Genomic DNA, 135168 nt, shown 5'->3' on the forward strand with positions numbered 1-135168 from the left:
AGAAGAGTTCTTATTGTTGAAGATAAATTTGCAACACAACATTTTTAAAAAATTTTTTTTATAAAATTTACGTGTTAACTCTCTAGGTATCTTAGATACTAAAGACGTAAATTAAATAAGGAACATACACGGAGAGAAGGGCGTAGTAGATCTTACTACTATCTCAGTTAAATATACTAAACAGTATCGTTCATTTTGGACGGACTAAACATTCAGTTAAATGAACGATACTGTTTAGTAAAAAAATTTACACGATTATCGATAGAAAAAAATATACCGACAGAAACGAAATGTAGAAATCTGATTGGTTGTCCGCAATCTGGTTAATTGTGGACAACCAATCAGATTTGTGCATTTTTATTCTGTCGGTAAATTTTTTTGTGTGACAGAACTATAGTAGTCCCTCTGACTACGCTGTTTAGTAGAATCTGGACTAAACGTGTTTAGTAGAATAGACTAAATCTCTTCTCTCCGTGTAAAAATATATAATTTATAATACCAAATTGCTTATTACACTAATTAGAATGCAAAACATGAAATTTGTTCTTTCACTGGTGTCAGTTCCTTCACTGGTGCCGTTACCCTAATTAAAATTTTTGAAAATTTGTCTTAGTTCGATTTTGAAATATTCAAAATAAGTCTCAAAAGGTTTAGTTAATAACTTTCGACTTCATAAAATTACACATTTTTATTATATTTATTAGAAACTCAGCTACAGAAAATTTTTTTATGTTTGTAAAGACATGTTGTTCTTTTTCACAATTTATAAGATTTTGGAAAATGACAAAAATTTTTTTTTATTTGTTTTAATCTAATTTAATATATTTAAAAATTTTAATACTATAATTTTATATTTACTTTTTCTATTTTGAACATAATTAGGGTGTCTAACAAGGATTAAGAAAAATATCCCCTAACTACCCTGGCCGCTTAGACACACTTACAATACGAATGAAATTAATAATGACGATGATCACATTTAGTGCCAGCAATTAATGTCCTCACAGATTGTTTTAAAACTCGATAATTAATTTCATTAAAATTAATAGTTCCAACTGCCATTTTTTGATAACGATTCGTTGCCACCCAGAGTTCTTCCTGCTTTTGTCTCACTGACGCCGGGATTACTTTAATCCCACTTGCAAACTGTAGTGTTTTGTTATCTTGAGCGATTATTTCCTAAAAAATTATTTATATATAAATTATGCTTCATTAACCATATTTAGACGTGCGCTTATAATTAATGTCACAATCAGTACGAAAAACATCTTTTTTTTAACAAAATAAAAACTAATATAGACTTCAATCTAAAATCTACACTCATAAATAAATACAATTTAATTCAATTGAAATAATAATAACTAATTTAATTAATATTAATATGATAATTAATTAAATTAATATAATTCTTACAATATTTTGTGGTGTCATTTTCTTAAATTGATTCCAGCATCCAATGGCAACTTCGCTTGTGAGACCCAAAAATAGAACGCCATTTGAACTGAAGGCTTGAGCTGTTGCTTGACTAGGAAGTACATTTGAATAATTAGAATAAACTAATGGCTTATCATATTTTGTTTGCAAAATGTCATCAACTTTGGCCGCATAAATTGAACGTGAAGAAAATGGTCGAAAAACAAGCTGTTGTGGATTTTTGCCAATTTTTGGTGATAATGCCATGCCAAAAAGACCATCCGCCATTGAAAAATTTTCACCGGCAACTGTCACAGATGAAAACTCCGAAGAAGGCTCCTCCGGTTCAAAATATGGTCCATTCAAACGCCATATATTAGGCGAATCCACAACTACCATTCCAAAACCATTTACATCAGCTAGAAAAGCCTGCGCATATACATTTTTTATATTTATTATTAATTTAACTATAATAATTAATTATTCTGCATTTAGATGATAATTAATTACTCATTAATTTTAATTGATAAATTAATTATTATTCATTTATATAATAAGTTGGAAATGATAACTGATAAGAGTCCTTGTCAGGAAAAAAGGTGACAACAATAAATTTCATTAAGTATAAAAATTCAATGTAAAACAAATACTTGCTTTTGATGTTTCGCAATGTTCTCCATCAGTTTGAACAATTGGCGTTACTAAAGTACCAAAATGAGTTTGAGGATTTTGAGAAATTCGATCTTCAATTTTTACTCGATCTATTAAATTATTTGTAGTTAAATTAAAAGTTAATAATTGTGCCGGACACACTTGATCATGGCCAATCACTCCATTATCTAAAACCCACAATCTGTTGCACCTGTCAATCTAAAAATAAATATACTTATATTTATTTATTTACTTGTTAATTTTTAACAGTAGAAAAATTTAACTGTAAAAAATAATAGGTTTACAGTGAAATTGTCACTCGAACAAAACATATTTTTTTCGATTAATATGTGTTTTTTGAGTAAGAAAATCATATTTAAAATTTTTTTTCCTCGTGCAATTTTTTTGTAACAGCAAATTATGCATTTTCCAGGTGTGACGTCACTTAAAGTCACCGGTAGAGAAAGCAGTTAATCCAAATGTAAAAAATAAATCACCGTTTGAAAGATAATTAAATTACCTCTCAAACCATTGGTCAACCAATAAAATCCATTCAAAATTGTCAGAGTTACAGTCGATCAAAGTTCAAATTTCAAGCAAATTTTAAAAATTTTTAGACATTCGTCTAACTTTTGCTAATTTTTTCAAAGTCAAACAATCAAAAAAAGGCAAGTTTAAAATTTTTTGTTAATAATATATTTAATAACGAAACTTTTAAGTCTTTATAGACCTCGATCGGATAAAAAATGACAATTCTACACTAGATTTATTGAACAAAGTAGTTTTTCACTTTTAGTATATTGTCAAGTGATTTTGATCTATATCAGTTTTGTATAAAACTAAGTTAAGCGAAGCTCATCAAAATGAGTACTCGGGGGGTTTTCAGGGTCGCTGATTACGAATTCGAAGTCAATTTTTCAAAATTCAAAATGGCGGACAAAATTTTAGTAATTAGATCTAAGTACACCAAAATGAGTACTCGGGGGTTTTCGTGGTCGCTGATTACGAATCTGAGGTCTGTTTTTCAAAATTCATTTCTAATTATTACAATTTTGTCGGCCATATTGGATCCGCCATTTTGAATTTTCAAAAACTGACCTTGAATTCATAATCAGCGACCCCGAAAACCCCCGAGTACTCATTTTTGGTGAGCTTCGCTTAACTTAATTTATACAAAACTAATATAGATCGTAATCACTTGAAAATATACTAAAAGTGAAAAAGTACTTTGTTCACTAAATCTAGTGTAGAATTGTCATTTTTTATCCGATCGAGGTCTATAAAGACTTAAAAGTTTCGTTATTAAATATATTATTAACAAAAAATATTTTAAACTTGCCTTTTTTTGATTGTTTGACTTTGAAAAAATTAGCAAAAGTTAGACGAATGTCTAAAAATCATTAAAATTTGCTTGAAATTTGAACTTTGATCGACTGTAACTCTGACAATTTTGAATGGATTTTATTGGTTGACCAATGGTTTGAAAGGTAATTTAATTATCTGTCAAATGGTGATTTATTTTTTACATTTGGATTAACTGCTTTCTCTACCGGTGACTTTGTGGAAAATGCATAATTTGCTGTTACAAAAAAATTGCACTAGGAAAAAAAATTTTAAATATGATTTTCTTACTCAAAAAACACATATTAATCGAAAAAAATATGTTTTGTTCGAGTGACAAAAAAAAAATTGAAATTTGTAAACCTGTGTAATAATAATGAATATAATTATTTTAAAAATAATAATAGTAATAATAATAATAAAACAGAATTTAAAAAATAACAGAATAATAGTAAATAATAATATTAATTATTATTATTATATTAATATTTTTATAATGATAAATAATAAAAAAAAAATTTTTTCTACTTTTATTATTTCTTGAAAATACTTACAGTAATTCTATAAACGTTAGTGATGCCATTACAGTCACCTGGTTTATACCAGGACCAACTTGGATATGGTTTCAATAAACGACCTCCAGGTCCTTTTTTATTAGACACCACTCCTAAACTCGCTGGAACTCCTTGGGTCCTGACAACAGTAACAAATGTTCTCCCATCTAAAATAAATAAATAAATTTTTAAATAATAAAACAAAATAATTCTTTTTATCCATTCTTTTAATTAATATATTGAATTAATTGAACTTGAAAGCCTTGTTTAATTCTTCAATAAATTTTAAAAAATTAATAGTAATTTTTGGACCATTGTAACATGATAATGAAAAATATTTAAATTTTTATCAAAGAAATGGATTTTTTAATACAAAAAGGGGTTTCGATCGAAATCACTTAAAAGGTTACTGAAAATGAAAAAATTGTTTTGTTCACTAAATCTAGTGTAGAATTTTTATTTTTCATTCGATTGTACTCTACTTGGGTTCAAAATTTTCGTAATTAAATAGACTATCGATAAAAAATTTAAAACATCAACTTTTTTATTGTTTGGATTAGAAAAAATTAGTAAAAGTTAGACAAGTATCTAAAAATTATCAAAATTTGCATGAAATTTAAAATTTGAACAACTATAAGTCTGTAAAAATTTTAATTGGATTTTATTATACAATCGACTGTTCGAAAGGTATTTTTATTACCTTGTGATCGATCAACATCAAGAAGAATTGCATTTAGAAAATTGTAATTTCCAGATTTGATGGCTGCTTCTTTGTCTTGTGGTGAATTCCACACATAATCAATATATTTCCACTCAAATACAGTTTCCAGTTTTTTGGCTTGTCCCATTATTTTAATTATGAGGCAAAATAGGATGATAGATTTCAAATAAGAAGACATATTTTATACTTTTTTTTAAAGAGAGATGTTAACAGGAATACTACGAGAAAAAAAGTAAATTCATTACATGAAGAATTTAATACAAAAGTCAGTATAATTATTATCCGAAATTATCAATTTCATAAAATTTTACCAAAATATGATATAATGATAATAAGGGAAATTAATTATTTTTTCAGTGTTTATTTGTATTATATGCACTAAACATTGAGAATATAATATTAAGATAAATATGTAATAAATTAGAGATTAAATATTGCATTAAAAATTTTTTTTTAATTCAAATAATTGTTAATTGAATATTATCAAATAAACATTTACTTGACCAAAAAAATTTTATTTGATCCAATAATTTGTGTATTTAAAACAAAAATTATTTAATTGACTCAAATAATTTTTTTTAGTGTACATAAATCTATATATTATAGATAGTATAAATAAAATAAGAATATAAAAAATAAAAAAAATTTAAAGAAAATATAAATAATAAATCAAATAAATATTTTATATACCTATTATATTTTATAAATTATATAATTTATTATACAAATTTTGAAAAACTGACTACTAACAAGTAAATTTTCTATGCAATTTTATAGAGTAATTAATTGTAATTAATTAAATTGTTTCTTACAAATTTTGAGACGATTGTTATTCTGTCCTATTTTTTTAAACAACAAACTTTCAAGAGAGAGTATCATTCAAAAGTGAAGACACAATATAAATTAAGTGATAGAATCATATACACTTTTATATACGGCGACAAAACTATTGAATAAATATTGCTTCATATTATTATACATACATACATACTGCGAGAATTTGTTTAGTGTGACATACTTAAATATTTTAAGTAACAATGAAAAATTGAAAAACTGATAAAATAAATCAATAAACGAAGCATAAAAAAATGATGAAATCAGTAATAAAATTAAAATTATTAAATATACCCAAGAAGCACGTAATATATCCTCAATATCAAGGTAATATTACACGTGAGATTCGTAATATAACGCTGTAATATTACAGTAATCTTACAGTGATCTTAAAATGTCCGCCTCAAGGTTACCGGGAATATTACGGTAATATTACAGTAATATTACAGACTGATTTGAGTTATTCATAAAGCATAAAAAACGTAAATATATTATAAGTCAATTTGGCTTGTTGGTAAAACTCTGGACTCGTGTGCTTTGAGTTCGGGGTTCGATTCCCTGGATGGGTAGATTTTTTTCGTAAAGAAATGTTCCCATAATATTACTGTAATATTCTCTTGTAATATTACCTTAATATTACGGTATAATATTACTGCAATATTACTGTAATATTACCTTAATATTAGCGCGTAATATTACAGTAACATTACCGGTAATATTACCTTGAGGCGGACATTTTAAGATCACTGTAAGATTACTGTAATATTACAACGTTATATTACGAATCTTACATGTAATATTACCTTGATATTGAGGTTATATTACGTGCTTCTTGGGTACTAGTCTGAGAAAATTTTTCCTGTCATTTCCTGGTTTGATATTTTTCCAGTACTTTTCATAAAATTCCATGACTTTTCCATCATTTCCTTAATTTTTCTGACCCGTAGCAACCCTGAAAAGTTATAGTTGAAATTATATTAAATTTCAGAAAGTTTAAAAGATAGAAAATTTTAGAAATAATTAAATTTTAGACACTTTTGAATATTCAAGTCGAGGGGGAATTTACTAGTTAAGGCCAGGTCCAAGTGAGGCAGCGCCATCTACATTGATACTAAAATTTTGGAAAATTTTCAACAGCCTTTTCTTGAAAACAAGAAAGTAAAATGCTTTTTCCTTTATGGATAATTGATTATTGGCAAGATATACACCAGCTAAAACTTTTTTTGAGTTAAAATAATGAAAAAAATTTCATGTCGATAAATTAAATATGAACACTTTTTCTCACAAAAACTGTAACAGTACTTTCTCAGAAATTACAATCAAAAATGCAATTTCCATTTGGAAAATTAATAAACGCTAAAAAATACACCACCTAAGATTTACCAATCACGAAAATAATAAAAAAAAATTTTATTAAATATTTAACATATTGATACTGCTTAAAGGCCTAAGCAGACTTGCTTCGCGAATGACGTTCTCGAACGTGAAACATGAGTTAGAAAAAGACAGAGATATATTCGTATCCTTTTCTATCTCATGCCTCTCGTTCGCGAACCTATTGTGCGTTGGCCTTTACTGATTGTGACAGCCCTTTGGTAGATTATATCGCAAAAACCGCGAAACGTCTGCACTGAAAGAAAATTCATACTACTAAGTATTAAACTCATATTAGAGTTTAATATAAATGTTACAATTTAGGGAAAAAGTGCACCTATACTGATTACTATTACAGTTTTTATGAAAATATATAATGAATTTAAGAGTAACTATTATTTTAAGAAATAAAAATTAGTATATTTATTTTAAAAATTAGTATTTTCTTTATGAATTCACAGAATACGAAATATTATAATAAATAATTTCACAAAATAGTAAGAAAAATAACATATATCCGTATACTTATTTCACATTTTGTAAAACTTTATACTAAAAGTCACGGATTTTCCCGAGAGACTACGAATTTAACCGAAGTTCTGTCTGTTTGCGGCTTCGTGTCCTACTCGAACTTCTACGACTTGATCCGATTTTCGAAAGTGTTGTTAACCAGCAGAACGTACCTATCAACTGTCAACACACGTGTTTCAAATGTTTATAGTGCCACAGAAAACATTTATAATTATTAAATTTATTATTATTTTTATTAATTATTATTTTTTGATGTCATCTTTACAATTATTTGATTTTTATTTGCAATAAAAATTTTTATAACAATCATAATTTTTAATCTGAAAAAAAAGAAAAATCTATATAAACAATTAATAATAAAAATGAACCCAGCGTAACCTCTATAAAATTACACCATTGGCACTAGTAAACTATTTTTTATTATTAAGTTATTATAAGTAAACTTCTTTCTCGCAAGTGGTAAAAATATTCAGTAGTTAGTATATAAGAAAACGATATATGCCGACCCCCAGCGAAATTTATCGTTATGCGTATAGAATTGTAAGTGTAGGTTTCGTTGCGATCGTGTAATGTCTATGTATAAGCGAAATGAACGTGCGTGTTCATTAGTATGTGTGTTAACCTGTATCGTAAGTGTGAATGTGTTGTTCCTAGTCTCACTCCTCTTCCTCCCGAGAATTAACGGAAACGTCCGAGTTTCCACTTTTTTTCCCTTTTCTTCCGACATTCTGAATTTTTCGTATAAAGTTTTACAAATATTAGAACGCTACATTCCATATAATGCAACAACTCTATGAGAATTTAATATAATATTTTCAAATATTGGTAATCTTTTTACGTTCTTTCTACAATAATTATTAATATTTGAAAAAAGATTTTAAGTTGGAACTTTAATATAAAGTATATTGAATTTTAATAAAAAGTACACTTTTCCCTAAATTCTAAAAGAATATATTAAAATGTAATACGCATTTTGTTATTTTTTCCTATGAAATTTCTTTCAGTGTGGTGACATATATAACCTGTCAAACGGCTGTCATAATGAGTAAAATATGTTATGTTAAAAAACTTTTTTTTTGTTATTTTCGTGATTGGTAAATCTTAGGTCGTGTATTTTTTAGCGTTTATTAATTTTCCAAATGGAAATTGCATTTTTGATTGTAATTTCTGAGAAAGTACTGTTACAGTTTTTGTGAAAAAAGTGCTCATATTTAATTTATTGACATGAAATCTTTTTCATTATTTTAACTCAAAAAAAGTTTTAGCTGGTGTATATCTTGCCAATAATCAATTATCCATAAAGGAAAAAGCATTTTACCTTCTTGTTTTCAAGAAAAGGCTGTTGAAAATTTTCCAAAATTTTAGTTTCAATGTAGATGGCGCTGCCTCACTTGGACCTGGCCTTAAAGACGTGTACACTTGACTACCGGTATTACACCTCATATTACTCTTATTACTAAGTATTACACGTTATTACACAAATATTACAGGAAGAGAGTACACTTGACTACCTGAGTAAATTCCCCCTCGATTCAAGTTTTTTTAAAAATAATAATAGAATTAATAAATTAATAAATGTTTACTTTATATCTATCTCTAGTGATGTCATGACCTCCAATCCCAATTTTCATAATACACACATTTATTTAAATTCAGTAACCGGATGTTAATATGAAATAGTTTTATTTTTCAAGATATGTAAATTTTTTCAAAAATTAAAGTTTACTGTTAATAATAATTGTTATTTTACTTGTTCACTCTCATTAACATCACGAAATAATAATTTAATTCTTACACAAATAAGTATAACAATTCTCATTGGATTATCTATGATTATCTTTCACTAAATTCGAATTTCTCTAGTCATTATAATATAAAAAGAATAAATATTTAAATAGTAATGAGTAATATTTTTTGAAAATATTGTTTTATTCAAAAGAATCCACGTGCATAGTTATGGCAGGAGAGGGGCAGTGTTTGTTTGTTATAAATTTAAAACTGACTTTTAAAAGAATCTTTGTTGAGTTTTTACTTAAGGGGGGAAACTCGTGTAAATGCACGTTTTTCAGGAATTTAAAAAAAACTCGTAAAGTTTATTGAATTAAAGTAAAGCATACTTACCTTAAGGCGTACTTGCGTTTGAAAAAAAAAATTTCTGATTTTTTTTTACTTTTTTTTAATCCTTATAATGTCAAAAATACGCGACTAAAATATTAGGGTAAGTCCGGGGGAGTTGACCATGCGGGAGAGATGGCCAATTTAAATATTTTATAGAATTTGCTGCTAGGTATCGCTTATTAAAGATTAGTTCACTTTGTTTTGTGGCAAAACACAATTAAAAGAAAAAACTTCACGAAAAATATTGAAAAAGTAAGTAAAAATCTGATTTGTTATTTTGACTAGTTGGGAAAAAAAGGTGATGAGTTTACGTTTATCTCACTGGTGCGTTATGTTATTTTATAGAATAATTTTGAATTTCATGTTTTTTTGTAAAGTACATGACCCAAGCTTTGTCATAACTTTATATTTATTCAAAAAATTTATTTATTTATTTAAATTTTAGTTGTGTCAATTTGTCTCCTGACATTAGGAGAGATGGCCATGTTTTTTCGAGGTGACATGGCCATACTGTTTAAGTTATTGGCACCCTTGAGATTCGTGTATTCGCTAAAAAAACATTAATTCTGTGGTAAATGACATTTTTTATGACATATATTACAACAAGACACTCCAAAAAAGATTTTCAAATTTAAATATGATCAAATAAAATAATCACTATTGTGTAATTAAATCTTAAAGACGTTTATAAATAATCATAACACAGGTCTACAAAGTAAGACTTTTTTATATATAGCGGAGTGGTTTTCAATGTATTTTTGTGTGCTGAACCCGATTCCGGGTTCCAAAATTGCGTATCACATCAGGCTTTTGAATAAAGTGGAGGTAAAGTCTCCAAAAACAGTGTTTTTGAGGGTTTTCATTATTTTTTTATTCCTTAACCAGACGTGCTAGACACTTCTATATATGCTTAAATTGAAGCATACATCGTACACTTTAAGACTCATTTACGCAGGATTAAAAAAAGATTTAAAATTTTGAAAAAAATGTGGGTAAAAACCCTAAAAATCTTTTTAGGTGACTTGAACCAAATTTTTTTTTTAAATTTCAAATTTTTTTTCCTTGCGTATATGAGTCTTAAAGTGTAAGACATAAGCTTTAATTTAAACCTATATCTAGAAGTCTCTTATCACGTCAGGTTTAGGAGAAAAAAATACTGAAAACCCTCAAAAACACGGGTTTTAGAGTCTTTACCCCCACTTTACTCAAAATCCTGACGTGATACGCAATTTTGTAACCCGGGATAGTTTTCAAGACACAAAAATAAATTGGAAACCACTCTGATATCTCAAAAAAATACATTCCATTTTTATTTATAATTGTTAATTAATAATTATATAAATAATTTAACAAGAAAAGTGTAAATTAAATGAATAAATATAATTTCCTTTTAAATAAATCTTCCTGTTTTTAAATTAAATTGTATTAAAGATGAAGACTAACAAACAATGTATATAGTAAAAAAAGTAAAAAAAAATATTTATATAATTTAAAAATTAAATAATAGTGTATGTATTAGATTTTCAAGTTTTGGTACAACTTATAAATTAACCAGAAATAACGTAAACCTATGAAATTAACAAAACTGTGCACTAGGGGAATCGAACCTACGACCTACGGATTTATAGATTAATGCTCTAACCACTATGCTAACGACTCGTACCTGCAGACAAGTTTTAATTTCTCAGTATCATTTGTATCATACAATTATTGAATCAAAGATGTGAAAAATATGATTAGCTTAGACAATAAATTAAAATATAATAAATTTTTAATTATTATAGTAAAAATATCACTTACTTAATTTCTTTTATTTTAATTTAACATTTTTACCAGTAATAATTTGGATTAATAAGTACCAAAGTATAGTTGTCGTTGAAGTCAAAATTTTGTTTAAATAATTTATTAAATTAGAAAATTATGTTCAATTATAATTAATAAATTGAATAAAAATAGGAAATAGATGATTGAGAATGGGGTCAGAGTGGGAAAGTCCAAACTCAAAAAACGACTAAGTTATTATTATTAATTAGCTTAGTTCAATAAATTAAAAACTAAGAACTTGACATACATTTTATTTATTCAGGGAAGGTATTATTTAAGCATTAATATAATTAACTAAAGTTTTCAATTTCCTTATTTTTCCTTAAATGTGAATTTTGCCCATATTGGCTTTTGGAAAAATCTCCAAACGGCATATAAATTAAATATAAATTATATATAATAAAATATAAATATAATTAACTAGTTTTATTATTTCTCATTTTTTCTCAAGTTTTTTTTATTTATTTATAACATAATATTAAATTAAATTTCAGTTTTGGAATACTTTGGGTAATCCCAGTTGGGGCCAGGTTGGGTTGACCTAAACTTTGCCCAAGTACAATGAAAAACAAAAAATTTTTTTTTAGCTTTTCACAGTTGCGCTTTTTGTATATTTGTTCAGTATATTATTAAAATAATAATTTAATTAACTTAATTCTTTTATTTCTTTATTTTTCAAACTTTGGGAAGCCAAGTTGGGCCCAGATTGGCGCCCAGTCTTACTTTGGGCGACTTTGGGAAGATGTCTACACAGGATTTTTCAAATAATTTGAAGTATTTGAATCAAATAATTTTTTTTTCAGTGCAGTGAAAATCAACCCACACAGCACCGAAAGTTTCCTAAACCTGTATTAAAGCTGTGCGTGCCAAGTTGGAAAAATTTACCGTAAAGCTTAGCACAGGTTGTGTAAATATGTAAATGTCCGCAATTGAGTAAATGTTTAGCGTAAAACTGTACTGAATCTTTAAATTACGTATTCAGTACAGGTTTAGCGTAAAACTGTACTGAATCTTTAAATTACATATTTGGTACAGGTTTAGCGTAAAAGTTGCCTGAACATTTAAAATAAATCTTTTGTAAAGTTTTATCATAAAATTTGCTTAAAAATTAAAATTAAATCTTTATTACAGTTTTAGTGTCTGATGCATAATGGTAAAATTACTTAGCAAAAAGCGGCCAATCCTAAGTGGATTGCAGAAAAAAGGTAAAAATAATTTAATTTAAATTAAATAATTTTCATTTATTGAAATTAATGAAATTTTTATTTAAAAAAGAACATAAAAAGTATACAATTTTGAAACAAAAAATTCTAATTTATAAAAACTTCTTTTTATGAGTGCATTTTTTTCAGATGTTCAGGAGATTTTAAGGATTCACCATATCACTACCATTAATTAATTTATTAATAAATATATTTGTGTTCATTGTATTTAAACCTTTTTTTTATTATACCATTTCCCACTATAATAGTTATTTTTTTATTTATATGAATTGATAGCATCATTTGCAGTTAATTTTTTCCGCTCAGTATAATTTTTTTATTGAAAAAAACATTATTTCTACAAAAAACTTTAATGAAAATGTAATTAACACTTTTTGTAGTTTAATTTCGCACTAAATATTTAATAAAGCTTTAATTTAAATTTATAGAAAATTTCTACACTAAAACTGTAATAAAGATTTAATTTTAATTTTTAAGCAAATTTTATGATAAAACTTTACAAAAGATTTATTTTAAATGTTCAGGCAACTTTTACGCTAAACCTGTACCAAATATGTAATTTAAAGATTCAGTACAGTTTTACGCTAAACCTGTACCAAATATGTAATTTAAGGGGGGAACACCAGTTGTAACTCAAAAAATAATGCTTTTTTCAAGAATATTTTCCAAAAGAACAATGAATCTTTTTAAAGAATACTATTTATGAGTTAAAAGTACATGTAAAAAGCTGTAATTTAAAAGAAAAAAAAAATTTTTTTAACAAAAACTTTTGGAGATATGAGCCATTGAAGTGGCGTCTTAAGAAAAAAGACGAATTGCGGTGACCAGCATTCTGCAAGTATACTTCGTCTGAAATACAAAAATGAAATTGATTTACATTTATTATAAGATTATCTAGTTCGTGATCGAAGGATTTAAAAAACAAAAAAAATTTGACAAAATGGCGACCTGTCAAAGTCAAAAGTATGATTTTCGTTAAAAAAATACGGTCGATTTTCAGCTATATAAAAAAAAGTTTTGCATAAAAAAAAAATCCTTCGATCACGAACTAGACTTATATGTGTAAATGAAGCACACTAAATTTTAAATAAATCGGTTTAATGGTATTCGAGTAATCGTGGTCACCGACTTGGAAAATGTCATTTTGAGAAAAACGCATTCAAAGTTTCAACTTACTTTTTTTTGTTCAGAAGAAATTTTGTTTCCAAGTAACAAAGAGTCATCGATTCCTGGACCATATAATAACTCTTCCGCAGTGGTTGCCGTTTCTAAATCATAGGAAAAGGCCATCTGTCGTTAGGGTCAGTTATGGCTGGCCACCTTGTATGAAGCCACGGGACGCGCCGATGCAGTGTTCTGTATATCTCATTTATTTTTCACCGGATCAACTTTGAAATTTACAGACACATTTCTAAATATGTATACTTTAAGAAAATGCACAAAAAAAAAATTGATTTTTCGAAAGTTACAACTGGTGTTCCCCCCTTAAAGATTCAGTACAGTTTTGCGCTAAACCTGTACTAAATATGTAATTTAAAGATTCAGTACAGTTTTACGCTAAACCTGTACTAAATACGTAATTTAAAGATTCAGTACAGTTTTACGCTAAACATTTACTCAATTGCGGACATTTACATATTTACACAACCTGTGCTAAGCTTTACGGTAAATTTTTCCAACTTGGCACGCACAGCTTTAATACAGGTTTAGGAAACTTTCGGTGCTGTGTGGGAAGGTTTTGTGCCATAAATGTTCAATAAAATTTTTTTTTAAAACAAGACATTATCATATTGTATGTGTTTGGGGTCGCTGAATCCGGATTTTTAGTCGAAAATAAAAAATCAAAATGGCGGCTACAAAATGGTGACCAAAAAAAATTTTAAAGTTAAGGAATCTGGCTGAAAATGGTTACTCGGGAGTTTTACACGATCTATTAACTTAGTGATAGAAACCATTTAGAATTTTTTATTTTCGACCAAAAATTCGAATTCAGCGACCCCGAAAACCGCCGATTAACAATTTTAAGTCATATTAAATTTTCGAATATTGAAAAAACTGTAGGAAAAAACAGTATAAGAAATAAACAGTCTAGCAGTTTGTTATTTACTAAATTTATACGAAAAATCAGAACGCTTTGATTGGCTTAAAATTATTCCTAACACATCCTAACTACAATACGCATACATAAACGCAGAATAAAGCAACACATATAGATACATAATTCACGCTGAAATGAGAAACTGTGAACTTCTTTATATACTAAATAGACAGATTTTTCTGCACTTGTGAGAAGCTTAATATTACATTGTTAAATATTTAAAAATAAAAATAATTATTTATTAAGAAATAATAAAATATTTGATTACCTTTCATAGAACAATTTTTATCATAAAATCATTTAATTTAATTATAGAAGCAAACTTATAACAAATATTCTATAATTATATTTAGAAAAAGAAATATAGAATAATTAAAAACAATTATTTATCAAAACTTTTTCTAGTCTATATTGCAGAAATAAAAATTATGAGCAAACAAATGAAGTATTTTATTATTAAATATTAATTAAAATTATTTTTAATTCATATTGCAGTATTAAAAATTATTTTACACTTACCCTGGCGGATTATGTAAACCGAGAAGTTGACTGAGCTAGCTCGGTCAAGTTTCGGTTCGTTTGGGTTTGAGGTAAAAAATATACTATTGGTATTCGTTTCTTTCTTAAGTTTATTTACTTTTATACAATTTTCATTTAAATAAATCTTCGATTTATCAGGAACGTTACATCAAACACAAGTGGCATAGTAACTGAGTTGCATAATTATAGTTTATATTATGCATCTCAGTTGAAGACATTTAAGTTTGTTTCAATAATAACGGCACAATCAGTTTAAATATCTCAAAATGTAGAGACCAAACATTTCGAAATAAATCGCTTGTTGTTACAGTGTGAAAGTTACAAAATGCGCATATAACTATTTAAAATTTTTATCGCGATTGTTTTTAAAAAACATATTTTTTTATCTGGTACAAATGTCGAAAATTTAAACCGTTAAATAACCACATAGTATCTTCTAATACGCAGGATTTTTTTTAAAGATAATAAAGACATAAACTTCTCACAAATTGATTTAACATTATTTTCACTGCCTAAAATTGGCTGGTCGTCATGGTTAAAGCAAGAATTCTGCTATGCTTTTTGCACAATTTATGCATATTGATTTTTACAAAGATTATTAATAACAAGACAATAATTTGGTTTGTTTCACTAAAAATTTAAATTGAATCACATTGGTTTTATATGGAAACTAATGATATATTCAATTAAATTTACACGATTTATTATAATTTAATGGGAACCTAAAATCCATAATGTAATAACATGTTTTACATTTTGTACTCTAAGGTTTAAATTGAAACATAATAATATTATTCATTGGAATGTTTGTATAAAAATTACACTTTAACACAATCACAAATATTCTTAAATTGTAATGTCAGTTACTTATTTTTTTTTATTTTTAGACTTTAAACGCAAATCTGATGCTAAAAATACTCTAGTACATCAGCTTTTAGAATGCTAAAAAAAGTGTATCATATTTATTTTATCGACATTTTTATTTATTAAAAAATGAATATTACTTTTGTAATTTATCACAAAATTTAATTTTATATGTTTTAGAAAAGTTTACGTACTAAAGCAGTTTTCACATCAGATTTATAATCAAAATATACAAATAGAGTAAGAAATTTAATCTGATATTCAAGTGTTAAAAATTTTCTTTTTTTTTAAATATTACGCTTTACGAGAAATCTTACGAATGTACTGCAAATATATAAATGAAGCATTGGTGAGGCTGCTTTTCTCCGGCAGATTACAACCAATTATATCGCATTTCTTTGAACGTCCATTTTGTAAAATTCGCCTTTTCACCATCAGGTACCTTGTCTCGTAAATCGTCAAAAAGTTTTACTTCATTCCTATTTTATTGATTCACTATTTTTTGTATTCAAACAATTTAAATTAATTAATGCAATGGATACGATTTTTGAATGAGAAACATTAAAGCGCAATAAATACAGTTTATTTGAATTACTTTATATATTGAAATTGTTTCTGTGCGTTTCTCTTAATTGAAAATCGTAACATAAAGTAAAAATATATTTCAACTCTACGTATCATTTATATATAGTTTAAAACTCACCCAATAGAAATAGCAGAAATTGTTGCAATTGGTTTTGGTTTACGTCATTCTTAGATGATATTCGAAATACACGTACGTGACTTTTTCGGAAGTCTTATAAAAGTACAATGTTATTTATAACATATATCAAATTATGAAAAATGAAAATTAACAAGGCGGAAATGACTAATAGAATACACACATTTAGTATTACGAAATTGTGAGTGGCTAAAAAAACGAGTTTGCAGTTTAACACTAATTTGCTAATTATAAGCAGATCATAATTATGGCTTTGTGAGTTCAATATTTTATACCTTTGTTATCACCACGAATGTTATCGTTATATATAAAATCACAATTTCGTTGTACTGAAAAGTATTTTTAGATATTGTTTTCAAATATAACATCACAATTGCCTCAGTTTTTGATTACTTTTTTACCATTTCTAAATTGAAAAATGTATTTCTTGTTATATTTAGGTACTGTTATAGTAATTTATGTCATTAAATTTAATTATATTAATTTTTTACACAATTTTTTAAAAATGTTTTCAAAAACTAAGGCATTAATTTTATGTATGGGACAAATTATTTCAAGTAATCTAACTTTAAAAAAACTGTTGTACCTACTTCTCATGAAATTGAACAATACTTAGTGGTTAAAGTACACTCCCAAAGAAATCGACTTTATGTAAATTTGTTCCTATTATTAGACATTTTATATCATTTAAAGTTAGGTCACCTAATAAGAATCGCCCATTGTACGAAAGAAAATTTCTTAATGTGTGCTTCTGATATAATGTCTATTTTATAAATACTATACACAACTAATTGAGAGAAGATTTTTCGACATCGTCAGGAAAGTGGTTCCCGTGTTGTGTTTGGTAAAAATAAACATAGCAGACCGCCACCTGAAAAATTTATGAAAATTTAAGTAACATATCTTTGTAAATAGTTAGATATTTTTTAAATTTAGTAGCTGAAAAAGTAAAATTTAAATTTTTAAACTTGTGGTTTGTCAAACTATAAGTTTTAGGGATAATAATTGTCATAAATGAAAGATTGTTTTATTCTAATCTTAAAAGAGTCCCCGGTAAAAATTCCGTACTTTTTCCGAAATAATGTGGAATTTTTCCGAAACAGTCTGGTTTATTGTCAGGTTTTTATCATCCGGAAAATTAGTACGGATAAATTCGAAATTAACCCAACTTGTATACTACTGAATCCGGAATTAATCAGGTATAAACTGAAGTCAGTTTGATCAAACGTAACTAATGAATGCAGATTCTAGATTTACTGATTACAAAGGCCGTATTAATTTTGGATTCAATAGAAGTAATTTTGCATTTATTAGTTGTGTATTGTAACGTCCTGCGTTAATTCATTGTATTTTTCTCGTTATTATGTTTTTCTTCTTAATTTATACTTGTAAATTTTTTATCAATTCTACAAGGAGATACATCTGTTTCAGCAAAACCATGTTTTGTTTAGTATAAATTGTTTATTTCTTCCCTTTAGAACCAATAATGAAATACTAAACCTTAAGTGGTAAACACTCGTTTTACTATTCTTGTTTTGTACGCTAAACTTCTTTGTGGATTACTTATTGAGACAGCCGATAAACAAGATGTAACAAGATGTAACTGAATTTTGGAACAGTGAATTGAATCGTCATCTTGAAATATGCGGGATAAAAATGAGATTTACTGTGTCTCACAGCCTCAACAGAATGGGAAAAAAATAGAAAAAAAGAAACAGGAACTTAGTGCAGATAGTAAAGTACCACTTGTTTGAATCGAATTATTCTCCTGTTTCTGGACAGAAGCAATTTTAACATTGAACTATATTAGAAATCAGGGACTGTCTCGGACACGAAATGTTGTTGAATTTTAAAAAAGTGTCGTCAAATTTAATTGAATTAAATATTCACAACATTTTCTGAAACATATTAAATCTATTAAATTTAACATATGATTTAATTGTTGTTATAAGAATAATAATTTATTTATTATATTAAAGATGATTTAAAGCGAGAAGCATTTAACTGAGAAACACTCACTTCCCCTACGCGCAGAGTCACTGGAAATTGAATTGAATCATCAAATGTGTTTTATCATTCATAATGATAATCAGGGGGTTTAAAAATTTGCCAAAAATCCCACGATATTGTAATTGAAAAAGATCTGTTACCATGAATACCGTTCATGCATTATTCAGTAAATGTTTAATTTTTTTACATTACACCAATTTAAGGTTCTTTTATCGTGTTTTGTGTAACTTAGATTTACATAATTAATTAATTTACATAACATACCTATAAGTAGAGCTGCAACTATGAAAGTGGGAGCTGGACAATACATGTCTAGCAGCTGAGCTATGACAATGTTACCTATGATACCACCAAGACGTGCGGCCACCATTGAAACTGCAATACCAGTAGCTCGAAGATTTGTTGGAAAAACTTCAGTAATCAAACAATCCAAAGCAGCATTTCCACAACTAATAACGCCACTGAATACAGCAGAGACTATTAAATTTTGAAACTTGTTGAATACAAAGTAAAGTCCAATGGAACACAGACCTGACGACATGGTGCTAAATACTGTAAAAATTTATTAATTATTATATTTTCCAATTAGTTCAATAATTAATTCTTAAATAATTAATACATATTCACTACCTAATTGACAAAAATACTTAATGTTCCAACGACGTTCTAAAATCGTTTTTAGAACGGACATGTCTAAGAACGTTATTAGAACAAAGAACATTTTGTGCCTAGCGGGTATTTTAAAAACTAATAATGCAAAAAGAAGAGTAAGTAAAAAGTATCAAATGAATGTTTTTTTCAGTTAACCATCGTGAAAAATGATGTACATAATTACCTAAAAAGAACTTGCGTCCGAGACGATCCATTCCAAGAACAGCAACGATATTTGCAGGGATGGCAGACGCTACAGTAATAAGTGATTCCATGAAAACCGATGCGCCGATTTCATCTGAGCAAAAGTTTTGATCACTATGCGAACCATGATTAACGACATACTCAGTTACTTTGCAGATAGATGCATCCTGATTTGGATGTTTTATACTATATTCATCAAAACGATTGAATAATTCAGGGAACCACATCATTAATCCATAATAACCAATATGAAATGTGAAATTTATTGTTATCGAGATGAGGGTAAAACGAAGAATAGGTGAAACAAAAAGCTGTTTACTATTATCCATTATATCGCCTAACATAATTTTGTACTTATTTTTCTCAGTAATCTCTTTTTTAACTGAACCTGGTTTCTTGAAGTCATCTAGAATCAGTTCTTTTACCTGAAATTCAATGTTTATTATTAATTAGTTGTTATATTTTGCTTCAAATTAAACTTAAGCAAAACATAGAATGAATTAGATTTTACAATTTTTAATAATGAAAAAGAATATTAATGTACCATGTAAGTTTCGTGGCTTTTGCCAGTGTTGATAGAATAAATACTACGAAAAATGTCTAAGGCTTCTTCATATCTTCCACGGGATAGTAGATATTTAGGAGATTCTGGAAGTAGTAGAAGCAGTCCAGCCACTACAAAAGAGGGAATAGCGCAAATCAGCAAAAAGATTCGCCACGAGTTATACGTAAATGACGATCCTGTAATGCCAATGTCGTTGGGAATAATTAACCACGCTAATCCTGCAATGTAAAAAAGTATAAAAATCAAGTAAACATTAAGGAATAAGTATATATGAAAGTGTTTACATTGTTTTCTTATTTGTAATTAAAATTGTTAGATAACTTTGTATCTGATACACTTTCCAAGATAAAAAAGATATTAGAATTTAATCCTAATCAAAAGCAAAAAAAGAAATTACCAGCAACAAAAAGATTTCCCAATGTCCAAAATGCTGCCATAAAGGAAAGCATGGATCCTCTTTTGGCCTTTGGCTGGAACTCCGCAAAATATGACCAGATAACTGGTCCACTGCCACCAAGGCTGAAATTGTAAAAAAGTGTTTTAGAAAAAATTAATTACTGATATAATACGGCAATCTACTTTCGGAAATTAAGAGTTTCTTTTTCAAGTTGTATTAAAATTTTACAAGTGACCGAAACATTAATTTTATGAATTAAAAATGATTTGAAATAAAAGAACAATATTTAAAATACTTACGCAGCTCCATTTAGAAACCGGAAGAACATAAATAGTTCGTAAGACTGGCTAAAGCTAGAGGCAACAATACATAATGCATTCATAAAGGATATGGCGATAAGGACTTTGCGACGACCTAATGCATCTGCTACTGAACCCCATGCATAGGCCCCCGCCATCATTCCTATGAAAATTATGGAATTGAGCCATCCTTTGGCCTGAGTATCGAGCTTGAGATCACATTGTGCACTCGGTAAAATAAAGGACATGGAAATCACGTCCATTTCTTCACTCGTACTAACGAAGCCACATACTGCCAGCAGGAAGTAGTGAAACTTGCCATATTCTAAAAAGAAAAAAAATTATGAAGCACCTATTTGTTATTATGTTATTTTAGTTTTATAACGCAGCAAATTATGTAATTGAATTAAATAGCATTTTAGACATTATTTACTTAGCAGAAATAAAATTGTACGATTTGTTAATAACGCAAAAGATAGCAATTAATTTTTTGGGTGAGCATTATTACATTTCTACTCTTCCATGAGGGAATGTAAAATTATTGTCTATAAATATGACGACTACGTTAAAGTCTATGGCATTTTAATTGATGAAAAAATTTTAGTCACTCCGAGTGAAATTGGTAGAAAAAATGACGACGAAAAAAATCCTGATAATGAACTTCCTGCATTTGTTCCAGAACAAGAGGCATAATCGTCATTAAATAAGTTGAGATCTTAAGCATTTCGCGCTGAAGTTGATGACAACTTTTTTTCGTCTCTAACAAGAAGCCAGCAGAAAGATTCGTTATCTTATACCTTGATCACATACTACGCCAAAATATAATTGTTATATGTAATTAACGATTTTAGTGTGTATAATTAAAGAATATTTCGATAAATCACTGTGTATATTTTACTATTGTTGTTTTGTTGTATTTGTTGTGTTGTTCTTTGTTGATTATTTATCGAGACAGCCGATAATCAAGATTGTATTCTGGTAAGTTTGATCAGTCATATTATTTTCTCGCTTTCAATTGCTCGCAAACTTTTCTTTTATTTTTCTATCCTTCACTGTCATTACGGAGATCTCATAATTTGTCTTTCTCTCGCGAGTCGAACCCGTGTTTTCTCTTTATACAATAAATTTAATAAAATTATTAAAATCTCGCGCAGGATTGTCACAAACACAAATTTGATAATTTTTTCTCTATAAATATAAAAAATTGTCAAATAATCTTCGAATTGGTAACTGGTTCGGTGATCAATGGAATGGTTTAGAAATAGGGATAAAATGTACAAACTTAAACTGTAGTAATTAGCGACATATACTTTATCAACAGAAATCTAACTTATTATAACTTCAAACCTGCTTCGGCGCTATCTACTACTTAATTACTATACTTTATAACTATATTTCAGAATTAATAAACAATATTTTATGTTTGTTGTTCAATACATATCAAGAAACTAATAAATTCTTAGGTAATTCTTCCAAATAATTGACTCAAATATTCCACTTTAAAACTGGATAAAGCTGAATCTTGCAAAATAATCAATTGGCTTGCAAAACCTGAAACAAAAAATTCAAAATGATTCTTAATTTTATAAGTGATGTTATCGTCCATACGTCAATTGAATTACAAAGTTGATGGTATAATAATAGTTCATTTGAAAAACAATAAATCATAAAGCAGTATTGTCTTTAATTGTAAGTGCCATTATTTTTTGCTATTCAATAAAAAATTACTAATGACGTTATGGACCATAAGGACACTTATAAAGAATAAAAATCTTTTTCAACTTTTCGCTTGTGACTCTTCTGATGTTAAACAAAAGAAAGGAAGAAATAATATTTTCCATTTAAAAAGTAATTCCTTTATAATGTAAATTAATGTTGATTTTTGATTAATTCTGTCTGTTTATTGTATTATTTTCTTATATAAAATCCTATACTCTTCTGAAAGTTTCTACTTCTATACTTCGAACTCCTGCTACGTATGCGTTCATTATTATCATCCCTTATCTTTTTCTTGTTTTCATACAGTTAATCCTCCTAAATGACGGATCAGCCCGAAATATACACTACTTTTTTGATTTTTCATATTGACGGGTGCCTACGTCACAGAAAATAAGGCACCTTTTCTAACTTAAAATAAGACTTCGATTCTACTGTGTACTGGATATAATTACTGTCATAATTATTGGGATAACTACTACCCAAGCAGAAAAGTCGGTGGTGTTACGATGCTTACGACCGGCATGATACCGGCCCGGTGGTAAAGTCGGATAAAAACCGGTACCGGCACCGTGGTACCGGTCCGGATGTTCAATGACGACCGGCATTACACCGGACCGGTGGTAAAATCGGACTATAACCGGTACTGAAAAAGTAACCGGTCCAGCACCTGCCCGGTACCACATGTCAATACTGTTTTTATACCGGCAACGGAGTTATGACGGCATCAAAGTAAGTACCGGCCCGGCACCGGCCCGGTACTACTATGTAATACCGTTTTTATACCTGCAATGGAGTTCTGTCTGCTTAAAAATTAGTACCGGCCCGGTACCACTTGTCAATACCGTTTTTATACCTGAAACAGAGTTATGTGTTTTGCCGGCATTACATCAAGTCTTTTCCGATTTAATATTATAGAATTTTGATAATTTAATAAGATATTAAAATTAATTTCATGCCACCGCGTTTCTGAAAGTTTTCTCTTTAAAGCCAGTACCGGACCGGTACCGTGCCAGCGGTTTATCTTTTGCCTTCGTCCCAACGAATATTGTTATAAATGTATGTATAGTACTAAATAATTATTAATTTTGCCATTACATAATTGAAATTGACTTTTAGATAAGTTGTTTTCTATTAATTTAGAACTTTTTGCAAATGGTCCTGGTTTCAAACTTTATAAGCGCACTTTGCATTTACTTCTCATAAGCAGGTTTAGGTTAGCGGATGTGGCGTCGACTTTGCAGTCCAAGGGTCCTGAGTTCAGTTCCACGTTTCTTCAGATTCTCTGTTAATTATTAATAATGATTCATATGTTTCAGCATTCTCTTTAGTGTTTACAATTAAATTAAATAATAATTCATACTGTTTAATGTTTAATAAATATGAAATGTGTTGTTAATAAAATATACTGATCTGACACCGCGCCAGCATAACGCCGGCAGAAAATAAACAAAGTATTTTTTTTAGCATCGGCCGGCAGAAATGCCGGTAGTGTGCCGGCAGTAAACCGGCATGAAAATACTAAAAACAAGAACAGGGCCGGTACCGGGCCGGCGATTTACCGGCACCGGGGCGTATATTTCTCGGGTTATCATTGTTGACTGGATCGGCTCCGGGCCGGCGAAAATGCCGGTATCACGCCGGCCCTGGCAAGTCCGCCGCAGGTACCGGCCCGGTACCATGCCGGTTGTCGATTTCTGCCTGGGTAGGATTATTACTGGAATAACTATTTCAGTAATTATATCTAGTAATTATAATTAGTAATTCCAGTAATTATTTTTACAAGGGTGGAAATTGGGACAAGCACAATATACTAATAATAATAATTTATTTCTATTTCGCCATCTCGGCATCGTGGCGGAGATGGGAAATATTTGTACCGTATTTGCATTGTATATTACACTTATTACTGGGTTTGTATTAAAAAAGAAAATAAATTAATATTCAGACTTACCGGCTAATTCGATGGCTTTCTCAAAATCAGCTTTTATGAAAGATCCTTTTTCGGGGTCTAGGGTCTTTCCCTTGGACCCAATATCTTAAAAATTAAACAAACATTATAAATATCAATTTAGTCAAATAAGAATGCTTATATAGAAAAGAAAATTTGATAAACTTACGTGCAAGTTCTAAGTCCTTGGAACTGCCACCGTTAAGGCGATCGTCTTTTACATCACACTCTGTAGATTAGAATAAGAATATATGGTAATTAAAAAGGAATTGTTTGAACTGATCATTTCCTTAACATTGTATTTCGGTTTCTTGAAATGATATCGAGCGGCAGAAAACCATTTCCTAATCGCTTCCCCAATTAGTTGGAAATGATTTCAATGTCTGTTGAAATGATCGTCAAACATGTAAATTTACTATCGTGCACAGTAGTTTTCCTGAACGTCTAGGGTTGGGTAATAAATTTTGGAGGTACAATAATGTTACTCACGATAATAAATTAATATGTTTGATGATCATTTTAATAAGCGAACATTGCAATAATTTCCAGAATACTTTCCAGTTGAAAATTACTTTATAAAAAATTCTGTACCCAAAATAACAAAATTCACTTACTTCTTCCACATCTTTTCTATTCATTTTCAATAACTGTTTATCCTTCATTCCTTTCTTCTTAAATCTCAGTAGTTTTGGTTTTTTTACTTTCATATTTATCCTGTACAGGATCTTGTAAAGGAATTTTCAACAGAGCTAAGAAGCGATTAATAAATCATTTTCTGACACCATCATTTCAGAAAACGAGAATGCAATATTGAGGAAATTGTCAGTGCTATACTAAGGAATTGTGTTAAATTAAACTTTATTAAGTAAGTAATGTGCCCATTAATTACATATTAATTAAAATTTAATTTAACATAATTCTTCCACAAATCAACTAATTGTATGTAGTGACTAATATATCAGTGTTTATCATTTAGTTGCAATATTTTGCTTCAAATCAAACTTGAGCGATACCAAAACAAATTTGGGTTTAAACAATGGAAAGTTAAAAGCAGCGTTTATCGATATTAACACTACCTTTTCTTCTGTAATTAAAAGGGATATTATGGAAGCTATTGAAAAAAAACTGAGCAAGGGTTGATTGAGAGGTTATAGAAGTTTTATAAAGATACGAGAGAAAGGGTTAAAGTAACGAAAAACTTAATGGATGTTGTTTAGTTAGGAGGAAGAGTTCTAACAGGCATTAGCGGAAGTGCTCCAGAAGCCAAAAAAGTGACAGTCCTAGGACCCAACTGAAGAGGAATAAAGGTCGTGGTTTCAGTCACCGACCCAACGGAAGCGGACAGGCTGGAGAAAGTGGGACGTATAAGGATTAGCTTTATGGATTACCCAATAAAAAAAGGATGATAGTCATTCGGTGCTTGGCGTACGGCCATATAGGAAGAGTTCGTAAGGCAGCGGACAGATCGACTGCGTGCTTTAAGTACGGTGAAGTTGATCATAAGTTTGCAAACTGCAGTAGAAGCCCAAGCTGCTTCTTATGTAGAGAAAAGTATAACGATAAGGCGAACATTAGCCATATCACAGGCATCCGAAAATGCATGTGTCAGTCTTCAGAACAACCCTTGAGGAGTCCAAGAAGTCTCTCGCACGAACGAAGAATAAATAGGCCAGAAAGATCGGCAAAGGTCGCAGGGATCGCAAGATTCCAGGGACCTTCACCTACAAAGTTTAAAGCTTGACAGCAGTTGCGTAGTTTGAGGATTAGTCCAACCAAAAGGTGTGGTTTTCAATGAGTCAACCAGAAGAAAAACGGTCATCCCAATATAATCTCGAAGCACCGAAGGGGTTATAGATTAAGATACATTTAAAATTAAGGCCTTTGAAAATTGAATATTAGAATAAAACTTACTATGATTATGCTTTGTGTCAAGTTCACCTTCTACCATCCTACGATGTCTGTGCGATATAGATTTGACTTTTCGCAGAACACGAGTCGAATTCTTAGACTTTGTTAATCAAAACTTAGCCAAATCTAGCAGCTTGATCGGTATTGTTATTCTCTTGTTGACTGGCTAGCCTAAGATCTGTACTCACTGAGAAGCTGAAATATAAATGCAATAAATTTATTAAAATTAATTAATCATTAAATTTTTCACATTGCGCATCTTACTTTTTAATTTATGTATTCGACATTTCGCACTCTATTTCCGCATTACGGATTTCACTTTCCGCTGAATACAAATTTAAACTTATTTTGCTAAAATTTTAAATAACAAATCTAATGTTCAAAACCTTGTTCTATTTGAATCCGCTACGTTTAATTTTGTAAAACTAGCATCGGATTCGTAATCAGCAACTTAAAAGACCCATCAGGTGCAAACTTTTAGGTTAATTCGATAAATTTTTAAAAAATCTTCCGCCACATTGAATTCGACATTTTGAATTTCTGAAAAATAACTTCTGATATGTTACAGCAGCAACCCAAAAAAACACCCGGGAATGAAGTTTCAAGTAAAATTAGAGCAATTTCTAAAAATTTCGTAAGAATTTTGATTTTTTGAATTAGCATTTGACAGAATTTATTTTTTTATACGAATTTTTACATAACAAAATTTTTAGCTACCGAATTTTTGTTTGGCAGAATTTTTATTTCACAGTCATTTTCTTTACATGACTTTTTAAAAAAAATTTAAATCTTTCTGTCGATTATTTGTTCGGTCAATTTGTAATTTCGGACAAATGAAAATTCGGCGTCTTGAAAAATTCTATCAATTAAAAATTAGTAGAAATTAAAATTAGGACAAATTAAAATTCGGTGTCTTAAAAATTCGGTGAATTGGAATTTCTGTCATTTAAAAATTCTATATTCACATAAAATTCGATTGAAGGAGAATTCTATTAAATTAAAATTAGCTTAAATTCAAGTTTTTTGAAATAAAAAGTCATGTAAATTAAATGACTGTTGGAATAAAAATTCTGCAAAACAAAAATTCGGTAGCTAAAAATTTTCTTATGTAAAAATTCGTATAAAAACGAAATTCTGATAAATGCTAATTTGAAAAATCAAAATTCGTTTAAAAAATAATTGTTTCTGATAAAATACTTTAAAATAAATATTTTAATTAATGATTTTTATATTCAAAATTCACTTAAAATTTATTTTTCGCAATTTAAAAAAATTAATACTCATAAAAATTTTTTTAAAACCTCAGTGTTTATATATAATTAAAATACATAAAAAAAGCAGTGTTATCTGGTTTCTGGTTCAGACAACTTTTTTTTTTTGATGCGTAATTTATTTATCAATTAATTGGCATTGGTAATATATAGTAAAATATATATAAAAAAAATATGTGTGAAGAAATATATTTTGATCTCGCTATTTTGTGATAAAGACTGTAATAATAGTTGGTATTAAATAAAATTTTGATAATATTACAAAAAATTGTAAACATTGAAATTTTTCAATCTGATGTGATCTGATTAGCGTGTGGAAATGAATTAAATAACAATAATGGCAAAAATCTTTCTAAAAATAGGAAAAACATCAAGTTTAAAAACGTTTAACACCAGGCGAGTGACCAGTAGACCTTGGAGATAATATCAGTTCGAAGGACTTTAAAGAATAAGACTTATTCATTAACAATATGCGACTTTAACTATACTCGTCTGCTTACTTAACTCCCTATTAGAAACAATTATATGCACTATATTGTCTATTAATATGATCCTGTTAACATTTTTTAATTCTCGAAAATAAGTATTTTTTTTTCACCTTTTATAGAACAAATTCACAAAAATTATATCAAAATAAATAATTATGTAAATTTATGAGAGTTACTTTTTTTTCTGATCAATTATTATTACTAAATTACAATTTTTATTGGATAGTATAAAAAAAAAAGTTTTTACATCCTGAAAAAGACTTAATTGCATGGAAATATAATTAAATGCATACAACTCATTTCATATCTATTTATCTTTTAAATATTCATTTTAGTAAATTAAACATTAGTTTCTTTTTTATTTCAAGCAGGAGGAATATAGTAATCTTGGCATCTGTATGTAACAACACTTGCAACTTGCGCAATCCAATGCACCGTATATGATTTATAAGGTAAACCGGGGTATGTTGATTAAATAATAAGATAAGTAATAAATCAACACTGAAAAAAAGAGAATACTATAACTATTTCTGAAGCGTATGGATAGAATTTTTTGTCTTATTTTTTAATTTTTTAACCAACTGGACAATTTTTTTCTTTCTGTTATTTTTATTAGAAAGCTAGAATTTTTTACAATATATACATTGAAAAAAAAACAGATTTTGTGTTTGCAACAAAATCGTTTGGTTAGGCAATTTTGATTATTGTAACGAAATTTTGGTTGGCTTAAACAAACCCAGATAGCACGGAAACTTGCAGCAAGCTGATCGTGCAAGCTTGTCGCGCAAGCTTGTCTGAGCTAGCGAAATGTCCCACCCAGGGCAAGCTTGCCGTGAAAGCTTGCTGTAAGCTTTCAAGGAAAGGTTGCTGCAATCTTGCCATTAAAGATTGTTACAAGATTGCTGCAAGCATACTAAGAATGATTGCGCCAAGCTTGCCGTGAAAGATTGCTGTAAGCTTGCTACGTAAGGATGCAGGAGAATTTTAACAAGCTTCTGGAAAGGTTGTTGCAAGGTTGCTGCAAAATTGTATCAATTTTTAAAAAAATACATTTTAAATCTAAAAAAAATTTATTTGTTTTCTAAATTTGAAAATCCTTGTGACGTTTATTATTATTAATTATGTCCTGTTTATTTTCATTTGGAAACTTAACGAGAAAATTTTCGAAACAAATTTGAGGGGACTGGGAATTGAACCCGGGTTTGACAGACACTAACCAATGACCCTAACCGAGAACCTACTCGGCCAACTATCAGAGAATAAAAAAAATCTTGCTCTTCACCCTCGACTGTTTTATTGACTGTTATATTTTTTTAATTTATTTTTTGGTATTATTTTGTACACGGAGAGAAATCTGCTGCGATTTTTGCTTGGATGAGTAAATTACTTTAATTACATGGCACGACACTTGCATTTTTAGCATAAATTCAAGTATTTATTGTAAAAATAGTTTCTAAGCAAAAAACACAAGTCACGGGTGTTAATTTTGCATGAATTTCACATAAAAACTGCAAAGGGGACATGCCATAAAAGTATTAGATCCTCTCTTATAAAATTTGCAAGAATGCCATCTGATTTTCAGGTGGAATTTATACAACACAATCTTACCTCCGTATACACACAGCATTTCACACACACAATCATTGTATGCTGGTGATTCCGATGAACGGAACGCACAATGCGCACGCTCGTGTTTTACTATGCGTTTTTAACCGCGAAATTTAAAATAATTTTATTTAAAATTTTTTTAAAAATATTTGTTGCCAATAAGTGGTTGTTTATTAAAAAGTAAAATAGAAAAATAATAAATAAAATCGAATTATTTATAATGCATACATTATAAATAATTCGACTTTATTCTCGATTTATTTATTAAATAAAATAAAATTTAATTTATCCATAGATAATTTTCTGAATATATATAATATTTTATTAATATTTAATTAATTTCATATATTAATTAATTAAATTAAAATTATTAATTAATGTAATAAATATGTAAATATATAATATTAATACTATATTGGTGATTATATTTTAATATTTAATATAAAAATAATACTCATACCCATAATATAATAACAAATATATAAATACAATGAATAAATATAATTATAAATTTATACAAATGTAATTAATATTAAATTTTTTAATTGTTTTTTATTTTTAATAGATTCTGTTTTTAAAAGAACAAATAACATTTTAGCTAATAAATATTTAAAAATTTTAGTATTTAAAATTTTCTATTTTACTGTTTAATAAACAATCACTTATTGGCAACAAATATTTTTAAAAAATTTTTAAATAAAATTATTTTAAATTTCGCGGTTAAAAACGCATAGTAAAACACGAGCGTGCGCATTGTGCGTTCCGTTCCTCGGAATCACCAGCATACAATGATTGTGTGTGTGAAATGCTGTGTGTATACGGAGGTAAGATTGTGTTGTATAAATTCCACCTGAAAATCAGATGGCATTCTTGCAAATTTTATAAGAGAGGATCTAATACTTTTATGGCATGTCCCCTTTGCAGTTTTTATGTGAAATTCATACAAAATTAACACCCGTGACTTGTGTTTTTTGTTTGATACACTCCATTACATTAAATACATGAATTCATATTTAAATTATTCCAGTCTTAAGCTAAAATGGTATCGAAAAATGACTTATGAAATTAATAAAGACAGCACAAGCAAAAATCGCAGCAGATTTCTCTCCGTGTATATAATAAAATATTATAATTAAAATATAATAAATAATTAATAATAAATAAAACAATAATAAAAAATAAATGAAAAATATAATAAAATATAATAAAACCTAATAATAAATAAAATTAAAAAACCAAAAATATAAAATTCAAAAATTAATTACAAAAAAAAATTAAAAATATTTAAAAAAATATAAAAAATTAATTTAATTAGTTAAAAATTACGGTATATTGAAAAAATAACGGCAATTAATACGAGAAATTAAAATGATAAATAAAGTAAGTATATAATAAGATATATAAATATATTATTAAATTAACAAATGTTTAATACATTTAAAGAATTTTATTCATCTTTTCAATAAGTATTTTCATATTTTAAATAAATTTCATAAAATATAACAATAATAACATTGATTAATTAACAAATAAAATAGAAAACACAAAATTTCTATTTAAAAGCATTTTGAAAAAGCCCACCGTTTTTCAAATCATAAAAACAGTCGAGGGTTAAGAGCAAGCTTTTTTTATTCTCTGATAGTTGGTCGAGTAGGTTCTCGGTTAGGGTCTTTGGTTAGGGTCTGTCGAACCCGGTTTCAATTCCCAGTCCCCTCAAATTTGTTTCGAAAATTTTCTCGCTAAGTTTCCAAATGAAAATAAACCGGACATAGTTAATAATAATAAACGTCACAAGGATTTTCAAATTTAGAAAACACATAAATTTTTTTAAAATTTAAAATATATTTTTTAAAAATTGCAGCAACCTTGCAGCAAACTTTCCAGAAGCTTGTTGAAATTCCCCTGCAACCTTACGTAGCAAGCTTACAGCAATATTTCACGGCAAGCTTGCCGCAATCATTCTTAGTATGCTTGCAGCAATCTTGTAGCAATCTTTCATGGCAACATTGCAGCAACCTTTCCTGGAAAGCTTACAGCAAGCTTTCACGGCAAGCTTGCCCTGGGTGGGACATTTCGATAGCTCAGACAAGCTTGCAGCAAGCTTGCGCGGCAAGCTTGACAAGCTTGCACGGTAAGCTTGCCGCAAGTTTCCGTGCTATCTGGGTAATAAATAAATAATAAAATAATTATAAAAAAGATAAAATGAAAAGAAATAAGGTAGAATAAAATTTTTAATTTTACAAAAAAAAAATGTTGGTTTGATCAACCGAAAAATTTTATTGACCTAACAAAAAAAATTGGTTGAGCTAACCAAAGATTTTTGTTATGCCAACAAAAATCACTCAACCAAATTTTTTTGATTGACTTAAATAAATAGTTTGGTTGCTTAAATACCAACAAAATTTTTTTGTTCGCCCAACTAAATTATGATTGCTCTGACTAAACATTTTTCTCAGTAATAGAAAAGATGAAAGTGAAATAGCAATGGATTTACAAGAAAAGGTTAAAAAAAAATATTTTTATCCTAGTTTTTATAATTTTTCGAAATCTGATTGAAATCTTGTTTGAACAAAATTCAAGTTTAAAAACTTATAGATACGTCATTTTTTCCCAGATTTCCGGTTGGTTAGACGCTCTGAATATTATACATTAATTATTATTATTATTATTATTATCATTTATCTTAAAATTGTTTAATATTAAAAATTTTGTTTTTTAGACAATTTTAAACAAATAAATTATTATAATTATTTATCAAAAAAATTTGTAATGAACTTTTGAAAATCACAAAATGGATATTAATAAGAGACAAATTTCTCAAATGATTCAATGACGAAAATATGAAAGTTAGATTTTTTGAAAAACCATAACTATTGTATAAAAAAAGTGAAGAAAATTTCGATCAATATGTTTTCGAAAAGTTTTTTCCTGCTCTTTCGAATGGTGTAAAATTTTTTTTTTTTAATTGAAAATTTATCCCTTTTATTGATAATAAAAAATATATATTAATTTTTTTTTTAAATTCAAAATTTAATCCTTTCTTGAAAATAAAAAATAAATTTTTATTTTTTTTCAAAAGGACACTTTTTTTCCTTTATTTTATGCTTTAAAATGAAGCATAAAATGTACATTTTTGATATAAAAAAAGGGGGATATTATTTAATTTGAATATTGAAAATATACATCTTAAGCTTCATTTTAAAGAAAAAAAAGAAAAAAAAGAAAAAATATCCTCAATATTCAAAAATATTTTTAATTATCAAAAAAGGGCTAAATTAAAATATTTTTTTTGTACCATTCAAAAGAGCAGGAAAAAACCTTTGGAAAATGAGAGGTTTCAGGTGAAACGACAAAGGTAAAAAAAAAAAATGTTCTCCGCGATCACGCTTAAACTTAGGGCATTTGCAGTACTCATAGATTTTAATTTTTGGTAGAAATATTTTTTCATTTAGTCCAATATTTTCCAAACGAAAAATGGGATAATACTTAGAATCTCTTCAAGAGGATCTGAGGTAAAAATTCTCATGTCTAACTTATTTTTTTAAATTTTAATTAAGCTGAAATAATTAGATTTCGGATTTACCCCGGCTGACCCTACATCGCGTAAAGGGTCGTTTTTTGAAAAAAAAATTAAAAAATATTCTTTATTTTCAAAAGAGTGTTAAATTTTGAATTTTAAAAAAATAATTAAAATATATATTTTTTGTTTTCAAAGAAGGCATAAATTTTGAATTTCTTTGAAAAAAATTAAAATATATTTTTTATTTTCAAAATATTAAAAAAAAATTTTTGTACCATTCGAAAGAACATAAAAAAACCTTTCGAAAACAAATAAGTAGATCCAATTTTTTTCACTCTTTTTATACAATAGTATAATATTTATATATTTTTAAAAAATCCACTGTTCACATTTGACAAGAATTTTAATCCTCTTCCCCCTCTATAGTTTTTGATAAAAATTAATTCATTAATAACATTCAAATTAATACCGAATTAATTCAAATTAATACAATTAATATTGAAATTAACAATATGCACGAAAATTTCCGTAGTTATATAAAATTAAAAAAATTAGTCAACAGTCAAAAATTTCAAAAATTCACTTCTTTTTTTAAGCGAATCACTTTGGCTTGCAACGTTTTGCAACTTAATCCGGATTATTCGAATCATTTTTTTTTTTTTTTTTGGAAATAATAAGGAAATTGGAATTATTTTTTGTTACCTAAAATTGGGTAGTAAAGTACGATTTCACCTCAAAGATTGGGGTAAAAGAGTTCGAAAAAAAATATCCAAGAAAAAAGAACAAAATTTTTTTTTCCAAATTACAAAATTGTCCAAAAGAAAAATATCAAATTTCCAAAGAAAAAATAAAAGAAAACTATATTTGGGAAAAAACTACAATTGAAAAAAAAATATTTCAGAAAAATAATAACTTGGAATTGGAACTTTTGTCTCCATACCTTAAAGTACAACATTTGTACTTTGGTATTTTCAAACTTATCAATAACTTTCACTAGATTTTTGTCCACTGGGAATATAATTTTTATTTTGTGATGTGAAACAAAAGAAAAATTTCACAAATTAAATTGTTAAATAAAAAAAAAACACTTTTTTTTTAAAGATAAAGTAGAATACACTAATCTGCATTGATAACTGTCGGATTAAAAATAAATTTACAATTCGAATATATTTTTAAAGAAGATTATTTTTATAATCATAATAATTACCCTGATTTTTAAATATTTTTTTAAATAAATTTTTATCAAAAAAATTCTTATTAGAAACTTCATAAAATTAATACGTACATAATAAATTAATATATTACCTGTCTATGGACACAGTTAAAAAGATAATTAAAATAGTGTCTATATATTTATTTTGTAATTTAAAAAAAAAAAATAATGACAGAATGAAGAAAACACGTTGGAGATATATTCACAAAAAACTTATTAGGTATATAGAATGAGTATGAGAGCCGCGACGTGAATTTATCTACTGACACTCATCACATCAACTAAAATGTAGAATAGTATATACAAAGTAAAAATTTGGCAACATCATATACAAAAAATTGTCATTTGGCAACATTGCATTTTTCAAAAGGAAAGATACTTAAAAATGCATAAAATTCGTGTAATTTTGGTAATTAAGTTGCCGTCTCTGTAAGTACCTGAAGCAGCGACCCAGTACCGCAATAAAGTAATTTACCCGCTGCGTTGAGGTCTAATCCTAACAATGAGGAAAACATATATTTCTCAAAGTTATTAAGTTTTAAATAATACGTTTCTTAAAACCATTTGCCGCTATATTATTCTATCTAATTGAAAGTTTTTTTTAAAAATTAAAAATACAATTTAAAAATTTTAATTAATTTTGTTCTAAATGGAAAAAAAGAGATAAATATTTTTTCCATATTTTGATTTTAATAAATATATTTAATGCTGTCTCAAAAGCCCATGAATTTTTTACATATATTTTGTATTGGAAAAAAAAATACTTTTTTGTAGATTTACTGTAGAATCATTAAAAATCAACATTTTTCGACAGGACTACTATACTTTTCTTTAAAAATATTCAAATAACATACAATTCATTATTTATAAAATTTTTATTGTTTACTATTTCTTAAAGAATCTCAAAAACTTCCAAAAAACTGAAATATTAACTGAATAAAAAATTAAAACTGAAATTACTTACTATTAATTTTATTTTGATTTCTCTACTGAAATTTTTTATTCTTAACTAAAATAAGTAATAAGCATGCCAAACCAACATATCGTCGACTTTGACTTCTTCGATTTGGCTCAAATTTTTATACCTTTTTGTACCCTACAAAAAAAGAGCTTTATGGTATTTTTTTGCAAATTTTTTCATCAAGCTTTTTACGAGATATAAATTTTTCAAAATTGGAGAATTTTAATTTTTTATTTTTGAATGCTCAACTGAGAAAAAAAATTTAGTGTTTGCAACAAAATTGTTTGATTAGGCAATTTTGGTTCTTGTAACCAAATTTTGGTTGGCTGAAACAAAGTCGTAGAGTTATCTTAACCAAACATTTGGTTAGGACAACAAAATTATTTGATTGAACATTTTTAAATTCCAACCAAAATTCGATTACGACAACAAAATAATTTGGTTAACACAACAAAATAGTTTGGTCTAAAAAACCAAATGATGGTTTGTTGTCCTAATCAAAATTTGGTTGCGACAACCAAATAATTTGATTCGCTCTCAGCTCATAGCTTAAGAGAACAGTTAGTTTAAATCTCTCACAAGGATGGGTTCGATTCCAGGCGGAGTTGGGATTTTTCAAAGTCCACAAATATTTCAATTGGATAAATATAAATTCAATGTTAAATTGATAATAAATAAAATAAACCAAACATTTTTGTTGAACTAACAAAAAAAATTTGGTTGAGCTAACTAAACATTTTTGTTATGCCAACAAAAAACACTCAACCAAATTTTTTTGTTGACACAAACAAATAGTTTGGTTGCTTAAATACCAACAAAATTTTTTTGTTGGCCCAACCAAATTTTGGTTGCTCTGACTAAACATTTTTTTTCTCAGTGTAACTTCCCTAAAAATGCATCAATTTTAAAAGTTTTTTTTTTTTTGTTTCAAAAATGTGTGTTTTTAACTGGAATTTTCAAAAACATGCAAAAAATTATAAAATTTACTATATTTTTTGTAATTTAAAGGTTAAAATCTTGTTTTTAAAACTGTTGGTATCATTCGATTTTCCTTAAAAAATTTTCCAAAAAAAAACTATTTCCTTTTACAAACATTTTAAGCCTAGTCCAGTTGTGGGAAAACAATTTTTTCATTATTTTCGGAATTTTCTACAATTTTTAAAATTTTGAATTTTTAAAAAATATCTCCGGTAAACTATAATAAAGTCCTAACATTTTTTTTTTTTTTTTTTTAAATTTATTAGGTAGAATATACAAAAAAAAAAACAAAAATTTTAGGAATTTTTTATGGTTTTCACAATAAAAATCAAGTTTTCGTGTCATGTCACTATGATTTTCGTAATCAACGCATTAAAATACATAAAACTATCTAATATAAAACAAAAACCGGAATATTTTTAAAAAATTTCGAAAATTTAAAAAAATTCCAAAAATATTGAAAAAAAATGTTTTCCCACGACTGGATTATGCTTAAAACTTTTTTAAAAGGGAATAGTTTTTTTTGGAAATTTTTTGATAATTATCAAAGGATACAAATAGTTTTAAAAACCAAATTTTAACCTTTAAATTACAAAAAATATAGTAAATTTTAATTTTATAATTTTTTGCATGAAATTTTTAAAAAGTTCAGTTAAAAACCAACATTTTGAAACAAAAAAAAACTTTTAAAATTAATGCATGTTTAAGGAAGTTATATTACTTAACAGTAGAAGAAATAGTTGATTTTTTTATATTAATAATTTTTATATTATTTTTTATATTCAGAATAAAAACAAAAAATTTTCTTGAATTTGAAGATAAATTTTTCCCTTTCCTAGTTTAATTAGTTAAAGGAAAAAAGGAGACTTTTTATATTTACAATTACTGTCTTTCCAAAAAATCGAGAAAATAATTTAACTTTATTCAAAAATTTCCTATCTAACAACATTTAAATTACAACAATTTTAAAATCATAATTGAAATTTCTAAATACCATTTAAAAATTTTAGTATATTTTTTAGTTTTAATGGTAAAAAAAAAATTTCTGACAATAATTAAGTTTTACAGATTTTTAAATTGAATGTATTTTTTAAGTAATTAAATTGCAAAAGAATTTAAATTTGAAATTAATTTTTCTACAAATTTAAACTGCTCGTAATTTTTTTTCTAACAATTAAAACTTTGAAAGTTTTTCTTTGAAATTTTTTTAAATAATTAAATTTAAAAGAAAATATTAAAATTATTAAAAGTAATTGAATTTTGGAAGAGTTACAGTTGAAATTTTTAAAAATAATTGAATTTCAAAAGAATGTTAAATCTAATGTTAAATTGTAGACAATAATTAAATTTTTATAAAATTGAAAATAATTGATCAAATAATTTTAGATAAGTTTTTTTAAATAATTGAATTTTCGAAGATTTATAATTCTGATTTTTGGAAATAATTGAAGTTCAAGTGATTTTTGATTAAAATTTTTTGTGATTTCTGTTTGTTGAAAAATTTATTAGAAATCAGTGACAAAAATTGAAATTTAAAAGTTTTTAATTGAAAAATGCTTTTAATTAATTGAATTTTTAAAGAATATTATAAAACTGATTAAAAAGAATTGAAATTATGAAATTTCAGAAAGTTTTAGATATGGAAAATTTCAGAAATAATTAAATTTTAAAAGATATTAAATTAAAATTTTTGAAAATAATTTAATTTCAACTGATATTGAATTGATAATTTTATTTGCTGGTTTTTTTTAAATTTTAAACAATTATTGAAATCCATACAATTTTTAATTGAAAAATATTTTAAGATAATTGAATTTGTGAAGAATTTCATTAAAATTATTGAAATTATTTTCAATAATTATTAAATAATAATTGAAGTAAAGAAGATCTGAAGAAGATCTGCATTTGTATACTAAAAATTTTGCTGCTATAATTCATAAAATAAGATAAAAAAAATTGATACTTATAAATTATTATTATACTTAAATTGTGCAAGAATTGAATTAAATTAAACTCTCGGGTAATTAATTTTTTCCACCAGATATAAAAAGAACCAAAAATTTGGATTATGTTAAAAATATAATCCAATACAATTGAAAAAAAGATAGTAAAAATATATTCCAAGAAACATCCAAGATATAACTAATGTTAAAAAGGAAAGCAAATTTTTAAGTATAGTTTTCATTATAGAATATTTAAACAAGTTTCTAACACTCAATTAATAATAATATTTTTAGACTCTATAAACAGAAATGCACAATCATAAAAAAAAAAAATTTCGTAAGCACGTCCAGCACAAACAATAATAAACTTTAAAAAAAAAAAATAAAATAAACAAATTTCGTGAAAACATATATATATATATATATATATATCTGTTTCAGGAAGCAATATGTATATTTATGTAAAGAATAAAAAATAATAAAACATATCCAATTAGCTATAACATACATACAAAAAAAAGAAACAAATTCTTTAAATTAATTTTGGCTCTAAAAACGGTTCACTCAAGTGAAGGCATAATTAGTTTGCAAATAAAAAAAATTTTATGGCAGTATGAATAATTTTTTAAAACTACGAGAAATCAGTTCATCTGCTGCATTATTGTTATTACCTCATAAATGAGAATTTTCAATTTTAAAAATTTACAACCAGTATATATCATTACATAATATTGTGCTTATTATATTGAATGGATGTTCCTTTTCATTTTTTTTTTTTTCATTAAAAAATAAATCCATTTCAAAAAAAAATTTTAATTTTTTTTTTTAAACATAATTTTTATGAATAAATATTTGATAATAAAATCAGATTTTGTTTATTTTTAAAGTGGCATATTTTTGTATAATACAGAACGAAATTAGAACAAAAAAAAAGAAATAAAAATATACCTAAGCTTTAAATTATTAGAAATATAATTTAAACATAATATTATTGATTATTATTATTATTAATAATAATAATAATAATAATAATAATATGTTATAATATGTAGGCATTGTTTCGAATGTCTTTAGAGATATTAAATCCGAATATTATATTTCAGAAACATACTATTTCCGAGTATACAAATATTCTGATTTATTATTATTATTATTATTATTTTTACCTATATTTGAGTATTAATTTTTTCTCAGTGTATTAATGCAAATAAACGTTTAAAGTGAAAATGTTATATTTGTAAATTATATATTTTTTAGTACATAACGTTGAAGTTATGCGATTTATAATTATCGTGAGACTCACAAGGACATAATAATCTTTAGCATTCCAAATAAATCTGCAATGAAATAATTACATTGACTTACATATCTTTAGCGTCATCACTTTGAAGAATTATTAATTTAAACGAATTAAATTAATTATCTTTTTTATCGATATATAAACATAAATAATAAATAAATAATTATTAACAGTTAACAATAAGCGAAGAAGCATTTTTAATACTCTAAATTCACATAATTTAGATTAAATTTTTTTTTTTTTTCATATAATATTGGTTTAGAATTAATACAAAACGATTCATCTAATTTTTGCAAAAAATATGGATTTTATTTCTTTTATATAATGATACTCTTGAGTTCTTTGTATTTAGTTGTTGATTCTTAGTTTTCTAGAATTAATTTCTCATGGAACAAAAAGTAAAGACAGGATAGATAACATAGATATATACATATATATATAACAAGAATTAAACATGTTGACTGTCACATATTCTTCTACTGATTCACATAAATAGTCAAAATATAATCTTCAAGAGAACAATTATATAAATAATTATTTATTTAAATTAGCTAAGAAAATGTAATTGTTAAAAGTTTTAATTTTTGTTATCTACATTTTTTTATCTATTATGTGATTCTTTACGATTGAAGGGTCTTTTCTGAAGAAAAATTAATTTTCAGTTTTTATATGCAAAAGTTTGTTTCTTTTTTTCTAGATTGTCATTACCGTTACGAAGAATTTCTGTAAATTTTTATTTTTTTTTAAATGTATTTAATGAAACACACTTATATTTTACATTTCAAATTACAATGACGAGAAACTTTTTGTCATTGAATTTAAATATTTTTAAAAATTATTTCTAACATGAAATTATTTCAGTTGCCAAAAAAGACTGATTTTAAAATTCCATGACTTTTCCAGGTTTTCCAGAAAATTTAAAAAAAAAATTCCAGACCAAAATAATAAATCTATTTTGATAAATTTTTAGCCAGTTACGCCATAAACTACAAAATATTTCAATTAAATTATATAATAATAAAATGCTTGGTCTGTCCTTCTGTCCTAACTTGAAGTTGGCCTTTTCTGATTTCACGTGTTTTTTTTAATAGTAATCTTATGACGTGTCAAATTTTGACAATTCTTTTTCTCATTTTTGCCAAAGTTGTATAATTGTGTTTCCAAATTTCGGAATAAGTTTCTTTAAAATTCCAAATTCGAAAATTCAATTCACGAAGCTGAAGTACACAACGTTTACCAACGAAATTTTTTTTAAACTTGTATATTGATTCAAAAATTCTATACAAATACAAAAAATTTATGATGAGAAAAAAGATGCGCCAGGAAATTTCGTACAAGATAGTAATTTGAAGAAAATTTATTTTTAAGGTACCAGGGGCCAACGAATACCTATTAAATAATATATTAAGGCCAGGTCCAAGTGCGGCAGCGCCATCTACATTGAAACTAAAATTTTGGAAAATTTTCAACAGCCTTTTCTTGAAAACAAGAAGGTAAAATGCTTTTTCCTTTATGGATAATTGATTATTGGCAAGATATACACCAGCTAAAACTTTTTTTGAGTTAAAATAATAAAAAAAATTTCATGTCAATAAATTAAATATGAGCACTTTTTTCACAAAAACTGTAACAGTACTTTCTCAGAAATTACAATCAAAAATGCAATTTCCCTTTGGAAAATTAATAAACGCTAAAAAATACACGACCTAAGATTTACCAATCACGAAAATAACAAAAAAAAAGTTTTTTAACATAACATATTTTACTCATTATGACAGCCTTTTGGCAAGTTATATATGTCACCAGACGTTTCGCAGTTTGGCCGAAAGGAGGAGATTGGCGCTGTTGCTAACCACCTGAAATACATAATCTACCAAAGGGCTGTTACAATCAGTAAAGCAGTATCAATATGTTAAATATTTAATAAAATTTTCTTTTGTTATTTTCGTGATTGGTAAATCTTAGGTGGTGTATTTTTTAGCGTTTATTAATTTTCCAAAAGGAAATTGCATTTTTGATTGTAATTTCTGAGAAAGTACTGTTACAGTTTTTGTGAAAAAAGTGCTCATATTTAATTTATTGACATGAAATTTTTTTTATTATTTTAACTTAAAAAAAGTTTTAGCTGGTATATATCTTGGAAATAATCAATTATCCATTAAGGAAAAAGCATTTTACCATCTTGTTTTTAAGAAAAGGCTGTTGAAAATTTTCCAAAATAAACACACATGCCTCGAATCAACTTAAAGACACAAAAAGTCGTTTTAGTCGATTTATATTCCAAAAAAAAGTGGATTTGTTTTTTATTTTAACAAAAATATTTTACAGATTTTTAAATAAAAAATTTTTTTTTTAATAATAATCCTTTTCGAAGGGTTAAAGTTGAAATTTTTAGAAATAATTAAATTTCAAAAGATATTGTTAATTTTCAAATTATTAAATTTTACAGAAATAAAAATAATTTATCAAACAATTTTTGGAAAACATTTTTTAAATTTAATTGAATTTTCAAAGATTTAAAATTGAGATTTTTGAAATTAATTGAAACTTTAAGTGATTTTTAATTAAAATTTTAGATGATTTCACTAAAAATTTATTAGAAAATGCGGACAAAATACAATAATTTGAAAATCATTTTTAATTGAAAAATGGTTTCAGATAGTTGAAATTTCAAAGAATATTATTAAAATAGTTAAAAATAATTGAATTTCCTTAGAGTTATAATTGAAATTATTAAATTTCAAAAAAAAAATTTTCGATGGAAAATTTTAGAAATAATTAAATTTTCGATGCTTTTAAATTCAAATTATTGAAAATTCAATTAATTTTGAATTCAAATTTTTGAGAATAATTAAATTTTATTTGATTTTAAATTTGAAAAATAATTGAATTTCAGTTCATTTTAAATTGAAAATTTTGGGAAATAATTGAATTTTAATTAAAATTTTGGATGATAATTTAATTTAAGTTCATTTTTGATTGAAAATTTGGATAATTAATTTTGAATAGAAATTTCAGAAAATAATTGAATTTTATTTCATTTTAAATTGAAAACTTGGTAAATAAGTTAAAATTGAAAATTGTGGATAATTATTGGATTTTTAATTGTTTTTGAATTAAAATTTCGGGTAATAATTGAATTTTAGTTTATTTTGAATTGAAATTTTTAAAAAATAATTCAATTTTATTGTGTTATATTTTTTTTAAATTATAAACAATTGTTAAATTTCATAAAAATTTTAATTGAAAAATAATTTTGATATAATTGAATTTGTGATGTATTTCATTAAAATTATTAAAAATAATTAATTTAGTGAAGAATCATTTTAGTTCAAAATTTGTTAAATAATTGAATTGACGAAGATCTGAAGAAGATCTACATTTTATACTAAAAAAATCTATTTTATTTAAATTTTTTTGCAAATGTAAAAAAAATGTCGCATTTTATTAAAATAAGTCGATAAAAGTCGTATTTTTGAAAAAAGTCGGAAAAAGTCGTATAATCCGAGGCCTGTAAACATATAATTTTCATTATTATCATTTAATATGTAATAATATTCTAATAAATTAAATTATTATTGATAATATTAATCTTTAATTTCTTTATAACAAACAATTAAATACTCAATTTGGCGCGCTTGCGCGCGTTTAATTTTGCTAGTTAACAATAATTCTGTAAATTAATTTCAAGCAAAAAAAAAACCGCAAAATGAAATCATTTAATTTAAAAATAATTATTTTTGCTTCCTCTTGGAGGAAGCTTTGTAGTCCTTTCGTTTATAAAAATTTTTAAAATGGTGAAAACAATTTTTTCTCTATATATAGAAACATGTTATATGAGATCCTGATCAATTGTCCCGATGTATGTATGTGTGGACCCTTTTTTTGTGAACACGATAACTTTATAACAGATTTTAATGGATTTAGGTAAAATTTGGTAGGCTTATATATCACACTAATATCTCAAAATGGACGAAAGGATTTTAAAAAATATCCCAAAAAACAATTTTCATCGTCTTTTTTCAAAATTTTTTTTTAATCGAAAAAATTTTTAAATAGCAAAATTTATGGTGATATATAATAAAATCGTATTCCTTACGTCAAGACAAATCGATTGGTATATATAAAGTATAGATTTGATTTAAATTTAAAGAATTAATGAAAGATAAAAAATCAAAAATTCACATTTTAGCTGAAAAATTTTGTATTCTCAAATGTTTATATTATTATATTATTTATGTATGTTTATTTTAATGTTAGTGCTTTCACCACGAGGAAGTAAATTTTTTTGCTGATCGTAAAGAGGAAGCAAAATGTTCATGTAATGAACATCTGAATTTACAACTTGTTTTCCATGTTTCAATGTCAACAAGATCGAATTTCTATTTAACAAGATTTAATAAAGTAAAATTCAAAATGAATGGAATTTTCTTATCGAAGAATTTTTTAATTGATTTTTCATTTAATGAAATTTCTATTTATCTGATTTTTCATCTATCTACTTTAGCGAATTTTTGTTTAACATAATTTTTGATTAACAAAATTTATATGTAACGAAATTTTCACAGATACTCTTGAAGGAATAAAGTTTTTTCAAGTATTGAAATTATTATTATTATTATTATTATTATTATTATTATTGTAATGGTTTATTATAATTTAGTCTTAGAAATCATAATTGTTAATTAGTAATCGTTATTTATTAACAGGAATTATGATTAATTATTATTATTAGTAATTATTTATGATTATTAATTACTATTAATTATCATTATTAATTAGTATGTATTCATTCTTAGTAATTATTAATTACTGGTATTATAATTATTATCAGTAATTATACCATATGGTACTACCCAAGAAAAAATAAAGATTGTAAAGTGACTGTCTTCTGGAAGACGCATGAATATGCACTAAAGCTATTTTTTTAGAATTATGTTTTAATTGAATTTTAATTTGTAGAATATTATTTTTGCATAATAGTAATTTACAAGAATTTTAATTTTACAAAAAAAGTAATTGTACAGAATTTTAATTTTGCAGAATATTCGTTTGTTCGAATTTTCATTTTACAGAATAAATTATTAACCGATTATTAATGTTGCCGAATTTTTATTAAGACGAAAGTTAATTAGCCAGAAATTCAATTTAATCGAATCTCAAGTTTTGCGAAACGTTGTTTCGTAGAATATTCATTTTGCAGAATAGTAATTTAAAAGAATCTTAATTATGCATAAAGGATATTAGAAAGAATATTAATTAAACATAATATTCTTATGTTATTGAATATTCATTTTACAGAAAGTGTAAATATGGTCGAAATTCATTATGACAGAAATAATTTGGCGTGAAGTTTAAAATTGACGAATTAGAAAGTATCATAAAAATTGTGATTCGTCAATTTTAAACTTCACGCCAAATTATTTCTGTCATAATGAATTTCGACTATTTACACTTTCTGTAAAATGAATATTCAAATACATAATAATATTATGTTTAATTAATATTCTTTCTAATCTCCTTTCTGCATAATTAAGAGTCTTTTGAATTACTATTCTGCAAAATGAATATTCTACGAAACAACGTTTTGCAAAACTTGAGATTCGATTAAATTGAATTTCTGGCTAATTTACTTTTGTCTTAATAAAAATTCGGCAACATTAATAATCGGTTAATAATTTATTCTGTAAAATGAAAATTCTGTACAATTACTTTTTTTGTAAAATTAAAATTCTTGTAAATTACTATTATGCAAAAATAATGTTCTACAAATAAAAATTCGATTAAAACATAATTCTAAAAAAATAGCTTTAGTGCATATTCATCCATTTTGACAATTATTATGAATAAGATCGAAAATTTTTAGGTTAAGTTGTCTTATTTTTCACATAATTTAGAAATTGTAAATAATGGGGCTACTTAAATAAATTATATGATAGAATATTAGATTTCATAAGCTTGGAGTTACAATATGTTGACGTAGTACGTGCAGAATGCAAAACCGAAAATAATGAGAGTGAAAAGGATAGTGATATATCCCTGTCCTTTTCACTCTCATTATTTTCGGTTTTGCATTCTGCATTTACATTAACATGTAACTCCATCCTAATACTTTTTGAACTCGAAAAAATACATTTTTTTTTCCTTAATTTTGCGCCGTGGATTGGCCAGGTCTTTGTAATTAACGAAAATCGACAAACCAAATTATTTACTAAAATAAGATATTCCGCTTCGAACTACTTTCAATTGAGTAAAAGAAAAAATTAATTGAAAATTTAAAAACAGTAAAAAAAAGAACTTTATAGTAAATGCATTTTTAAAGCAACAAATTTATTATATGAGGTTTTGCTCTCATGTTTTTATTCATAAAATTTTTTTTGTACAATTTATATAAGTGAAATTTTTGGTTTTTATAGATTAAATTTCATTTTCTTAAAGTACTTTGACTTTAAGGATAACATTCTCATCACGACACTCGCGTTTCACGCTCGAAAATTAGAAACATACAATATAGAAAAAGTAGGCATGAATTAACCCATTAATGAAATTTTTACAGGTAATTTGAGGCTCTATCAAATAGTGTACTAAAAGAACCGAAAATTTTTAAATAAACAATTTACAAGCATTAAAAAAAAGATTTTTTTAGAATTTTTGTTCAGTTTTTATAATGTTTTCAAATCTTATCCTTTCAGAATACCTTTAAATGCTAAAAATATCGCGTCAAAAATGTTTCAATACGCCATTTTGAATTTTTAAAAACTGACTTCAGCATCGTAATGAGCGACCTAAAAAACCGAGGAGTAGAAAGATTTATTTAAATTTGCTAAAAAGATTGTTGAAAAATGAATTTTCTCTTAAAAAATAGCAATGTTTATACTTAGTTAATTTATAATTTTTTATAATTTTGCCTGCTACACTTATTATTTTTTTTCACTTCACAATGCTTTCGTTATAGTGGAAAAAATGTTTTATGAATACTGCTTCAAAAACTTTAAATCTAGAGAGGAAAGTTGCTAAAAGAATAGTTGGAAAAATAGGTTAAAACTGTGCCGCAAAAAATTAATGAGTAAAATAACACATCGAAAATAATTTAAAATTTTTGTTACCTTAAACGTAAGACAACATAACTTTTTTAACTTTTTTGTTTTAATCTGTATCGAAAAGTGTTAAAGAAAAAAAAGTTTACTTTTGGGAGTATTTTAAGAGAAAATTAAAAAAAAATTTTTTCAAGAAGAATTTAAATTTTTAAAAATTTGAATAATTTTTGAATTTATGGGCGGATTAAGGGCGCACTCACACCTTTTGGCTGCCTGCAGGTTACCATGGCAACGCATGAGAGTGAGTGCGACAGAAAATTTAAAAATTTGAATATTCAAATTTTCTGTCTCACTCACACTCGTGCGTTGCCATGGTAACCTGCAGGCAGGCAGGCAGCCAAAAAAGGTGTGAGTGCGCCATAAGGCGCTCTCACACCTTTTTGGCTGCCTGCAGGTTACCATGGCAACGCATGAGAGTGAGTGCGACAGAAAATTTAAAAATTTGAATATTCAAATTTTCTGTCTCACTCACACTCGTGCGTTGCCATGGTAACCTGCAGGCAGGCAGGCAGCCAAAAAAGGTGTGAGTGCGCCATAAGGCGCTCTCACACCTTTTTGGCTGCCTGCAGGTTACCATGGCAACGCATGAGAGTGAGTGCGACAGAAAATTTAAAAATTTGAATATTCAAATTTTCTGTCTCACTCACACTCGTGCGTTGCCATGGTAACCTGCAGGCAGGCAGGCAGCCAAAAAAGGTGTGAGTGCGCCATTAGTCTGTCCAACGAACTCAGGCTTCATTTTTACATGTTGAATAAGCGTGTACCAAATATCAAAGCGATTCGTTAAGATTTGTTCAAGTTATCGTGGGGACAAAATGAGTCTACAGACAAATTACAGGCGACAAACAGACGGACAAGTTTTCAAAACATATTTTTTTGGCATCAAGAGGTCTCAAAACGTACAGATTCACTGAAATTAGAAAAAAGTCAAAATCGACCAAAACGAATACTTTCTCATTTATGATGAGAATTTAAAAAATCTACAAATAAATGAATTTAGACCAATTCAATAGTAAATAATCGAAAAAATACGAAATTGTGGTATAAACAGCGCAATATAAACTATTTTAAAATAGAGGATTTTTTGAAAACAATTGCAATATTTGGAAATGGAAAACAATAGTTGAACTTATAAAAAAATTAAAAAAAAAAAATTCGGAATTTTATGAGTATGTTACTGTTATTTGTGTTAATTTAAGGTGGTTTAAACAGAGATAATACATAGTTGCTCATATTTTCTCAAAATAAATTAATTTTGCCCTGCATTTTACCCATTTTTCATCCGTTTTTGTCCTTTTTTTAAAAAAAGAGGCATAACATTTTTGTTTTAATCGCTATTAAAAATTGTCAGAGGAAAAAAGTATTTATTTTTACTTGTATTTTTCGAAAAAAAATTGAAAAATTTTTTTTTTTTGAAAAATGCGAATTTTAGGAATTTTTAAAAACTCAAAATTTGAATAATTTTGTTGATTTTTGACGAAATCATCTGGCCAACGAATTCAGGCGATTCATTAAAATTTGTTCGAGTTATCGTCGTACAAAATTTGTCTACAGACATACATACAGACAAACATTTTTTTAAGACCCATTTTTTCGGCATCAGAAAGTCTCTCAAAACGTCGAGATTCACTGGAATTAGAGAATGCTGAAAATCGCCCAAATGTAATACCTTCTCATTATGATGAGAATGTAAAAATTACTTTTATTTTGTTTTTATTTTTGTTTTTTCTTTGTATGTAAACCCTTAGTACATATAAGTTTTCTAAAACTACTTATCAAGGATGTTAATAAAAATGAAATTAATGACGTGAGTCACTATAATTTGAAAGATAATTTAAAAAGGTACATTCAAAGCATATTATATGAATGTTACAATTTTCATCAATAGATACTATTCACTGACAACTTCCCATGGGGTCAAATAATGATCATCGTCTAAATTATTGTTAAGAAATGACATTAAGAGTACGGTTTGGATAATTCTTATACTGTCCCCTTAACATCAAGATGATTGGGCTTGTTTAAGAAGTACTTTTCTTAAAGGTAGTTAGTGTTCAACAGTCTCTCTTCTTAAGAATTAAGCCTTTATGAAACATAAATTTATTATTTTGTTTATTATTCTTTTCTTATAGATTTGCTTACGTGAGAAAAGACCTAATATACAGGCCTTGGATCGACTTTAAGGCATAAAAAACTCGTTTTAGTCGATTTATATTCCAAAAAAAGTCGATTTGTTTTATTTTAACAAAATTTAATTGATTAATGAATATTATACTTTAAATATCTAATGTTATAAGATCTTAAATTCATTTTATTAATTCTGTATAATGAGAATAATTCTATAAAAATATTATCAAGAAAATTTATTTCGAATATTTCCGAGTCGAACTAATTGTAAGACAAGTTTTCAAAATTTTATTTAAGTAGAACAAATTTCTAAAAAAAAAAATTCTTAAAGTTCCATTTTTATCAGTTTTGAAAATCTGATATTTAAGCAATTTTTTCGAAATAAAAATTTTGTCATATATTTTAGTTTTGATAGTCAAAAAAAATTTCAGGAAATAATCAAGTTTTACAGATTTTTAAATAAAAATTTGTTTTTTTAAATAATAATTTTGGAAGAGTTAAAGTTGAAATTTTTATAAATAATTGAATTTCAAAAGATTTTGTTAATTTTCAGAAAATAATTAAATTTTACAAATAACTAAAAATAATTTATCAAATAATAATTTTAGCCCACACAACACATATTCCTAAATATTTTAGAAATATTTCACTTAAATGATTTGAAATAAATTTCAATGAAAAGTTGTTGAAATATTGTTGCAAAACAGGAAAATTTCCTATAGTTGAGAAAATATTTCTTTGATATATATTTTGGAAATTTTCAATTTGAATGATGAGCACTGGTCGATGAAATATTTCCTAAATATTTCAAATTTTTTAGTGAAATATTTCAAAAATAGTTAGGAACTATTATTATATGCTGTGTTGGAGATAACATTCTTTAAAAGTACGTAATTGAATTTTCAAAGATTTACAATTTAAATTTTTGAAATTAATTGAACTTCAAGTGATTTTAAATTTAAAATTTTTAATCATTTCACTAAAAAATTTATTAGAAATTGCAGACAAAAATACAATAATTTAAAAACTTTTTAAGTGAAAAAATGGTTTCAGATAGTTGAATTTTCGAAGAATATTATAAAAAAAACATAATTGAATTTCAGGAGAGTTATAATTGAAATTATTAAATTTCAAAAAATTTTAAATGGAAAATTTTAGAAGCTTTTTCCAATATTTATAATAAGAGAAATTTTTAGTGATTTCTGTTGATGAAGAATTTATTAGAAATCACATAAAAAAAATTGAAATTGAATAATTGAATTTTCGAAGAATATTATAAAAATCATTAAAAATAATTGAAATTTTTTGCAAATAATAAAATTTCAAGTGATTTTGAATTAAAAATTTTTGGTAATTTTATTTGCTTACTTTTTTTAAAATTATAAACAATTTTTAAATTTCACAAAAAATTTTAATTGAAAAATAGTAAAGATAATTGAATTTGTGAAGAATTTCATTAAAATTATTGAAAATAATTAATTTAGTAAAGAATTTTAGTTAAAAATTTGTTTAATAATTAAAATAAAGAAGATGTGAAGAAGATCTGCATTGTATACTAAAAAAAACGTATTTTATTAAAAATTATTTTAAAAAAATGTAAAAAAAAAGTTGAAAAAGTCGCATTTTATTCAAATAAGTCGAAAAAGTCGTATTTTTGAACAAAAAAGTTGGAAATAGTCGTATAATCCGTGGCTTGTATATATGAAAAATTCTTTGAATAATATATTTTTTTGTTATTATTTATTAAATTGCAGAAATTTATGCTTTTTGAAATTAAATTATTTTTTTTTTTTTTAATTTCTGTCGTGGGAAAACGTGAGAATAAGTGCTTGGTGTAATTTGCATGATGCTTTTTCACAACGCCATGCATATATTACGTCACATGCGTAAAACGTTGTGATAAAAATCAGAACTAGTGTAGAAAAAAAATAAATAATTTTTATTTAAAACTCAATTAACTTCTAAAATGACTAAATTGTTTTAAAAATTAATTTATTCATTATATTTTAATGACTGACAATTAGTAGATAATTTTACAAATTTTTAGAATTTACCTTTTTGGCACTGAAAATAAAAAATATCTGATTCAAATAATTTTTTATTTAATTGTTATCAAATAAATATTTATTTGTAATAAATAATTATTATTTTTGAGTCAATTAAATGGTATTTAGTAATGTTTCATACTTTATAAGACCTATTAGACTGTTATTTTGATAATAAAATTCGAAGTTTCTATTTTTCTTAAATTCTTTATTAAAATAAGTTAAAAATAATAATAATTTTATAAATAAATAGTAAATAATTTTATAATATTAATTTTATATAGAAAAATAATGATAAATAATTTTAACATAATAATTATTTTAAATAAATAATAATACACAATTAAGAGTATAATAAAAAATTTAAAAAAAATTTGTTTGTGGTTCAAGTAAATATTTATTTAATAGTACTCAAGTGACTGATTATTTAAAGGAAATAAATTTTTTTTCAGTCTAAAGCAATGGGAATCTAGAGCTTTTTTTCCAAGTTGTGATTCATACAACTTTGTTTTAACTAGATTAGGATATACGACACAAAATTACTGTTTTTAAGAAAATTAACTCTTTACTGCAAGATTGCATTATTGATTAAATTATTGTTTTTTTTAAAAAATAACTCCTTAGTAGGTGAAAGATTATATTAAAATAAAAAAAACATGTAAAATTCAAAAAAAATATTTAAATTAACGAAACGTATGAATAATACCTAAAATTAATTTGTTTATATTTAAATTTAATAATTTTTTTATTTTTATTCCACAGAATTTCATTATATAGAATTTTCTTTTAGCCGAATACCGAATTTTTATTTGTTTCGAATTTTTTTTTTTTTGACAAAATTTCCATTAAATCGATTTTCTATATTACAAAATGTTTACTTAACCGAAAATTCATTTAACAGAATTTCTATTTGATCGGATTTTTATTTGACCGAACTTTCATTTGTTCGAATAAACATTTGGCAGAAAAATTGCGGCGCGAATTTTAAAATTAACGAAAAAAAAATAAAAAAATTCGAATAAATTAATTTTGGACATTATTTATTCGTCTATAACCATCGTAAATATTGAAAGATTTCTTAACAAAAACGTGTTATCTTTTCAAATTTTTTAAAAACTTTTTAATTTTAATTTTTTAAATTAAATTTTTATTGTTAAGATATAAATTAATAAATCTGGAATTTAATTGATAGAATTTTTAAAGCGCCGAATTTTCATTTGTCCGAAATTACAAATGGCCGAACAAACAATCGATAGAAAGATTTCGGTGCAATTTTTAAAATTGACCAATTAGAAATTATCAAGTAAATCGTGATTGGTCAATTTTCAAAATTGCGCCAAAAACCTTTCTTCCGATTGTTCGTTCGGACATTTGTAATTTCGGTCAAATTAAAATTTGGAGAATTGAAAATTCTAGGATTTAAAAATTCGAAGCAGTTAAAATTCTATTCAATGAGAATTTTGCGAAATTAAAATTCGAATGAATTAAAATTCTGTTTTATTTTAAAAAAAATTATTAACAATAAATTATAAATAAATTTCAGATTATTAACATTAAATTATAAATAAATTTCAAATTATTAACATAAATAATTTTATCAGAATAAAATAGCAAAAAAGAATACTTCAATGAGTATTCTTAGTATTCTATATAATATTGTTGATGAAATACACTTATAATTTTTTATTGTTTATCTTTCTTGAGATGTTCATACTATAAACGTAATAAATCAATAATGAACGTAATATAAAAAAAACAAAATTTTTATTTTACTATAAAAATTTAAAAATATATTTAAAAAATCCCAAAATTTACTCACCATATAAGAAAATTGTATTTTTTTCTGTTTTTAGCACGTTGACACTGATATCTTATAAATTTAACACGTAAAATCGGTTGAGCATTTCTTTTTACGTATTTAAAAAAATATTCTATTTATTTAATTATTTTGTTGTTCCTAAAACTTTTTTTGTACTTTTTTTTTGTTATCTTACTTTCTTCTAAGTTATGTACAATCACTCATTTTTATTTTTTTGATTATCAAAATTTAATATTTCTTTCTTCTTTCTGTTATTATGAATTTTTTTTTGTTCACTAATTCTTTATTACCACTTTTTTTTAAAAAAAAACTTTTCACTCTTTCATAAATTTAAAAAAAATTTTTTTTTTTTCTTCTTTTTTTCTTTACCCTTTTCAAATTGAAAATAATATCTCACTTAATTTGTATTTGAAATTAATATTTTTAAGAAAAACCTTTTTAGAATATATAATTGGTTAGACTAATTTAATTTTTTTCCTTGGTGAAAAAATGAATAACTTTTGCTAACTAATTCGTTAAATAAGTGTTAATCTTTACCCGAGAGAAACGACACGTAGAGTTGAAATGAATGTCAGATGGCTGAAGCACTAAAAACTACCTGCCACCTCCCACTAACAACTAACGAGAAGTTCATCTCACTGTACTCTCAGTTATTACAATACACAAGCGATAATAAATAAAGCAATGTCTTTTAATAAGCGCACCCAGTTTGTATTAACAAGTCAACTTTTTATCGCTTTCCAGTTTTCACCATTTTAATATATTTTCTCAAAGTGGTGATATAGCATGATTCACGTGTATATTCAAATTCCTCATTTTTTTTTTTCATTCGTATTTACAACGTTATACTTTCTTATAAAAAAGCATTTACGTTTCAAATAAATAAATTAATAAAAAAAAAATAATTTTCAATTTATAATTCGTATAAAATAATCTAAAATAGAAGCTATCATTTATGTACCACTCAGTACATTTATGCTTAAATAAATAAATAAAAATTATCTTACAATATTTCTGTGAAAGTGATGTCAAGTGCTAAATTTATTATTTTATTTATTATTAATTTCAATATTTTAAGTACTGAAAAAACATAAAATTTCTATAAATGCTACTAAAATTATTATTTTTTAAACTTTTTCTTCTAAAAATTATTGTCTTACATTTTTATAATTGTAGGCCTCGTATCGACTTTCGAAAGAAAAAAAAGTCATTTTAGTCGATTTACGTTACAAGAAATGTATAAAAAGTCCATTTTTTTTTTATTTTTTAATTAGTTGATAAATATTTAATTATTATTAAAAATTTTGTTATTTGAAATTAAATAAAATTTATTAATTCCTTAAGAAGGATGTTTCACAGAAATATTTTCAACAATTTTAATTTTAAACCACCAAATTAAAATGAGACAATGTTTCAAGATTTCAATCCACTTTCAGAACAAATTTTCAAAAATAATTTAAAGTTACATTAATAAAACAGAAAATTTTTCATGTCTGATTTATGCACATTATTCAAAATCGTAATTTCGGAAAATGTTTTAAATAATTAAATTTTCCAAGAATTTCATTAAAATATTATTCAAAAAAAATTAATTTTGAATGAAAATTTGTGAAATAATTGAATTTCAGAAGATTTTTAATTAAAATTTTCAAAATAATTGAATTTCGAAGAATTTCATTTAAAATTTTTAGAAATAATTGAATTTCAAGGAGATTTTCATTTGAAACTTTTATAAATTTGAATTAATGAAATTTTTTTACAAATTTCAAACAATTATTGAATATTAGAGAATTTTCAACTAAAATATGTTCTAAATAATTGAATTTTGATGGAAATTCATTAAACAAAAAATTATGTAGATAAAAATTTGCAATTGAATTAACATTCAATTAATTACTAATTATTATTAACTAGCAAAATTAAACGCGCGCAAGCGTGCCAAATTGAGTATTTAATTGTTTGTTATAAAGAAATTAAAGATTAATATTATTAATAATAATTTAATTTATTAGAATATTATTACATATTAAATGATAATAATGAAAATTATATGTTTACAGGCCTTGGATTATACGACTTTTATCGACTTATTTTAATAAAATGCGACATTTTTTTTTACAGTTGAAAAAAAATGTAAATAAAATACATTTTTTTTAGTATAAAATGAAGATTTTCTTTAGATCTTCTTCAATTTAATTATTTAACAAATTTTTAACTAAAATTCTTTACTAAATTAATTATTTTCAATAATTTTAATGAAATTCTTCACAAATTCAATTATCTTAAACTATTTTTCAATTAAAATTATTTTTGAAATTTAAAAATTGTTTATAATTTAAAAAAAAATAGTTAATAAAATTACCAAAAAATTTTAATTCAAAATCACTTGAAATTTTATTATTTGCAAAAATTTCAATTATTTTTAATGATTTTTATAATATTCTTCGAAAATTCAATTATTCAATTTCAATTTTTTTTATGTGATTTCTAATAAATTCTTTATCAACAGAAATCACTAAAAATTTCTCTTATTATAATTATTGTCTGAAATTTAACACAATCTTTTGAAATTCAATTATTTTTAAAAATTTCAATTTAAAAGCTTCTAAAATTTAATTATTTCTAAAATTGTCCATCTAAAATTTTTTGAAATTTAATAATTTCAATTATAACTTAAAATTCAATTATTTTTAATGATTTTTATAATATTCTTCGAAAATTGAACTATCTGAAACCATTTTTCACTTAGAAATGGTTTTCAAATCATTGTATTTTTGTCTGCAATTTGTAATAAATTTTTTAGTGAAATTATCAAAAAATTTAAAATTAAAAATCACTTAAAGTTCAATTAATTTCAAAAATCAAAATTGTAAATCTTTGAAAATTCAATTACATTTTAAAAAATGTTATCTAAGATTATTTGATAAATTATTTTTAGTTCTGTAAAATTTAATAATTGTCTGAAAATTAACAAAATTTTTTTAAATTCAATTATTTCTAAAAATTTTTAATTTTAACTCTTCGAAAATTATTATTCAAAAAAAAAATTTTATTTAAAAATCTGTAAAACTTAATTAAGTACTTGATACAGTTGCCTGAAATTTTTTTTGACCATCAAAACTAAAAACTGTGACAACATTTTTAATTCGAATAAATTGCTTAAATCAGACTTGAAAAAATGATAAAAATGGAACTTTAAGAATTTTTTTCTAGAAATTTGTCTTACTTAAAAATGATAATTTGTCTTACAATTAATTCGATTCTAAAATATTCGAAATAAATTTTCTTTGATAATATTTTTATACAATTATTCTTATTACAGAATTAATAAAACGAATTTAATATCTAATAACATTAGTTATTTAAATTAAAATATTCATTAACGAATTACATTTAGTTAAAATAAAAAATCGACTTTTTTTGGAATATAAATCGACTAAAATGACTTTTTTGTGCTTTAAAGTTTACATTTGAAAAAAAATGTAAATAAAATACATTTTTTTAGTATAAAATGTAGATTTTCTTCAGATCTTCAATTCAATTATTTAACAAATTTTGAACTAAAATGATTCTTCACTAAATTAATTATTTTTAATAATTTTAATTAAATAAATCACAAATTCAATTATATCAAAATTATTTTTCTATTAAAATTTTTATGAAATATAACAATTGTTTATAATTTAAAAAAAAATATCACAATAAAATTGAATTATTTTTTAAAAATTTCAATTCAATAATTATCAAAAATTTTCAATTTAAAATTTAATTATTTACCAAGTTTTCAATTTAAAATGAAATAAAATTCAATTATTTTCTAAAATTTCTATTCAAAATTAATTATCCAAATTTTCAATCAAAAATGAACTTAAATTAAATTATTATCTAAAATTTGAATTAAAATTCAATTATTTCCCAAAATTTTCAATTCAAAATGAACTGAAATACAATTATTTTTCAAATTTAAAATCAAATAAAATTCAATTATTCTCAAAAATTTGAATTCAAAATTAATTGAATTTTCAATAATTTGAATTTAAAAGCATCTAAAATTGAATTATTTCTAAAATTTTCCAACGAAAATTTTTTTTTTTTGAAATTTAATAATTTCAATTAGAACTCTAAGGAAATTCAATTATTTTTAACTATTTTAATAATATTCTTTGAAATTTCAACTATCTGAAACCATTTTTCAATTAAAAATGATTTTCAAATTATTGTATTTTGTCCGCATTTTCTAATAAATTTTTAGTGAAATCATGTAAAATTTTAATTAAAAAACACTTAAAGTTTCAATTAATTTCAAAAATCTCAATTTTAAATCTTTGAAAATTCAATTAAATTTAAAAAATGTTTTCCAAAAATTGTTTGAAAATTAACAATATCTTTTGAAATTTAATTATTTCTAAAAATTTCAACTTTAACCCCTCGAAAAGGATTATTATTAAAAAAAAATTTTTATTTAAAAATCTGTAAAATATTTTTGTTAAAATAAAAAACAAATCCACTTTTTCTTGGAATATAAATCGACTAAAACGATTTTTTGTGTCTTTAAGTTGATTCGAGGTCTGTGTTTTTATAATTAATATTTAATATTTAATAGGTATTCGTTGGCCCCTGGTACCTTAAAAATTAAATTTAAAAAATAAATTTTTTTCAAATTACTATCTTGTACGAAATTTCCTGGCGCATCTTTTTTCTCATCATAAATTTTTTGTGTTTGTATAGAATTTTTGAATGAATATACAACTTTAAAAAAAATTTCGTTGGTAAACGTTGTGTACTTCAGCTTCGTGAATTGAATTTTGGAATTTGGAATTTTAAAGAAACTTATTCCCAAATTTGGAAACACAATTATACAACTTTGGCAAAAATGAGAAAAAGAATTGTCAAAATTTGACACGTCATAAGATTACTATTCAAAAAAACACGTGAAAGCAGAAAAGGCCAACTTCAAGTCAGGACAGAAGTACAGACCAAGCATTTTATTATATAATTATTATTAATAATTATTACTATTACTAATAATTACTAATTGAATTTGGAAGAGCTGGAGTTAACATTTTGTTGAAAGTAATTAAATTTCAGAAGATTTTAAATTGAAATTTTCATAAATTTTAATTGATAACATTTTTTTACAGACTTTAAAGAATAATAGAATTTTATAGTATTTTTAATTAAAAAAAACATTTTATTTCCCTAAATTGTTGAAAAACTGTAAAATTTTATTAAAGTTATCAGAAATAATTAATTGAAAAGAAAAATTGAAGTTAAAAATTTTAGGAATAATTGAGTTTTGAAAGAGCAATAGTTAAAATTTTTGAAACTTATTGAATTTCAAGAGATTTTTAATGAAAATTTTCGTAAATTGGAATTTCTGTAGATATTTTATAAATTTTAAACAATAATTAAACTTTGAAGAATTTTGAATTTAAAAATGTTTTAAATAATTGAATTTTCGAAAATCTCAATTAAAATTAAATTATTCAACAATTTCAATATTAGATAGAAATTTTAGAAATAATTGCATTTTAGAAGAGTTCGTTTTAAAATTTGTAGAAATAATAATTGAATTTCAGAAGATTGTTAATAATTTTCCTAAAACTTAATATTTGTTTGTTTTTGGGGTCGTTAATTTCGAATCTGACATCAGATTTTCAAAATTCAATATGGCGGACGAAAACGAAGATTCTTAATTTGTCCGAAATTGCAAATGACCGGATGTACAATCAGCAGAAAGATTTTGGCGCGATTTTTAAAATTAACCAATCAGAAATTTTCAAGAAAATCGTGATTGGCAAATTTTAATTTGCAATTTCGGATAAATGAAAATTCGGCGCTTTGAAAATTCTATATCAAAAAAAAAGTCGTATAATTAAAAATTTTTATTGAAATAAATTTTGTCAAATGCTAATTCTAAAAGTGAAAATTCGTCAAAAAAAAAAAAATAATTATATGTAATAGAAATCTTTAAATATTTACTGGGACTCCTTGAAATCTCAGAATCTCAGAATCTGATAGACGTTCCTCGCTGATAAAATGTTTATTCAAACGCAAGTGCAATAAAATGTTAAATCAGAAAGTTGTGCTACATGATTCAGAAACTTTTATGCAACATAATTAATTCTTAATCAATTGTTTGATCAACACAATGTTAATTCAAGTTGCGTTCAATGAATTGCTAATTCAATCATCATTCCAATATTGATGCTTATTGAATTAATTATGCAATATAATTTTAATACTAGTTTTTCTTACAATCCATAATAATTGCATTGTTTTTGAATATGAATATGACAACATGAAATTTTAATAATTTAAAAATGTTATTCGCGATTGTTTGGAGTAATATAAAGACCGCACATGAATTTCAGTGGAAATCTTATTGAAGTGATTCAATTGCTAAATTCCAATTATTTCGTCAATGAAATCTCACTGATTCAAATTTAGAGAGTACGGCATAATATTTCCTTAAAATATGATTTTTTTATTATTATAATAATTAATTGCTGTTTGATATTTCACGGTGCGCCAGAAGGAGGTTTAAATAAAAATGAATTGGCATTTAAAAATTCTTTTTGATTATGGTTCTAAGATAAATAAAAAACTTTTCTCTCAATAGGTTTTAAAATCAGCTTACGTGCCCAATTTAAAACAAATTGAGTTTTAAATATTTAAAAATAGTGTTTTATGAGGAACCAGAATTTATTTAATATATACTTATATGCGTATAGATAATAGATGTTTTAGATTTGGGTTCATACAAATTTATTAACATTGAAGTTATTTTCCTGTTTCGTTTTTATATTTAAGAGCTTCCGAACGGTATCTGAAATTCTTTGGCAAGAAGAAAGCTTTAATTATCGCTATCGTGAAATAGTATTGACTTTAAAATACTTTTTTCTCGAGACACGAACACTTTTAACAAAATCAGCCAAAATCCTCATCTTATAAATTTCCTAAATCCAAAAGACGGTACGAATCCATAGAAAAACATGGTTGTAAAACAAAAAGTAGAAAAGTAATCTAATAACAGCTGCGACTTTGTGCGCCCTGCATGCTGCTGCCATCTGACGGCGACAGGAGGTAATGAACCCCTCATTATATTACTTTTCGTTTTGCAATCGTGTTTTTGTATGGATTCGCATAATCTTTCGGAATTAGGAAATTTATATAAGATAAGGATCTCTAGCTGCTTTTGTAAAAAGTGTCCGTCTTTCGAGAAGAAAGTATTTTAAAATCAATGTTTATCATTTTCACGTTTAGTGCCGTTTTTATAGAGCGATAATTAAAGGTCTCTTCTTGCCAAAAAATTTCAGAGATCATTCGACTCTCTTAAATAAATTTTGTCACTCTTAAAATCGTTCTTTTAACATTATAATTTAATTTTTTAAAATCGGACACAAACACTACAGCAATATAATTATTTATATGTAAAATTGAAAATAAGTAATTATGTTATCATTTATTACAGTATTTATTAGATTAAATAAATTCTGATTCCCCATAAAACACTGTTTTTATATAAAAACTCAATTTTATTTAAATCAGGCACGTAAACTGATTTTAAAAACTATTGAGAAATGTTTGTTATTTATCTAAGAATCATAATCAAAAAGAATTTTTAAGTGCCAATTCATTTTTATTTAAACCACCTTCTGGCGCACCGTGATTTCCCTTTTCACAATTTATATTGTTTGTATTAAAATATAATAAAAATTTTAAAAAAGATTAAAAATAATTGTGTAGAAAATTATAAAAATAAATAATATATACCAGAATTATAATAATTTTAATACAGTATTGGTTCTCCCGAAGTGTGCACCCTCCTCAAGTTGACAGTATTCCTCAAGTGGATAATATTCTTTAAGTGAACAATTTTTGGAGACGCACAATTATCTCTAACAATAAGTGTATCATAGTTTTATGCGCGCGCAATGAAAAACAATAGAAATTCGGAGAAATTCATTCCCACTATTTTGATGTGAGTAGGAGAAGGGAAATGTCCACTTAGGGATAGGGTAATAATCAGTTCAGCTTAGGTCAGAAAGAAAACGTGTGAAAAGTTAATAATAATTAATAGGGTTCTTTTTTTATGTTTTCATATTTTATTTTTAATTCAAAAATGAGTCGAGAAAAGCGCGCGATTTATAAAATTTTTTCGAAAAATCCGAAAATGATCCACATTAGTCATAGCAATCAGCCTGGATAAAAAGATGAATCCGAACACAGTTTTCTTGTGTGTATCAAATTGATACAAGAATTAAGATCAACTCATGCAACGTTTTGATTCGATATAAGGAATCAAATTGATCCAAATATTTGGATCATTTTCAAGAAATGATCCAGAATATGGGATCATTTTTTGATACCTGAATTGGTATCAAAGTATAACTGTCATGGCTGGCATGCTCTTATTGACAAGTTTATTAATTAATTTATTCACTGCACTGAATATTCAGATATTAAAAATACTTACTTAAAATTCATAAAAGTATTTTTAATATCTGAATATTCAGTGCAGTGAATAAATTAATTAATAAACTTGTCAATAAGAGCATGACAGTTATACTTTGATACCAATTCAGGTATCAAAAAATGATCCCATATTCTGGATCATTTCTTGAAAATGATCCAAATATTTGGATCAATTTGATACCTTATATCGAATCAAAACGTTGCATTCCAAAATGATACCATCAAGTTTAAATCATCCCGGAATAATCTGAAATTGACATGAAATAAATCCGCAATTAGTCCGCAATAGTTTGATTTTAGTTAGATCGAAAAACAATCCAAAATGAGTCCAGAATAATCTAAAATTTTTTATGTAAACTATCCGCAAATAGTACGCAACAATTCGGATTAAGTACTGTCAAAAAACTGAATCCGACATGAGTCCATAATAATCTGCAATATTTATCGTGGAAAATCCGTTATTAGTTCAAAATAATCCTGATTTAATCTGGGTAAAAAATCCTAATCTGAAATGAGTCTGAAAAAATGTGGAATTAATATGTACAAAAATCATAGTCGCAGTCTGAACAAAAATCTTAATCAGAAAGTCTGAATTAGTAGGTAGGGTTGACACAAAAATATAATTTTTTTCCCTAACTTTTTCCTGATTTCCAGTGAAAATTAAAATTTTTTCCCTGACCCTAATGAAAATATTTCAAGAGGTTTTCAATATCAGTCCTCGGATTACACTCTTTTATTTTTTAAAATTGAATTATTAAAAAAATATATTAACTTGAATTTTATTGTTTGCAAAATCAATTATTTTCAATAATTTAAAACAAAATCTTTGAAAATTACACGATTTGAAAGTTTTTAATTGAAAATTCACTAAAATTAAATTATTGTTTAAAGTTTTTTAAAAAAATTTCACCAATTCAAAATGAAAGTTTCAATTAATAATCTCCTGAAATTCAATTATTATTTCTCAAAATTTTAACTCGAACTCTTTTAAAATACAATTATTTTTAAAATTTCTATCTAAAATTGAAATTTTTCAATACTTAATTTCATTTTAATAATTTTAATCAAGATTTTCGAAAATTCTATTTTATTTAAAACATTTTCAAATTAAAAATTCTACAAAATTTAATTATTGTTTAAAGCTTATAAAATATAAAAAAAAATTCCAATTTACGAAAATTTTAATTACAAATCTTCTGAAATTCAATTAGTTCCAAAAATTTTAACTATTGCTCTTCCAAAACTGAATTATTTCTCAAATTTTAAACTTCATTTTCTTTTTTAATTAATTATTTCTAATAACTTTAATCAAGTTTTTCAAAAATTCAATTACTTAAAACGTTTTTTAATTATTAATTCTTTAAAGTTAAATTTTTGTTTATATAATTTTAAAAAAATTTCAATAATTCAAGTTTATTAAAATTTTAATTAAAAATTTCAAAAATCGATAATTCCAACATGAAAAATTTTCTGTTTTATTAATGTAACTTTAAATTATTTTTGAAAATTTGTTCTGAAAGTGGATTGAAATCTTGAAAATTTGTCTCAGTTTAATTCGAGTGAAATTGCTTTTTTTTTCTTTCAAAAGTCGATCCGAGACCTACAATTATAAAAATGTAAGACAATAATTTTAAAAATTATAATTTTAGTAGTATTTTTTTGAAATTTGATATTTTTTCAATACTTTTCATAAAATTTCCTGATTTTTCCCTGATTTCCCTAACCCGTGGCAATCCTGAAGATGTTATACCAGATTAAGACCGAATTGTTGCTGACTAATATCGAATTTCTTACAATATAAACTCCGGATTATTCTGGATTCATTTTAGGTTAAGTTCTTTGATCGACCTAGAATCGAATAATTACTGTTTGATTTCATATAAGTTTCGGACTTTTTCGGACTTATCTCATATTTGTCTTTTTGTCTGCATTAATTCAGTCCGTTTAAGAATCTGAAACCGAAATGAATCTGGTGTAATCTGACATTCTGTATGTATTAAATTCACAATTAGTCCGCAACAATGTGTATTGAATTAAGTTTTGCTGCTTTTATTACAGTTCCTACTCATTCAACTCATTCTGCCATGTGCAGTTTCTCTCAAACTTGATATGAGTCTCAAGTTCTATAAGAACTGTTCACGTAAAAGACACGTTGCCTTCTGACCAATAGTCACTACTTTGGTTAATACTTCGGAATGTGGAATTATTCCGAAACAGTCCGTTTTAGAGTCGGGTTTCTATTATCCAGAATTAGTCCGGTTAAGCAGTGGCGTAGCTACACTTCCCTCAAACCCCCGCGGTCGCGGGAGGCCCGAGTCGTTAGGGGTCCCAGATCGAAATCTTATGAGATTATGAAAAAAGAAGCTTGCAATACGGCTACATCGTGGAATATCGAACCAATTTTTAAAGATAAGAGACAATACAAACCAAAGAAAAAAGTAGATGAAACTGCCTCAAATTATTTATTTGTTTTCTAGTCGAGAGCATTATTTTAAAGTAAATATTTATTATAAAATTTTGGACATAGTCATTAACCAAATAACCAATCGCTTCGAAAGAATGGAGGAGATTGTTAATAAATTCAGCTTTTTAAATCCAAATAATCTGACTTCAATGAGTGGGGAGTCATTAGTTAAATCTGCCGAAATTTTGCGAGAATGCTATCCAGATGATCTTTCTCCAGCATTCCCGTTAGAAGTAGTAACTTTGTGTCGACCATTAAAGGATGAAATAAAACAAATTAAAGACATTCGCAGTTTTGCAAACTTTCTTATTGTTGAGAATAATACGTTAGCTTCAATTTTTCCTGAGGTAATAACTGCTCTACTAATATTTTTATCACTTCCTTGTAACCGTTGCATTCTCTGAGAGATCATTTTCGAAATTAAAAATAATTAAAAACTATCTAAGAAACAGTTGTAGTCAAAATCGCCTAAGTAACTTTGCATTGCTTTCAATTGAAGCTGCGGAGGCTGAATCAATCGACAAAACACAGCTGATTAAAAGTTTTGCCGAAACTAAATCTCGAAGAAAACAATTTTTAAACTAAATCTTTGTGTTTTTATTTATTTCTTAATTTTATTCTTCATATAATTCTAAAAAAACTCTATTTTAAATGTAATAATATTAATATTGTATGTATTTTATTTAAATAAAAATGAGTAACTTAGTAAATAATGTATTTTTAAACTTAATCTGCAAATAGAATATTTTATTGTATACATATTAGACGTTTGCATTAATTTCCGCTGTTGAATTAGATTTTATTTATCGATTGTAATCAATAAATAAGGAGTTACACTATAATCAAAGAATCTGACTTACGAAGTTTTCACTTTTGCACACTTTTCCAGCAGAAATTCAATCCCGTGACAAAAGACTGTTTCAAAAAGAAAAACAAAACTGCATCAACAGAACAGTGGGAACTAATGCAAACCCTTAATATAATGTAATTGAGAGTTCTAAATACAATTGGATATTTGAATATAATATTAAATTCCTAATAATAACATTTTGCTGCCCTTAAGTGGGCCTGTTGCGATTTTCGTGGGGGGGCCCAAAATTTCAAGCTACGCCACTGCGGTTAAGTCCAAAATTAGTATTATTTATGTGACTAGTAAATCCGGTCTAATCCGAAATTAATCTGATGATACATATAACTAATAAATGCAAAATTACTTCTATTTAATCCGAAATTAATCCGGCTGTGTAATTAGTTAATCTAGAATCTGCATTTACTAGTTACGTTTAATCGAATTGACTTTAGATTAGACCTGATTAATTCTGGATTTTCTACACAAATCGGACAAATTTCGAATTTAGCCGGACTAATTTCCGGATGATAAAAGCCTGACTGTTTCGGACTAATTCCGGATCCGGAAACAGTTCAGAATATTTACCATATGGATGATTATCAAATCTGATATGCCATTAAGAAGAAGAAGATCCCATAGTCAGATTTGGTTGACAATTTGTCGGAACCTTTGACTCAAGAACAAACACCGTGCTTATTGAATTTTATCTTTCATAGATTTTAATCTCTTTATTTTTGTAAAGGAAGAAATATAATAGGCAACTTACAATTTAAGGGTCTTTCAGTTTTGTACGTCAGAGTTAAGTGAATACACCAAATATATTACTATTAAAGTAAGTGTAGTAGTACATTCAGTGATATTATAATCCAATTATTTAATTGTAATAAATAACACATTAAAAACACAGTGACAAAATGTAAACAAAATCTGTGACCTGCCAAGGAAATGTATCATGTAATGCCCTTAATATAATAATTAATACAAATGACGTATGAATGATATATATATATATACGAATGATCATGATTGTAAAGCGTGTGAAAAAAAAGAAAAAATCTCCCAATAGGAAGGTAATAGAAGTTCGTAGGTCACTATAAACGATTAGAAAGGAAGGCAATGAGACGGATGAGTTAACTGAAGGTCAGATTTATGTAGCAAACATCTGAAATTAATGGTGAGAAGGAAATTATTGTTACACCACTAAAAAAAAAAATCTTGTCCGATCAGACTGCTAGACGCGCGTGATAATAATGCGAGCTAAATATACTTACAAGTACCCTGATTCAATCTAATTCTTGTATGTCAAAAAACATATTGTTTACATCAATTTTAATTTTTCTTTAAATATCTATTATTATTTTTGTTGTTTTTATGAAATTTTAACAGCTTAGTTAGTTTTAATTTAATTATACTGTTTAGAGAACTTTAACCCTTTTACACCCAAGAAAGAGTGGACATTTAACCCTTAACTAGCACAATTCGAACGTAAATGGCACAGCGGGTCTGCTGGACCCGACGTATTCAAACGTGTATTGTACAGTCGGTATTGAATATTTTTGCACAAAAATTTAATCTGAGGTAGCTTATGATGTCCCAAAGAAAAATTTCAGTATTATACCAAAGTTCACTACTGGCGCAATATTGGTTCAGTATTGGCTGCCGAAACTGGGCAGTCTGTACTGAACCAGTACTGGTATTTTCATTGTATCAGTACTGTTGCAGTACCACCCTCCAGTATTTGTCAGTACTGCGCCAGTATTGCGCCATTAGTAAATTTTTGATTGGGTTGTTATTCTTTAAGGAAAAAATTACCACAACAGCAGGACTTGCAAAAAAGGTATTTATTTTGCAGAATAAAATGTGAATTTTTAAGTTAAAATTAAAAATTTCTAATTATTAATGTTTGAAGCTAATTTATTCTTTTGTATCGAATTAGTTGTATATCAAAAAACTTAGAAAATTACTAAGAATATGTCAAACTAATATATTAAAATATAAAAAATATTCAAAAGCTATTCAATTAATTTGAGTGAGAAAAAATGCTCGGGTCTACTGGACTCATGGTGTTACGGGTTAAGAAAAGAAAGCTGCAGTTTTTTTTTGCCTTTTGGGTCTCTGATTATTGATCACGAATCTGAAATCAGTTTTTTAAAATTCAAAATGGCGGATCCAATATGGCGATTTTTTAAAAGTTATTTATTTATTACAGACTACAGATATACAACCTAGGATGTCGATTATGTGACTATTTCGCACTCCACTTTTCATTTTCCACATCCCGCATATTCTACACGGAAAAAATTAATTCAGTAGATATATTTTACAAAACTGTGACGGGGTAGCGAATACAGCTCTTTATGAAACTGAGTTTTGTAAAATGTGATGGATATTTTGAATTTTCGGATAAACTACAGAAATTTCGTTGTTTATACTGAATATTTTTGGAGTTTATCCTGAATATTTCGTGACATTTTACAACACTCAGTTTCGTAAAGAGCTGTATCCGCTACTCCGTGATAGTTCTGTAAAATCTACTAAATTAATTTTTTCCTTGTACATCAAATCCGCCAGGGATGTTTATACCCATTTTAAATGTTGATCCACAATTATAACAAAATATTTAGTCTCTTTAAGGTTATGTGACTGTTAGGTCTGTAATGTTAATTTGCCTGTAACTTTTCTCGTAAAATACTGAATGGATTGAGCTGAAATTTTGTGGAGGAATTTAAAATAAATGATAAAGAATGGTTGTGAAGTGGGAAAATGTTAATATATTGTTAAATAATTATTATAAAACACTTGAAAATAGTTAGAAAATGTGGGGTTAGGAGAGTGTCTGATTTTCTAACAATTTTTATGCCTTTTATTATATTTATTTACCATTATATCAACATTTTCCCACTTCACAACCATTTTTTTTTATCATATTTTAAATTCCTCCACAAAATTTCAGCTCAATCCATTCAGTATTTTACGAGAAAAGTTATACGGACAAATTAACATTACAGACCTAACAGACACATAACCTTAACTCATTTTAATGAAACGTTATTAATCATAATATTCATATTTTCTGGCAGTGAGTCAATGTAGCACCCAAAAGTCAAGAAAACAGTTTTATTTAAATTTAATGATAGTTGATTGACGGCTAACCAATTACTAAATCCAAATATTAATTCGTCATGAATTCAAATCTTTTCCAATTTCCACTATAAATTAAGGCACTTTCATTAAATTCACAGCAGCTCTAGGAGTAACTTTAATGATTTTCACATCTATTTGGATTCGTCCTGTTAGATAATAATTATTATGAGGTCTTGTAAATTTTTTAAACCTTATAAATTGAAGGGTTTTTAAGATTTTTTTTCTCAAAAGTTTTAAAATATAATAATTTAAATCTTTTAACATGTTTTTATTTATATATCTATCACTGTAATCGCTGGTGAAATCTCCCATACGAGCAGAAACGTCTGACGCTTTTTAACAAGAAAAGCCTTTTCTTTATATAACACTCACGCTAATACAACTATAGTATACAATTTAAATTTCTTAAATTTCAAACTCGTAAAGTTAACAAAGATTATAAATTAAAAAATATTTTATTATTAAATTATTTAATAATTATTATAATACCATATCTACTGGGGCTATTATAGTAAAAAAAATTGGTCAAGTATATATGAATTTTTGTGTTCATTTCACGAATACTTTTCTTCCTCATGAAAATTTTATTTATAAAGCATTAATTTCATAATAATATCAAATTACAGGGGTAAATGTACCTAATTAAAATAATGAACTAAGTTGCTGTGAAGTTTTTTTTTCAAAATATTAATTTATTTTGTTCTTATCAGCAAGTGTCTTTTTTTAAAACGTTAATAATAACTCTGGATAAAATGATTCTGTTAATTACTAATCAAATGATGTGTCTCAAAAATTTATAGGTACAAAAAAAACATCGATAGGTGTCAGAACATTTTTTTAAATTACACAAAATTTATTTAAATTTTAACAAATTTAAATTTAAACGTTTTTTCATGAAATGAAATATATAGTTATAGGCCAAATTGATCGGGCTCAAAATACTCTCAGTTTTGTCCCTCCGAAAGACCAACAATTTAAGAAAAATCCATCCATTTAGCGGTTATGAGACTTGAGATATGAAAATGTAATGTACGCACATGAACAATAGGTAAAAGAATAAAAAAATATTAGGACCAAAAATAGAAAAAACAACATATCTTTAAAATTCAATAATCAGATTTAACAGTAATCATAGTAATTAAATTAGTAATAATTTTTCCTAATTCGAGCTACTCTTCCTGACTACTCGCATTCTGAGCGTTTACTTTTTCTTGAAATGAAACTTTTGCATAACGTAACATTTTAAAGGGGAGGGGGGGGTCAAGTTATCTGTTACGATCAGCAAAAAAAATAGCGCTAAAGTACATATGTAACAGTGTGTTACATGGGGTTGGGAGGGGGTTAAAATTTCCCCAGAAAAACGTTACGTAATTTGTGAACGGTCCCATAATTGATAATACGCATGAATGAAACGCGTTTTATATCTAATTTACTTTTTAATATATCTCAAACTATTTTGAGCATATCATTCTGTTAACCAAAAAATATTTTACATTAAATATTAACTAAGAATTATATTGTTCGCAATTTTGAATAGGAATTATATAGCACGGAAATTTAAATAAGAATTGTATTGCACGGAAACTTGAATAAGAATTATATAGCACTACTCTCTAAATCTGAATAAGTGAAATTTCACTTAAAATGTGTCAAAAGTCTTCCACGTAGAAAAATAAGTGTATATGCACTTTTAAATAAGTGGTTTTCACTCAAAAATAAGTGAAGTTTCACTTATTTTTAAGTGCATATACACTTATTTTTCTACGTGGAAGACTTTTGACACATTTTAAGTGAAATTTCACTTATTCAGATTTAGAGAGTAAACTTTCAATAAGACTTATATGGCACGAAAATTTGAATAAGACTTATATTGCATTGCAGTTTCAATAAGCATTATATATGAACGGGAGGCGTCGATATTGTATTTAATATGAATATGAATAATATGAATATGAATTTAAAACTGTTTAATATTAAATCAAATCAAAAATTTGAATTTCAAAATATAAATGAAGAAATAATACACAAAAAAAATCTCAAAATAAAAAGAATATTCCGTTCAAAAATTAATTTTACATTTTATTTTCAATTTATGAATATTCATCTAAAAAAGATAATTCTTTTTTCTTATATGAGAATATTCTGATTAGTAGATAAATTTTAAGCATGCATTTTTTAATTGAAATTCTTCTTTTAAATTTAAGATTTTCTTTTTTTGTAATTTAAAATTATTCCTCTCTAAAGGACACAATTTTTTGCTAGAAAAACAATTTTTTAATTTATTGTCATTGGGGCTATTCTACTCACCCAGAGGCTATTATATTCAGCGCCAGTTTCTAAATAATAAAATATATTTATATATTGAAATGTTTAAACTTGACGCTTAGTGTAAATTTTGTTTAATAGTTTTATTACAGAGGGCGCTAAATGTTTTATTACTTAATTTTTTGTCAAAACGGAGAAAAAAAAATCATAAAGTCGTGAAAGGCTGAAATTTTTTTTTTTTTAAATTCTCAAACTTTATACTGAATTTCGAAGAGTTTTCTATAGTATTTCGCAAAATATTGCAAATAAATGTTGTCAATTTAGTTGTAATGATGTACAAACGATGCGCTAACTTTTTATTGCGTATTTTAAGAGAAAAGTGTGAAAAACTAAAAAAACCAGGATTCTCTGGGTAATTATACTCATTTCATATAATTAATTATTCTTGGAAATTTTGTTTTTTGTATAGAAGGTAAATAAATGTATGGTGCATCTTTTGTATAAATTCTCGACATTTTTTTTGCGTAAAAACAACCAGAAATATATATGTAAATTATAAAATTTTTACAGAGTACAACATAACCTCAAAAAAGAAACTTTCATTAATATTTATATGATTTTTCAAAGTTAATTCTGTAACTTTTTTCTCCTAAAATAACGTAAAAAGCTAACTTTAGAAATTATATTGATTTGTTTACTTAACCTAAAAGATTTTAGATTTTCTATTTTTTTTATCGTAATCTCAACTATCTGCTGAAAAGATTTCGTATAGCTAAAACTGTATCAAAAAATATTGAGGATATTTTATAAGTAAATAAACTTCTGAGTATATTAGCCCCAAATACGGGGCTATTATAATCATCACTTTTTACACGAATCTTTATAACCTTTTTATAAAGTGATGTTTAAAAAATAGAGATTGAGGAAAATCCTCTCAATTAAACCGAAATAATTTGTTATTTAAGAGGAAAAGTTTCTGTAAAAGAAGAGGAATCCTTTTTAATGACAACATTATTTTTTGATGTAAATAAACTAATTTATCGGGTATAAATCATTCATTGCAATCTTTCATCAATATTTCCTTGTAAGCTTACAGAAAACTTTCACAACAACTTTTTTTGTAGAGTTGGGGAATCTATCATGACATGCTTGAGTGCTGTCTCGAAACTTATAATATTTAATTCTAATCAAAATGATAACATTTAATTTTTAATAAATCTAATTTGATCATCAAATAAATGCAAAAATATTTGAGAAATTTGTAATTAACGAAAAATGACTACCTAATTTATTATGTTGAATAAAGATAATTTTTTTTTTTTTTTTTTAATAACTTTTACCTTCTAAATGTTTACGCAGTAAAGATTTAATACACTGTCTACAAGAATATTTATATCAGTTATTTTTGAATTTTCATTTTTTTTAGTTATCTGATTGAGAAGCGCTAAGATACATATTTGTAACTTACCTGAAATATTTGTTTGTTTAAAGAAATTAAATAATTTTTTAATAAAAAAAAAAATTTATCGTAATTTTGTCACTAATAAATTATTTCGAAAATGACTGCAAGGCTGAAGCACTATTTGTGATTTAAGTAACGAGAATGATTATTACAAATTGCAAAGAATTTTCTTAGATAATTACGTAGAAATATATCTAAAAATATATCGAAAATTTTATTATTGTCTTTATTAAAATTTTGCCCCTTATCATGATATCAAATTTTTTAATATGAAGAAAGACATTAATTTTTAAATCATTATATAGCTATTTTTAGCTTTTTTTTTTTAATCACTGAATTTTTTTTCTACGGTTCTTTAGTTTAATGAAATTTTTCTTTAAATTGAATTTTAACCTTTCAGTGCTTATTCTACCCAGAGAAAGATGTTTTGTATATTCGGTCAAACGAATTGTTGACAGGCTCATTCAACCCTGGCTAAGTGAGATCAAATTATAGGCGGTTTGAAGCGGATTTATCTTGATTCTGGGTGAATAAAGCAAAAAAAAAAAAAAAAAATTTTTCATTTCTGAAAAATAAATTTTAAAAATTCCATTTTATCCTTTTTTTCTATAAGTATTTTTACATTCTCCTAAATTTACTGCGTCAAAAATTTGTAAAAAAAAAAAATGATAATAAATTTCTAAAAATTGAAAAAATGTTAGCTTTTCACAAAAATTAAACCAGTTTTCTACATTTTTAGTAAATTTGGAATTTTTTAAGCGAGGCGATTTTAAAAAAAGTGCAAAATCTACATTTATCAATAAAATTATGTATGACGAGGCGATATTTTCAATATCTAATCATTTTAGAAATATTTATTTGCATTTAAATGTAAATAAAAATTCGAAAAGAACATGAGTTGCTAATTTTTGTTTTTTTAGGAAAATTTTGAAATTTTTAATAAAAATTTTACTAAAAACTTATTTTACTAAATTTTATTTAATTTTAACAATTCTTAAAGTAATTGATTAAATTTCAAAAAAAAAAAAAAAAAAATGATTTCGATTATAGTAAAAAAATAAATTTTCACTTACAGTTTTGATTTGCCAAGTCTTGAAAAAGTTGTCCGTATAAGGATCAACTTAAGACAATTTCAAGACATCACGAAGCTTATATACGGGGGGACGGCGAACAACTCCTACCACTCTTCCTTGTTATTGAATAGAAAAAATTCTTTCTCTTTTTTTTTGGAGTATTTTGTCTTTTTCTTTTTATTTAAAAAAAGCACATACGAAACTATTTGGACGTGTGTCACAAGAAACATAGGACTAATCACAAATCATAGTAATCTTTGCTACTGTCATTAACACAACCTTCTTTAATTTCCTAAGAAACCATTTCATCTTAACGTCAAATTCACAAATTGTCGTATCATTCATGCGTTTACAATTGCGCAACTTGTCATAAACCATTGTGCCAGCGCACACATGCGTTCCCCAAATAATATATACATGTATCATTATAGTTGCTCTTATTTGCTTTTTCATTTAGCTACTCTATAAATGATACCTGATAAAGGCAATTAATTTTTTTACGTCATATTTATTTTCATTCAATTTTAGTTTCTATATGAAAATATTCAATTTAGTTTTTTTTTTTTTTGAATCTTATATATAGAGAGCATTCGGTTTCCCATTGTTTCACATTACTATATCGTTTAGAGAAATTTAATTTTTAATTAAAATAAAATAATGAAATAGGAAAGAATGTCTAACTACACTGAAAAAAAAACTAGTAGGTTTTACTACTTTTTAACTATACTCTGAGTAGTACAATAGGTCCTCAACTGAATTTAAACGGTTCTATTAACTATATAAAAATAGTTAAACCAATTAAAAATGTAACTAGAATGACATTTTGTAATTGTATTAACTCAATTTAAAAATGTTAAAACAACTCAAGATGTAAATAGTAGATTTTACTACTTAAAGTGGTTCAATAGGCTTTAAGAACATTTTTTTGTAGAATTAATAAATCTTTTGCAATTAAAACTACTACTTTAAGTATAGTAGATTTTACTACTTAAAATAGGAAAATAAAATGATTTTTTATTTATAATTGTTTATTATCAGTAGAATTGACTTTTTCATCCTCTCTCCTATACTGACGCTTATTTTATGCCCTAACGATTATGTACCTAACAGAGAAAATTTCTAACCGACGGGAATTGAACCCTCGACCCTAACGCTCGCTATCCGATACCTTAACCGAGTAACCACGCACACTCGCTACGACAGTCTGCAAACTACTCGAAGACTACTTTCTGCTTGTCCAATTGGTAATTTAACTATTTAAAGTAGTCATTTTTACTACTTTTATTAGTTGCTATAACTATCCTTTTTAAGTTTTGACTTGTAAATTTTTCATCTTTTAATTATAGTATAAGTTGTTTAATTGCATAGTGCAGTAAAATCTACTACTTAAAGTGATAGTTTTAGTTGCAAAGGATTTTTTAATTCTACGACATAAATGTTCTTAAAGCCTATTGAACCACTTTAAGTAGTAAAAGCTACTACTGAAAGTAGTAGTTTTAATTGGAAACGATTTGTAAATTTTACATTAAAAACGTTTTTCAAGCTTATTGAATTAATTAAAATAGTAGAAAATACTACTTAATGTGGTAGTTTTAATCACAAAGGATTTGTTAATTCTACAACAAAAATGTTCTTAAAGCCTATTGTACCACTTTGAGTAGTACAATCTACTACTTAAGGGGTTTCCTAAATTTTTTTGGTCAAAAAAATCGAATTTTTTTTTTCATTTTTTGATAGGAAAGTATGTTAAGAATGTGTGGTTAAATCATTAGATCGTAATTCGCTCATAATCTTAAGTTATTTAACAAAATACATATATATATATATGCGTCTACAGATCGTATAATTAACCCTTTCGTGCCCACGATAAACCGAGCGAATGGATTTACTTGAAATTCGTTACTCGGGGGTTATTGGGGTCTCTGATTACGAATTTAATGTCAGATTTTAAAAATTCAAAATGGCGGATCCAATATGGCTGACAAGTTTTTTAAAAAGTGTTTAGATTGGCTCGAAATGTCCTACTCGGGGGTTTATGGGGTCGCTGATTACGAATCCGGTGTCCATTTTTCAAATTTCAAAATGGCGGATCCAATATGGCGGACGAGTTTTTAAAAAATGCTTGGATTTGCTTGAAATTTACTACTTGGGGGTTTCTGAGGTCGATGATTACAAATCTGAAGTCATATTTTAAAAATTCAAAATGGCGGATCCAAGATGACGGACGCTGATTACGAATATGATGACAGAATTCGAAAATTCAAATATAAAAAAGGTTTTTTGGTTTGCTGATAATAAACCCGACATGGTCATGGACCCAGTACGGACAATTCATCATATTCATATCATTTCATCATTTTCGAGCAAATCCGATTAGTTTTAAAATTTTCGCCCGCCATATTGGATCCGCCATTTTGAATTTTTAAATTCTGACATCATATTCATAATCAGCGACCCCAAAAACCCCCGAATACCAAGTTTCGAGTAAATGCAATTGATTTTTAACTTTCATGTCCGCCATATTGGATCCGCCATTTTGAATTTATAAAATCTGACATCATATTCGTAATCAGCGACCCCAAAAACTCCTGAGTAAGAATTTTCAAGCTGATTTAGTTACTTCTTCCAAAGCTTGCCATTTTTTTAATTTTTGATTTTTTTAATATCTCGAGGTTTAGGACCTGTATTAGGTCTTAAACTTTAAAATCACGTTTGATTTCTTTATTTTAGATGATTCTGCGATGAGCTACAGTGGGTACCGTAAAGGACCTTGATTTTGACCAGTGTACATAGCGACCTCTGTAGAAGGAGCATAATAATATTTTTTAAGATCGCAATTTTTTTTAAATAGTTCTTGACGTATATAGTAACATGTAAAAACTTTTGATCAATTATATTTTAAAACTTATGAGTACACGATCTTTTAAAAACCTTCTATTTTAGGGGAAAAAAATTTAGGAAACCCCTTAAAGTAGTAGTTTTAACTGGAAACGATTTGTAAATTCTACATCAAAAATCTTCTTTAAGTTTATCGAATTAATTAAAATAGTAAAAATCCCCTTCAATGGTGTTTTTTATGCTGGTCAAGATGAATTTAGAAATAAGAGTTTGACGCTTCCAACCGGCCGGTCCACTGACCGTGCTGAGCGAGTTTTACAAACCGCAAGTAGTCCTCCCGGGATAAAATGAATAGTATTCGAATAAATATACACAGTAATTGGAATATTCGAAATAGTATTCCAAACGGTATTGAAAGTATACAGAGTATATTAAACAGTATTCTAAGTTGTATACAACATCTCCAAAGTAAACCTGAAGGGCTCCCGTAATATTCGAAACGCATATGACAGTATACTGAGTAAACTAAGCTGAGTCTTCAAATGGATATTTTTAGTTTCCTAAGTATACCAAAGTATTCAGAGTAATCTCGAAGGTCTCCAGAAGTTTCTTAAAAATATGAAAATCTTCCAGAGTAAATAAAATGAATACTGCAGTCTCTGAATTTTTGGATACTTAATTGGTGATACAACACATAGATGGCAGAAGTAAAAAATTATAATGGCAGTAATAAATAAAATAATACATAATAAACTGAGATTTACAGTATTTTATTTAAATTTTGAGTAAGAACTACTAAACATAACTGATAACAAGAAGAAAGATTTTTTATTAATACTGCAAAATATTTTTACTCTAAATCAGAGATTAGAGTATTTTTTCGTTTTTAAAGGTTTGACACATCTGGTTTGCATTAGGATGACCAGTCAAGGGTTTCTCGATCCAAGAGGTCCTATTTTATGAGTTTTTCCGTACCTGTTTTTTTCTTATAGATTTATTTAGATAGAAAATGTGTGAATTTTGAAGATACAAAGAGACGAAGGAAATGTTTTTAAATGTTTAGTATTTTTTCAAAAATTTTCCTAAGGCAGACCTTCAAGTTTTCAGTTGCTTTCTAGCATTTGCCAGGAACGAAGGGGAACCTACAGTCTGTAGTTAGTGAGTTAAAGTGAAGAATTTATTGAGAATTTATTTATTAATTATTATTTTAATGTAATATTTAAAGTTTTTTATTAAACGAAATAATTTGAAGTGTAAGATAATTCTTTAACTAAAAGAATCCTACACTAAATGATACATAATGCATTAATGACAAATTCCCCATCGAATGGTACGAAATCATATGCTAAAAAAATTATAAGGAAATGAAGTAAGTTTTTCATATATTTTTTATTTACTTAACCAGAAATTTATATTTTATTAAATATCATAATATAATATTAATATTATAAATGGTAACCTTGTATTCACTGCCAATTGTAATAGTTTATTTAATAAATTATTGTATAAAAAATTATAACAAAAATATTTTAAAACAAAAATAATTTAATATTATTAAAATATATCATTAAAGAATACAACTTAAAGTTGACATTTTTTTCAGGTACGGAATTATGAGTTTTGTAAAGGATATTCCACATTACTTAATCGCTTCAAATATTTAATTCAGATTGTTATTTTTTTTATTTTTATCTATTTATTTATTTAACTTGTATAGTAATTATTTAAGTATTACATATTATGTATAATTATGTTATTTAAGAAAAAATTTTTGTGTATATTTGTGTTTATATGTATCAAAAAATATTCAATGTATAAATTAATTATCAATGAATATTATTTATTTTTATTTATATTTATTATTAAGAAGAATTTTTGTCTATATGACAATGCGACATCTATTAGACACCATTAGAACTCTATGGTTGGAGTTCATTACAAGTTAATTTAGAAAAATTCATATAATATCCCAATGTATACAAATAGTATACTCTCCTCTCTATGTGGTAGATCTTAGTATACCATCAGTTTACTTTAGCAACTTTTCTCAAAGTATTCTACAGTCTACCTTTTGGCACGGAGGAATACTTATTCGAATACTATGTGACTTAAGTTTACTTTTGGATTATCTACATTTTTCATCCCGGGCTGGTCCATCTGGATTTAGTAGTGTAAGTGACGGTGGTGGTGCTTATGCATGTGGCTTTCCTACTTGCACTAGGTTTTGCACCACTGTTACAGGAAGAGGTGTCCATGAGCGAAGAGCTCATAAAGATTGGTATGATGAAAATCAGTTACTTAAAAGAGGAAGGAACGTTAAAGATCGATGCACTGAGGAGGAAAAGAACATGATGGCTAGAAAAGAAGCAGAGATTATTTCATCAAATCTAAAATGCTTCATAAACCAAGAACTGCATAAAACCTTTTCACATCGCACAATTGAGTCGATTAAAGGTCAAAGGAGGACGCAGAACTATAAAGATCAAGTACAGAGATATCTGGAACTCTTAGTTCCTGCTAGCTCTATGTCAACATGATGCAAATCGCAGTGAAGTTAATTCTCTCAGTAGTAAAGTGAAGAGAAGGCAAGAGTATGCTCGTATTCAAGACTTGTGGAAGAGAGATAGAGGAAAGTGCATTAAAAGGATTCTAAACGACGAATTAGATCAAGTCGAGGGCGTACCACAAGATCTTATGGTTCCTTTTTGGAAGGCCACTTTCACTCGAAATATAACATCTCCTGTATACGCAAGTCAAGATGCAGAAATACTTGATCTATGGCAACCAATATCTGCCTTTGAAGTATTAAGATCTTTTCCATCAAATAAAACGGCACCTGGTTATAATGGTGTTCCGTCTTCTGCCTTAAGAGCAATTCCTACTGAAGTGCTTGTTAGAATCTATAACATCTTCATGTGGTGTCGTGATACACCAAACTTTCTTAAATTGTCGAGAACTCTTTTAATTCCAAAGAAGAAAGCGTGTATGGATCCTGCTGATTATCGCCCGCTTAAAGTTTCTTCTGTTATTTTAAGATCTTTTCACAGAATTCTTGCTAACAGGCTGAAAAGAATTAAATTAGACACACGTCAACGTGGCTTCACTGACTTCGATGGTTGTGCTGAAAATGTTTCTTTATTAGATGCAACTTTTCGACATCATCATAAAAGTTTGCAAACCCTTATTTTTGGCATCTATAGATGTCCAAAAGACATATGATTCAGTAACACATGAGTCCATGGAATCTGTGTTAGAGGCTAAGGGTGTTCCTGCACCTTTTAGAAAATACATAAACACCTTGTATCAAACTAGTGACACTGTACTGCAACATGGTGGTTGGACTTCATCTAAGATCCATCCTACCTGCGGTGTCCAACAGGGAGATCCAATGTCTCCATATCTCTTTAATATGGTTATGGATGGTCTATTTGATAGGGGACCTTCCGAGATTGGCGTTGATTTGGGTTATCTCCAAGTTAATGTCATCGCATTTGCGGATGATCTCATCCTAATAGCTTCTACTAAAGTAGGGCTACAAACATTACTCAATATAATATCAGAGTTTATGTTACAATGTGGTCTCGAAATTAATCCTGGTAAGAGTTGTACTGTATCACTTCAGAATATCCCAGGCGAAAAGAAGGTTGTAGTTGATGCTAAATCTGTCTTTGAAGTAAGAAGAATGAAGATTCCACCTCTTAAAAGAACTAGTGATTGGAAATATCTTGGTATTCCTTTCACACCTGAGGGTAAAGTCTTGTCGGATGTAAAGGGTTTATTGTTAACATCATTGAATAAATTGACTAAGGCACCTTTAAAGCCACAACAAAGGCTTTGGGCATTACGAACTACTGTTTTACCATCCTATCAATATCAATTGTCAATGGGGGAAACCACTATTGGCTACCTTAGAACAATTATTGATAGACAAGTTCGACATTTCATCAGGCAGTGGTTACATCTACCCAGCAATTGTCCTAATGCTTATTTTCACGCAAGTGTTAAAGATGGCGATCTAGGTGTTCGATCATGTCGATGGGCAGCACCATTAGAGAGGGTCATAAGATTGAGGAGATTGATGGAGTCTTTTGGTGGTAGTGGCAGACTTTCTGATAATTTTCTGAGAGATCAGATAAGTAAGTCAGAATTTCGTTTGAGAACCTGCAAACATAATATCTTGTCATCAAAGCAGGCAATGGAAGCATGGTGGGCTTCGAGACTTTACTTATCAATCGATGGTAGGGCATTAAAAGATTCAAGAAGAGTCCTAGGGCAACATTCTTGGGTTGCTGACGGTACCCGTTTTCTGAGTGGTAGGGATTTTGTTAACCTTATCAAGTTGAGAATCGGTGCAATTCCTTCAAGATCAAGGACTACTCGTGGTTAAAGAAAGGTCGAATCTGTCGTGCTGGTTGTAATGTTCCGGAGACATCAAATCATGCTCTACAACTCTATTACAGAACGCATGATGTTCGTATTAGGAGACATGATGCTCTTGTAGAATATGTGGTTAAAAAACTACGTAAATCTGAGTTTTCTGTTTTGGTTGAGCCTGAATACCTAACATCTTCAGGTACAAGGAAACCAGACATTATAGCTACTCTAGGTAGGAAGTGTTTGGTAATAGATGCTCAGGTTGTTTCTGAACAAACAGATCTCATTCGTGCCAATGAACTGAAGGTTCGGAAGTACAAGAGTGATTGTAATCTTATTGAGGTTATCAAGCTTTCTTCCGATGTTCCTGACTTAGAGGTTGTTGTTCTGTCCATCACTCTTAATTGGAGAGGTGTATGGAGTGTTTCGTCAGCTACGAGTCTTGAGAGGTATGGTGTGATCACAAAAAAAGACCTAAAAGTTATTTCAAGTAGGGTCTTAATTGGGAGTCACATGATCTGGAACGTCTTCAATAGATCAACATCTGTCCAACATCATGGAAGGCGAAGAAGATGATCTGGAGTATTGGACTATTGCGGAATAATAAAATTGTCTACTGAGTATCTCGGATGTGCTCAGTATAATGTATTACTTTGATGTATTATTAAAAAAATAGTAGTTTTAATTACAGACGACTTGTTAATTCTACAAAAAGAATTTTATTGAACCCTATAAAATCATAGAAATTAATAAAAAAAATTTCTACTCAAAAAGCAGTTATATTAATTAAAGAAAATAATTCCTTTTACCACTTTTCATATAACTGGTGAATAGTCGTTGGATTTACTACTCTTCAAATTTTGAGTTGACTACAAAATTATCATAGCGTTGTCAAGGAAAAACCATGGATTTTTACGAAAAATCCCTGAAAATGACTACACTGAAAAAAATAGTATTGAATCAAGAAAATTTTACTTGCTTCAAGTAAACTGTGGAATATATTAACTCAAGAAAATATTTTGTTGACTTGAGAAAACTTATGGAGTTGAACCAAAAAAATATTATTCCAATACAAGTAAATATTTACTTGAATTTACACCCCTTCCTTATCCCACCATGTCTAATTCTTAAGTCAAACATTCTTATTTATTATTAACATTCATATTTTTTATTGTTTATTTTACATACATATTTATATTTAATTAACACTTAACACAACTAAAACAAGTATACCTTGAATGAAAATTTTTCACGGTCCGAGGAATTGAACCCGAGTTGCGCGCACCAAAGGCAGTAATGTAGACCACTATGTCATCCTGACTCAATTGATGGTTTTCAAAAACTGCTATTTAAGTTCCACATCTATTTGGAGAGAAATATTTTCTTGGATCAAGAATACGGGATTTGTATTAGGTAAAAAATTAATTCAAAGCAAATGAATAAAACTATTTGATTCAAGAAATGAAAATTCTTCAGACAATATTTTATTATTTTGCTTAATAACCTAATATTCTTGATTGAATACTTTTTGGTACTTCGGGAAAATAAAATATTGGGTTGCGATAATAACATATTTACTTCTGCCAAATACTAAATTTTTAATTCAAAAACTATGCGTTAATCAAGTTAAAGCAAGTATTTACTTATATTAATATTCGCATTTTCTTGACTCAAGAGTATATTAGCGTTGAATTAAATAAAAAATATTTTCAAGGAAACGAAAAAATGATTTCATTCAAGATTATATCACTATTTCAACTGAAAAAATAAATTATTTCATTTAAGATAATATAATATTATTTCTAGAAATTGAATGTTCTTGAAACAATATAATATGAAAATTCTTAAAGTATATTAAACACTTGTATTGAATAATGTTTAATTCAAACAATATAAATTTTAAACAAGTTGAAACAAGTATTTATTTCTATTAATCTTTCCATTTTCTTGGATCAAGACTATGAGTATTAGATTAAATAAAAACTTGTTTTGAAGGAAACAACAAAACGATTTGACCCAAGAAAATAAAATACTCAACGTAAATCACTTGACATGAGAAAATAATATTCTTGACTCAATTCTTTTTCTGTTCTTGACGCAAGTAAAACATTTAGCTTGAAACAGTAAGATATATTTACTTGTATGAAACTCATATTTTCTTATTTCAAGAACATTGCTCAATGCTCAAAATTACTTGACTCAAGAAAATAAATTTTTTCCAATAAGAAAATATCGTCTTGTTTCAAGTAAAGTACCTCAAGTAAATGCATTAACTTGATTCAATTAACTTTTTTTTTCAGTGTACGCAGCCGATTGATTAGGTACCATCTATTGTTCTCTCTTCGACTGACTAGAGTTGCATCCCATAGTTCACTCGACCAGAGAGGGTGGGAGAAACATTGGCATCGCGATATCTCGTAGGTGAGGAAAAATTAGCGATAATCAAGTCTTTGTCGAGAGCAAAAATCAGAAGAGAATCTCCTCTTAGATTCAAACATTGATTACCGCAGCATGTGTGATGAGCGTTAAAGTCACCACAGAAAATATGATTAACATTTGTAAGCAGCGTATCAAAAATTTCCGTCCAAGATTCAGGAGTGCTGTCTCCACCTGGGGGAGCATAAGGGCTTGTAAGCTGGGTTGTACCAAACATCCTGTGGAATGAAATAGAAGCTATATCGTTTTGGAGATTTCTAGTGTAAAAGCTAAAGACATTGGTAAGATGGAAAGCGATTGCCTTCGGAATCAAGATCAAAACACCACCACCTACTTTTCGGCATTTTCGCCAGCCATGTCCTCATCAGCTACTTGATTATGAGCAGCAGATGCCGGAAGCTCCTCTCAAGCCACGTGATATTCAGAACGAGAGATGCCATGGCTCAGAAGCCAAGCCTCAATCTCCTCATAACCAACATTGTATGAGGATGCAGCAGTATGAGTTCCCATACAGTTCGATCACAAATAGTAGGGGAGCCCAATGTGTTTTTTGGGATTCACTCGAACGCGGCAGATGAATACAAGGGGGATACCTAGCATGTTATTGAATACCTCTTCTAAGTATTAACTCTTTTTAATAAGACGTGCGTCTGGGATAGTCCATGAGATTAGTAAAAAAATCGATGGTTGGAAATATTGAAAGGCGTCAGATTAAGGTAAGATAAGTTAATTACTAGCTAAAAAATGTACATTTAAAAAATCTTGACGATTTGAGCGTAACGTAAGGGAGCGGGAGGGTTACAAATATGCTAAAAAACGTTGTCTTGACATTCTCGAGCGCGGTTAAATTTTTTTAATTTGAAGGAAATAACACAAGAATCACGAATAAAATATAATCTGACGATTTTTAAAAGGCAAAGTAATGAAAATCGTCTATGGAGAGTAGAGCGCGCAACACGCTTTCCCCACTCCGTGCATCAACTTCTTTTTCACTTTTTCTCTATTTTTAACTCTCTCGCATAATCCCGATTCCTAACACTGCTCTCCGTCGCCATGACACCATTACAGCTGATCACAAAACAGCTGTCAGATTAACAATATTCCTCAAAATAATCATCAGATTTTGGGCTATCATGACTGCACCATCAAGCTTAACCATCTGTACAAAAATTTTACTTCTTTTGAATGGGAGCATTTTTAGAGTTCATTTAACATCCTCCCTAAATATCTGACGCGCTCGAACACATTTTTTTTCTATTTTGTATCCATCCGGATTTCCACCAACACCACGCAAACCGGCAGATGAACATACCTTTAGTATCACACTGAGCGTATATTTAAACATGACTATCAATGAGGATAGAATCTGGAATAGTCATACCAGAAAAAACAAATTCTATTAGACTTGAGGTTTCATTGGAGTATTTTAATTTTCTGAGAATGGAAATTATTTTAGATCGAGTCTCTTTCTTCTAGTTTCTCACTTATAGCGAGGGGGGAAAGACCAAGGTCGACATCATGAGCCTTGATAATGACGTTGGAATCAAAACCATATCCACTGTAGTGGATAGTAGAGAATGAAGAGGACTTTCACCCAACCCGATGTTAACCATGAAACCAGAATCACCGGCAAACGGTTTTTGAAAAAACTTAACCTTCTTTCCTGAAAATCGTTTGTCGGAGTTTTTCGGTGTTATGTTATTTCAAAAGTCGTCCGCCTTATTTGATCCGCCATTTTAAATTTTGATAAACGGACATTGAATGCGTAATAAGTGACATCAAATACCCCCCAATAACAAGTTTGAAGCGAATATAGTAAATTTTAAAAATAAGTCCGCCATTTTGAATTTTAATAATTTGCGAAATCTGACCTCGGATTCGTTTTCAGCGACCCAAAAAAACCTTAAATAGAATGTTTTATTTAAATACAAGAAATTTTTTTTTTCGCATTTTGGGTACTTTCTTTAAAATCATAGCCGCAGCTAAGGGGTTAATTAATTGTGTATTGGCACCAGGGGGCAGAAACTGACAAGTGTTTAAGATTTTCAAATTTTGCATATCTTCACGTTGTATATTATGATAATTTTTCAATTTTTTGGTCGCAAATGAAAATCGATTTTCTAAAAACTGCATATTCTTGTAGTAGATATATGTAGAAATGCTATAGAAACTATTATTTTGATTGAAAACTTCGGTAACATATCGAAAAACGGGGTACAATGGAAAAGTCAAGCGCTCATGGAGCGTACTCTTCGCGAGTACAATGGATGCTTTTATAAATATATACCTGGGATGTTCCACGTCAAGCGGACCAAAGCTCTGCCCAAAATTATACGCAATATAAATAAACTTATAATATATTGAAATGTTCATACATATGTAAAGTTTCAAAAAATGAGTGGCAAATTAATAAATTTATAATAATGCTTTTGTTATAACAATTATAAACCATCATAAATGGAAATGCGTAAGTAAAAAAATTTCTCATTTAAAGACAAAAATTTTAAATTCTAAAGTCATAGTTGTTTTTAATGTTTTCGGGGTCGCTGATTACGAATCTGATGTCACAATTAAAAAATTCAAAATCGCGGATCCAATATGGCGGCCGAATTTTAAAAAATCGTCCATTTCGTTTGAAACTTGTTACTCGGAGGTTTTCGGGGTCGCTAATTACGAATCTTATGTCAGAATTGAAAAATTCAAAATGGCGGATCCAATATGGCGGCCGAATTTGAAAAAAATCGTCCAATTCGTTTGAAACTTGTTACTCGGGGGTTCTCGGGATCGCTGATTACGAATCTGATGTCAGACTTGAAAAATTCAAAATGGCGGATCTAATATGGCGGCCGAATTTGAAAAAAATCGTCCAATTCGTTTGAAACTTGTTACTCGGGGGTTTTTGGGATCGCTGATTACGAATCTGATGTCAGAAATAAGAAATTGATTATGTTGAAACTTAAACAAAGAGGGGATCCTTTATGTTTATTTCATAAACACTTTTCTTCCTCATTGTGTAAAGCAAAAAATTTGCTTCCTCGTTGAGCAAGCTATGAATTTTTCTAATTTAATTGATTGAATTTAAATATTTCGAGTTAAAAATTGATTTAAATTAATAAAAATGTTTGGAAAACCACGACAAAACCAGGCTTAGCTCCCAAAAGTAAATTTCACAGGGCAAGCGATTAAAGTAGAAGCAGAAACAAGGAACACGCTTGACATGCCCGTCTTTAGAACGTTATAGTGTCAAAAGTAATTGACATAAACAATTTCTGACTTTTGCATGTGAAAAAGCAACTTAAAATCTATCGATTAGCATCAAAAACTCAAAATTGATTTTTTGGGAGCTAAGCCTTGTTTTGTCGTGGACGGTCACAAATGTCAATCAAATCTATACTTTGTATATACCAATCGATTCGATGCTATTTTGAATGTCACTAGTCTATTTACATGGGCTAGAGAGCACACTAAAACGACACGATTTATCTATTATACAAAACAAGACCATGAAATAATTAAGCGTTCATAAAATAAAAGATTTTCCAAAGCTCCTTCTGTTACAAAAATCCAATCAGCACACTCATTCATAGTTACTTCAGACAAGAAGCTAGTAGTATTTAGGTACTCAAATGCAACCACACCACTCGCAGTTATCCAATACTAGAGTAGGAATGAGTAACTGCAAAAAATATTTTGAATACGAAAACCTATAATTTACAAGATCCATACAAATGATTTTTTTATTAATATTTTTTTCTTTAATCTCTCGTGACAAATTCGTGATCGGCAACTTAAAAAGCGTAACAAGTTTAAAACATTTCTAATAGTTTTTTTTAGTCCGCCGTTTTAAATTTCTTATTTCTAACATCAGATTCGTAATCAGCAACCCAGAAAACCCCCGATTAACAAGTTTCAAATGAATTGGACGATTTTTCTTCAAATTCGGCCGCCATATTGGATCCGCCATTTTGAATTTTTCAATTCTGACATAAGATTCGTAATTAGCGACCCCGAAAACCTCCGAGTAACAAGTTTCAAACGAAATGGACGATTTTTAAAAATTCGACCGCCATATTGGATCCGCCATTTTGAATTTTTTAATTGTGACATCAGATTCGTAATCAGAGACCCCGAAAACATTAAAAACAACTATGACTTTAGAATTTAAAATTTTTGTCTTTAAATGAGAAATTTTTTTACTTACGCATTTCCATTTATGATGGTTTATAATTGTTATAACAAAAGCATTATTATAAATTTTTTAATTTGCCACTTATTTTTTGAAACTTTACATGTGTACAAACATTTTCATATATTATAAGTTTATTTATATTGCGTATAATTATGGGCAGAGCTTTGGTCCGCTTGACGTGGAACATCCCACCTATATAAATATATATCAAATTACACATATACCGCTATCGTCGGAACTAGAATCATAATTTTTCATTAATATTTAACCATTTTTTAAACCATTTAAGTTGAAAAAACAAGGTCAAAAATGAAATAAGTCCGCCATTTTGTTTTTTTTCATCGAAAATAGTTAATTGTAGTTCCGCTTTTTTTTGTTAATTCTATGGCCTATTGCATTACTTTTCAAGAAAATATCAAAAATTTAATTTTTCGATGACTTGAATTGGAGATATCGTGTCCGCCAATCACAAGTAGGGGTATAGTTTAAAACCCCTTCTTTTTGGTATAAAAAGTTTAAAGTAAATAAAATAAATTTTGTAATAAAAAAAAATATTTAAGAAAAATCACTGAGATGTGGTACTAACCCCTTAAACAAAATGGTTGACAAAGTAATTTTAAATTTGCAGCGCTATAAAAAAGCGATAATTATTATTACCTGTGAAATTTACAAAAGAAGAACAATTTAAATCCGACTTTATTGAAATAACAGAAAAATTAACATACAACATCATTGCTTATTGTTAGATGTCATTCTTTTTAGAATTTCATCAGCTTTTTAGCAAATAAAAAAACTAATTCTATTTTTGATGTAGAAGAAGTCGGTTCCCATTTAATATACAAAGGGGTTGTAGAGAATGCTTTAACCAACTTCAATTAATAATAAAAATTATAATTTAAAGTATTAAAATTATTTATATAAATATATTATTTAAATCATTCTGACATTCAGTATTATAAAGATATTTTCTTCTAGGATTAAGAGCACTTTTCATTTGCATTTAATGGTATCGATGGAATTGATAAGCAGAAAATTATACGCAATATTATTTTTAAGGACTTCTGGATGTTGTTATTTATCACGTTTTACTTCCGCGATCCGACTCATGATTAAGCAACTGACAAGTAAACTGTCAAGAAAACAAGTCTAAGGTCGGTAAGTATTAACTGTTGCATATTTTATGGTAAATTAAAATTTCAACATACTACTTAAATTATTCTAAAATATTAAATTCTACTTAAATATTATTCTAATCTAAAATTGTATAAATTTCTTGACACTGAAAATAAAAAAATTTTTTTTTGTAATTTCAAAAGCAAACTGTTTTTTTTTATCAAAATCCAAACACCATCCGGATATTAAAGTCATCCCACGGAGAATCTAGGATAATACGCATTTTAACATTTTTCCCAATTGCAAATTCTACCTAATAAAAATTCAATTAAATGGCTATTATGTTAAATGAAAATTCATACAAATAAAAATTCGAGCCGTCGGTCGTAGAATAAAATCCAATGAAAATTGACAGTGTAACGTCCTGCGTTATTTTATTAGATTTTATGTTCTTTTCCTTTTTAATTTTTTGATTTGGAATCAATTCTACATGGAAAAACATCTGTTTTATCTAAACTACGTCTCATATCTTTAGTGTAAATTGTTGTCTTCCTTTTGGAACCAATAACGAGACAAAGTACTTTCAGTAGTCTACACTCGTGGGATGCACTTTGAAATTTGGAAAATTCAATATAGATAAGAATACAGCCATTAAATCTTTTAGAAACTCTAAAGTGCATGCTTCCAGCTGTTTACTGCTGGGGTCTTTTTCCTATCTTATCACTTTCCCACGAAAGTCCAAGAGTTTCTACCATCAAAAATTAATATTAATATTGAAATTTTAAACATTATTATGAAAATAATTAATCATTTAGACTATAAGTAACAGAAATTTTATATGTAATAAGAAGTTTTTTTAACTATTGTCATTTAATTATATATAATTAATTTTACTTAACTTTCTTTTATATATATATATATGTATAAAAAAGTATGTGTGTGTAATTGAATGCGTAAATTTTCAATATTATGTAATTAAATAATCATAAAATCATGTATTTCATAAATAATTTTAAGAATTTTTGTAATTTTAAAAATTCGTTTAAAATGTGAATCTTGGCTCCATCTTTTAAAAATAGTTTAAACTACAGTTCCCCACTTTTTCGAAACACCCTAATCTTAAAGATACGCCCACGCAAAGTCATCCCTTGCAAGGCTGGGCCTGAAAGATCCAATGAAATCTTTCTTTTAGATAAGTTCTTCTTTTTTGTTTCATAAAAAAATCCAATCACTGATCTTTTTGACTTTCCACTCTATAAAATATTCATCCCCAAATTTCCACCCAACTAAAAAATTTAATTAGAGATAATAATATAAAAACTGAAGATTTGAATTAAAAAGTCAACATTCTCAGTTCTAAGTTCAATCAGTTCAAGTGCAGTCAAAAAATTCTCAACTCTCAGTTCTAAGTTCAGTCAAAATTCTCAGTTCAAGTTCAGTCAAAAATTCTCAATTCTCAGTTCTAAGTTCAATCAGTTCAATTCTTAATTCTCAATTCTCAGCAGTCAGTTCAATTCTCAGTTCAATCAGTTCAATTACGAGTCAAGTTCTTAATCATCATTCGAAGCCAATACCCAAAATTCCAATTTAAACGAGATTCAACAATTATAAATAAAAAAGAAAAAAAGTAAGTACTTTTATTGTATACTAAATTACTTTTCTCCTCTCATCTATTTTTTTGTCATACTTTTAATTCAGAAGGACGTGGTGCGATTAAGTTGCGCATTTTAGTTCCTTCAATCCTTAAAAAAAGATTTGATAGTTATTTTTTTATTAAACACCTTTCCGAAAAGATTTCGGTGTATTTAGTGCATTATTATTTTTTCAATCCTTTTAAATTCTTCTTCAAATAAAACAAACTAATTTGAATGATTCCTGAGTTGTGGACAATGAGTCTAGACTCAAAAATAAATTAAAATTAATTAACTATGTTGCGTTGTCGGACGTAACAACAGACTTACAGTTGATCAAAGTTCAAATTTCATGAAAATTTTGATGATTTTTAGATACTTGTATAAATTCTGCTAATTTTTTCTAATCCAAACGGTACAAAAAGTTTATATTTTAAATTTGTTATCGATAGTTTATTTAATTGCAAAAATTTTAAGCCCAAGTAGAGCACAATCGGATGAAAAATAAATATTCTACACTAGATTTAGTGAACAAAACAATTTTTTCATTTTCAGTAATCTCTCAAAGTGATTTCGATCTAAATCTCTTTAGTATTAAAAAATTCATTTATTTGACAAAAATTTAAATATTTTTAATTAGCATGTGACAGCGGTCCACAAATTTATTCTATTTTGTAAAAAAATGCTTTGTGCAATAAATCAATATCAATTTCGTAATTGTAGAAAAAAAGAAAAAATGTTTGCAGTGAGATTTGCAGCAAACATGTAAACTATAAAATAAATCTAAGCTAATTATCCACCGAAGGTGGATAAAAAAGTGCTTCCAACAAGGGTTGACGGGTTTTAGTGGGTCGGCGCTGGTAGTATGCCGTCAGCTTATTTTGTTTTCTTTCACTGAGAAAAATGTTTAGTCAGAGCAACCAAAATTTGGTTGGGCCAACAAAAAAATTTTGTTGGTATTTAATCAACCACCAAACTATTTGTTTGAATCAACCAAAAAATTTGGTTAAGTGTTTTTTGTTGGCATAACAAAAATGTTTAGTTGATCCAACAGTTTCTTTTGTAAAATTAAAAATTTTATTCTACCTTATTTCTTTTCTTTTTATCTCTTTTATTTATTTATTATCAATTTGACATTGAATTTATATTTATCCAATTGAAATATTTGTGGACTTTGAAAAATCTCATCACTGCCTGGGATCGAACCTCTGTTTTAAAACTGAAGGTCGGGAGCTCTGACCACTGGACAACCCATCCTTGTGAGAGATTTAAACTAACAGTTCTCTTAAGCTATAAGCTGAGGGCGAATCAAATTATTTGGTTGTCGCAACCAAATTTTGGTTTGGACAAAAAACGATCATTTGGTTTTTTAGACCAAACTATTTTGTTGTTGTAACCAAATTTTTGTTGGAATTTAAAAATGTTTAACCAAATAATTTGGTTGGCCTAACCAAATGTTTGGTTGAGATAACTCTACGACTTGGTGCAGCCAAGGTATCTGTATTATACAGATTTCCCAAAAGTCCCTAGGCAAAAAAAAATTTATCTCAGACTTATAAAGTTTTGTCCACCATGTTGGATTCGACATTTTGAATTTTCAATAACTGATCTTGGATTCATAACACAGGTCTACAAAATAAAATTTTTATTTAGATGTCGGAGTGGTTTCCAATGTATTTTTATCTGCTGAACACGATCCCGGGTTCTAAAATTGCTTATCACGTCAGGATGTTGAATAAAGTGGGCGTAAAGTGTCCCAACAGAGTGTTTTTGGGGGGTTTCCTTATTTTTTCTTCCTAATTCGATGTGCTAGACACTTCTATATAGGCCTAAATTAAAGCTTTGATCGTACACTTTAAGACCCATATACGCAAGATTAAAAAAAAATTTGAAATTTAAAAAACATGGGGGTAAAGACCCCATAAACTGTGTTTTTAAAGTAAGTGTTTTTAGTATTTTTTTCTCCTTAACCTGACGTGCTAAAGACTTCTATATAGGCCTAAATTAAACCTTAAATTGTTCACTGTAAGACCCGTAAGCAAAAATTTTTGAAAAAAATTGGGGTAAAGACTCCCAAGAAGTTATGTTTGAGGATTTTTAGTATTTTTTTCTCCTTAACATGACCTGCTAGGACTTATAATTGTTCCCTATTCTAATTCCTCAATTTAACTTAGCTAAATTAACTAAGTTGGGAAGAGGTTTATCAAATGAATGATTAAAAAAATACAATATGCAAATTATTTAGGGGCCGTCCATATATCACGTGGACAGTTTTGGGGGAGGGGGGGTTCGTCAAAAGTCCACGATTGTCCACGAGGGGGGAAGGGGGGGTCAAAGCAAATATCCACGTGGACCCAGTAAAAATGAAATTTTATTTATTGTTTTTTATCCCTCTTTTAAATTTCGCGCCAGTGTATTATGCAGCGCTGCGCAAGTCATTCGATATTTTTATCAATTTCGTTCCGAGTTTTATCGAATCAATATACGCCGGCTGGTGTGCTACACGTGAAAAATCATAACAAACCCGCCTGAACCCGAATTCTCATAAATTACAATTTCATTTTTAATGAATTTAAGACCTACTGTGAATGATTTACCTCAAAATCTCCCTTATGATTTGTACTGCCCTTCAGTACTACCTGTACTGCAAGGTAAGTGACCCCTTAAAAAGATTCCACAGATAGGACTCCGATAAAAATTTTGATACTCAGCGTAACAAATTTTGATTTGAAATACATCTTGAATTTTGAAACTACTATTGACTCAAAATACTTCAATCAACTAACAGACTGTTTTTAAAATTTTAAAACGCATATGCAGTGAATGTGGCCTTTATTTTGCCGCAAAGTCGCACTTAACTACTCACGTTAAAATATTATATAAAAATCAACGTAAAAGAAATACAGAGGATTGGGATGAAGAAACGGAACTTGTTGAAGTGTCTTGTGTAGAGATGGAAAATAATGTAACTTCAGAGAGCTCCATTGATTTTTTCGCAACTGATAATCTTGCCGAATGGTTAACACAACCATGGATCAGCAATGATAATATAGATGACGATTAGTAGATTTGTGGTTTTTTCGAAATTATTTTAAGATTTGTTACCATAAAGATTTACCTACTTTTATTTTATACGATAATTTTCAGATATTCCTGGCATAAATATTTTAATTCTACCATACATTGTATTTTTAGCTATAGTGATTAATAATTTAAGATTTGTTGCCAAAAAGATTTATGTATTTTTAGTTTGTAGAGTAATTTAAAATATTTTTGCCAAAAATATCTTCACGATACCAAAAAATAATGGTATTTAGTTGGTAAACGTTATTCTAAGATGTGTTACCAATGTGATTGTTATGTGATTCAACCAAAAATGTTATTTTGCTTAGCAAAATTTTAAGTTTACTAGCAGTAAACTTGAAAATTATTTTTATAATTAAAAGAAACAGTGACTAAATGTTTTCTAATAACTATTAAATATCTACTTATTTACCATTTTAAAATAAGAAACATACAAACAAAAAATTTTCACCAAAAAAAGTCCACGTGGATATTTAGGGGGGGTGGGGGGGGGGGTTCGTCAAAAGTCCACAATTGTCCACGAGGGAGGAGGGGGGGTCAAAAAGTGATGAAAAATTGTCCACGTGGTATCTGGACGGCCCCTTATTTAAAAATGCTGAATGTTCTCAATTATTATTATTATTACAAGACAATCAAAATAATTATGAAACCTATTTAATAAGGTTTGGTAAGGTTACCTTATTATGTGTAGTGGTGGAGTTTCCAAATTTTCATCGTGAGTTTTGATGATTCGGTATTCTATTGAGTTTTTTTTACGACCACTCGTAAAAGTTCGTTATTGATGGGTGTCACTGTTGAAACTTAGACTTTTAACTTCCGTACATATTAGAACTGTATTTTAACACATGAACTCCGTACGTATAATTTTTGGGACTGCCTTCGTAGCGTGACAGGTTTCCCTTTATATATTAATATTAGAGATTTTTAAAACCTTATAGCTTAACTTTATTTTATAGTTTGTATTTTTGCTGCAAATCTCACTGCAAACGTTTTTTCTTTTTTATTTCAATAATTACAAAATTGATATTAATTTATTGCAAAAAACATTTTTTTACAAAGTAGAACAAATTTGTAGACCATTGTCACATGATAATTAAAAATATTTAAATTTTTTATCAAAAACATGGATTACTAAAGAGATTTAGATCGAAATCACTTTGAGAGATTACTGAAAATGAAAAAATTGTTTTGTTCACTAAATCTAGTGTAGATAAAATAAAATTGCCAAACACTTTTTCACTAAATTTTTATTTTAACTTTTTTATCATTATTATAATCTTTTAATGACTATTTATTTTTTATTTCTATTTGTTTTTTATTAATAATGTCAAATACGATGATTATTTGGGGTTATGTTTTGATTTCGTATAACCAAAATGGTTTCCAACATGCCTTTTCTGCTATCACGTGTTGACTTAAATCATCGCGCGCATCCAATTTCAAGCGGCAAATTTAAAAATGACTCCTCTTCAATGTTTTTTTCAAGCTTCTCTGTAAATCGGGTTGCATATTTCTAAAGTGAAATATACTAAAGTCTGCATAAACTTTAATACTATATTGGGGGTGATTCATAGTCAAATAATCTTACTGTATATGAACCAGCTGATTTTCCTGGAGGTAAATTTAAGTGACGTCACACCTCGAAAATGTGGTTTTTTTAGATTCAGCAAAATTGTACGAAGAAAAAAAAACTAAAATATTTTTTTCCTACTCAAAAAACATCTATTAATCGAAAAAAAAATGTTTCGTTGGATTGTCAAAAAAAAAGTTTTTGTATTATTCATGCGCCACACGGTAGCCATATATTGTACTATTTGGATTATTGAAGTGAATTTAACTAAAAGTTTAAGAGATATCACTAAAGATTAGATAATCTCACAGGAATGAAGCTTTTGCTGGAGAAAAAATGTTAGTGTAATTTTTTTTAGTGAAATAACGTATAATCAAGAACGACTCATGATATTTTAGAATCATTTGAAAAATGGCAAGTATTTCATGAGTGACTCCTAGAACTCCACTCTTCCAATTGTTACAATTAAGAACAAAGCGGTGATTTCCGCCTTACACTTCCGAGAGATCATACAGGGTCGACAGCCCCATTGTACGATAATCCGATAATAATAATCAATTATTACTATTTCTGTAATTTTGGTAATTATCTTAAAACTTTTCAGTTGTTGAATTATATTTTCCAAAACAACACTCATATGAAATGTCTTTCACATTTCTTTCACTAATATATAATAACATACTAGATTTTAAATTTTCTTAAAATATAATTGCAATTTTGAATTATTTTACATTTTTTTTTCCAAAAGTGACTGAAAATTGTTAATCTGGCCTGTTTTTCGTGTTTTTATTATTATTATTATTATTAAATTATGCTTTACTTTATTTCAATTAATTTAAAGTTCCTATTTCTCAATTATTTGTGACTAAAAGGACATATGAATATTTCCCAAACAAAATTTTTTGGAATTTCTACATTTTTAGAATTAGTGAGCTCAAACTGAATTAAATTTTAATATTTAACAATTTTTATTTAATTAAAATAATATTTAAAAGAATTTTTGTTTAGTCGAACATTTATGCAACAGATTCTTTACTTCACTAAATTTTTATTTAACCCTTAATTGGCACCATGGGTCCAGTAGACCCGAGCATTTTTTCTCGCTCAAATTAATTGAATGTATTTGAATATTTTTTATATTTTAATATATTAGTTTAACATATTCTTAGTAATTTTATAAGTTTTTCATACAACTAATTAGATACAAAAGAATAAATAAGCTTCAAACATTAATAATTATGAATTTTTATTTTTAACCTGAAAAGTCACATTTTATTCTGCAAAATAAATACCTTTTTTGCAAGTCCTGCTGTTGTGGTCATTTTTTCCCTAAAGAATAATAGTATAACCTTAAATTTTTAAGTCATAATATTAAAATTTAAATAAATCATGAATTTTTAAGTAAAAACACTCAATTTTTCTTTTTTATTTTTTACAATTTTTTTAATTAACTTAAAATAAATGAATCCCTGTAAAACTAATGAAATTTTAAAAAACAGATAAGTTACCTCATATTAAATTTTTGTGCAAAAATATTCAATACCGACTGTAGAATACACGTTTGAATAAGTCGGGTCCAGCAGACCCGTTGTGCGATTTACGTTCTACCAAGGAATTGTGCCAGTTAAGAGTTAAATGATATAAATTGCAATTCACTGAATTTTAATTTGTCCGAATTTTTAATTGATAAAATTTTTAAGACGCCGAATTTTCATTTATTTGAAATTACAATTGTCCAAACAAACAATCGCCAAAACAATTTCGGCGTAATTTTGAAAATAGACTAATCACGATTTTCTTGATAATTTCTAATTGGTCAATTTTAAAAATTACGCCGAAATTTTTCTGGATATTGTTTATTCGGCCATTTGTAATTTCGGACAAATAAAAATTCGGTGAAATGGAATTTCTGTCATTTGAAAATTCGAATCACATAAAATTCGATGGAATGAGCCATTTACGTTCGAACAAAGAATTGTACCAGTTAAAAGTTAATATAATTTCTATTTAACAACATTTTTTTTGCAATATTTTCATAACACAAAGTTTTAATTTAATATAATTAATTAATATAGTTGTATAATATTTAATACAAAAACGCGATTGCAGAATAAAAATTAGGAATGTAATATAATGATAGGTTTATTACGTCCTGCCGCCGTCAGATGGCAGAAGCATGCAGAGAGCACAAAGTCACAACTATTTTTATATTACTTTCCTACATTTCGTTTTGAAATCGCGTTTTTGTATGTATTAGGAAAATTTTTCCGTTTTTAAAATTTGTAACGAATGATAATAATTCGTACAAATACAAATTCTGTCAAATGAAGTTTCGGTGAAGTAAGAATTTTGACATTTAAAAATTCGACATAGTCAAAATTCGATTGAATGAGAATTGTATTAAATGGAAATTTGATTAAATTGAAATTCTTTTTAATGAAAATTCAATTAAATGAAAAGTTCTATTAAATAAAAATTCTTTTAAATGTGAATTCAGTGAAATAAAAATTCGATTAAGTGAACATTCTTGCTGTTAATTAAAAATTCTATATTATGGAAATTTTGTAGATTATAAAATTTGAAATTATATTAAATGAAAATTCGGTCAATTAAAAAATCTGTTTTATAAAATTTCGACTAAATAAAAAATTTCTTTAATTATGAATTCAGTTTAAAAAAAAATTCTTAAATATGAAAATTCAATATAAATTCTACTTTATAAAATTTGGTAACAGAAATTCGAGCTTATTAATTTCGAAACAGTAGCAATAAGAACCTTAATTTTTATGTAGTTTTTCAAAAATAATTAATTTTACCGACATTCTACGAGTCACGAAGTTATATTATCTATTTTATTATAATCGGTTCAATTGTGTTAAAATGAGAGTTCTAGCATTACAGAAAAATGTTGCTTAAAACCGCTTCCTTTCAAGTTTCATTATTATTAAAACTTTATTTGATTCTAAGAAATTATATAAAAAAAACTATTTTTTAATTTTACAAAACAATTTGCGATGCATGAATATTTTCGACATTCAATCTATTGGAATTATTATGGTGACCGAGAAATCAAAAATTTTCAAATTTTTATATAGTAGAATTTTCTAAAGTAGATTTTTTAATGAGCCGGATTTTTCATATCAAAGAATTTTTATTTAATTAAACACTGATTTAATAGAATTTCTATTTAATTAAATTTTCGTTTAGCAAATTTTCTAATACATCACATCGACCAATAAAAAAAAAATTAAAAAAATAAATAAATATTTTTAAAATTGTCCCGAAATTTTTTTGGTGATTTTTTGTTTTGGCCATTTATAATTTCGAACAAATGAAATTTTGTCCATTTAAAAATTCTATCAATTAAAAATTCGTACAAATAAAAATTGATACAAATAAAAATTTGTATAAAAAAAAATTCGGACAAATTAAAATTTGATGATTTGGAATCTCTGTTATTTAAAAATTCGATTCATATAAAATTCGATTGATTGAGAATTCAGTTACTTAAATTAAAATTCTTTCAAATAAAAAAATCATATCATGAAAATGACTCTAACTGTCAAATTAACAAAGTTCTAATTTAATAAAAACTTGAAATCGACCTAATTTTTATTTAACAGAATTGTCATTTAAAAGATTTAATTTTTATTTTAATAATTTTAATTTAATAAAAATCATTAAATACAATTTTTATTTTAAAGTATTTTAATAGAAATGATTATTATTTTCTAGACGAAATTTCAATTTTCGAATTAAACTTTGACAGATTTTGCTTTTATACGATTTTTTTAACATATGGAAATTTTTAAATACCGAATTTTTGTTTCATAGAATTTTTATTTTACAGTCATTTTCTTTACATGACTTTTTTATTTAAATGAATTTTAATTTAACAGAATTCTCATAAAATTCATCGAATTTTCATTTTTACGAATTTTTAATTGATTTAATTTTTAAGACGCCGAATTTTCATTTGTTTGAAATTACAAATCGTGGAATGAACAATCGACAGAAAGATTTCGGCGCAATTTTTAAAATTGACCAATTAGAAATTATCAAGAAAATCGTGATTGGTTGATTTTTGAAAATTGCGCCGAAATCTTCTTGTCGATTATTTGTTCGGTCATTTGTAATTTCGAACAAATGAAAATTTAACGTCTTAAAAATTTTATCAATTAAAAATTCGATGAATTGAAATTTCTATTATTATTATTATTATTATTAGTATTATTAATATTATTATTATAATTATTTCATTATTATTTTCTATTATTACATTTATATTAATTGATTATATTAAATTAAAACTTTGTGTTATGAAAATTTTGCAAAAAAAATGTTGTTAAATAGAAATTATATTAACTTTTAACTGGCACAATTCTTTGTTCGAACGTAAATGGCTCATTCAATCGAATTATATGTGATTCGAATTTATTTCACTGAATTCACATTAAAAAAAATTTTTATTTAATAGAACTTTTTATTTAACTGAATTTTCATTTAAAAGAATTTTAATTTAATCAAATTTCCATTTAACACAATTCTCATTTGACATAATTTTGACTATGTCGAATTTTTAAATGTCAAAATTCTTATTTCACCGAAACTTCATTTGACAGAATTTGTATTTGTACGAATTATCATTGGTTAGAAATTTTGAAAACGGAAAAATTTTCCTAATACATACAAAAACGCGATTTCAAAACGAAATGTAGGAAAGTAATATAAAAATAGTTGTGACTTTGTGCTCTCTGCATGCTTCTGCCATCTGACGGCGGCAGGACGTAATAAACCTATTATTATATTACATTTCTAATTTTTATTTTGCAATCGCGTTTTTGTATTAAATATTATACAATTATATTAATTAATTAAATTAAAATAAAACTTTGTGTTATGAAAATTTTGCAAAAAAAAATGTTGTTAAATAGAAATTATATTAACTTTTAACTGGTACAATTCTTTGTTCGAACGTAAATGGCTCATTCAATCGAATTATATGTGATTCGAATTTTCAAATGACAAAAATTCCATTTCACCGAATTTTTATTTGTCCGAAATTACAAATGGCCGAATAAACAATATCCAGAAAAATTTCGGCGCAATTTTTAAAATTGACCAATTAGAAATTATCAAGAAAATCGTGATTAGTCAATTTTCAAAATTACGCCGAAATTGTTTTGGCGATTGTTTGTTTGGATAATTGTAATTTCAAATAAATGTAAATTCGGCGTCTTAAAAATTTTATCAATTAAAAATTCGTACAAATAAAAATTCGGTAAATTGCAATTTCTATCATTTAACTCTTAACTGGCACAATTCCTTGTTCGAACGTAAATGGCACAACGGGTCTGCTGGACCTGACGTATTCAAACGTATATTCTACAGCCGGTATTGAATATTTTTGCACAAAAATTTAATATGAGGTAACTTATCTGTTTTTTAAAATTTCATTAGTTTTACAGGGAGTAATTTATTTTAAGTTAATTAAAAAAATTGTAAAAAATAAAAAAGAAAAATTGAGTGTTTTTACTAAAAAATTTATGATTTATTTAAATTTTAATATTATGACTTAAAAATTTAAGGTTATACTATTATTATTTAAGGAAAAAATTACCACAACAGCAGGACTTGCAAAAAAGGTATTTATTTTGCAGAATAAAATGTGACTTTAGGTTAAAATTAAAAATTTATAATTATTAATGTTTGAAGCTTATATATTATTTGTATCTAATTAGTTGCATGAAAAAGTTATAAAATTACTAAGAATATGTCAAACTAATATATTAAAATATAAAAAATATTCAAAAGCAACACATTCAATTAATTTGTGCGAGAAAAAATGCTCGGGTCTACTGGACCCATGGTGTCAGTTAATGGTTAAAAAAAATTATGTAAAGAAAATGACTAAAATAAAAATTTTGCCAAACAAAAATTTGGTAGCTAAAAATTTTGTTATACGTAAAAATTCATACAAAAAGAAATTCTGTGAAATGCCAATTTGAAAATTGAAAATTCGACAAAAAAAAAAATTATTTCTAATAAAATTTTTTTAAATGAAAATTTTAATTAATGAATTTTTTTGGGAAATTCATGCTGCCCCGTATAATCAAATATGTGAAAGTTTTATTAAATGGAAATTCAACATTTTAACTGTTTTAGCAAATAAAATAAAAATTTTTGCAACCTAAAAATTGAGCTACATAGAATTTCTGTTAAAAAATTGTTTTTTTTTTGTAAATATTTTCTTAAATGTAAATTGTATTATTTGAAAATTGAATGTATTAGAAAATCTGCTATGCGAAAATTTTATTAAACAGAAAATCTATTAATTTAGAGTTTAATTCAATATAAATTCTTCGATATGAAAATTTGGCTCATTAAAAAATCAACTTTATAAAATTTTCTTAAATAAAAATTCGATAATTTTTAATTTGACATCCCGAAAAATTCCAATAGATCTAACGTGGGAGAATATTAATTTTTTTAATAGTAATTTTTTTTTATTTATTATTATTATTTATTATTTATTGTTTATTATTATTATTATTATTTATTTTACTTTTACAACGTTTCGGTATCTTGGTTTGACACCATTTTTAGATCAATTTTTAATTAAATAAATAATTGGTTACATTTGTAACACATTTTTAATAAATACATGAATTAGAATAAAAATTTGAGAAATAAACACTGACATTCATTTCGAGTGACAAAATAAAATTTGATAGTTGATATAAATTTTTGCCTAATGGATTGGATGTTGTGGAGGTAAAAGAAATTGAAACCCAAAAATTTTTGTTATATTTATTTTTAAATTGAATTTGTTGAAAAATTAATTCTACTTTTTTTTTACTATTTTGTGAAACAATTATTTGAGAATTAAAAAAAAAAATTTCAAATATTGCTATGTCGAATATTTATAGTAAAAATAAAAAGAAAATTATTGTGTGGAAATTTTAATAAATTTTGTAAAAAAAATTCTTTGAGTAGCTATACAATGACAATTGAAATATTTAAAATATTTCTTTTTCTTTACGATTTTTAAAATACTTTTTGTTTTATTTATTTACACTTCAACGTGTCTAAAGCCCGTTGACTAATTTAAGTCCGTAAAGCTAATTTGACTAATTTACAAATTAGTCAAAACTGTAATTTTCTTTTACCTGTTATATTTGAACTCCTAATGAAAAATAATAAATTTTGTAAAAACGGAATAAATAATTAAAAGATCGTGTTCTCATAAAATAGTACTTTTTGTAAAAGTAACTGCAACATTGTATTTTTGCAATTTTAAATTGACACTGACATTTAATTGCTTAGAAATTATTTTTTCATTTTAAAAATAATTTACTCTCAGCAACAGCTGCTTAATGTAAGTTTTAATAGCCCTCACCACAGGGTACGTGAGTTACTGGTAAGAAGAGTCTAATTAAAAGAAATAAATATGCTGTTAGAACGCAGGTATATGCGTTTTAAAATATTCTGCAAATCTCAACTTATTTAATTTCAAATTAATATTATTTTTCCCAATTCAATTCCTTTGCATATTGCTTTATTTTTATTACCAAAATGTAATCCGATATTTTCTTCTTGTAAGGGGTTTTTTTTTAAAAAAATACAACAATTTTTACATAGAAAATATAAATTTGTTAAAAATGAAAAATTAATAAATTTCTAATATTTTGAGTTTTTAGAATTTATTGAAACTCACCTAATCATTATCCCTTGTCTCGTAGGGGATTTATTGTAAAAAAATCTTGACATGAACACACACGCAACAGTTAAAAATATAATTGGCAAAAGTATTTAAAAATTATTTACATCACAGTTTTTTTTTTTTTAACAATAACTAAATCACTCCGGAGGGTCAATTCGTGATGAGTACGTCTGTCAATCTGTTCATACAAATGCTACCTTATGGACGACACACGGAACTGTGAAATCAGAAAATTGCCCCACCAATAAGAAAAGCTCATCCACTATTGACTTGAGGTAGTTGTCTTGCAATTCTGCTTCTTAATAGAATTTATTCGTATTTTAATGACTAGAAATAAAACAAAAAATATTTTAACATTAAATAAAAATTTTAGAAAAGTTTAGATTATGGGAAATTTTTTTTTAATTTTACTAATTTTGAACCATTGCTAAAAACTTGCTAACCTTGGGAAAATTAATTTTTTAAATTTACAGTTTTTTGACCATTGCTAAAATCTTGCCAACCGATGGGAAATAAAAAAAAATTTTTTTGATTTTGAACCATTGATAAAAACTTGCAAACTATAGGAAAATATTTTTTAATTTTACGGATTTTGGACCATGGCTAAAATCTTGCGAACCATGGGAAATTTTTTTCTATTTTACGTATTTTGGAGCATGGTTAAAAACTTGCAAACCATTGGGAATTTTTTAAAATTAATTTTTCATATTTCGCATGATTTTTGCAATGGTCAAAAATCCGTAAATTAAACAAAATAATTTTCCCATGGTTCGCAAGTTTTTAGCCATTATTCAAAATCCGTAAAAAAGAAAAAAAAATTTTCCCATGGTTTGCAAGATTTATGCAATAGTCCAAAATCCGTAAAATTAAAAAATTGTTTCCCATGGTTCGCAAGTTTTTAGCCATGGTCCAAAATCCGTAAAATTGAAAAATATTTTCCCATGGTTTGCAAGATTTTAGCAATGGTTAAAAATCCGTAAAATTAAAAAAAAAATTTCCTATGGGAAATTGTACTATGGGAAACGGACATAAGCAATGGTTTTTGAAATTTTTGCCAAGATTTAAACCATGGGTCTAATCGTTTTTTCCTTGGCAATCGATTTCGCCCATGGTTTTTATGATTTTACCCATAGTTTCATTTCCACGCGAATAGCTAAAAATTTCTGTACAGAATTCTTAAGAGGTTAGTACCACATATTTTTTCAAGAAAATCGATTTTCTAAAAATTGCATATTCTTGTAGTAGATTTATGTAGAAATGCTATGGAAACTATTATTTTGGTTGGAAGCATCGGTAACATATCGAAAAAAGGGGTACAATGTAAAAGTCACGCGCTCATGGAGCGTACTCTTCGCGAGTACACTGAGAAAAAAATACTGTTGAATCAAATAGTTTAATTTTATTAAATTTCCCGTTATTGATTCAATAACAATTTTATTGATTGAAAAGTATATTACATAAAATGAAAAAACGAAACTATTTAAATCAAAAGTATGGTAATGTAAAATTAATGCCATTGTGTAAATTGATGCTATAGTTAATTTATTTATATCAACAGAATAATTTATTAATTCTTTGACAATTTTTATTTGAAGCATCTAAAAGGTAAATTTGAAGAAAATGTGTATAAGTTTGAATCATACGAAAAATTGTTTACTTCAAAGAAGCGAGCTCTTGGAAACGAAAGCATATGGTGGATTTCACGTCAAAAATCCACCCAAAAAAAAAATTTTGTCCAATTATTCCCAAAATTTTTTTATGATATGTCCTATAGGTAAGTAATTTGTCAGACAAATATTTTTGAATTTTATGAAAAATTGTCCAAGGGGGAGGGGGTGAAAGTTTTGGACTTTTGCGTGACACGCTCCATTTTGATTGTTTATCATACTTCAAAGGAAAAATTAAAAAAAAAATGGGACATGGTTTTTATAGATTTTTTCATAAGTTTTCGAATTCCGCAGTCTATTTTCAAAAATTTTGTTATTTTGACACAAATTTTGAAAAAATAAAAATATATTTTCACTTTTCTCATCTTTGGGTCATTTTTTTTCTTCTCATTTTTAAAAGAAAGCTGAGATTTTTTCCGATGACATACTCAATTTTCAAAAAACTGTTATTTTTTGTTTTCGTGTGAATATTTAATTTATAAAACGTTAAATCGAACTACTCTCTGCATTTCACAGGGTGAAATAATAATAATAATAAATAAAATAAATAAATAAAATAAATAAATAATAATAAAATAATAAAAAGAAGTGAAACCAAATCTTAAAACTAGAAACAAAGTAAACGATAAGAAAAAGTTGTTAAAATAATAGAACACTTACCTTCTAAATTAATAGAAAAAATCAAATCAGACCTTAAAACTAGAAACAAAACAAACGATAAGAAAAAGTCGCTAAAATAATACAACACTTACCTTCTAAATTAAAAAAAATAATAAATCAAATCAAACCTTAAAACTAGAAACAAAACAAACGAAAAGAAAAAGTCGCTAAAATAATATAACACTTACCTTCTAAATTAATAGAAAATAATAAATCAAATCAAACCTTAAAACTAGAAACAGAGCAAACGATCAGAAAAGTCGCTGAAATAAGAAAACACTCAACATTAAAATTAAAAGAAAAAGGAAATGAAACCAAACCTTAAACCTCTCAAATTCAAAAACAATGAATAAATTTCAAATGGACGAGAAAATAAAAATCTTAGCAAAAATGAATTTCTATAATAATTTTTTAATACACTACTCGAATATCCCTGTGTAAACATTGAAAGAGAAATGTCTTATTTATGTGTCGGCCATCTGGCGGCAACATTATGAAGAACGAAGTGCTTCTCACCCGCAGGAAATATATCACGTAACACGACACGGCACGGCGTGACGTGCAACATTCGAAAATTAATTTATCGAAAACAAAAAATAACGGTTTTTTGAAAATTGAGTATGTCATCGGAAAAAATCTCAGCTTTCTTTTAAAAATGAGAAAAAAAAATGACCCAAAGATGAGAAAAGTGAAAATATATTTTTATTTTTTCAAAATTTGTGTCAAAATAACAAAATTTTTGAAAATAGACTGCGGAATTCGAAAGCTTATGAAAAAATCTATAAAAACCATGTCCCATTTTTTTTTAAATTTTTCCTTTAAAGTATGATAAACAATCAAAGTGGAGCGTGTCACGCAAAAGTCCAAAACTTTCACCCCCTCCCCCTTGGACAATTTTTCATAAAATTCAAAAATATTTGTCTGACAAATTACTTACCTATAGGACATATCATAAAAAAATTTTGGGAATAATTGGACAAAATTTTTTTTTTGGGTGGATTTTTGACGTGAAATCCACCATATGCTTTCGTTTCAATGAATGGTGTTATTGCGGGCTGCCTATACATATAGCAGATGCTATAAAAATCGTGACACTATGCATTTGAGACATTGATACCCAACTTATTAAAACATTCTTAACTATTGTCATCAAAATAATGACATGACTTATTATTTCAATTAACTAAACTTTTAATTTATTAATCGTGTACTTTTGTTGTAATAAATGGCGTCATTGCGGGCAATCTCTATAATAGATTTTTAAATGTAACTATAAAAAGATTTTTTTTCCCTTTTTCTAAAATTGTATTTATATATAATATAAAGTTTATAAATAAAAATTTATAAATTCATAAAAATTTTATTTTTTGATTAAGTTAAAAATTTTAAAAACCCATATGATATGTTTAGAATTATAAAAAAATTTATTTTACTATTTTATAATTTTTCGTATTTTTTCGAAACATAAAACTTAAAAATATTTAATTATCAATTAAATTATATTAATATTAATAATAATATTCTTTTATCTACTTAATATGAAAAAATCTTAAGGACGAAATTTGACTGTAAAGTAATCGTTATCGTTGTTTTCATTTAACCTCATAAGAGGATTGAGTTTATAGCATGGTGCAATAGTATTTTTTTTTTCAGTGTACAATATATGCTTTTATATACATATATATATACATACCTATATTGCCAATCACAAGTAGGGGTATTTTCAGGCGGCCATGACAGCAAGATAATCTATAATAAATAAGGAATAAATTTTTTTTTTTAATAATTTAAAACCCCTTCTTTTAGGTATAAAAAGTTTAAAGTAAATAAAATAAATTTTGTAATAAAAATAAAATATTTAAGAATAGTCACTGAGATGTGGTACTAACCCCTTAAAGTTAAGAGGTTCCTACATAGAATCCTTAAAGGTTCCCTGAGGGATCAAAACTTCAAAATGGTGGATCCAATATGGCGCATCTAAAATTTTAAAAACTCATTTAATTCATCAGCTAAAAATACTTATTGGGAAGTTTTTGGAGTCGCTGATTACAAATATGATGTCAGATTTTTAAAATTCGAAATGACGAATCCAATTTGGCTGAATCCAATCAATTTGTAATTGTAACATGTAGTGTTAAAATAACTGTTTTTAATTGCTTGATCCATTCAGAATCTAAATCAAAAAGATTAAGATTTATTTTTTGAACAACATACTCACTTACCAACATTATATTACCTAATTCTTCAAGCTTTGAAGAATCTCTTTCTTTGTAAACTCCGACATTTTAAGTATCACAATTTTACATTTTTTTCAAATTATTAAATTCGATTACAAGTATAGGGGAAAGTGGGACAAAATGGGATAGTTAACGTTTGTAGCTCAATAAAACCAACATTACTATATCTATATTTTATTATTTATTGCAACCCAAGTAGCACGAAATATTGGTTAAATGTCACGGTGATATCAAGTGGGAATATTCCTGTGACATTCAGACGATATCATAATGTCCGCTTCACGGGGACATTCCACGGTGATATTCCTGTGATATTGGCGTGACATTCGTATGATACTGAGGGAATATTGAGTAATATTGAGGTAATATTCCTCTTATATTAAGGGAATATTCCAGTGATGTTGATGAGATAATTTATAAAATTATAAAAAAAAAATTTTTCTATTGTTTTTCCATTTTTTTATTTAAATATTCAAAACAATCAAAACAAACAACATTTTAGAATTTTATAAATTACAGGAATATTCTCTCATAATATCACAGGGATATTCCCTCAATATCACACAATCACAAATTTCACGAGAACACGAATGTCATGCGAATATCATAGGAATATCACCGTGGAATGGAATGTCCCCGTAAAGCGGATATTATGATATCGCCTGAATGTCACAGGAATATTCCCACTTGATGTCACCTTGACATTCAAGCAATATTCCGTGCTACTTGGGAATAATATCATCTTTGAGAATCAGTCTTCTGTGGGACAGTCTTATTGGGACGCTTGTACTTACAATAGTATGCTTTTAATTATATGATAAAATAAACTCCATATATCATGCACTTATGAAAAACAAAAAATGTTATATAAAATGCTGTTATGTACAAAATAAACACGTTCTGAACAAAATAGATAAGTTAGAAGAAAATCACCGAAAACAGTTTTTTTCATGAAACAAAGAAAAAACATGATATAATCGTTGAATGTTTTTACCACCTGAAAACTGTCATATTGGTTCCACATTATGTGTAATATGACCATAATTGATCCATTAATGTATGAATTAAGGCAATTATCCCATCTTGCCCCCATTTCCCCTATCATCCGATTAATTTCGAATTAGACCGCTTTAATTCCGGATTTACTATAGTCACACTAATTCAGGGTTGCCACAGACCTGGGAAATCTGGAATTATCATGAAAATTTTTTTTAGTCATAGAAAACCTTCAAAACCTGGAAATGTGAGGGAATTTTATGAAATATCGTTTTGAAAATTTAATTATCTGTATTTGAATCGAGAAAATCTCAAGTTTCTAAGTTGACATTGCAACTTTTTTCTTTTAAATTTAGTGCTTAAAGTTGAAATAACTTAAAAAATTAATATTGTAAAAAAATATTTCAGACAAAAGTTGTTCAAGATTGCCACGAAAGATTGATTTTAAAATTCTATGACTTTTCCAGGTTTTCTAGACAATTAAAAAAAAACTTTTAACTCAAATATTTAAATCTATTTCTGATGAATTTTTAGCCACTTCCGTCAAAAAATACAAAATATTCTGTAAATTAATTTCATGCAAGAAATCGCAAAATGATATCATTCAAATAAAAAATAATTATTTTTTTTCCATCTTTTGATGTCAACAACATAGAATTTCTATTTAACCAGATTTTATAAATAGTCCAGTCAAATTAGCATTTTTAGATGTTTTAACGTCAGGACCTTCTTAGGTCACAACATGGAAATAAAGGTTAAAAGAAAAACTAAAAGTTCGCCACCAAAATTTCTAATTGATTTCGCAACATATAAATAATTTATTATAAAGAATAAAAAATAATTAAAGAAAAATCAAGAACTTAACCTCAAAATTTAGACAATTAAATTTATATCCTTTATTACATATTGTATTCTATTCTTCGAGCGGCTAAAAAATAGAATTTGTGGGATCTTGTTACTTACAAAGAGTTGAAACACACCTTATTATTGTTATTAGAGGAATAAATAATAAAATAGAAGGAAAGAGAAAATAGGTTAGGTTGAATTAAAATTGTTTGTTTATTTACCAAACTTACGCACACAATGAGATTTCTCGACGAAACACATTAATACACAAAATTCACATATAAGAACAATTAAGAATTTTATTGATAACTACAAAATCTATAAACCAAAAGGGTAAAATTATAAAATTTATAAGTTTAAAAAGAATACAAGTTGACAAGATAAAATTTCAATGAATATAAAAGTTAAAGTAAAACGGTATATTCACGAAACGGAGATTAGATCCTATCCTGAACCAAATATTAATTCTGAGGATTTATAGGGTTATAGGAAATCACTGAGATTTGGACATGCTACAAATCTTAAGTTCGAACCTTTAACAAATAGGAATTATACATTGATAAGAGCGCGTTTTCAGTCCAAATCTCGTTGAAAATCCTAAGGTCGAACCTCAAGGAATTATTGGTTCAGGAAGGGAACCAATTCCGAATTTCGCGAACAGGGACCGAAAAGAGACTGATTAAAAGAAGTTGGACGACGCTCCGGGTAACCGCGTCGTTCATTCCCACTTTCAAGAAAACTTGCAAAAATTTAAAGGTGGAGGGAAAATTTTGGAAAAAGGAGAAAATTAAGGTTTCTAATTTGCTGAAAACAACATAAAAATCACGCCCTAAAAATAGAAATTGAGTATTAAAAACCCTTAGGGTTCACGTGGACCAGGTACACGCTGAGGTGGAGGTGCAATAAAACATTTGGCCAACAAATGTTTACGCTATGTGCGGAGTTGGGCCCCTTGCTCTTTTGTCTAATTGTAATTTTATTGCAAGGCTTAACTCGCACACTTTTAAGGAATTGTCATTTCTGAGAATGCAAGATCCTTTATTGCATTTGTTCGTTTTAGATGTTTTATTTATTGAGATCTTAAAATTTAGGGATTAAGATCCTTATGTGTATCAATACTCTTTCTAGTTTAGGCGCTTACTCTATTGTAACAGCTTTATGGTATTTTTTTATTAAAAAAAGGATTTTGCGTGTTTCCTGAAAATGTGAACGGAAAAACCCAGGAACCAGATTGTCGAACATTTATTCTTTATGTTTGAATAATAAATTAAAATGTTGAAATTCTAAAGATGTGTAAAAATTGTATAAAAGAATAAATTGAGTAAAAATGATATTAATATAAAATAAGCAGAAATAATAAAATATAATATTCATTCATACAACATTCTTTTACACGGGGAAAACATTCTTACATACACAACAATACATAATTAAAATATAATTACATTTTAAATTAGAACATTCTGCATCCCTCATCCGAAGACAAATTTTAAAAAGAAAAGTGTGCAGAGGGTTTGACATACCGAGACGTCACACATTTGTAATGTTTTCGACTCCGGATTCGTGTTCATCACGAAAAATCCCTTCGGAAATACTATGTCCCATTTTGTTCGCAGAAAAAATAGCAGTTGAAATTTGCAGGGCAGTGTAATTGACACCAAAATATGGGTAATAATTTACAGTTTTATTCTCGTACGATAATACTAATTAGACTTTAACCGATTTGTTATTATTATTGTAGAACTCGGTATCATGCTGTCCGAGTGTCGATTTTATATGCTACTATCCCAGATAGCACCGAAGTTTGCAGGAAGTTAACGACCATAAGTTCGAAAATTAACACTGTTAACTTGTCTTAGTTAATATAACTAGGAAACAAGGGGTCAATTCTACTAAATCGACTTTTACAATATTAACCGTATCTACATATAACTAAATTGACTAGGATTCTTGATCACGCTAAGTAGATTTAAAGTTGCTATATGGTTAATAGTCATTAATGCGAAGCAAATTTTTTTCAGTGTAGTGATTTAAAAATTAATATAAAAAATGTACACGGAGAAAAAAGAAAAGTGTTATTAACTTGAAAACTTGTAAATTTTACAAGATGAGTTTGTAATTATATGGACAACGTTTATTTTACTAGGTTTTTCATGTAAACACTTTCAATAGTTTAAACAATTTTTACATACAGTATTAACTGTCCGGTTAGTTAATTTTACTAGTTCACTCAGTTTAATAAACAAAGTTCAGATATAAAAATTTCCATTATATGATTAAGAGTAATAAACTAAACAAACAAAACTATTAAATATACATATTTTATATTCATGTTTTACTAGAATGAGTATATTATTTTAGTTAAATTTTAATTACAATTGGTACATAAAAAAGTAAAATATTGCGGGTTTTTAACAAGGTTTTCGTTAGTTATTTCAACATTTCTTTTTTTTCCATAGGTATATCTCTTTAAGAAAATATCAAAAATATAATCTGCATTTTAAAATATAATTTTTTTAGTCCGTGATCTTATATATATATAGATGTACGAAAATTTCCAAATATTTGAATTTAAAATTTAATTTTCCATAATAAAATCGTCAATATATACTGTCAATCATTTTTGATTTTCACAAAAAAAAAAATTTTTTTCAATAATCAAATTATTAATTTTGTAAATTTAAAAGAGAAATTCAACATTTATTTAAAATTAATTTGCGAAATTTTAAGTTTAAAAATATATTGCAATTTTGTGGCTTTAAAATACCATACAAAGACGACCCTGGTCCATTGCCATTTCTAGCGCCGTCCTGTAGTTGTAAAGATCATTCAAGTTTTCACCCCACCACTGCGATCATAATCGTAACTGCACGGTCATAGTATTGGTGAGCGTGTGATTTCCTATCTTGAATGAATCGTTAACACACTATTAAATAACACATATTATGGGGACATTTTTACTATATAGTATATGTATAATTTAAAAAATGTCACATATTACTTTTAAAAAATGCAATAATTATTTTTATTAAATGTAGAATGATGTAAAGAACTTGTTTCAATTTCGGGTGTTCAACATATGTACAAGTTTTTTTTTTTAACCAAGAAGATATAGGGTTAGTTGGGTTAAATGGGGACAAGAGGTGTTGGAGCTTAATTTACAGTTTTAAAATTAAGTTCAACGTCAATATTTTAACCTCAAATCACCTACAAGAGATTCTGCACTGAAAAAAAAAACTAGTAGGTTTTACTACTTTTTAACTACTCTGAGTTATACAATAGGTCCTCAACTGAATTTAAACGGTTCTATTAACTATATAAAAATAGTTACACCAATTAAAAATGTAATTGGTAGAATGACATTTTGTGATTGTATTAACTCAATTTAAAAATGTTAAAACAACTCAAGATGTAAGTAGTAGATTTTACTACTTAAAGTGGTTCAATAGGCTTTAAGAACATTTTTTTGGTACATTTAATAAATATTTTGCAATTGAAACTACTTCTTTAAGTAGTAAAATTTACTACTGAAAGTGGTTCAATAGGCTTTAAGAACATTTTTTTGTAAAATTAATAAATCTTTTGCAATCAAAACTACTACTTTAAGTATAGTAGATTTTACTACTTAAAATAGGAAAATAATATTATTTTTTATTTATAATTGTTTATTATCAGTAGAATTGACTTTTTCATCCTCTCTCCTATACTGACGCTTATTTTATGCCCTAACGATTACACAGCCACACAAAAAAAAGTACCCGGGCCGGGAAATGAGACCATCATTTTTTGATGTATTTTGATGCGCTGAACACGAATCTGAAGTCCGTTTAGCTCCATCACGTCAGGATTTTGACATAACCTCAAAAAACATAGCTGATTTTAAATGACAGGAGAAATTTTTTAAATAATGGCAGATTTGCTTGAATCTTGTTACTCGGGGGTTTTTGGGGTCGCTAATTACGAATTTAACGTCAGATTTAATAAATTCAAAATGGCGGATCCAATATGGCGGACGAATTTTTAAAAAGTAGTTGGATTTTTACGAAAATTGGTATCTAGGGGTTTTGGGAGTCGCTGATTACAAATTTATCGTCAGATTATTCAAATTCAAAATGGCGGATCCAATATGGCGGACGAGTTTTTAAAAAATAGTTGAATTTTTATGTAACTTGGCCGATACTGGGGTTCCGAGTCCCTGCATCGTAATACGTTTCCTACGTGTGTCTGCCATGACGGCATCAAAGCCATTATCCAGGGACTTAGCCGGATAGCGGACAAACTCCGTTGCCCACCGTCACCGCGTGGAGGTACCCTGGATGCAGACACATGTAGAAACATAAAGATATTTGACCACCGTACTATATCTGCCATTTTACATTTGAATAATCTGACGTTAAATTCGTAATCAGCGACTCCAAAAAACCCCATGATACCAATTTTTGTAAAAATCCAACTACTTTTTAAAAATTTGTCCGCCATATTGGATCCGCCATTTTGAATTTGAATAATCTGACGATAAATTTGTAATCAGCGACTCCCAAAACCCCTAGATACCAATTTTCGTAAAAATCCAACTACTTTTTAAAAATTCGTCCGCCATATTGGATCCGCCATTTTGAATTTATTAAATCTGACGTTAAATTCGAAATCAGCGACCCCAAAAAACCCCGAGTAACAAGATTCAAGCAAATCTGCCATTATTTAAAAAATTTCTCCTGTCATTTAAAATCAGCTATGTTTTTTGAGGTTATGTCAAAATCCTGACGTGATGGAGCTAAACGGACTTCAGATTCGTGTTCAGCGCATCAAAATACATCAAGAAATGATGGTCTCATTTCCCGGCCCGGGTACTTTTTTTTTTGTGTGGCTGTGTTATGTACTTAACAGAGAAAATTTCTAACCGACGGGAATTGAACCCTCGACCCTAACGTTTGCAATCCGATACCTTAACCCTGTTGAAAATTCCTATGTGAGAACACATATGGGATCCCATCCAGGATCTCTTGTGAGTTCTTATGTGGGTTCCCATACAGGTTCACACATAAGATCCTGTATGAAAAGGTTCCTGGGATGAACTTGCGTGAGATCAAGCGCACGATCTTATGTCTCTGTAAAAGCAATAACACAGGATCCCATGAGGTTTCCTGTGTAGGTTCCTATATGAACAACACGATAAATAGGAACACACATGGGATCTTATCCGAGATCTTGTATGAGTTCTTACATAGGTTCTCACATATAAGAAGATTAATAGCATATATATAAAAGCATTCTATAAAATCTTATTAAGCTGCTATTAATCTTCTTATATGTGAGAACCTATGTAAGAACTCATACAAGATCTCGGATAAGATCCCATGTGTGTTCCTATTTATCGTGTTGTTCATATAGGAACCTACACAGGAAACCTCATGGGATCCTGTGTTATTGCTTTTACAGAGACATAAGATCGTGCGCTTGATCTCACGCAAGTTCATCCCAGGAACCTTTTCATACAGGATCTTATGTGTGAACCTGTACGGGAACCCACATAAGAACTCACAAGAGATCCTGGATGGGATCCCATATGTGTTCTCACATAGGAATTTTCAACAGGGAACCGACTAACCACGCACGCTCGCTACGACAGTCTGCAAACTACTCGAAGACTACTTTCTGCTTGTCCAATTGGTAATTTAACTATTTAAAGTAGTCATTTTTACTACTTTTATTAGTTGCTATAACTATTCTTTTTAAGTTTTGACTTGTAAATTTTTCAGATTTTAATTATATTATAAGTTGTTTAATTGCATAGTGCAGTAAAATCTACTACTTAAAGTGATAGTTTTAATTGCAAAGGATTTTTTAATTCTACGACATAAATGTTTTTAAAGCCTATTATTAAAGCACTTTAAGTAGTAAAAGCTACTACTGAAAGTAGTAGTTTTAATTGGAAACGATTTGTAAATTTTACATCAAAAACGTTTTTCAAGCTTATTAAATTAATTAAAATAGTAAAAAATTATTACTTAAAGTAGTAGTTTTAATCACAAAGGATTTGTTAATTCTACAACAAAAATGTTCTTAAATCCTATTGTACCACTTTGAGTAGTAAAATCTACTACTTAAAGTAGTAGTTTTAACTGGAAACGATTTGTAAATTCTACACCAAAAATCTTCTTTAAATTTATCGAATTAATTGAAATAGTAAAAATCTACTACTTAAAGTAGTAGTTTTAATTACAGACGACTTGTTAATTCTACAACAAGAAATTTTATTGAAGCCTATAAAATCATAGAGATTAATAAAAAATTTACTACTCAAAAAGCAGTTATATTAATTAAAGAAAATAATTCCTTTTACTACTTTTCATATAACTGGTGAATAGTAGTTGGATTTACTACTCTTCAAATTTTCAGTTGACTACAATTCCACTTGTTTTTACTACCTCCCAGATAGCACAACTTTTTGCAGCAATTTTGCAGCAAATTTGCAATGCCAAATTATAAGTTTACAATGTAAATTTGCTGCAAAACTGTGGCAAATAGCTATATGTCCTCGCTTTGCGAAGTTCGCATTGCAAGTTTGCAGAAAAATTTCTCAGAAAAATTGCAGGAAAATTTTATGACAAATTTTAAGAAAACTTGCGGACATTTTTCGACAAAAATTAAAAAATGTCATTGTTGTAAATATGATGATATTTAGTTACTGCAAACCTTTCCCAAAGGAAAGGCGACTAAAATCTATTGCGCAGCCCTAAGTGCCATAGAAAACTACTGCGCATGACATGAACTTGAGCAAATTATCAGCAAATTTTCTTCAAGTTTGCCATAAAAATTTTCTGCACATTGTATGTAAAATTTTTCTGCAAACTTGCAATGCAAACTTCGCAAAGCGTGGACATATATAGCTATTTGCCACAGTTTTGCAGCAAATTTACATTGCAAACTAACAAATTTGGCATTGTAAACTTGCTGAAGAATTGCTGCAAATTATTGTGCTATCTGGGCTTAAGAAAATTAATTTTACTACCGACCTGTAGTTGTACTTTAACTACATATTTACGTAAAATCAACTATTACTTATTAACTTCTTAAAAATAGTTACATTAACTACTTGAACATGATTAGATTGACTAAAAAAGTAGTTATTTTAACTACTCTCTAGTCAACTACCCAAGGGTAGTTGAATTTCTCGGCAACATTTTTTTCAGTGTGAGTATTGACAAGCTTTTATCTTGACAATTGGCAGCAAGATAAAAAAAAGTTATCGCTCAATGCATAAAAACTTGAAAATCAAAGTCAAACTGTTTCAGTATTTTGTCAAGCATTTGAAAAAAAACAGACTTAAAAATCATACAAAAATGTTTTCTTATTCCTTATGACTCCCATAACAGAAATTCACTTGAATTTTTGATTTTTGTAAATTTGGTTAATAATAACAAGCTGTCTCCATTTACCCTAAGAATTTGAAAACTCAGAGTAAATGGGGACAGTTTGTTATTATTAACCAAATTGACAAAAATCAAAAATTCAATTAAAAATTTCTGTTATGGAAATCATGAGGAATAAGAAAAAAAATTTGTATGATTTTTTAGTCTATTTTTTTCAAATGCGAGACAAAATAATGAAATAAAAAAATAAATAAATAAATAAAAGACATAAACCAAGCAAATTCAATCAATTTATAAGAAAATTTTTAAGTTCGACCGCTGTATGACAAATTTTTTAATTTTTTACAAATTTCAGACAATAATTGAATTTTAGAGAATTTTTAACTGAAATATGTTCTGAATAATTAAATTTTGATGAAGTGAAAGTTAAGATTTTTAGAAATAATTACATTTTTTAAAAATTTAGAATGATAGAATTTTATAGTATTTTTAATTAAAAAAACCTTTTGTTTCCCTAAATTGTTGAAAAACAGTATTAAAATAATTAAAAAAATTAATTTAGCGAAGAATTTTCAATTAAAATTTTTTTAAAAAATTGAATTTTGAAAAACTTGATTAAAGTTATTAGAATTAACACAAGCACACAAAAAAAAGTGTTTTGGTCGAGACACTACAATTGGTGTATTACCATGTATTTTTCGCCGCTGAATCCGAATTCGATGCCAGAATTGTCCTAGTAAGGCAGCACCACCTATATCGAAACTAAAATTTTTGGAAAATTATTTACAGTATTTACTTGAAAGCAAGACAATAAAATACCGAATCGCATCAGTCTTGAAATTATCCGCCATATTGGATCCACCATTTTAAATTTTGAAAATCTGACGTCATATTTGTAATTAGCAACACAAAAAACCCCTAAGTAACGAGTTTCAAGCGAATCGAATCAACTTCTAAATTTTCATGGTCGCTATTTTGGATCGGCCATTTTGAATATTTTAAATCTGACTTCGGATTCAGCGACCCCAAAAACTTCAGTATATTTATCACCAATCAAATCAAATTTAGTATTATTATTTTATCAAAAATTGACAGAAAAAATTTTTTATGACGATTTCTGCCAAAAAAAAAAAAACGTCTGCCATAAGAAATATATGACTTTAATTTTGTGACCACTATTTATTTTGTTAATTTAACATGTTAAACTGTATAAAAAAATTAGTTTCAACCTTAAAATCAAAATTTTCCAACTCAACTTTTCTGGAAGCTAAATATGACAATTTAAATGAAATGAGCCATATTCCTTTAGAGATAAAATAAGGAATGTTGAAAATTAAATCTCAGGGATCCTGAAGGAGTAGTAACGACCCTGCGAATCGGCTGCTGATGGGGATGATCATGTTGAGCTATAACATTGTGAACTAGAAGGGGATCGTTGCTTCGAAAATGGCCGCGGGAAAGTAAACGAGTTGCAAGCGAGCTGGCAACTGGCGGAGTTGGTTGGACTTCCTTTTTTGTTATTAGGTTTTCGTTGCCAGAGCGTTATTTAACGAAACCATATAGAGCCAAGACACATCGTAGTCAGCAGGACAATAATTTTTTTTCGGTGACATAATGCATTTACAGTGAAGTCAAAAAAAAAAAAAAAAAAAAAAAAAAAAAGTGTTGAAAATTTTAAAATACAAATTTTCTTCCAACAAAATTACTGTATTGTAGTGTTGTGTTTGTGTATGTTAAAACAACCGATAAGTATGCCCGGCTCAAACAACAATGAAATTCACGGGGAGAGGGGCAAAGATCAAGGCTCATCGGTAAGGGGGGAACTGCATTCCAGAGTGGGCGGCATTCTGGAATGCGATCCCCCCAGTAATAGGAATTCGCCCAGCAACCAAACGACCATCGTCAACTCGATTACAGACGGTTTGTGCCACTATGATACTGGGGCTACAGGCAGCGGTATGTCTTTCGTTGAAATTTGCCAGGTAATTGTCTCTAAAACTATATATATATATATATAATATTATAATAATTCAAATCAATGCGAAAGAATATTTTATCAAACATTATTATTCTCATGTGAGTGCGTTACAAGTATTGGAAAGTTTGGTTTTCCTCATTGAAAGCAATTGCAATGCAATTAGATATTTCACATATGACTCATAAAATGGAATTTTCATTTTTGTGACATTGATTTTCAACGTTAGTTAATAGTATCGCCGGCGGCGCTGTTACATTGAGAATTTTATATTTTTCACTATATATATACAGTCGATTCTTTTTTTTTGATAATTGTCCTAAAACTATTTTTTAACCTCAAAAAATAGTTTTCCAATTCTTTTTATCTTCATTGTTCATTTTCTTTATTAAAAATTCAGTAACGATTTCTTTTTTTTTTGAATTAATATTCAAAGAAGTCTATATAGGAGAAAATATTTTAATTTTACAAAGAAAAAAAATTGTAAAATTTTAGAGATAAAAATAAATTTTTCTACAAATTTGTACGGGAAAAAGAATTTGACAACAACATATTGTTGGGAAAATTTCCTTCATTATTGCACAATATTGATAATACTGTTCGGCAATATTGCCACGGTAAACATTAAATAGAATTATATTTTTAAAACATGATTTGCGATGTAAAATTAAATCTAAATTAGTCACTTTTCACTAATTTTTAGTCAAAAATGACTAATTGTTAGGAAAAAAAAACTATACTAATTTATTTAGTAATGCTACTCTTTCAATTAGTATAAATTTTAATAAATTAATTGCCTTAAGTTTATCAAGAAATATTATTTAAATTATTTATTCAAAATATATTTTTAACAATTTTTTATCATAGTAAAACTGCTATTTTAAATATTGATAAAATTCAATTAATTTTTAATTTTGTTGTCTGACATATTGGATCCGCCATTTTGAATTTTTAAAAACTGATAACAGATTCGTAATCAGACACTTTGAAAACCCCTGAGTAACAGGTTTCAAGCCAATCCGATTAATTTTTAATTTTATCGTCTGCCATATTGGATCCGTCATTTTGAATTTTGAAAAACTGATAACAGATTCGTAATCAGCGTCCTCGAAAACCTCCTGTGAAACAAGTTTCAATCGAATTCAATGAATTTTTAAAAAAATGGCCGCCATATTGAATCCGCCATTTTGAATTTTGATAAAATAATAACAAATTCGTAAACAGGCACTCTGAAAACCCCTGAGTAACAGGTTTTAAGCCAATCCGATTAATTTTTAATTTTATCGTCTGCCATATTGGATCCATCATTTTGAATTTTGAAAAACTGATAACAGATTCGTAATCAGCGACCTTGAAAACCTCCCGTGTAACAAGTTTCAATCGAATTCAATGAATTTTTAAAAAATTGGCCGCCATATTGGCTCTGCCATTTTGAATTTTGATAAAATAATAACAAATTCGTAATCAGGCACTCTGAAAACCCCTGAGTAACAGGTTTTAAGCCAATCCGATTAATTTTTAATTTTATCGTCTGCCATATTGGATCCGTCATTTTGAATTTTGAAAAACTGATAACAGATTCGTAATCAGCGTCCTCGAAAACCTCCTGTGAAACAAGTTTCAATCGAATTCAATGAATTTTTAAAAAATTATCCGCCATATTGGATCCGCCATTTTGAATTTTTAAAATCAGATTTCAGATTCATAATCATCAGCCAAAAATCCTAAAGAAACTATTTTAAATGACCGTTGAAATTGCAAATTACAAATCTTGATATTTAAGAAAAAATTTAAAATGGCGGTTACAATATGGTGGATGAATTTTTAAAAAAAATTGTTAAATATTCATTTCACTTTTTATTTGGGAGTTTTTGAGATTGCTGATTACAAATCTTACATCAACTTTGTAGAAACTTTGTAAAACATTTAGTAAAAACTAAATTCAGATTTGAAATCAGTTCCCCCCCCCCAAAAAAAAAAATTCACAATCAAGCAGTTTCAAGTTAATTTCAGCAATTTTTTTTATATTGAATTGAATTTTATATGTGATTCGAATTTTTAAATAACAAAAATTCCAATTCACTGAATATTAATTTTTCCAAAATTTTTAAAACGTCGAATTTTTAATTGTCACAAATTACAAATGACCGAAAAAACATCCAACAGAAAAATTTCGTCGCAATTTTTAAAATTGACCAATAAAAAATTATCGAGAAAGTCGTGATTGGTCAATTTTTAAATTCTGTACGAAATCTTTCTGTCAATTGTTTGTCGAACATTTGCAGTTTCGGACAAATGAAAATTTTGTCGATATAAAAATTTTATCAAATGAAAATTCGTGAAAAATAAAAAATCGAACAAATGTCTATTAGGTAAATTGAAAATTTTGACATTTAAAAATACGAATCACTTAAAACTTTGTTGAATGAGTGTTCTGATAAATTAATATTGGGTTGAATTTTATTTTTTTTAAATAAAAATTTGGGTAATGTAAAATAAATAAATGAAATAAAAATTGTGTCAAACAAAAATTCGGCACCTGAAAATTTTGTTAAGTAAAAATTCGTTTAAAAATAAATTCTCTATTAAATGCTAATTCGAAAAATGAAAATTCGTTTAAAAAATAACTAAATATCTTATAAAATTCTCTAAAATGGAAATTCAAAGCATTCATTTTTATGGAAAATTCATGTTTCCCATATTAATTTATTTTAATTATCATTTTTCTTTTTTTTCTGCATTTCTGAGTAATCACAAAATCTAAATTCTTTTCATTTTTTTTTTATTTTCAATATGACCGCTTAATTCTTTTGAATCACAAATTACTTTATAATAATAAATTATAAAGTCGTAGAACAGTAATTAAATTAACGATTAAATTGCTTGGTGCTAAAAAATTACGCTCAACACTTTTCCCGGTCTATTAGACCGCTATTCATTTTTTGTTTTTCTAGTGATTTTAAATTATGTAATGACAACTGTTGTATATATGTAATATTTTAAATTTTCATGCATTGAATATTCTATTTGATTATTTTATTTATAAATAATTTTCGTATTTACATGTTTACAGAATCACGAAAACGTCAAAATAATAATTGCAGGTTATGATAACTAACAGAACTGTTATGCGCACAAACATGCGCACAAGTTACTTATAAGAATTTTCATCATATTTTTGGCTAATGTCGATATCACAGACAGTTATATAAAAAATTTTTATTTATGTTATAAAATTTAACAAATTTTAAATTTTGTAACAATTTTTTGAGAAAAATAATTAGATGCGCAAATAAAAATTTTGAGAAATGAAAATTCAATGAATGGGAAATTCTTGCATTTAAAAATTCGATATACTTAAAATTTTGTTGAATCATAATTCTGGTAAATTAAGGTTCAGTTAAATTTTAATTTTATTTAAATAAAGCATTCGATAAATATAAATGATGTTTAATAAAAATTCTCTCAAACAAAAATTCGTTTAAAAATGAAACTCCCTTAAATGCTATGATTTGAAAAATTAAAATTGGTCTAATAAAAAATTTTAAAACCATTTTCTTTTCTTGACAATTAAATGAGTTTAATAACCTTTTAACAAGAAAATTAAATTAATTAAATTTAAAATAACATATAACTGTAACGAGTCTGTTGTAAACCGGCTTTTCTACCCGTTATTGTAGATAGACAGAAAAAGAAAATAATTTCTGAAAGAATGGAATCTTGAATGAGCCGGAGAAGGAAAAATTACCTTTGTTCGTAAAAAAAAATTGTCAAATTATCATTAATGAACAAAAGTAGGTTTAAAACGAATAATATATCCAATTATCTAATATAATCATCTTGAATGAACGGAATGTAAACTGAATAAGACGCAACTATTTCAAAAAGAGAAAGAAAGAGAGAGAGAGACTAATGTTTAATTGGCTGAATACGGATGAAATGTTATTATCTAACAAAAAATTTACACAGAATCCAAAAATACACCAAATAGAAGGGAAATTACACTAATTATTATATACTAGCAAAATTAAAAGCGCGCCAAATTGAGTGTTTAATTGTTTGTTATAAAGAAATTAAAGATTAATATTATCAATAATAATATAATTTATTTGAATATTATTACATATTAAATGATAATAATGAAAATTATATGTTTACAGGCCTCGGATTATACGACTTTTTCCGACTTTTTTCAAAAATACGACTTTTATCGACTTATTTTAATAAAATGCGACATTTTTTTTTACATTTGAAAAAAAATGTAAATAAAATACATTTTTATAGTATAAAATTTATATCTTCTTTAGATCTTCTTCAATTCAATTATTTAACAAATTTGAACTAAAATGATTCTTCACTAAATTAATTATTTTAAATAATTTTAATGAAATACATCACAAATTCAATTATATCAAAATTATTTTTCTATTAAAATTTTTATGAAATTTAACAATTGTTTATAATTTTGAAAAAAATATCACAATAAAATTCAATTATTTTTTAAAAATTTCAATTCAAAATAAACTAAAATTCAATTATTACCCGAAATTTTAATTCAAAATCAATTAAAATTCAATAATTATCCAAAATTTTCAATTTAAAATTTAAATATTTACCAAGTTTTCAATTTAAAATGAAATAAAATTCAATTATTTTCTAAAATTTCTATTCAAAAATAATTATCCAAATTTTCAATCAAAAATGAACTTAAATTAAATTATTATTCAAAATTTCAATTGAAATTCAATTATTTTCTAAAATTCCAATTCAAAATCAACTAAAATTCAATTCTATTCAAAAATTTAAATTCTAAATTAATTAAAATTCAATTTTTTTTAAAAATTTCAATTCAAAATCAACGAAAATTCAATTATTTTCCAAATTTAAATTCAAAATCAACTAAAAGTTAACTAAAATACAATTATTTTTCAAAATTTTAATTGAAATTCAAATATTTTCAAAATTTTCCAAAATTTCAATTCTAAATAAACTAAAGTTCTATTATTTTCAAAATTTTCAATTCAAAATCAACTAAAATTCAATTGTTTTCTAAATTTAAATTCAAAATCAACTAAAATTTAACTAAAATAAAATTATTTTCCAAAATTTTATTTGAAATTCAATTATTTAAAAAATTTTCAATTTAAAATCAATCAATTACTTTCAATTCAAAGTGAATTGAAATTCAATTATTTTCCAAATTTAAAATCAAATAAAATTTCATTATTCTCAAAAATTTGAATTCAAAATTAATTGAATTTTCAATAATTTGAATTTAAAAAAATCTAAAATTTAATTATTTCTAAAATTTTCCATCGAAAATTTTTTTTTTTTTTTTGAAATTTAATAATTTCAATTATAACTCTAAGGAAATTCAATTATTTTTAACTATTTTAATAATATTCTTTGAAATTTCAACTATCTGAAACCATTTTTCAATTAAAAATGATTTTCAAATTATTGTATTTTGTCCACATTTTCTAATAAATTTTTAGTGAAATCATCTAAAATTTTAATTACAAAACACTTAAAGTTTCAATTAATTTCAAAAATTTCAATTTCAAATCTTTGAAAATTCAATTAAATTTAAAAAATGTTTTCCAAAAATTGTTTGATAAATTATTTTTAGAACTGTAAAATTTAATAATTGTTTGAAAATTAATAATATCTTTTGAAATTTAATTATTTCTAAAAATTTCAACTTTAACCCTTCGAAAAGGATTATTATTTAAAAAAAATTTTTTTTATTTAAAAATCTGTAAAATATTTTTGTTGAAATAAAAAACAAATCCACTTTTTTTTGGAATATAAATCGACTAAAACGACTTTTTGTGTCTTTAAGTTGATTCGAGGCCTGTGTTTTTATAATTAATATTTAATAGGTATTCGTTGGCCCCTGGTACCTTCAAAATTAAATTTGAAAAATAAATTTTTTTCAAATTACTATCTTGTACGAAATTTCCTGGCGCATCTTTTTTCTCATCATAAATTTTTTGTATTTGTATGCAATTTTTGAATGAATATACAACTTTAAAAAAAATTTCGTTGCTAAACGTTGTGTACTTCAGCTTCGTGAATTGAATTTTGGAATTTGGAATTTTAAAGAAACTTATTCCGAAATTTGGAAACACAATTATACAACTTTGGCAAAAATGAGAAAAAAAATTGTCAAAATTTGACACGTCATAAGATTACTATTAAAAAAAAACACATGAAATCAGAAAAGGCCAACTTCAAGTTAGGACAGAAGGACAGACCAAGCATTTTATTATTATATAATTTTATAAAAATTGTTACTAAAAAATTAATTTAACCGAATTTTAATTCAGCAGAATTTCTATTTAATATAATTTTTAGTGCTTCGAATTTTTAAATACTAGAATTTCCGAATTTTGATTTGTCTAAATTTTTATTTTTACCAATTTTCATTTGATAGAATTTTTAAAATGCCGTATTTTCATTTATCTAAAATTGCAAATGACCAAATGAATAATCGACAGAAAAAATTTAGACGCTATTTTTAAAATTTACCAAGTATCACGAATTTTGTTGATATTTTTCTGATTAGTTAATTTTAAAAATCGCGCCGAAATCTTTTTGTTGATTGTACAGTCGGTCATTTGCAATTTCGGACAAATGAATATTCGTCATTATAAAAATTGTATCAATTAAAAATTCGTACAAATAAAAATACGAACAAATTAATATTCGATGAATTGGAAATTTTGAGACATTTGAAAATTCGTAACATTTAAAAATTCTGTCGAATGATAATTATACGAAATTAAAATTTAAATTAATTAGAATTTTTTTAAATGAAAAGTTGGGTAAAAAGAAATTTTGTAAAATAAAAATTCTGCTAAACAAAAGTAACCTAAATATTTTTGTTAATATAAAAATTCGTTTATTAAAAAAGAAATTATGTTAAATGTCAATTCGAAAAATAAAAATTGACAAAATACAAAAAGTTAAAAATTTTAAAATTGCTTTCGAAAATTTGCACTCATGTAGCATAAAGCGAGTCCTCTACGTCTCTTGGTTGCTAAGGAAATTTTGGTTTAAATTAAAAAAATGGAGAAAATTTCCTCAATTAAATATAAAAATAATATTAGAAATTATTCGTAATATTGATGCAAATTTAGGTGCTGTGTTTTTTTCTACAAAATTTCAGTATTTAATATTTCGTGAGAAAAATTGTAAAATTTAAATATTTTTTTCGAAGGATTTTTTTTTTGTAGAGTATACTAATTAAGATGTAATGGAAGAATTTTAAAAAATTAAAAAATTTGGTGACTGTAGCATGAAGTTTATACATACTATATACCTTATTGTAGTATATATAGACGATTAGAAAGTATAGATTCACAGCGTGAGAAACTGCGAAAGCCCTATGTATGTATCTATATATATATATATATAGATACATACATAGTAGAATCTCAGCTGAAAATCCCTATAAAGGATCCTGTACATTTTCTTGCACAAGATCATGTACATATATGCACATGGACCTAATCCTATATGGAATCAGTAACTGAACTTGTACAAGAAATTGTAACAATAAAGATGAACAGGAATGCTCACAAATGATCATGTGAAAACTTTTTTTCTTTAGGAATATAGAAAAAAGGTTTCTATACGTGCCTCGATTTCCCTTTCAAATTTTCATTTTTCTTTTTTTTTTGAATTACTGAAATTTCGTTTTTTAACCATCAAACTGTTATACCGGTCTCTTAGACCGCTGTCTAAAAAAATTGTTTCAAAATTTAAAATTGGTTAAATTTTATAACATAAATAAAAAATTTTTATATAGTGGTCTGTGATACTGCACGGAAAAAAAGAAAAAGTAATTTTTACTACTTTCATAGTAAAATGGGATCTGTCCGAAGTTTCTGCGCATCTATGGCAACTTTTACTCCAAAAATAGTAAAATTTGCTCCAGAAATAGTAAAATTTACTCCAGAAATAGTAAATTTTACTATTTTTTGAGTAAAAGTTGCCAGAGATGCGCAGAAACTTCGGACAGGTCCAATTTTACTATGAAAGTAGTAAAAATTACTTTTTCTTTTTTTCCGTGTGATATTAGCAAAAAGTGTGATGAAAATTCCTATAAGTAACTTGTGCACATGTTTGTGCGCATAACAGTTCTATTAGTTATCATAACCTGTAATTATTATTTTGAAATTTTTGTGATTCTGTAAACATGTAAATACGAAAATTATTTATAAATAAAACCGTTTTAAATCAATAAAAATTTGGGATGCATGATTATGCTCTAAAAATCATTGGAATTTTCATTTTATGGAATTTCATTTGTCATAATTATTTTTGAGCCGAATTTTTATTTGTTCAAATTAGTATTTTGCAGATTTTCGTCAAAACGATTTTCTATATTAACAGAATTTTTATGTAACCGAAAATTCACTTCACAGAATTTTTATTTGTCAGAATTTTTATTTAATCTAATTGGCATTTTAAAGAATTTTTATTGGGTAGAATTTCATTGCATAGAATTTTCTTTCAGATGAATTTTCATTGGTTCGAATTATTATTTCATATAATTTACATAAAATCAATTATATTAATACTACAAAATTTTTACTTAACCGAAAAATCATTTAACAAAATTTCTAATTGATGGAATTTTTATTTGTCCGAAATTGCAAATGGTCGAACAAATAATCGACAGAAAGGTTTCGGCGCGATTTTTAAAATCAGTCAATCAAAAATTATCCATAAAATAAAATTTTTCTGTCAGTTTCTTTGGCCATTTGCAATGTCGGACAAATAAAAATTCTATCAATCAGAAATTCTGTGATTTTTCGGTTGAGTAAAAATTCTGTAGTATGAAAAATCGCTTACATGGAAATTATATCAAATAATAATTCGAACAAATGAAAATTCATCTGAAATTTGAGTATTGAGAAAGAATTCAGAATTGAAATAATTCTATGCAATGAAATCCTTTAAAATTGTCAATTATGTTCAATGAAAATTGGAGCAAATGAAAATTCTGATAAATAAAAATTCGAACAAATAAAAATTCAGCTCAAAAATAATTATGACAAATGAATTTTCATTATATTATAATCATGAGTCCCAAAAATTTTGCTATAGTAGATGGTAAATGATTTAATTGTATCAAAATAAATTTTATTTGATGAAAATAAATTTTTAGTATAATTTAGGTCAGGGAATTTTTTTCCCTAGCAGTTGTTAGACACCTTGGTTACAAAAAAGATTAATGAATGATATCATTAAGATCTTATATACCTAATAAGAATGATTTTTTGTTGAAATTTAATTATTCTATTAATTTTAGAATCGACTGCAGAATCTTTTCCCTCAACTATCGCCACCATCTCCATGCAACATTCGTGAAGAATCAATAGAAATGACTGCAGAATGCTTGGCTAATGATGTGATAAGATACCTGTTAAAAGAAGATATTTATCAAATATCAAGAGGTCCTGTATCGCGAAGTATGCGCCACAATGTCTATCAAATGCTCAACAAACATAGTATTCTTTTTACCAGTATGGTAAATCGCCTAAACGTTGTACCAGATACAGCTTATGAGGCTTTCATGGGAGTTGCTGATGAACTCTTTCACAATGGCGGCATCACATGGGCGAGAATAGTTTGTCTTTATGCATTTATGGGACGTCTTGCACTTTGGGCAAGAGACAGAAGAATGCATTCTTTAAAGACAAAATTACCTTTATATGTCTCCAGATACATTGGAGAAGACATAGTATATTTCATTAAAGGTTATGGAGGCTGGGTAAGTTCTTTTTATTTTATATATATATATTTTTTTTTTTTTGCTTTACTTTTGTGAATGTCTATCACTGAGAGAAGAAAAGCACAGAATCCGTACTGTGACAAACGCTGGCCGTGAAAAATGGGTGTCAGTATCCGTTCTTTAGTTTTGTTCAGTTGGTGTCGTTCATAGTTCAGATACTAAGCTCTAGCAGCGCGGCAGCGGTGTGAACTAAGTTATACGGAATCTGTCTCATAGCGACCGACGAGTTCCATAACTGTGCTCGTGCGACTTCATGATAGATCTGTGTGTATAAACGCGTGTTAATTATTATTATTATTAATATTGAAAAGAAAATTTTTTTAAATTAAAATGTTATCGTAAAGATTATTATTATTTACTTATTATTTAAAAATATAAGTTCAATTTTTTATAAGAAATTTCAAAATGTATGAATAAAGTAAATAAAAAATATATATTATTTTTAAAAATCATAACCTCAAAACTAATGCAGTAGAGCGAAAATAATAAGCACAACATCCATTTCACATTTTAGTACGCCATCTATCACACAGTGACGCTGCAGCTGCGCTCAACTTGGTGTACAGATGCTGAACTTCTCCATTTCCGATTCCGTGCTTTTCTTCTCTCAGAGTAAATATTTTTGATATGTCATGCGGAAATAGAAATTAGGAATTCGGAAGAGGGAACTTCTAGATGGCCGTTTTTTAGGTGATTTATTTTTATTAACATTAGGGATAAATAAATCAGCGAAAATTTTTGCAATAAGTTTACTTAAATCTAAGTTGACTCCAGAAAAATACAATAAAATGAACTATAATTGTCGACGATCGATCCAAAAGTGATCTAGCATCAACTTATTTTCAAGATCCGTATCGTCAAATAATTGGTTCCTGAAATTTAGTAAATTTACTCTTAACTATTAAAATTTATTGTGTAGAAACATAGAATTATTTACTGGAAAATAATCATTCACCGATCTCGTTAATCGATACTCAAAAATAATATTTCACTCGCTTTTAAATCCAATGCTGATCAAAGGGAAATTAAATCGCTAATGCAAAGGCAATTGAGACAAGGTAATAATTTGTAATAAACTCATCAACATTGAAAACATAACGGTGACACCAACCCAATGTTGAAAATCTTCTCCGTTCGATTACTAACAATTTAACTCAACAATAAAATAACGATAACAAATATGTATTAAACTCAACTATTTATTGAATAAAAATATAACAGTTTTACACTAAATAATTTCAAGACACTTTGCCCACAAAATACATAATTTTCCAAAACATGTTGATCCACTGATGATCCTTTTATTGAACTGAACTATGAGAAACCGATTTCTCTTTAGATTCTAAATCCATAGTTTGGGTGCGCTATCGTTCCTTCCTTGTCAAAATTCGCAGCTTAGTCCTTGTTTCTCGGGGAATCTGGTGGCAACCTATATGGAAAGTCGGATAATGATGCTCATAGTCAGGCCCTTGCATTCTAATTTGTATTTTAACTAATTCTTATTGGGCTCTTTATCAAGCCCAATTCTTATGAGTTCTAATTTTTAAATAATAAATTTTTCTATGATCTAATGTTTCTCTAACGTCCCTGGTAAAAATTTCGAACTGTTTCCAGACTAATTTGGAATTAGTCCGAAACAGTACGGTTTATTGTCAGGTTTTTGTCATCCGGAATTAGTCCGGCTAAATCCGAAATTTTTCCGATTTGTGTAACTAGTAAATCTGGAATTAATCAGGTCTTATCTGAAGTCAGTTCGATCAAATGTAACTTATTAATGCAGATTTTAGATTTACTGATTTCACAGGCCAGATCAATATCGGATTCAATGGAACTAATTTTGCATTTATTAGTTGTGTATCATCCGATTAATTGTGGATTAGACCAGATCATCATGTAAATCTATCCTAATACGTTAATTGATTTTATAATTTACGAAATTTCCCTCACTTTAATCACAGTAGGCTGGGATTCGCTTCTTACCATTGATCTATAATATAACATAGAATTTTCGCTCACGTCTGTTTGGAAAGACTTGGAAGTAGAAGAGGAAGAGGTACAAGCGTTTCTAGTGTCAGCAGCAGAAGAAGTTTGATTCCGTCTGACCTAGACAATAAGACTATTAAAGACAGACTTAAAACTCTTCAGGATCTTGTCAGTGAGGAGAAGGTAAAGTACGATCTAGCAGACAATGGATCCATAAGAAGCGGCTTCAGTGCGCAGTCTTAGAGGCGCAGAAAGGAAGAAATAGCTCTGGCAGTCCGGAAAGGACTGACACCGAGGAGTAGAAGAAAAATCAAGAAGAGGCACCTATTGACAAAAAGATTGCGAAGGTGACTGTAACACCGAATCCTAAACAAACCAGTAAGAAGAAAGCGACGAATGAATCTATAATGGTGATCCGAGTTGCAACAGGAACAACTTATGTGATGTACTGAGCAAACTTCGGAATGAAGTGAATCCGGACGTCATTCACACGTAGGTCGTGAGTTCAAAGACTACAAGAAAGGGAGATCTCCTAATCAAAAGCAGAGGAGACTCCAATAATGAGGCATTTACCACTGAGATAACCAAAGCTGTTAAAAGCATTAGAAAAGTTGCAGACCGTGGATCGACAGGTTCCGCTGCCTGCATTGCCTTACCCAGGAGGAAGAGGTGATCAATAAAATGAAGGGTGATGGTCAATTGGTGCCATCGGTGGCATACGGCCACATAGGAAGAATTTTTAAGGCAGCTAACAGATCGACGGCGTGCTTCAAATGCGGTGAAGTAGATCATAAGTTTACAAACTGCAGTAGAAGCCCAAACTTCTTTTATAGAAAAAATGATGGTGATAAGGCGAACATTAGCCATATCGCAGGCAGCGGAAGATGCGGAGTCTTCAGGACGGCCCTTGAGGAGTCCAAGAAGACTTTTGCAGGTACGAAGAATAAATAGCCCAGTAAGAGCGGTAAGGGTCGCGACAGCGAGATCCCAGGGACCTTCACCTACGATGTTTAAAGTTTGACAGCAGTTCCGTAGTTTAAGGATTAAACCATCGGGAAGGTGTGATTTTTAGTGGGTCGACCAAAATCTGCTCCAGATATCTGCCTTGGATACTTAGGGTTATGCAGATTTTCCACTGCCCTCGTAAAAAAACATAGAATATTCGGATACACAGTTAAAAATTAGGTCAAATAAGAATTATCTCATATAGATATTAGGCCACATTACCAGTACAATAATAAAGTAGTAGGGGGTAATGTAGTGCACTGGCTCTACCGACTAAGCAAATGAATCAAATTACTTGCCGTCAATATAGTAGATGTGTAAATCATGCTCTTAAATTTCTTTAATATTTCAATCTTTTAGAATAATTTATATTTCTGTGATTTGATTTAATTCTTAATTATGAAATTAAGTAGAAATTGAGATTTGTAAACTGACAAATTATTATTTAACAGATATTAATTTTCGTATACTTGTAAAATATTTTATTTATAAATTTGTTTTTATTCAACAGGAACAACTGTGCATTGAGTATCCGGTTACAGAAGAAATGAGTGGAGCAATTTGGAGGAGTCTTTTGATGACAGGTGCAACTCTTGGATTGATTGCAACAATTTTAACTGTGACTTCCTGAAACAAAGTTGTAATAATACTCATGCGATATATCTGGAAAAAAATGTATTATCGCGTACTTATATCCTGTGATCATACCGTTAAAGATATTTTCGAATTGTGAAGAAAATTATTATTTATGATTGTAACACAAATTTTGTGTTGTGAAATACTTAGAAATTGTCTTATTTCGATATTTATTTATTTTTAACTAGAATTTTTAATTTTTTTTTTAAATAAAAAAGGTCAATACAAGTACCGTAAAAGTGCAAATATTATCATGAACAATAATTTATATGTGGATTTTATCTAGTAATTCAGGTAATTGTTCAAAATTCTTTGTTGTCATCACAACAAACATTTTTTTAGCCTCAAGTCCAGTATTCTATTTAGTTTAATAAAGAGAGGCTTCTTTAGTTTTATTAAATTACTAGTAATTTTAGATTAAGAAATTCATGAGAAGTTGAAGTAACTTAAAAATGTCTGTGGTTAGCTACTAATAATTCCAAGACTGTTTTCATTAGCAACAATTTCTCAAAAATCAATTCTCACGGTCCATTTAGATATTAAAAATTTTACTGAACTTTATAGGTAGAAAAACAAAATATTTCGTATTTATTTTTTTCTAATTTATTGTAGGTAGAAATATATAAAATAATTAAATTGCAAAGCGAAAGCTTAATAGGTAGTATAAATTTTTTCCATTTTTATTTTTCAACAAAGAATAATAGTGTCTATTTTTACTATTGTAAAAAAACTATATACACATTAGTGACGAGTAACAATGTGAATAAAGATACATTTTTTGCGTCAGATTTTATTAAATAATATTAAGTGAACTGTCAGCTCTTTTATAAATTTTGTAATTTTTGAATGAAAAAAAAATAAATACTTCAAATTAATTTTTTATGATTACAATTATTTATGCATTCAATAAAATGACTGAATTTTCATTTAACTCTTATGTTCGGAAGGGACCAGAAAATTTAATTATTCATATAATTAACTGCCAGATTTATTTACAAAGCGGAAAGCTTTCAACTAAGAAAACGGGTCAAGTAAAGCCACTGATTATTGCATTTACATTTGTTTAATGAAACTTTATTCAAAACAGTACATATTAAATATTTTACCAATTGGATTTTGAGAGTTCAAACCTCAGAAAAAACCACTAAAAATACTATCGGCATGCGCTTATTTTGGGATAGGTTTCAGTAAAAGAAGCACAGATATAATTCACAGAAACGGTCGTTTATTAAGAGAGACTATCGATGAATGTTCACACGATCGAAGCTATGGAGCAAGAGTGTGAGGGAGTGCGTGCGCATACGGACATGACGTAGACTCGTAACCGCTAGAGTCAATAGAGCATATACCGCGAAGGATACAAATCCAACACTCCCTCCCGAGATTGACTCGTCGTATTATAAAATATTATTAAAGTACTTAAAATTATTAAAGTTAACTTGATATAAAAATATAAATCGAACAATACAAAAATACTATAATTAGAAACGAAGTATTTCGTAAAATCACTTTTTCTGGTTAAATACTGATTATTTTCCATCAAAACAGTCTTTGGAATCATCTTTTATGGCACCGTCATTGAGATCAATTAGAATCCAGTCTTCCATTGTCAGTCAAAAAGCTCATGGCTAATCGCTATCTGAAGCAAATATAATACAGAAACATACATATATTATCATAAACCAGTCGTAAAAGAATTTTTTTATTGTCCCTTTTTTTTTGTTTTAAAATACTGTCATATACGATAAAATTTTTATTGAATTAAGAACAGTCGTTATTAAGAATTTTATCTCGTAGATTGGTATGTACTTCAAAACTAAGAGGCTTCGTCATTATATCAGCCAATTGTTTCTTAGTCGAAACCCATTCAATATTAACACGATCGTATTTAACGCACTCTTTAACGTAATCTTGATGAACATCTGTCATATGTCTTAGCCTATTTCCACCGTTAGTCTTTGCACAAATTGTTGAAGCTTTGTTATCACATTTTAAAGTCGCGGGAAGAAAACTGTCTTTAAAAATTCTCATTAGAGATTTATTAGATGCAATTATTTCTTGACAAGCTTGACTCATAGCGACAAATTCAGCTTCGCAAGTTGATAACGCAACATAAGTTTGTTTATTTGCTCGCCAAGCAATAGTGTCTCCAAACAGTCGTATCAGAAAACCACATGTCGAAATAGAATCTTTACAGTCCGCAAAACTCGCATCCGAATAAGCTAACAAATCGTCTCGTCTACCTAAAAATTTAAGGCCTAAACTTTTCGTCCCCTTCAGATACTGAAAAACTCTTTTGACCATTTTCCACTCGTTTTCGGTCGGATCAATTTGATGTCTACTCAAGACATTTACAGAGTAGGCTATATCTGGGCGAGTAGCTCCAGATAAGTACAAAAGACTACCAATCGTTTCACGGTACGGAATGTCAAGGGGTTTTTCGCAAATTTCGTAACTGTCATTTTCTTCTCGTTCCCTACGTTCGCGATTAGCAACCTGTCGTGTCGTCATTGGTGTATTTTTGGGGAATTCATTTTCAAAACCAAATTTCGTTAAGATTTTCTCAATGTAATTTTCTTGAGTGACTGTCGTCGTTTTTAAGTTTCTTTGTCTTCGAATGTCCATACCTAGGTAATGTTTAGGTTCGCCTAAATCTGTCATTTCGAAAGAAGTCATTAGTTCGTTTTTGATTTCTAACATTTTCTTACTGTCGTTACTAGCTAATAAAATATCATCAACATAAATTAGTAATATAACTATCGAATTGCCAGAATGCCAAGTGAATAAACAAGGCTCGTAATCGTCGTTAATCAAACCTAATGAAAGTGCAACTTCAGAGAACTTTTTGTTCCACTGTTTTGGACTGACTCGTAAACCATAAATTGCTTTGTGAAGCTTGCAAACTTTGTTCTGTCGTGAATTTTGAGGAATTTCTACACCGTCTGGAATTTCCATGTAAATCTCGTCTTCTAAAATTCCGTTTAAAAAGGCAGATTTAACGTCTAATTGACACGCGTCCAAGTCATAATAGTTAATTATCGCGAGAACTGTTCGTACTAGAGTAAGTCTGGAGACCGGATCATAAGTTTCTTTCAAGTCGTATGAGTTTGTGTCTTTAAATCCTCGAATTACTAATCTAGCTTTAAATTTTATTTTACTGAGACTGTCGTACTTTTGTTTAAAAACCCATCTCGAATCGATAATGTTGGGCTTTTTACCGTCTTTGCCAATTTTCGGTCGATCTACTATTGTCCATACTTGGTTTTTGTTTAATGATTTTAATTCGTCGTCGATCGCTTTTAACCACTCGTTTTTGTCTTTAGATTCTATCGCTTGTTTGAAAGTTGACGGATCGTTATTGATTTCAGAGTGAAAACAAAATAAAATTTCGTCGTCTGTTTTATTTTCTGTTAGTTTAAACTCGTCTTCAATACTCGGAAAAGTATAACTATTTGAAACATTCGTACTTTTGGAAATTTCGGCAAAACTTATATCAGCTATTTTCCGACTACGCGTCTCGTAAGGTTCTCTTGTGACTTTAATCCTTTTGGTTTTTACTGAGATTTCATTCGAATTCTCTCCCTCCGTTTCTAACAGTCTTTTTCGTGGTCTGCCGCGTTTCTTCGTTTGAGCTCCCTCCGTTTCTGACAACGCGTTTTGATTTTGTACATCTTTTTCGTTACTGTCTTCAAATTTAATAAACCAGTCGTTTATGGAGAAAGTCGTTTCTGGAAGAGGCCAATTTTGTATCGAGTCTTTATTATATTTGTCACCGAAAACAAGTTTCTCGTTAAAACGAACATTTCGAGATTCAAAGAATTTTCCGGATTCAGGATTGAGAAAAACGTAACTGGATGTCGTGTACCCTACAAGTATACCTCGTACCGCTCGTGCCGAAAATTTAGAATCTGGTTTTCTCGTAACGGACCAGTAGGCTAAACAACCAAATCGTTTTATTTGATTCAAGTCGAAGTGAAAATTAGGCGCAAATTTATTCAAAGGAGTTTCAAAGTCAATTGATTTGTGTGGAGTTCTATTATAAACATAAACCGCCGTTCCCAATGCCAAATCCCACATGTTTGGTGGAAGTTTCGAATCAAACATGATCGATCGAATTTTCTTTTGGATCGTTTGATTAAATCGTTCAGAGACTCCGTTGTGTTGAGGAGTGTCTGGATTCGCACACTGTCGTTCTATACCTTCACGTAATAAAACTTCGTTTGTATAACCTCCCATAAATTCGGTTCCTTGGTCTGAACGCAAATAGCAAACCTTTTCGTTAGTTCCTAGCAAATTTCGAATACTTTTAATGAATTTTTCTAAACATAGACCCGTCTCATCTTTCGTTTTCATAGGGTAAGATAAAGCCAGTCGCGAAAAATCATCAATAAAAACAACGATATATTGATAACT

General features: G+C 27.1%; 3 protein-coding genes across 9 annotated transcripts; 1 reads left to right on the forward strand and 2 right to left on the reverse strand.

Annotated features, from left to right (window-relative positions):
• Window positions 1–678: 678 nt before the first annotated feature.
• Window positions 679–9167, reverse strand: LOC127285677 (major royal jelly protein 1-like). 3 transcript variants are annotated; one of them, XM_051311805.1, is made up of 7 exons: window positions 9003–9167; window positions 6318–6466; window positions 4660–4898; window positions 3960–4126; window positions 2068–2283; window positions 1414–1842; window positions 679–1179 (listed from the first exon to the last, which is right to left on the reverse strand). In XM_051311805.1, exons 3-7 carry the CDS (start codon window positions 4856–4858, stop codon window positions 958–960), a joined length of 1233 nt encoding a protein of 410 aa, XP_051167762.1. In that variant the 5' UTR covers window positions 4859–4898; window positions 6318–6466; window positions 9003–9167; the 3' UTR covers window positions 679–957. The 3 variants fall into 3 exon arrangements, with proteins under 3 accessions (XP_051167762.1, XP_051167761.1, XP_051167763.1); XM_051311804.1 differs by lacking the exons at window positions 6318–6466; window positions 9003–9167 and adding an exon at window positions 5493–5638; XM_051311806.1 differs by lacking the exons at window positions 6318–6466; window positions 9003–9167 and adding an exon at window positions 5371–5389.
• A 6126-nt stretch (window positions 9168–15293) lies between these two features.
• Window positions 15294–101856, reverse strand: LOC127285678 (synaptic vesicle glycoprotein 2B). Of its 5 annotated transcripts, none has more exons than XM_051311809.1 (10): window positions 101567–101856; window positions 26512–26703; window positions 24770–24829; window positions 24604–24687; window positions 20934–21258; window positions 20635–20756; window positions 20217–20455; window positions 19653–20097; window positions 19082–19369; window positions 15294–17678 (listed from the first exon to the last, which is right to left on the reverse strand). In XM_051311809.1, the coding sequence occupies exons 2-10, from the start codon at window positions 26546–26548 to the stop codon at window positions 17623–17625; spliced, it is 1656 nt and encodes a 551-aa protein (XP_051167766.1). In that variant the 5' UTR covers window positions 26549–26703; window positions 101567–101856; the 3' UTR covers window positions 15294–17622. The 5 variants fall into 5 exon arrangements, with proteins under 5 accessions (XP_051167766.1, XP_051167765.1, XP_051167768.1 ...); XM_051311808.1 differs by lacking the exon at window positions 101567–101856 and adding an exon at window positions 72615–72890; XM_051311811.1 differs by lacking the exon at window positions 101567–101856 and adding an exon at window positions 60655–60741.
• Window positions 101857–116766: 14910 nt separating this feature from the next.
• On the forward strand, window positions 116767–131630 carry LOC127285800 (bcl-2-like protein 1). The gene is made up of 3 exons (XM_051311983.1): window positions 116767–117333; window positions 126649–127110; window positions 130631–131630. Exons 1-3 carry the CDS (start codon window positions 117082–117084, stop codon window positions 130748–130750), a joined length of 834 nt encoding a protein of 277 aa, XP_051167940.1. The 5' UTR covers window positions 116767–117081; the 3' UTR covers window positions 130751–131630.
• Window positions 131631–135168: the final 3538 nt, after the last annotated feature.

This window comes from Leptopilina boulardi, unplaced genomic scaffold (genome assembly GCF_019393585.1).
Source record: "Leptopilina boulardi isolate dan_hultmark-lab unplaced genomic scaffold, ZJU_Lbou_2.1 LbouV2_341, whole genome shotgun sequence".
NCBI lineage: Eukaryota > Metazoa > Arthropoda > Insecta > Hymenoptera > Figitidae > Leptopilina > Leptopilina boulardi.

What these genes read in the sequence shown, in the direction of transcription:
- LOC127285677 (XM_051311805.1), bottom strand. Translation starts at nt 4,858, where the DNA reads ATGTCTTCTTATTTGAAATCTATCATCCTATTTTGCCTCATAATTAAA. An exon ending in CTAACGTTTATAGAATTACT is followed by an intron (nt 2,284 to 3,959) that starts GTAAGTATTTTC and finishes ATTTATTTTTAG; the next exon opens with ATTGACAGGTGCAACAGATT. An exon ending in AACATTGCGAAACATCAAAA is followed by an intron (nt 1,843 to 2,067) that starts GCAAGTATTTGT and finishes GTATATGCGCAG; the next exon opens with GCTTTTCTAGCTGATGTAAA.
- LOC127285678 (XM_051311809.1), bottom strand. Translation starts at nt 26,548, where the DNA reads ATGGTAGAAGGTGAACTTGACACAAAGCATAATCATA. An exon ending in TGACACAAAGCATAATCATA is followed by an intron (nt 24,830 to 26,511) that starts GTAAGTTTTATT and finishes TCTAATCTACAG; the next exon opens with AGTGTGATGTAAAAGACGAT. An exon ending in CGGACGCAAGTTCTTTTTAG is followed by an intron (nt 19,370 to 19,652) that starts GTAATTATGTAC and finishes AAATTTTTACAG; the next exon opens with TATTTAGCACCATGTCGTCA.
- LOC127285800 (XM_051311983.1), top strand. Translation starts at nt 117,082, where the DNA reads ATGTTAAAACAACCGATAAGTATGCCCGGCTCAAACAACAATGAAATT. An exon ending in CTTTCGTTGAAATTTGCCAG is followed by an intron (nt 117,334 to 126,648) that starts GTAATTGTCTCT and finishes TATTAATTTTAG; the next exon opens with AATCGACTGCAGAATCTTTT. An exon ending in TTAAAGGTTATGGAGGCTGG is followed by an intron (nt 127,111 to 130,630) that starts GTAAGTTCTTTT and finishes TTTATTCAACAG; the next exon opens with GAACAACTGTGCATTGAGTA.